This window comes from Sciurus vulgaris (assembly GCF_902686455.1).
Source record: "Sciurus vulgaris genome assembly, chromosome: X".
Taxonomy (NCBI): domain Eukaryota; kingdom Metazoa; phylum Chordata; class Mammalia; order Rodentia; family Sciuridae; genus Sciurus; species Sciurus vulgaris.
Genome location: NC_136471.1, coordinates 136,752,698 through 136,875,949, shown reverse-complemented (window position 1 = coordinate 136,875,949; position 123,252 = coordinate 136,752,698). Strand labels below are relative to the sequence as shown.

The following is a 123,252-nucleotide window of genomic DNA, read 5'->3' as shown; positions in this document are numbered from 1 at the left end:
GCACTGCTGTCCCCTTATGGCCATTGGTTGAGTTGCAGATTCTGGATTCTTCATTTTAGGGAGGCGAGGACCCCTGCTGCCCCCCACCCTGGAAAAACACGGAGGAGGTTGGGATGCGAGTCTGAAAAATCCCCCAAACCACAGAAAGCTGGGCCTGAATTCTCAGCCTCTTTATTCAAAATCGCTACCTGGACATTTTTACATAAAAGAATTAGCATGGCAGTGTTTTCCAAAAACAAAAGAAGAGAAACTTCCAGAATTTTGGCTGGGATTCTGTGAAATCTGTAAATCGGTTTTAGGTGGATTAACAGCTCCAATGTACTTAGCCTTCCAACTCTGTGAACTTGGTACATTTCTATAGTTACTTAGATCTTTAATTTCTCTCAACACTTAGTGTTTTTTTGCAGCAGACTTCTGTATTTTCTTAGGTTGTGAATTTTCGAGAGTAATATAAATAGCGTTGTTTAAAAGTTTTTGGTCACCAGGCATGCAGAAATTCATGTGGATTTGGAATCCAGCCACCTGGCTAAACTTTTCCATGTAACTGAAGCTTCTGCATAGATCCTTTTGGTTTTTCTGTATCCAAAATCACAACATATGCAAGTGAAAAACTAGTAGTTTCTTAGGACATTAAACATACACCTAATACATAATGCAATATTCCATTCCTGAGTTTGTTCGACAGAGGCGAAAGCTTATGTCCATAAAGATGATAGCAGCTTTATTTGTAAGAACCCTCCCTGGGATCAAGTGTCCATCAACAGATGAGCCTATCAACAAACTGTGATGAATTCCTAGAGTGGAATATTATGCAGCCATGAAAAGGAGCAGATGTTGATACACACAATAACCTGGATAAATCACAGTAAAAACTGGCTGGAGTTTCATCACCACACGGAAATCCTCCAGCCCCTGTTCTCTGTGTCATATTCCATTTCTCACATTACTTACAGTCTGGTGTCTGATCAATCATTTATCTGAGTTCAGGCAGGTCTGATTTTGCTGTTTGATTTTGTTTTAGTTTCCCCTCATGGGGTCTTGTCTTCTTGTACGCCGGTTACTTTTTTGAAATTGGAGGCCAGATATTGTTGATGGGGGAAAAAATGCAAAAATAATTTGAAATTCTGAACCACAGTATCATTGCTCAGAAAGGATATTTTTCTTGCTTGTTTTCTTAATCTTTCTTTGTCTCCTTTCTTTTCTTTTCCTTCCTTCCTTTCTCTCCATCCTCCCTCCCTCCTCCTCCCTCCTTCCTCCCCCCTCCTTCCTCCCCCCTCCTCCTGTCATGGAGGCGGCTTCTGTACCATCATGGGGACTGAGCTGGTCAGCCTGGTCCTCTGTCCGGGAGGCGGGTTCTCTTTGCTTCTGCTCTTTCAGTGACATCCCGGCAGCAATTCCGGGGTGCCGACCGGTTCGCGCCGCCCTCATTAGGGTGCTGGCCTCCGCGCTCCTGGTAGCGGCCGGTCTCCACCGGCTCGCCTCTCTCTTGCCTCCGGGTACCAAGCGCCCGCAGGGAGGCTCGGCTGTCCTGCTGTCTCTCTGGCTTCGATCCACAGGTTGCCCCAGCACCTCTGCGGGCTCAGCGTGGTGTTCCCTGGAGCCTCGGGTGGCGCTCGCCCTGCCCTCGGCCTCTGCAGCCTCCGCGGCCTCCACTCGGGACTCCCCGTTCTCTGCTTGGCGCCTCGCGACGTTCACTATGCGCAGTTTCCGCCTGGGCGGAGAGTAGCTGCAGAACGCGCAGTTTTACCAAGTGTGGAAAGTGCATAACCCCTCTTTAGTTCTTGGACTGACAAGGCAGGTGTTTGTTTAGCTGCTGCCTCCTCTGGGGTGAGGCCTTCACGGTCGCAGCCTAATGCCGGACAGTGAATTGACCGCCTCGCCTGGTGCATGCGCACATTCCCGTCCCAGCGGCTCTGCTGCTCTCCGTCTTTCGAGGTCATGTTTCTGCACTGCGAGTAAAATTTTGGTTTCAGATTTTGCATTCCCTGCTAGGTCCGCCTGTCCTCCCTCGGAGCTGACCACTGGTCTCTGGACTGTGTCCTCCTGTTCCACAGTCTCTCTCTTTGAAGGTGAAGCTGAACATCAGGCAGCCTTCGAGTGGACGAATCGGTCCCACAATTACTAACCAAGGATAAAAATAGAAGCAGTGCGTTAAAGTCACGTTGAAACCCACGCATTCACCGGCTTGCTAAAAACAGAGGCTGAGTTGGCACCGTGCTGTTGTTAAGCGCTCATCTCGGGTTTTGCTTGGCATCCTGAGCAAAGAGGGATGTGTTCGCTCGTTCCTGGAAGAAATGAGGGCAATATTTACTGATTAAAAAAAAAATTTGGTTTATGTTGTAGTGAATATTGTTTTAAATAAACCTGTGGACCAGGCACCGTGACACACACCTATAATTCCCAGTGACTCGGGAGGCCGAGGCAGGAGGATCCCAAGTCTGAGGCTGGTCTCAGCACTTTAGGGAGGTCCTAAGCAACATAGTGAGCCCCTGCTTGAAAATAAAAACTCAAAAGGGCTGGGGGTGCGGCTGAGTGATCGAGCGTCCCTGAGTTCAATCTCCGGTTCCAGATAAATAGATAAAGCTGGGGTTCTTGGTGAGAAATCGACTTGGCTTCTCTTCCTGGTTAAGTTAGGGAGCAGGGCCGCCGGGCAGGAGTCGAGCATTTGTTTATCACATACGAGGCCCTGGGTTCCATCCCCAGCACTACCAAAAAAAGTCTAGTTAAATGAACTACGTAATCTCATGCATCTGCAGACACTGGAAAGTTCTGCTTCACCCATTTTATTCGAATATCAAAGCCTGCAGGAAACCACTTGGAACGGAGGATTGCTATTCGTGATCGGCGTGCCCTGGATTTATCCATCAAGGCGGATGTGGGTGCGTCCATGGGTCACTTGCCCCGAGATTCTTGAGTCTTTTGCAGACCATGAAGCCCCAGGGTGCAATGATGCTTTGCAAGGCTTGGGGCTCAGGAGCAGAGCTGGGCAGAGGGACACAAGCTCAGGGCCTGCTTTCTCACTAATGAGCTCTGGTGTGTGGACAAGTGTCTCAACTGCAAATGAAACCCCTGGCCACCAAGAGCAAGAATTCAACCACTGTCCTCAGAGGGCTGTGAGGACGGACGGGAGTCTGCAGAAACACCTTGGTACTGGATAGTGAATCCCCAGAGCCGCCTCCCCAGCCCTTTCTATTTTTTTTAGAGATAACATCTCACTAAGTTGCTTAGGGCCTCTAAGTTGCTGAGGCTGGCCTCCAATTTGCAATCTTCATGCCTCAGCCTCCTGAGCGCCTGGAAATGCAGGTGTGCACCACCTCACCCAGCTCCGTTTTTATTTTTTGAGGCAGGGTCTGACTGAGTTGCTCAGGGCCTTACTAAGTGGCTGAGGCTGGTCTCAGATTTGTGCTCCTCTTGCCTTGGCCTCCTAAGTATCTGGGATTATAGGTATATTCCACTGCCCCCAGTGTAAAGTTGATTTCTTATTTGAGTCGCTTCCAAGTTGGGTGGCAAAGGTGTCCTGTGCTCCATCAAGCCACTCGGGGATCCAGGATGCTCCACTGTCTTCTGCTCCATCAAGCCACTCAGGGATCCAGGATGCTCCGCTGTCCTGCTCTGGCTGCTTCTGCATTGTGCTTCTGAAAGCATTGGGTCTTTGTGCAGAGAGCAGCCACGGTCAAGTACGTTGCCTGACTCGGTTTCCATAGATCTCCATTTCCTCATGGAACCTGAGCCGGCGTAGGTGGGGAGGGCGTCTTGTCCTCCCCCAGGAAGGGTGACGGAAGCACAGTGGTTCTTGCTGCCCAGCGTGGGGGACCCTCATACCCCTTGTGCCCAATCTCACTGGTAGGATGCAGACCCACAACCCTGCCCAGGCATCAGGAGGCTGCACCATGGAGTCAGGTGAGATCCCAAGGAGGAGGTCAGAGAAGGAACCGAGATGGATCTTGGCATCAGGAGGCACCAGCATCCTGGAAGCAGGGACCACGTTCGTCTTTTGGTTAAGCCGCATCTATCCACAAAGTTTGTTTCTAACCTGTTTGCTCTTTCTTTGTAACAGATGGTAAGTGGCCCTGACATCCAAACTCCAGCCGGGATCCCATCTGAGGCACGGCCACCGTCGTCCCTTCCATTTCCAGACCTCACTGAGACCCAAAGCGCCCGGGTACACATGCTCATTCTCCCCCACCTCCACCTTTCTGTTGCTCCTGCTTTTTCCTGGAAGGTCGGCAGCATCTGAGCAGACCCTGGGTTTTCCTGTTTCACCCCACAGCATTAGCAAGAACTAGAACGGAGCTGGGCACCGTGGTGCACACCTGTAATTCTAGCAGCTCAGGAGGCTGAGGCAGGAGGATCGCAAGTTGGAGGCCAGCCTCAACAACTTAATGAGGCCCGAAGCAACTCAGCAACACTGGTCTCAAAAAAAAAAAAAAAAAAAAAAATAGAAAGGGTTGGGGAAGTGGCTCAGTGGTTAAGCACCGCTGGGTTTGATCCCCAGTACAAAAAAAAAAAAAGAAAAAGAAAATAGATATGGCGTGGGTGTCCCACTTAACTTTTATAACTTTTGCATCAGTGCCTGAAATCATGACGGGGACCCTCCTGTAACCATAGCATTGCCTGACAAGGTTCCAGTCCCTGGGGTTCCTAAGCCTTTGCTCTTAGACGGCCCACTCGCGCATCACTTTTATTAGAGCGCAATCGCTGTGGTTGTTCCGTTGCGTCGTTACCATCGTGAATATGGTCCCGTGCCAAATGTGTAAATCAGGCTTTATCGTAGGTATGCGTGTGTAGGAAAAACCACCTACAAGGTTCACGTGGAGGCTTCAGGCATCTGCTGGGGGTCTTGGAACATATCCCCATGAAAAAGAAGAGACTACTGTAATTGAAAAGGAGACCTATATTTTAAGTCCTTTTATTGTTTTCTGTAAATTTACTCTGTGAGCCTGAGATTCAATCCTTGCTACCAGGAATTGAATCCAGGGTGATTAATCACTGAGACACATCACCAGCCCTTTTTAAATATTTCACTTAGCGACAGAGTCTTGCTAAGTTGCTTAGGGCCTCACTAAGTTGCTGAGTCTGGCCTCCTACTTCAGCCTCCTGAGCCCCCGCCCCCCATTTTTTTACTCTTTCTTAGTGAAAATGTATTAATAGGTGTCAATCATGTTGCTCTCTGAACAATGGATGAATGGCAGGAAGACTTTTTGGGTCTCATCTTCTATCAGAAATAGTCAGTGGTTCAGAAAATCGAGGTGTGATTCAGAAATCGAGAAGCTCAGCATTTATACCCTCCCCGCACGTCTATCTAGTACAGCTCCTTAATTTCATCTTATTCGCTCTGTTCCGTGGGCTAAGATGCGAATTCCCTGCATCCTCCTAATGATGCAATGGTTGTGTTTCTAGCAGCCAGCGAGTGAAGTCCGAAGCGGCCCAGCCGAGGAATCTCTGGAAGCAAGCCAGGAGCCCCCTGTAGAGCGCTGCAGACATCCTGGGCCTCAGGAAACTTGGGAAACTTTGGAGGTGGTACCCGCATCTTTTGCCTTGTCCATCGCTCCAGATGGGTGCTCTGAGCCACCCCTGGAGTCAGCCAAATGCACACGGCTGACATTGATCCGATTTTCAGCCTCAGCTGGTTGAAATGAGGATCTGTCTGCCGCCGATATGTCTGTCTTCTCTCTGGCATTGGCTTGGGGTGGTTGATCTCGTTCCTGTCTTTGGCTCTGCTCATGCCATTCTCTCCTTAAAAGCTTTTCTTCAAAAGTTGAGGTGAAGATAGTTTGGGGGTGGATTCAAGATGGCGGGCTAGACGAAGTCTGCTTTCTTGGTGGTCCCACGAAGGAAGGACGGAGGGCTGTTTGGGGTAAAGGTATATGTGCGAATCTAACACTGTTTCTTCTGTGTCTAAGAAACGGGAGACTCATTCTTCTGTTCCTTCCACTTAGGATCTCATCTCAAACTTCATTCTCTCTCCGAATGCATCGAATGAAAGCAATTACCCACTTTTTCTTTGTCTATGAATGATCAAATCCTGCCTCTGCTCTTTAGACAACAGTAAACCCCTTCGAGGACATAATCCCCTTCAAGAACATGTCCTCCACCATTGGGAACTGGGCCTGAGATGAAGGTCTTTGTCCTCGGATTTGGAATATTGCCTAACCTATCATGTGTCAGTCACCTTTCCGTTACTAGAACAAATAACCTGAGACAATCAAGTTAAAGAGAAAAAAGGTTTAGAGTGTTGATTTTGGAAATTTCAGTTCATGGTCATTTGACCCCATTGCTTTTGGGATTGTGTGAGGTGTAGAAAGCGGGTCACCCTCAGTGGTGGAAAGCAGAGAGAAAGGAAGGGTGATTTCCCATAATTCCCTTTTTCAGGCCACACTCCCAATGACCTCACTTCCTCCCGCAGAGCCCCACCTCCTTAAAGGACCCACCCCCTTCCAGTAGCACAGAACTTGGAACTTAGTCTTCCACACGTGGCCCTTTGGGGACATTCTAGGTCCCAACTATAGCCTATCATAACTTTTTTTCATTGGCTAAATGCCCTTCTTGGAAGTTGCCCTTGGAGAAAGCGTGAAAGCTTGTTCTTATTGTCACCTGGAGGGTCTGGTGAATGCCAAGCATCACACTGGGGACTGGCACGCGGACCTGGGGCTCGAGGAATCAATCTGTAGTGGGTGTGGGTGTGAGATGGAGCCGATCTGCCGTGGACAGGTTTGAGGTCTTGGTGAGCGTATCTCCCACTCTGAGCATCTGCATGAGGTGGAGTCTGGGTCACGCACCTCACAGAACTGGGTCAGGCCTGCAGAGGAAGGTGGGTGGGAAAATCCCTACTGTGTGTCTGCCTCCTGAAGACCAGCAGGCTCCCAGCCACTCATTTGCCCCAGGGCCGGTGTCCTGTGCCCACTGTGCTCTAGAGGAGCCTGTGTTGTGTAATGCCCTCTTTTACAGATGTAAGAGGGTTTTTTTTAGTGGACTCTCATCTTGTTATGAGATTCTATGTGATCATGATGCTGTCTTGTCCTAAGGGCTAACATGGCAGGTGATTTATATCCTCATGTATTCTGAAAAGATTTAGCTCTGGAGCTTAGTGATTCTAAATCCACTGGTAGAGGAGGACATGGTCAGTTACTCTGAAACAGGCTTTTGTTTACCCTGGCTTCCTCCTGGAAGGATAGGATGGATGGATAGTAACATGGGAATGAGGACTGAGTCGTGCATGCAAAAACCCTTTTCAAACACTGTGGTCAATTAGAGGGGAAAGTGTGTATAAAATTATAACTTAAGCATCTGCTATCTATCACCCAGCCCATCTGCCAACCCACAGCATCTGGGAAAAATGTGTCAAGGTACATCCATCCATCTATCCACCCATCTGTTTATCTGTCACCTATCAATTTCTGTGTATTTCATCTGTTCACTCATTTCTCTTTCTATTCAGCTACTCACCCATCCATTCACCCACCCATCCATCCATCCACTCATCCATCCATCCACTCATCCATCCATCCATCCATCCATCCATCCATCCATCCATCCTTCTGTCCATCCATCCATCCATCCATGCATCCACCCACCCATCCATCCATCCACCCATTCATCCATCCTTCCTTCCATCCCCCCATCTATCCTCCCATCCATCTTCCCATCCACCCACCCATCCACCCATCCACCCCCCCATCCATCCATCTATCCACCCATCCATCCATCCATCCACCCATCCATCCCCCATCCACCCATCCATCCATCCCCCATCCACCCCCATCCATCCATCCACCCATCCACCCCCCATCCATCCACCCATCCATCCCCCATCCACCCACCCACCCATCCATCCACCCATCCATCCACCCATCCATCCACCCATCCATCCATCCACCCATCCATCCATCCTTCCTTCCATCCCCCCGTCTATCCTCCCATCCATCTTCCCATCCACCCACCCATCCACCCATCCACCCACCATCCATCCATCTATCCACCCATCCATCCATCCATCCACCCGTGCATCCACCCATCCATCCATCCATCCATCCACCCATCCACCCACCCATCCCTCCACCCATGCACCCACCCATCCATCCACCCACCATCCATCCATCCCATCCATCCATCCACCATCCACCCATCCACCCACCCATCCATCCACCCATCCACCCACCCACCCATCCATCCCACCATCCACCCACCCATCCATCCATCCACCCATCCACCCACCCATCCATCCATCCATCCATCCATCCTCCATCCATCCATCCATCCATCTCAAGATATCCTATCTACCCTTTTATTGACCCATTGATCTTCCTTTCTATCCGTCTGTCTATGCGTGGACAGATACATGGATCAATGATCTATACGCATATCTATTATCTCCACATGTAAACTTTTAAAACAACTCTCGTCCTTTGAGACGTGGTTAAAGCTTGTGCTACTTTTGTGCCCCATCTGAATACCAAAAAAGAGTAAGGTGTGTGTGTGTTTACACGTCTGTGCATTCACAAATATTGATCCAGCCCTTATACAACAGAAACCCGGCCATCGTGAGCAGTAGACGGAGGTGAGCAGCTCAGAGCGCTGTCTACGTGGTCTGCCTAGCAGGCTGAAGCATTGCAGGCCGTACTTACCTGTGGCGAAAACTTTCTTCCTTAGCCTCGCTTGATTTTTTTTTTTTTTTTTAATATGATGCACTAACATTGAGGTTTGGGCCGCAGAAAGAGTGAAGTCTAATCTGCGGGTGGGGAGAGATCGATTCTCTGCGCAAAGCAAACCCACGTAGATTCACGGTTTGCGGAATCCCAGGCAAGTGGGGCGCAGCCTCACTTTGGAGATGAGGGTGTAGTGTGGAGACCCGAGGGCCGAGCCTGGTGGCCCGGGCCACCTCCCTGCTTGACTGACGGCTGCCGTGTTCCGCAGGTCGACCTGGCCATCTCGGTCTCCCAGCTGTCCATCAAGGAGAAGCTGAAGGAGCCGAGCCCGGAGGAGCAGCGGAAGAAGTGGGAGGAAGGCCGCATCGACTACCTGGGGACCGACGCCTTCGCGCGCATCCAGGAGAAGCTGGACCGCTTTCTGCAGTGACCTGCCTCGCGCCCTTCCCGCCACGAGGGTCTGGCTGGCACTGCGCCCCAGGCCCTGCTGCGCGGGCACCTCTGGCCCCTTCCCAGGGGAACCCTGTGCCTCTCTGCATGATGAGCCCCCTGCAGTGCCGCCCGGGAGTTAGGGAGACGCGCCCGGTCCAGCTCCAGGTCCCCCCAAGCTTCCGCCGCCTCTCGGGCTGTCCCGAGCAGCCAGTGCTTCCTTGAACCTCGTCAGCCGAAGTGAACAAGCCTATGCCCCTAGTGGACCCCTGACCTGGGTCTCGCTGGAAGGGGCTCCCCAGTGGTGCTGGCCCAGGTGCCACCCGTCCCTCTTCCTGGGGGTGAACCTCATGCGCAGCGTGATTATGCGAGTCGGTGCGTCTTGATTAGTGACTGACCTGATAACCTGAGAACGCGCGTCCAGTACCTCTGCGCCGCCGCAGCAGAAAGCCGGTCGCTGTAGGGCTTCCAGAAGGTTCCAACACCTGGAAAGACTCACTTAGACCTGGCGAAACCACCCATCGGAGAACGGCCACGGCCCTTCCCCGGTCTCTGCTTTCCGTCCTGACTGGGCTTCAAGGTCCCCTGGACAGAAAGCCTCTGGGACCCGCCCGGGTATCTGGACGGAGGATGGGGCGGCTCGGGGACCTTCTCTTCCAATTGGATGTATCTGCTGGCTCGGAAGAACCAGGGGTCTCCCTCGGTGCTAGCCGCTTGGTCTGCCCCTCAGGGATGCAGATGCTGGATGCTGTCCCCTCGGGGTGTGGTCAGTGACCCGCTGCGACCGTCCCGGTCCGTCCTGCATTCCTACCTCAGCGCTAAGTACCTTACAGGTCACTGTGCTATCCAAAGCCATCTCAACTTGGGGTTCCCTCAGGAGCCCCCTCAGTATTAGCAGGCTGGACACTTGCTTCCAACTTCGAACCTCAATTGCAGACCTGTCCTTACTCCTGACACCATATGCAATCGGCTCCCCCTGTCGCTGGGTGGCCGTGAGAGGGGATTGGGTTATGGGGGATTCCTCTCCACTGGAGAGGAATGGGCGTGGGGTCTCCTGGACATTGGGTGGGTCCTGGTCTCGTGCACGTCCTCTGGGAAATGCAGAGGGTGTGTTGGGTGCGATGGGGTTTTGATTTAGGGTCTGTCTGGTCCCTCTCGCTCAGAGCAGGTGGACGCTTTAGGAAGAGCAAGCGGGGGGAGCTCAGGGTGTTGCTCGGTGGCACCTGCTGGTGCTGGTTGTGGGAGGACTGTCCCCGGGGGCGTCCTGGTGACTCAGGAGCCGCCATCTTGGTTGATGCTGTTCCCGTGACGATTCAGGATTCACTTGAGCGGCCATTGGGATGTAGCCTCGGGACGGCTGGCCTGGGTGGTGGTCCACGGTCATGGTGGACCCATGATTCTTTCCTGGCAAAAGAGGGCCCGTGCTTCCTGCGATGGTGTCGGGCTATGACAAATGGAAGCCTCCTCAGTGTAGCCAACCAGACAGGGATGTTTCAGAAAATTCTCATTCGGGACTGAATGTGCCCCTCTCGAAATGGGGACCTGTCTGTGGGCAGCTTGGCTTTCGGGTTGAGCACCGACCTGGAATCCCACCGGGCGTGCGGGTGTGTGGACTGCCCATTTGGAAAAGGGCCGATGTCTTTGAATTAAAGTTCTGAAATGCTGCATGTCATCCTCCGGAGTGTCTGCAAGGGGTGCTGGCAAATCGGAATCCTGTTTCAGAGGGAGGGGGCGCGGCTGCCTAGTTCCTGGGACGGATTTGAAGCGTCAGGTGGATTTTTCAGAATCACTGGTGACAGTAAAATGCAAAGAAGTCTTTTCTTACAATCCTCTGAAGTATCCGAAGCTTTTGCTGGAGGGGCGTTTGGTGTGGGGGAGCTCTGTCTCCTTAGTTCTTTGCACGGTTGCCGAGTTACCTCTAGATGCCAGGCATCGTGATTGGCAGTTAATCAGTGCATGAGAACCTTGAGGAGCCGTCAAAGAATTCCACGACCTCTGCGGGAGGGATCTAAAATAGGGCCGCGGTGTAGCTCGGGGGTACGTGAGCTTTGCCTGCCATCCGTGAGTGCCTGGGTTTGATCCCCAGCACCGCAAAGGGGGGAAAAAAAAGGTATAAAAGAATGTTATTACCTGAAGACCAATATCACAGTTTGTGATGAGGGAGAGGGACGCAATTTGAAAACTCTACAGGGCTGCACACCTGTCATCCCAGAGACTCTGGAGGCTGAGGCAGGAGGCTCACAAGTGGGAGGCCAGTCTTGGCAACTTAGTGAGGCCCTAAGCCACTTAGCAAGACCCTGTCTCTCATAAAAACTAAGAAGAAGCTGGGGAGGTGTGGCTCAGTGACTAAATGCCCCTGGATCCAATGCCCAGCACCACAAAAATGGGGAAACTGAGGCATCTTGAGATCGGGAGGGAAGGAGTTGACATTGGCCCCAGGGGACTCTGGATGTCCTCAAGTTCCATCCATGTGGCTGCCAATGACGGGGTATCCTTCTTTATGGCTGCATAATATTTCATGGTGGATATGTATACCCCATCTTCATTGAGCCCTCACCCATTGATGGGCATCTAAGCTACATGTTCTTTCTTTCATTCATGAGCATTTGGGTTGTTTCTTGTTTTGGATGCTTATAAGTGATGGTACTGTGAAATCCTCGTCTGGTCCACACGTGAATGTATTCCTGCCAGGATGGCATCCCTGTACTTCAGAAAGCCCATCGCTTCCTAGGTGGTAGATCTTCAAAGCATATAGTAATCTCCTTTTGCTACTGTGCAAGTGGTCAAAGCAGCTTACACTCCACCAGCAACACTGTGACATTGACAGCGTTTCACATCCTTGTTAGCTATTTGACTTCCTCCTTTCTCTCAGGGCAAGATATTTTAGTGGATACATAGCTGTGCTGCATTCAGATTTCAATTTACTTTTCTCTTCTGATCTCTATTAAATATTCCACTTATTTTTCTGTGGCTGCTGTTTCTTATCACACTATAGCCTTTCTTTATGTATGCTGCATATTAGTCCTTTGTTGGTTATGCGTGGAGTGAATACCTCTTCCACTCTGGGGATCATCTTTTTCTCTCTCTTAATATTGTCTCTGATGAATCTGAAATACAGTTGGCCCTCCATATCGTGGGCTCTACCTCACTAGATTCAACCAACCATGGATGGAAAATTTTTAATAGAAAATTGTATCTATATTGAACATATGAAGAGTTTTTTCTTGTCATTGTTTAACAATGAACATGGTAACTATTTACAGAGCTTTTCGTCCGTTTTAGGTATCAGATGTCATCTGGAGATGATTTAAAGTATAATACATGGAGATTCTATGCAAATACTGTACCATTTTATATAAGGGATTGAGTACCTGTAGATCTCATCTTTGGGTTCTTGGAACCAATCTTCCATGGGTACTGTTATGGTTTAGATATGAGGTGTCCCCCCAAAGTTCATGTGTGAGACAATGCAAGAATTTTTGCAGGTGAACTGATTAGGTTGTGAGAGCCATAACCCAATCAGTGAATTAATCCCCTTGAATGGACTAACTGGGTGGTGACTATAGCAGGTGGGGTGTGGCTGGAGGAGCTGGGTCACTGGGCTGTGCCTTTGGGGTTTATATCTGGTCCCTGGTGAGCAGAGCTCTCTCTGCTTCCTGGTGCCACGTCCTGAGTTGCTCTCCTTCTCCAGGCCCTTCTGCCATTTTGTTCTGCCTCACCTTGGGCCAGAGCCATGGAGTCAGCCCACCATGGACTGAACCTCTGAAACCATGAGTCAACATAAACCAGATGGTAACTCAAGGCAGGTGGGGTGTGGCTGGAGGAGGTAGGTCACTGGGGATTTACCTTGGGGACTGTATCCTATCCCTGTCTCCTTGGGGACTACATCCTGTCCCTGGCTCCTTGGGGACGTATCCTGTCCTTGGCTCCTTAGGGGACTATATCCTGTCCTTGGCTCCATGGGGTTTAGATCTGGTCCCTGGTGAGCAGAGCTCTCTCTGCTTCCTGGTGCTACGTCCTGAGCTGCTCTCCTCCTCCAGGCCCTTCCGCCATTTTGTTCTGCCTCACTTGGGCCAGAGCCATGGAGTCGGCCCACCATGGACTGAGCCTCTGAAATCATGAGCCCCAAATAAGTTTTTTGTCCTCTAATTGTTCTCGTCACATCTTTTGGTCACATTAGAAAAACAAACAAACAAATAAAAGGCTGCCTAATACTGATACCAAGGGACAATTTTACAGACCCTGAAATGATAATTGATACGCTCATCCTTTTCTACTTTGATGTATTTCTATTTTTGCAGAAGAAGTTAAACGAAATACAGAAAAGTTAAAAGAGTGACATAGAGAATACCAGTATGCACTGCACTTAGATTCAATAATGGCTAGCACTTTGTCATATTAACCTGACATGTTTCCTCTTTATTTTAGTTGAGCCATTTCAAAATGACTTGTGATTCTTTGGCTCTGGAGATTTTGAACATGCCACTCCTAGGAATTAGGATTTCCTTCCACATAATGATTTTCCTGTTATCTCACCTAGAAAAGTAAATATAATTACATAATACTAGCATTCATTCTGCATTGACGCTCTCTAGACATCTGCCAAATCTTGCTCTTACAATGCGTACCATCACTGCAGACTATGACTCGGTCTGCTGCAAAATCCAGTGTGACTCACTGTCTGGTGAGGGTTGTTATCTAGTTCCAAGATGGTTCTTTGTTGCTTCATCTTCCAGAAAGAGGAACAGAAAGGCCAGAAGGAACCAAACTCCCTTCCTGAAAATCTTTCCAAATGACATTCATCCATTCAAGATGGCGGACCCTCAGGACCTCAACACCTCCCCAAAGTCCACACTCGTAACACTTGCATGGTGGGTTAGATTACCTGACTTGGGGGGAGACATTCAGACCCTCACAGTCTATAGGGACTGATTATGATTGTCACACCTGGCGTGGGGGAGCTGCTGGTCTCAGCTGGGTTGAAGCAGAGACATTGCTCAATATTCTATCATGCCCAGGACGACGCCCACCATGGAATGATCCAGTCCCACAGTGATAGTGTCAATGTGAGAAATTGCTGTAGGGTCTTGTTAACATTTTTATTTTGTTTCCTTGCTCTATGCTTCTGAGGTATGCCAATACCATGCTGTTTTGAAGGCTGCAGCTTGCTTCCTTCCTTCCTTCCTTCCTTCCTTCCTTTCTTCCTTCCTTCCTTCCTTTCTTTCTTTTATTCATTTTTTTGGTCCCCTAGGATTTTTAGGATTGTTCTCTCTAGTTCTTTGCTCTTTTGATAGGAATTGCATTGAATTTGTACCTGATTTGGGGTAGTATGGATATTTTAAGAATATCGAATCTTCCAATCCATGAACATAGGATGCTTTTTCTGTGTGTGTCTGTGTGTCCTCTCCAGTTTCTTTTACCAATGTTTTATAATTTTCATTGTAGAGATTTTTTTCACCTCTTTAAAAATCTATTTTTGGATTATTTTGCTTTTGTTCAGTTTGGTATTCTGATGGAGGATTTTGATCAATGGGTACTGAATTACCATTACGTAGGGGTAAGAAGTTCCGGTGTGCTAATGAACCTTAGCATGACTATGGATAAGAAAAATGTACTGCACATTAGAAAAGTGAGACAAAAGGATTTTGCATGTTTTCATCCTAAGTAAATGATAATGTTCACAGAGATAAAAGTGTTTATCCACACAAATATCATGCAATGTATACAAATGTTGAAACACAACGTGGTACCCCAGAAATATGTCAATTTTTATGTTCGTACATACTAGCTGAAAAATAAATTTAAATTGCGATACTTTTGTTCATGAGATTGACTTTTGAAAATTCCTGAACAATTGTTTGTGAAATGCCCCAGATTCAGGATTTGTTTCTTTGCTCATCTCAGAACCAAGAGAGAGAAGGGCTCAGGATCTACTTCAAGGGGTGGGCTCCCTTGGAAAGTGACTGGATAGGTGATTTTACAACATGTACCAGATTATAACCAAGACCAAAGTCCAAAGATATATTAATAGCAGCCCAATGGAGTCACCAGCTGCCCGGCATACTGCGGTTACCCTTCTGCCTTCCTGCTGCCTGGAATGCATCTGAGATGTATGGTGCTCTGCAGTCATCTTGAGGCCATGAAGCCAACTCTGGCTGTTAAAGATGGTTGAACAGGGAGTTGGAAATAGCCCACCCTCCCCAGGTGGCTTTTTATCAGAGCCTCATATTACCTGGCAGAAAACATACCCTTCTCTCATTTAAGGAATTCTTGTTCCCAGTCTGCTCCAGTCCTCTCTTATCATTTAAGCAGTGAGTTTGTGACTGCTATTTAGGCTCTCCAAAAGAGGAGAATTTGTTATTTACTCTTTTCTCCGTGAATAAATGGCAAAAAATCTGGTACGAGACTTCAAAGTCAAGTGGGTGTGTGCAGGAGAAGAATTCCGAATGGGGAATACAAGACCAAATGGGACCATCCTGGGAGAATCTGTCCATTTATTCAGTGCTTTTGATTGGCTTCGTGATGCCACTGATTCCTGAGAAATCCCACTGTCCTGTTTCAGGCGCTGCCCAGCGAACCACACCAAGGGACCCTGGATGGCAGCAATTTCATCACATTAACCGGCTCAGACCATGAACTTTGGTTTTGTTGAGTTGTGTTTCTTTATGTTCTCGTCGAAGATTAAGTAACAGGGCGAGGGAAACCTCAGGGGCTCTTCAAGGCACACGAAGACCTTTCTTCACGAGCCCTGAGGAGATGAACGATGTGGACGTGTGGCCGCTCTACCACGATGTTCTCCTACCCTGGGTCCAGAGCTATGGAGTCGGCCGACCATGGACTGAACCTCTGGATCCAGGAGCCCCCAAATGAATGTTCTGGGTCAAGACTTCTGGTCACGGTGGTGAAATCTGACTAACACAGGCATCAATTTGGATGTTTCTGGCAAACAATTTGATTGAGTTCATGGTTTTATCTAAAACCAACAGGAATCAGGTAAAAGAGGAGGTAGCTCATGCAGCCCAGGCTCCATGTAAGTTTCCATTTCATCACTTTTGGTTTGTGTTGGGGCTTCCCTGTTTTTCTAGATGTTTTTTTCCAGTGGGTTCCTGAAGCCTGAACTCTACACGCTGCCTCCTTTGGCTCAGATTCCCTGTGGCTTCATGTGAATTTCAGCCAGCCAGGACCTTAGGTTAGATTTGCATCACTGTGACGAGAACAACTGAGAAGAAGGAAGGTTTATTGTGGCTCATGGTTTCAGAGGTTCAGTCCATGGTTGGTCAACTCCATGGCTCTGGGCACAAGGTGAGGCACAACAATATGGCGGAAGGACCTGGAGGAGGGAAGCTGCTCCTGGCAACCAGGAAGCATGGGATTGAGGAGGGAAGGGACCAGATGCAAGAATAATATGCTAGTGAGCTCTTTGTTGCTGTGACAAAATAACCTGAGGAGAACAACTTAAAGAAGCAAAGATTTATTTTGGCTCAGTTTCAGAGATCTCAGTCCATGATTGGCCAGGTCCATGACTCTGGGCCAAGGCGAGGCAGAACATCATGGCGGAAGGGCCTGGAGGAGGAGAGCAGCTCAGGACGTGGCACCAGGAAGCAGAGAGCTCTGCTCACCAGGGACCAGATATCAACCCCATGGAGCCAGGGACAGGATATAGTCCCCAAGGAGCCAGGGACAGGATATAGTCCCCATGGAGCCAGGGACAGGATATAGTCCCAAGGCCACACCCCTAAGGATGCATTTCCTCCAAGTAGGCTCCACCTCCTCAATGGATGAACCCACCAATGAGCTCAGAGTTCTCATGAGCCAATCACCTCCCCAAAGTCCCACCTCTGGACATTGCTGCATTGGAGACCACGCCTCCAACACAGGTGTCTTTGGAGAACATTCCAGATCTAAATTCTAATAAAACTCTCTACCAATAATTAATTTCTTTCCAAGGACTTAGGGACCAGGGCAGGGAGGGGCCAGCTGCCTGGGTAGCTAACCCTTCCTCTGAGACCCTCACCCAGGTAGCTGCTCCTGCCTCCTTGATCTCTGGATTCCAGAAACTTCCATAGCTGGGCCTGATAGTGGCTCCTAGTGACAGAAAAGGCCTGCATGCCCTGTGCTTGAGATGAGTGGTAGGAGGACCCTCTTCAAGTACGTTCTTTGTTCAAGACCAGCAACAGGAGAGCTGGGAACAGGTGCAGGCAGATCCGACCACAGTTGCCTGCCCAGAAGGAGCCCGAGGTGGCAAGACCCTCATTCACATGCTAAGAGATATGCCCAAGGTGGCCCTCACGTGACTTCAGGCACAGGTTTGACCGTGTAGCAAATCAGAGCAGTCTCAAGGACTGATTGCCATGTAGCTAGTGTCAATTTCTAGTCCCCAAACTTGTCCATGGGGCAGCCACCTTGCCACGTGAATCCATGGGACAAATACTTCTTACTCTGAGTTAGCCAGGTTGGACGTCTGTGAGCTGGGGACACTGCCTCCCACCCTGGTCCCTGGAATACCACCCTCGTGTGGTCCCTGTTATTGAAATCTCTAGATTTTTAAATTTTTTTTTAACTCAGGGACACTTAACCACTGAGCCTCATCCCCAATCCCTTTTTAAAATTTTGAGACAGGGTCTCGCTAAGTTGCTGAGGCTGGCCTCCACCTTGCGATCCTCCTGCCTCAGCCTCCTGAGCTGATGGGATTACAGGTGCACACCTCTCTAACCCTAAGTACCTGAAGCATGCCAGGTGCCTTTCTTTGGTCTGTCCAACAGCTCCGATGGCTTTGTCCCAGTGAAAGCCTTCCACTCAGACACCCTCTGCTCTGAGGATCACTTGCTAATAACCAGCTCCAGTCGTGTGGGCTTCTGAGCAGAATGAAGAAAGGTTGTTTCTTCCAGCAGTTAAATGATGCATCAGAATTGTCAATCTGTTCCAGGAAGCTGTTCTTATTTTCATGCCACAGAGACTTACTCTCATTTCTTTAGAGACATTTCAAGTCTCTAATGAAATGAGAGTCATTTCAAGACATTGAATGTCATTTCAAGACATTCCTCAATTTCTAGTTTCTTCAATGAAGAGTTGAAATCCAAAGTTCTGGGTTCCCTGATAATTATCCTTCCCAGGGAGAGACTCAGAGGAGAGGCTGCCTTTTTTGTTCTTGCTCCATCCCATTGCCTGGAATGTGTATGTGATGGCTGGAGCTGCAGCAACCATCATGACACCATGAGGCCGACCCTACATTCTTAGGACGGTACAGGAAGAAGTTGGGAAAAGCCTGTTTCCCTGAGGGCCTCTCCTTTCCCAAGAAAAAATATCCCATTGGTTTGTTGAAAGCTTTCTTATTCTCCAGATTTCTGTGACTAGCCTGAGGCCATTTCTAAGTGACACAGCAGGTAGAGACAGTGACCTGAAGATGTGGCTAGGGAATCGGTCCTCAGAGATCGCTGATCCCCAACCACAAGAACAGGAAAAGGACCTGGTATTCTTTCCTCCATGACCCAAAGCCCAGTGGGTGCAGACACGTGGGCTGCAAGGCTGTGTGTGCAGAGATGGATCCCAAGGCAGCAGTGTGATGATTGGCGGGTGAGAAGTCGATGTCAGCCCTGGGGTGCCCCTGGCTTTAGGGGGTCTTGGATCCCCGGGGACCCTCTCATTGCACAAAGAGGCCAGAGACCACCCACTCCCCAGCTGGAGCATGATGCCCCAGGAAGGGAAACCGAGGCAGGACGCACTGGAGGTGCTGTCCACCAGGTCGCCCTTGGCATCTTCTCACAGCCCTGGCTCTTGGGGGGAGCTGTCCCCCTCCTCCTGGCACCAGCAGAAGGGGAAGGTCCCACAGCACGGCTGCAGCCACGGCTTCCACATGATGTTCCCCAAGGAGAGCTGCTGAGGCACAGGACTCAGGGTCTCCTGGTGCCGCGCCACGGCCTCGCCCACCCGCTCGATCACCGCGTGGTACAGGGGCTCAGAGTCAGGGGACAGGGGCTGGGCCTCGGCAGGGTCCCTGGAGAGGTCGAAGAGCAGAGGCGGGCTGTGGTGGATGACGCCCTCCCCGGAGCAAGGGCAGAGGTGCTGGTTAAGGCAGGACCCCGAACCCGCGGGGTGGAACTGCGGCGTCACGTAATGCACCTTCCAGACTCGGCCACCTGAGGGCAAAGGGAGGAATTGAGGCAGACACCCACTGGGCTGCGACTGTCTAAGTCAGGCCTGGGCCCGAGGACGCACGTGGACCTAATGCTGCGGGTGTGTGTCCACAAAGGGCAGCCCAGGAGGACAGGGTGTTGACTGACAGACGATTTATACAGAGAGAAACGGAGGACGGTGCATGGACGAGGGTGATAGGTGGAGAGAGAAATGGAGGAGGGTGTGTGGATGATTGACAGATGATAGGTGGAGAGAGAAATGGAGGAGGGTGCGTGGACGAGGGACAGATGACAGCTGGAGAGAGAAATGGAGGAGGGTGCGTGGATGATTGACAGATGATAGGTACAGAGAGAAATGGAGGAGGGTGTGTGGATGATTGACAGATGATAGGTGCAGAGAGAAATGGAGGATGGTGCGTGGACGAGGGACAGATGATAAGTGGAGAGAGAAACGGAGGAGGGTGCGTGGATGATTGACAGATGATAGGTGGAGAGAGAAATGGAGGAGGGTGCGTGGGTGATTGACAGATGATAGGTGGAGAGAGAAATGGAGGATGGTGTGTGGGTGATTGACAGATGATAGGTGGAGAGAGAAATGGAGGAGGGTGTGTGGACGAGGGACAGATGATAGGTGGAGAGAGAAATGGAGGAGGGTGCGTGGACGAGGGACAGATGACAGCTGGAGAGAGAAATGGAGGAGGGTGCGTGGATGATTGACAGATGATAGGTACAGAGAGAAATGGAGGAAGGTGTGTGGATGATTGACAGATGATAGGTGCAGAGAGAAATGGAGGATGGTGCGTGGACGAGGGACAGATGATAAGTGGAGAGAGAAACGGAGGAGGGTGCGTGGATGATTGACAGATGATAAGTGGAGAGAGAAATGGAAGAGGGTGTGTGGATGATTGACAGATGATAAGTGGAGAGAGAAATGGAGGATGGTGTGTGCATGATTGACAGATGATAGGTGGAGAGAGAAATGGAGGATGGTGTGTGCATGATTGACAGATGATAGGTGGAGAGAGAAATGGAGGAGGGTGTGTGGACGAGGGACAGATGATAGGTGGAGAGAGAAATGGAGGAGGGTGTGTGGACGAGGGACAGATGATAGGTGGAGAGAGAAATGGAGGAGGGTGTGTGGACGAGGGACAGATGATAGGTGGAGAGAGAAATGGAGGAGGGTGTGTGGGTGATTGACAGATGATAGGTGGAGAGAGAAATGGAGGAGGGTGTGTGGGTGATTGACAGATGATAGGTGGAGAGAGAAACGGAAGAGGGTGCGTGGGTGATTGACAGATGATAGGTGGAGAGAGAAATGGAGGAGGGTGTGTGGGTGATTGACAGATGATAGGAGCAGAGAGAAATGGAGGAGGGTGTGTGGGTGATTGACAGATGATAGGTGGAGAGAGAAATAGAGGAGGGTGTGTGGATGATTGACAGATGATAGGTGGAGAGAGAAATGGAGGACGGTGCGTGCACGAGGACAGATGATAGGTGGAGAGAGAAATGGAGGAGGGTGTGTGGGTGATTGACAGATGATAGGTGGAGAGAGAAATGGAGGACGGTGAGTGCACGAGGACAGATGATAGGTGGAGAGAGAAAAGGAGGAGGGTGTGTGGGTGATTGACAGATGATAGGTGCAGAGAGAAATGGAGAAGGGTGCGTGGATGATTGACAGATGATAGGTGCAGAGAGAAACGGAGGAGGGTGCGTGGGTGATTGACAGATGATAGGTGCAGAGAGAAATGGAGGATGGTGTGTGGACGAGGGACAGATGATAGGTGGAGAGAGAAACGGAGGAGGGTGTTATGATGATTGACAGATGATAGGTGGAGAGAGAAATGGAGGAGGGTGTGTGGATGATTGACAGATGATAGGTGGAGAGAGAAATGGAGGAGGGTGTGTGGATGATTGACAGATGATAGGTGGAGAGAGAAATGGAGGAGGGTGCGTGGGTGATTGACAGATGATAGGTGGAGAGAGAAATGGAGGAGGGTGTGTGGGTGATTGACAGATGATAGGTGGAGAGAGAAATGGAGGAGGGTGCGTGGGTGATTGACAGATGATAGGTGGAGAGAGAAATGGAGGAGGGTGCGTGGATGATTGACAGATGATAGGTGGAGAGAGAAATGGAGGAGGGTGTGTGGATGATTGACAGATGATAGGTGGAGAGAGAAATGGAGGAGGGTGTGTGGGTGATTGACAGATGATAGGTGGAGAGAGAAATGGAGGAGGGTGCGTGGGTGATTGACAGATGATAGGTGGAGAGAGAAATGGAGGAGGGTGCGTGGGTGATTGACAGATGATAGGTGGAGAGAGAAATGGAGGAGGGTGCGTGGGTGATTGACAGATGATAGGTGGAGAGAGAAATGGAGGAGGGTGTGTGGATGATTGACAGATGATAGGTGGAGAGAGAAATGGAGGAGGGTGTGTGGATGATTGACAGATGATAGGTGGAGAGAGAAATGGAGGAGGGTGTGTGGATGATTGACAGATGATAGGTGGAGAGAGAAATGGAGGAGGGTGCGTGGGTGATTGACAGATGATAGGTGGAGAGAGAAATGGAGGAGGGTGTGTGGGTGATTGACAGATGATAGGTGGAGAGAGAAATGGAGGAGGGTGCGTGGGTGATTGACAGATGATAGGTGGAGAGAGAAATGGAGGAGGGGGCGTGGGTGATTGACAGATGATAGGTGGAGAGAGAAATGGAGGAGGGTGCGTGGGTGATTGACAGATGATAGGTGGAGAGAGAAATGGAGGAGGGTGCGTGGATGATTGACAGATGATAGGTGGAGAGAGAAATGGAGCAGGGTGTGTGGGTGATTGACAGATGATAGGTGGAGAGAGAAATGGAGGAGGGTGTGTGGGTGATTGACAGATGATAGGTGCAGAGAGAAATGGAGGATGGTGTGTGGGTGATTGACAGATGATAGGTGGAGAGAGAAATGGAGGAGGGTGTGTGGATGATTGACAGATGATAGGTGGAGAGAGAAATGGAGGAGGGTGTGTGGACGAGGGACAGATGATAGGTGGAGAGAGAAATGGAGGAGGGTGTGTGGGTGATTGACAGATGATAGGTGGAGAGAGAAATGGAGGAGGGTGTGTGGGTGATTGACAGATGATAGGTGGAGAGAGAAATGGAGGAGGGTGTGTGGACGAGGGACAGATGATAGGTGGAGAGAGAAATGGAGGAGGGTGTGTGGGTGATTGACAGATGATAGGTGGAGAGAGAAATGGAGGAGGGTGTGTGGGTGATTGACAGATGATAGGTGCAGAGAGAAATGGAGGAGGGTGCGTGGGTGATTGACAGATGATAGGTGGAGAGAGAAATGGAGGAGGGTGTGTGGATGATTGACAGATGATAGGTGGAGAGAGAAATGGAGGAGGGTGTGTGGGTGATTGACAGATGATAGGTGGAGAGAGAAATGGAGGAGGGTGTGTGGGTGATTGACAGATGATAGGTGGAGAGAGAAATGGAGGAGGGTGTGTGGATGATTGACAGATGATAGGTGGAGAGAGAAAAGGAGGAGGGTGTGTGGATGATTGACAGATGATAGGTGGAGAGAGAAACGGAAGAGGGTGCGTGGACGAGGGACAGATGATAGGTGGAGAGAGAAATGGAGAAGGGTGCATGGATGATTGACAGATGATAGGTGCAGAGAGAAACGGAGGAGGGTGCGTGGGTGATTGACAGATGATAGGTGCAGAGAGAAATGGAGGATGGTGTGTGGACGAGGGACAGATGATAGGTGGAGAGAGAAACGGAGGAGGGTGTGTTGATGATTGACAGATGATAGGTGGAGAGAGAAATGGAGGAGGGTGTGTGGACGAGGGACAGATGATAGGTGGAGAGAGAAATGGAGGAGGGTGTGTGGATGATTGACAGATGATAGGTGGAGAGAGAAATGGAGGAGGGTGTGTGGGTGATTGACAGATGATAGGTGGAGAGAGAAATGGAGGAGGGTGTGTGGATGATTGACAGATGATAGGTGGAGAGAGAAACGGAAGAGGGTGCGTGGACGAGGGACAGATGATAGGTGGAGAGAGAAATGGAGGAGGGTGTGTGGATGATTGACAGATGATAGGTGGAGAGAGAAATGGAGGAGGGTGTGTGGATGATTGACAGATGATAGGTGGAGAGAGAAATGGAGGAGGGTGTGTGGATGATTGACAGATGATAGGTGGAGAGAGAAATGGAGGAGGGTGTGTGGATGATTGACAGATGATAGGTGGAGAGAGAAATGGAGGAGGGTGTGTGGGTGATTGACAGATGATAGGTGGAGAGAGAAATGGAGGAGGGTGTGTGGATGATTGACAGATGATAGGTGGAGAGAGAAACGGAAGAGGGTGCGTGGACGAGGGACAGATGATAGGTGGAGAGAGAAATGGAGGAGGGTGTGTGGATGATTGACAGATGATAGGTGGAGAGAGAAATGGAGGAGGGTGTGTGGATGATTGACAGATGATAGGTGGAGAGAGAAATGGAGGAGGGTGTGTGGGTGATTGACAGATGATAGGTGGAGAGAGAAATGGAGGAGGGTGTGTGGATGATTGACAGATGATAGGTGGAGAGAGAAATGGAGGAGGGTGTGTGGACGAGGGACAGATGATAGGTGGAGAGAGAAATGGAGGAGGGTGTGTGGGTGATTGACAGATGATAGGTGGAGAGAGAAATGGAGGAGGGTGTGTGGGTGATTGACAGATGATAGGTGGAGAGAGAAATGGAGGAGGGTGTGTGGACGAGGGACAGATGATAGGTGGAGAGAGAAATGGAGGAGGGTGTGTGGGTGATTGACAGATGATAGGTGGAGAGAGAAATGGAGGAGGGTGTGTGGGTGATTGACAGATGATAGGTGGAGAGAGAAATGGAGGAGGGTGTGTGGGTGATTGACAGATGATAGGTGCAGAGAGAAATGGAGGAGGGTGCGTGGGTGATTGACAGATGATAGGTGGAGAGAGAAATGGAGGAGGGTGTGTGGATGATTGACAGATGATAGGTGGAGAGAGAAATGGAGGAGGGTGTGTGGGTGATTGACAGATGATAGGTGGAGAGAGAAATGGAGGAGGGTGTGTGGGTGATTGACAGATGATAGGTGGAGAGAGAAATGGAGGAGGGTGTGTGGATGATTGACAGATGATAGGTGGAGAGAGAAATGGAGGAGGGTGTGTGGGTGATTGACAGATGATAGGTGGAGAGAGAAATGGAGGAGGGTGTGTGGACGAGGGACAGATGATAGGTGGAGAGAGAAATGGAGGAGGGTGTGTGGGTGATTGACAGATGATAGGTGGAGAGAGAAATGGAGGAGGGTGTGTGGGTGATTGACAGATGATAGGTGGAGAGAGAAATGGAGGAGGGTGTGTGGGTGATTGACAGATGATACGTGCAGAGAGAAATGGAGGAGGGTGCGTGGGTGATTGACAGATGATAGGTGGAGAGAGAAATGGAGGAGGGTGTGTGGATGATTGACAGATGATAGGTGGAGAGAGAAATGGAGGAGGGTGTGTGGGTGATTGACAGATGATAGGTGGAGAGAGAAATGGAGGAGGGTGTGTGGGTGATTGACAGATGATAGGTGGAGAGAGAAATGGAGGAGGGTGTGTGGATGATTGACAGATGATAGGTGGAGAGAGAAAAGGAGGAGGGTGTGTGGATGATTGACAGATGATAGGTGGAGAGAGAAACGGAAGAGGGTGCGTGGACGAGGGACAGATGATAGGTGGAGAGAGAAATGGAGGAGGGTGTGTGGATGATTGACAGATGATAGGTGGAGAGAGAAATGGAGGAGGGTGTGTGGGTGATTGACAGATGATAGGTGGAGAGAGAAATGGAGGAGGGTGTGTGGATGATTGACAGATGATAGGTGGAGAGAGAAACGGAAGAGGGTGCGTGGACGAGGGACAGATGATAGGTGGAGAGAGAAATGGAGGAGGGTGTGTGGATGATTGACAGATGATAGGTGGAGAGAGAAATGGAGGAGGGTGTGTGGATGATTGACAGATGATAGGTGGAGAGAGAAATGGAGGAGGGTGTGTGGATGATTGACAGATGATAGGTGGAGAGAGAAATGGAGGAGGGTGTGTGGATGATTGACAGATGATAGGTGGAGAGAGAAATGGAGGAGGGTGTGTGGGTGATTGACAGATGATAGGTGGAGAGAGAAATGGAGGAGGGTGTGTGGATGATTGACAGATGATAGGTGGAGAGAGAAACGGAAGAGGGTGCGTGGACGAGGGACAGATGATAGGTGGAGAGAGAAATGGAGGAGGGTGTGTGGATGATTGACAGATGATAGGTGGAGAGAGAAATGGAGGAGGGTGTGTGGATGATTGACAGATGATAGGTGGAGAGAGAAATGGAGGAGGGTGTGTGGGTGATTGACAGATGATAGGTGGAGAGAGAAATGGAGGAGGGTGTGTGGATGATTGACAGATGATAGGTGGAGAGAGAAATGGAGGAGGGTGTGTGGACGAGGGACAGATGATAGGTGGAGAGAGAAATGGAGGAGGGTGTGTGGGTGATTGACAGATGATAGGTGGAGAGAGAAATGGAGGAGGGTGTGTGGGTGATTGACAGATGATAGGTGGAGAGAGAAATGGAGGAGGGTGTGTGGACGAGGGACAGATGATAGGTGGAGAGAGAAATGGAGGAGGGTGTGTGGGTGATTGACAGATGATAGGTGGAGAGAGAAATGGAGGAGGGTGTGTGGGTGATTGACAGATGATAGGTGGAGAGAGAAATGGAGGAGGGTGTGTGGGTGATTGACAGATGATAGGGGGGAGAGAGAAATGGAGGAGGGTGCGTGGGTGATTGACAGATGATAGGTGGAGAGAGAAATGGAGGAGGGTGTGTGGGTGATTGACAGATGATAGGTGGAGAGAGAAATGGAGGAGGGTGTGTGGGTGATTGACAGATGATAGGTGGAGAGAGAAATGGAGGAGGGTGTGTGGGTGATTGACAGATGATAGGTGGAGAGAGAAATGGAGGAGGGTGTGTGGATGATTGACAGATGATAGGTGGAGAGAGAAATGGAGGAGGGTGTGTGGGTGATTGACAGATGATAGGTGGAGAGAGAAATGGAGGAGGGTGTGTGGACGAGGGACAGATGATAGGTGGAGAGAGAAATGGAGGAGGGTGTGTGGGTGATTGACAGATGATAGGTGGAGAGAGAAATGGAGGAGGGTGTGTGGGTGATTGACAGATGATAGGTGGAGAGAGAAATGGAGGAGGGTGTGTGGGTGATTGACAGATGATAGGTGCAGAGAGAAATGGAGGAGGGTGCGTGGGTGATTGACAGATGATAGGTGGAGAGAGAAATGGAGGAGGGTGTGTGGATGATTGACAGATGATAGGTGGAGAGAGAAATGGAGGAGGGTGTGTGGGTGATTGACAGATGATAGGTGGAGAGAGAAATGGAGGAGGGTGTGTGGGTGATTGACAGATGATAGGTGGAGAGAGAAATGGAGGAGGGTGTGTGGATGATTGACAGATGATAGGTGGAGAGAGAAATGGAGGAGGGTGTGTGGATGATTGACAGATGATAGGTGGAGAGAGAAACGGAAGAGGGTGCGTGGACGAGGGACAGATGATAGGTGGAGAGAGAAATGGAGAAGGGTGCATGGATGATTGACAGATGATAGGTGCAGAGAGAAACGGAGGAGGGTGCGTGGGTGATTGACAGATGATAGGTGCAGAGAGAAATGGAGGAGGGTGTGTGGACGAGGGACAGATGATAGGTGGAGAGAGAAATGGAGGAGGGTGTGTGGATGATTGACAGATGATAGGTGGAGAGAGAAATGGAGGAGGGTGTGTGGGTGATTGACAGATGATAGGTGGAGAGAGAAATGGAGGAGGGTGTGTGGATGATTGACAGATGATAGGTGGAGAGAGAAACGGAAGAGGGTGCGTGGACGAGGGACAGATGATAGGTGGAGAGAGAAATGGAGGAGGGTGTGTGGGTGATTGACAGATGATAGGTGGAGAGAGAAATGGAGGAGGGTGTGTGGGTGATTGACAGATGATAGGTGGAGAGAGAAATGGAGGATGGTGTGTGGACGAGGGACAGATGATAGGTGGAGAGAGAAATGGAGGACGGTGTGTGGACGAGGGACAGATGATAGGTGGAGAGAGAAATGGAGGAGGGTGTGTGCATGATTGACAGTTGATCGGTGCAGAGAGAAACGGAGGAGGGTGCGTGGGTGATTGACAGATGATAGGTGGAGAGAGATGGATGACTGTGTGTGGGTGACTGACAGGTAGTAGGTGGAGAGAAAGGCACGCGGGTGTCTGGCTGAGAGACAGATGGTGGGCATATAAAGAAATGTTGGAGGGTGTGGATGACTGACAGCTGAAAGTCATTAGATGACAGACAGGAGACGGACCGAGGGGCAGGTGCCCGTAGATGATAGGTATGGTGGCTGCATGACTCACCCCCCAAGGTGCGTGAGGCCACCCTCCGGGTTAGTCACAGAGGTTTTGCTCTATTCTCACGCTTTGCCCCTATTTTTAAACCATCCTGTGTCCTGGGAGGATCACCCCTGTGCACCCAAAGAGTAGCACATGTCACCCAGCAGATCAGGGGACGTCTTCCCGTGGGCTCAGAGCGCAGGTGGAAAGCCAGTGAGAACACGGCCAAAGGGCCCAACGCCAGCTGCTTACTCCTGTGCAGTAACAGTGACTTCCCAGATGGCAGGAGAAAATTTGGTCTGTGCCGGAGAATATTTTTTTTTTTTTTTGAGGTGGGGTGGTACTGGGCCTGAACTCAGGTGCACTTGACACCTGAGCCATCTCCCCAGCCCTCTTTTGTATTTGATTTAGAAGCAGGGTCTCCCTGAGTTGCTTAGGGCCTCCCCATTGCTGAGGTTGGCTTTGAACTCGTGATCCTCCTGTCTCAGCCTCCCGAGCTGCTGGAATAACGGGCATGCACCACTTCCCCTGGCTCTGTGGTGGTGAATCTCCTGTGCTATATTGGACAGACTGTGATACCCAGATATTTGTCCCTACAGGAGTCTAGATGTCACTGAGAAAGTACGTGTTTTCAAATGAGATTACCATGTAAATCTCTAGACTTAGACAAAACCAGGTAACCCTCCATGCTGTGGTGGGCCTCATCTAATCAGTTCATGTTCTTAAAACACACTCTCACACACGTACACACTGACCCCTCCCACACACCCACCTAAGGAGAAAGGAATTTTGGCATTGAGATTCTAGGTAAAGTTCTTATCTCCAAATTCAAGACTGTATCTTTAATCCCAGCTAGAACTTCCCATCTGTACAGTTGCCCTGAGATTTGTATCTCCAACCCGAGATCTGCAGATGACCCTATGTATGATCTGCTGTGCATCTATCAATCATCTACACCTGTCTCGCTATCTACCCACCCTCATCTATCACCTGTCTATTAGCTATGTAGCTATCATGTATTTGTCTACTATGTCTATTTACCTGCTTAACATCTGTGGATTATCTATCATCTATCTATCCAGATCCATCACATACCTATCAATCCCTTCATCTGTTTATTATCTGTGAATCTTTGTCAGTCATATTTGCAGGCATCCATCCATTCTATCTGTCTATGTGTCCAACTCTCTGCACCTACTGTTGCTCATCCATACCTGTCTATGCACCTATCTCTGCTGTCTATCATCTGTCCTTATGTATCATCTATCACCCTTTCCATGTGGCATCTATGTAGCTCTGCATCTATCAATCATCCCTATAGGAATCTAATGTCCCTATGAAAGCATATTTTCAGATGAGATGAGCATTTAAATATTGGATGAAAGCAGGTAACTCTCCGTGATTAGCTATGCATACACCTATGCATTATGTCCATATATTCACACAGCATCTATCTCCCCACCTATCCATCCATCAATCCATCCATCCACCCATCCATTTATCCATTATCTATGTACCCATCCATTATTTTATGTACTTTCATCTATCTATCCATTCATCCATCCATCCATCTATTCATTTATACACCATCTATCCATCTGTCCATCCATCCATCTATCCATCTATGCATCCATCCATCCATTTATCCACAATCATCTATCTATATATCTATCCATCCATCCATCCATCCATCCATCTATTCATTTATCCACTATCATCTATCTATGCATCATCCATCCATCTATCCATCAATTTTATCAATCCATCTGTCCATCCATCCATCCATCCATTTATCCATCATTATCTATCTACCCATCCCTCCATCCATCTACCCATCTATCCATCCACCCATGCCTCCATCCATTCATCAATCAATTCATTCAACCTGTCCATTCATTCATCTGTCCATCCATCCACCCATCTACCCATGCGCCCATCTATCTATCCATCCATCCATCCACCCACCCATCCATCATTTATCTACCCATCCAACCATTATATAATATCACCTATCCATCCACCCATCCATCCATCTGTCCAACCATTCATCCATCCATCTATGCATTATCTATCTATTCATCTATCCACCATCATCCATCACCCATCCACCCGTCCATCCATCCATCCATCCATCCACCCATCCATCCATCCACCCATCCATCCACCCATCTATCCATCCATCCATCCATCCATCCATCCACCCACCCATCCATCCATCCACCCATCCCATCCATCCACCTATCCATCCATCTGTCCAACCATTCATCCATCCATCTATCCACCATCATCCATCACCCATCCATCTGTTCATCCATCAATCCATCCATCCACCCACCCATCCATCCATCCATCCATCCATCCATCCATCCATCCGTCCAGCCATCCATCCACCCATTCATCCACCCACCCACCCATCCACCCGAGCGTCCACCCCCATCGCCCAGCACCCGTGCGGTGCTTCTCTGCGTCCCCATGGCAAGCCTGCGGCCGGGCAGGGCTCTACTCACTGTCCCTCTGGTGCCAGCGAGCCGCGTGCAGGGCCCGCCCGCAGTAATGGAAGAGGAACTCGTGCGCCGAGTGCTCCTGGGCGCCCCGTAGCAGTGGCAGCAGGCTGTGGCCGTCGATTACCCTGTGCGGAGCAGAGACCATGGACCGTGTCAATGGAGGCTCCACAGGAGGCGATGCAGCAGCTGCTGAGGTAACTGGCCAGGCTGTGGGGCCCTGGCTGAGCAGGTCACAGACCTGCTCCCTCCTCCCTCCCTCCCTCCTCCCTCCTTCCTTCCTCTTTCTCTTCTCCTTTCTTGGTTTTCCTTTTGGGGCTGGGGCTGGCGCCCAGGGCCCCTTGGCGAGTGCTGACCACTGAGCCGCACTGCCCCCTGGGCTAATGCTCCATGACAAGATGTCTCCTGGTCTTTTCACCCCGAACGTGAGAGAGTGGGAGTGCGTGGGAAGGAGGGCGCAGGTTCTGCTGAGCACGCACCTGTCCTGGGGCACCTGGCCGCCCCCCAGCTGGACCACGGTGGGAAACACGTCCATCAGGCTGGTGGGTTCTTGGATCACGCGGCCGGCGGGCAGCACCCCAGGCCACCGGAGGATGCCGGGCACACGGATGCCCCCTTCCCAGCCGCCCATGCCTTTGCCACCTGCCAGGAAGAGACATCCCTAGGCTCCTGCAGGGAGTCAGCTGCCCAGGCACACGCAGGTGTGCAGAGCCCTGCGCAGGGGCCGCTCCTCCTCGGCTAACGATTCCTCCTCTGCCTCTTCCTCCTGCTCCTCCTCCTGCTCCTCCCCCACCTCCTCCATCTCCCCCTCCTCCTCCTGCTCCTCCTCTTCCTCCTCCTCCTTCTCTCCTCCCCTCCCACTCCTCCTCTTCCAGTCCTGCTTGCTCTGGGAGCTTCCAGGTGGGGTCCTGTGCCTCACCGTCCCCTCCCCTCGCCCAGGCAGGCCCCTCACCTCTGTAGATTCCGTTCCACCCCCCTAGCTGCTGGCGTTCATCTCTGGCCCCCAAAGAGCCCCCGTGGTCCGAGGCGAAGTAGGTGAAGGTGGAGTTCCTCAGGCCGTTCTCTTCGAGAGCGTCGAGAATCTTACCTTTGCCAAAAGTGGAAGGCGTCAGGTGGGCACCCACTGGGGTCTCAGCCGGTGGGGCATGTGTCCCTTTTCTGAGCAAGCCACCTCGTTCTGCACAGTCACAGGAAGAGCACCCCACTTGGAGCTCACGGGGACACGTGTGGTCACGGCGCTGAGACCCTGGAACCCAGGTCTGCTGGGTCCGGTATCACCACAAAACTCAGGAGACTCGCCCAGAAATTCCCAGGACGTCGCCTGCAGACCTGGTTTTGAATGTGCTGTGCCTGTGGGGTTGCGAGCCCGTAATGAGGGCATGAGGGGGTGGCTCGGTGGCGGGAAAAAGCAATGAGCATCTACAGGCTCCTGCATATGGTGGCCACCCTCAGCTGAGTGGGGAACACCTGCTGACCCAGCAATGGCTCCATCCCTGGGGACCAGTGGTCCTTCTTACCAATCATCAATATTCCCAATACACCCCTTATTCTTGGTCTTTTTTTCTTTAAAAAGAAAAAATTGAGCCAGGTGCCATCATGCACGCCTGTAATCCCAGGGGCTCGGGAGGCTGAGGCAGGAGGGTCACAAGATAGAGGCCAGCCTCAGCAACTTGGCAAGATCCTGTCTCAAAATTAAAAAAAAAATAATAATAATAATAAAGAGCTGGGAATGGGGGTCAGTGGAAGAGCACCCGTGGGTTCAACCCCCAGTATAAAAAAAAAGGCACATATGTGTGGATATTTAGGGGTACACTATGATAATTTGATATCCATCTACCAGGATTAATGATCCATTCAGGTTAATCCGCATTTTAAGTGCCTCGAACATTGATCTCGTCTTTCAGCTGAGAAAACTCAAAACCATCCCTAGCTGTTTGCAGTCAACCCCCTGTGCAACAGAGCAGGTGAACACATGAACACTGTGTCCGGGAACCAACCTCTCCCCATCTCTCCCTTCCCCTTCCTCCGCAGTCTCTAGTAGACCCCCCGACTACTGTGAAGTCAACTTCTTTTTCTTTTTAACCTCCTGTAACTGAGTGAGTTCACACAGTATTTGTCTTATAGTTTGTGGCTTAATCTCACTGAACATAATGCACTTTGTTCACAAATGACAGGAAACCATCCTTTTTCATGGCCGAATAGTATTCCACTGAGCTGTGCCAACACGGCTCAGTTTCTTTACGGATTCACCCACAAAGGGTCTCCTGGGTGGATTCTATGCTGTGGTCATCGCAAACAGTGCTACAGAGAGCAGCTGTCTCTTCCTCTACGATCTCCTTCCCCTTGGGTACGAAGGCCATGGGGGGATCGCTGGATCGAACGCTCATTTGTTTTACATTTCTGGGGAACACCAGTCCCATTTTTCAAAATGCCCGTGCTCACTGTCATTCCCACCAACGAGGCACATGGGATTCTTCTTCTCCACGTCGTGACACAATCTGGGTCCAGAGAGGGATGGATGGTCCTCACCCCAGCCACAGGAAACAACGCCCTGGTGCCCTGGACTTACCCACAAGCCAGTCCATCTCCTCCACGTTGTCGCCATACAAGCCGTGGCGGCTTCTCCCCAGGAAGGCTTTGGTCGTCGGGAGAGGAGTGTGCACGTGCAGCAGGGACACGAAGAGGAGGAAGGGCCTGTCCTTGTTTCTGAAAGAGGAACGCCGCTTGCATTACGGACGAGGATGCATTCGCAGTGGACCGCAATCTGCTGCCCCAGTGACCTGGGTCGTCCTTACGGTCTCACCACGAGGTGCCCCCAAGAGCTCGTGCGGCAGACAAAGCAGGAAGGTTCAGAGGAGAAGTGATCGGGTTGCGAGGGGCGTAACCTGGTCACTGGATGGATCCACTTGAGCGGACCAACTAGGTGGTGACCGGAGGCAAGTGGCGTGTGGCTGGAGGAGGTGGTCACTGGGACATCCCTTGGGGACTATATCCTGTCCCTGGCTCCTTGGGGACTATATCCTGTCCCTGGCTCCTTGGGGACTATATCCTGTCCCTGGCTCCTTGAGGACTATATCCTCTCCCTGGCTCCTTGGGGACTATATCCTCTCCCTGGCTCCTTGGGGACTATATCCTGTCCCTGGCTCCTTGGGGACTATATCCTCTCCCTGGCTCCTTGGGGACTATATCCTGTCCCTGGCTCCTTGGGGACTATACCCTGTCCCTGGCTCCTTGGGGACTATATCCTGTCCCTGGCTCCTTGGGGACTATATCCTCTCCCTGGCTCCTTGGGGACTATATCCTGTCCCTGGCTCCTTGGGGACTATATCCTCTCCCTGGCTCCTTGGGGACTATATCCTGTCCCTGGCTCCTTGGGGACTATATCCTGTCTCTGGCTCCTTGGGGACTATATCCTGTCCCTGGCTCCTTGGGGACTATACCCTGTCCCTGGCTCCTTGGGGACTATATCCTGTCCCTGGCTCCTTGGGGACTATATCCTCTCCCTGGCTCCTTGGGGACTATATCCTGTCCCTGGCTCCTTGGGGACTATATCCTCTCCCTGGCTCCTTGAGGACTATATCCTCTCCCTGGCTCCTTGGGGACTATATCCTGTCTCTGGCTCCTTGGGGACTATATCCTGTCCCTGGCTCCATGGGGTTTATATCTGGTCCCTGGTGAGCAGAGCTCTCTCTGCTTCTTGGTGCCACGTCCTGTCTGCTCTCCTCCTCCAGGCCCTTCCGCCATTTTGTTCTGCCTCACTTGGGCCAGAGCCATGGAGTCGCCCACCATGGACTGAACCTCTGACACCATGAGCCCCAGATAAACTTTTCCTCCTCTAAAATCATTCCCATCAGGTCTTTTGGTCACAGGAAAATTTTTTCCTGAGTAAAACAACGTCCATGGTCAGTAGAGTATAGCAAGATACTGAGAGAGAGAGAAAGAGAGAGAACACCCAGCTGCACTATGCGTATTACAGAATATTGTCAGAATTACTTTATTTCATCATTAGGTGCTGCTAATTTCTGACTGGGGCTGATTTATAAATCAAACGTCATCACAGGTCTGTGTGCATAGAAAAAAATATTCATATATATGAGTGACGGAGCACTGTGTGTGGCTTCCAGCACCCACTGGCTCTCGGAAGCAGTCAGTCACGCACAACCCACACCACCGTCCTGCACGCTTTCCAGTGCACCCAGTCAACGCTGAGACCCTGGTGTGGGAAACCAGCTCATATGAAGACGTCGGACAGATGGCTCTTTCTCAGTACCAGGATGGAACCCAGGGGTGCTTAACCACTCAGCCACACACCCAGCCCTTTTTAATTTTTCATTTAGAGACAGGATCTCACTAACTTGCTGCGGGCTGGCCTCCAACTTGCGATCCTCCTGCTTCAGCCTCCCCAGCCACTGGGATGATGGGCGGGTGGCCACCACCACCCTACGGGGTTGAACCTTTCAAATCCACCTGCGGCTTCGGGATCCCTGGGTAGCTCCCGAGACTCCGAGCCTGGTCCCTGGGGCGCAGAGCGTCCTCACCTTTGGATGTAGGCCACAGCCTCCTGCAGCATCCGGCCGGTGGTTCTTTCCAGATCCATGGGCTGCTCGGTGACCTCGTGGTTTCTCATGAGGATGCAGTTCCAGTGGCGCATGAACCCGTAGCAGAAGAACCAGGAGGCGAGGCCCAGGGAGGCGAGGCCGGCCGCGCCCCAGACGGCCCTCCAGGGAACCGAGAGGAGGCCACAACGCTGGGCGGCGGCCAGGCTCAGGACCCCCAGGGCCAGCGCGGAGACGTAGTGTCTCACCGCGGAGCCCGCGAGGACGTCCATCTGGGAGTGCCTGCGCGGGTCGCAGTCAGGGATCAAGGTGAAGGGCATCCCGTAGAAGTAGTCGAACCCGTGGGCCAGCGGGTGGTGGCAATGGTCCCCGCGGGCCGCGCAGTTCAAGCCCTGGTGCCATTTCCCTGCAGAGGCCCGAGGCAGGGGTGGTCAGCCAAGCCTCGCGCGTGCATGGACCTCGGGTGCACGCACGGGCCTCGGGGTGCGTGCAAGGTCCTCGGGGTGCACGCACGGGCCTCGGGGTGCATGCATGGACCTTGGGGTGCATGCACGGGCCTCGGGGCACGTGCACGGACCTTGGGGTGCGCGTATGGGCCTTGGGGCCGAACAATCCGACGTAACGGGAAAGAAACCGAGAGAGCCGGACTGGAAATCAGCAGAGGCCAAGGGTGGACCTCACGCCATGAGTTGGTTTATATTTTTTGGTGGGGAGAGGCGGGTACCTGGGATTGAACTCAGGGGCCCTGACCCCTGAGCCCCCTCCCCAGCCCTATTTTGCATTTTATTGAGAGACAGGGTCTCACTGAGTTCCTCAGGGCCTCGCTTTGGCTGAGGCTGGCTTTGAACTCACGATCCTCCTGCCTCGGCCTCCCGGGCAGCCTTTCTTTAAGAGGAAAGCAATAACTGGGATGGGGCAAAGACCATCTGTGCGGTGGCTCCTTGGTAGCTGTGGGGCATTAGCTCCACATTATCTTCAGAGGATCCCAAATCCAAGCCCTAGCCTGTCATAGGACACGGCTCAGTGTTTGCACAGACCCTCTCCTCTCCCTCCCGGGTACTTCCGATCGTCTCTTGAAGACTCAGGATCCAAAAGGCAGCGTGCACGTGGTGCAAACAGTTGTTCTATCCAACAGTTTAGGGAGTAAGGACCACATTTTGTATGTTCGAGACGGATGCAGTTTTAAAAATGAAGATTTTCGCTCTAGGGCCGGTTGAATCTGTGGATGCAGAACCCACTGGTCTGGGATGCCGAGTGCTTTTAGGAAGTTGCTTGTCCTGAGAATGTTTTTGTTTTTGTTTTTGTTTTTTAACCCAGGGGTGCTTAACCACTGAGCCACATCCCCAGTCCTATATAATTTCTTTTTTGATTTTGAGACAGGATCGCTAAGTTGCTTAGAGCCTCACTAAGTATCTGAAGCTGGCCTCCACTTTATGATCCTCCTGCCTCAGCCTCCCAAGTCTCTGGGATTACAGGCACTGGATTCCAGCTCTGAGGAGCTTGCTGACAACTTGGGGCAGAAGATTGACTTGTCTGAGAAGAAGAGAGGACAATGTATGTTTTGAGTTTAAAAAAAAAAAAAAAAAAAGAAACCCCAGACATCTTCAGTGAAAGTAATTTCAGAACTGGAAAACATCCCAGAGGGTCAGACGGGCCAGGCATCTCCTGGGATGCGGGACTTTTCTCTCTCGGAGGAAAACGACCCGACAACCGGGTGGGGAGGGAATGAGGCCTTGGCATACCTATGAGGCCAGTTGCGTAGCCTTGCTGCTTCAGGATCCTCGCGAACGTGGTTTCGTTGGCAGGGAGCCCGCCCGAGCCCGCGGTCCAGTACAGCACGCGGAATCCGGCGCTCTCCTCCATTCCTGTGGGCGGAGACCACAGTGCGTCACGTTCCCCAGGCTGGACGTGGGTCCTCAGCCCGGGGAGTCCGTGCACCCGGGCACACCGGGTGGGGTTCTGAGTCACCACTCGGGAAGGGTGGGATGGGGCGGGATGGGGTGCCCTGGGTATGGAGCGGGTGCCGAGCAGAGAGGTGGGTGAATGTGCATAGTGCACAGCATGACGTACGTCACCACGGAGCACCATGCACCGGACGCCAGCTGCGGAAGTTGGACATACCTATCATGAGACCCTGCCTAGCATCCATCCATCTATCCGTCCATCCATCCACCCATCAATCCATCCATATATCCATTCCATCCATCCATCCATCCGTGCTATCCATCCATCCATTCTTCTATCCATTCTATCCTTCCTTCCATTCATCCATCCTTCCATCCTATCTATATCTAGACATCCATCCATCCATCCATTCTATCATCCATCCATCCATCCACCCTATCTATTCATCCATTCTTCTATCTATTCTATCCTTCCTTCCATCCATCCATTCTATCCATCCATCCAATCTATCCATCCATCCACCCATCCTTCCTTCCTTCCATCCATCCATCCACCCATCCATCTACCCATCCACCCATCCATCCATCCATCCATCCATCCATCCATCCATCCTTCCACCCACCCACCCACCCATCCATCCATCCATCCATCCATCCTTCCACCCATCCATCCACCCATCCACCCATCCATCCATCCATCCATCCATCCTTCCACCCATCCATTCACCCATCCACCCATCCATCCATCCATCTATCCATCCATCCATCCTTCCACCCATCCATCCATCCATCCATCCATCCTTCCACCCACCCACCCACCCATCCATCCATCCATCCATTCATCTATCCATCCATCCTTCCACCCATCCATCCACCCACCCACCCATCCATCCATCCATTCTATCCATCCATCCATCCATCCATCAATCCATCCATCCATTCTATCATCCATCCATCCATTCTATCATCCATCCTATCCATCCATCCATTCTATCTTTCCTTCCATCAATCCATTCTATCCTTCCTTCCATCCATCCATTCTATCCATCCATCCATCCAATCTATCCATCCATCCTTCCATCCACCCATCCTTCCTTCCGTCCATTCTGTCTGCCTATCTACCTATCATCCATCCCTTCTATGTGTCTAGCAACCCATTCTCCTTCTCTATTCATCCCCCCTACCACCCATCTGTCATCACCTACCACCTGTCATTTCATAGCATCTCTCCCCTGTGTGCACATCATTTATCTGTCATCTCTCACCTGTATATACCTCTACCACCTGTCAGTAGCCACCATCTCTCCCTCTGTATCTACTGACAGGATTGATATCTATCGATCATCATCAACACCTGCTCATCCATCTACGGCATCATTATCTGTCCTCTAGGGCATCATCTACGACCTCTCAGTCCGTCTGTCCACCATTAACCTGCTTCTCATCCACCAACGCCGGTGGTGGCCCAGGAGGGCTCTCTGTACACCCTGCCCAGGGCCCCTGCCTGGCAACTAGATGAGACCAGAGTCCAAGCATGGGAATATCTGAAGGCGAGACCCTTTCTCCTGCACAAACCTGCCCGGACTGTGGTCTCTGGTCACTGTGCCCCGAGCCACGGGCTATCAGGACGATTCCCACAGTGCCTGCACCGTGCTAGGTGTTCCGGGCCAGCTAGGGGTGATCTAGGTCACCCTGGAGGATGCGCCCAGTTACCTGCAAACACGGCCACAGAAGCCACCTGCACGGTGACCAGCCGGGGAGGTTCAAGCACTGAGCCGCATTCTTTTTATTTTTTATTTAGTCACTGGGTCTCCCTGAGTTGCTTAGCGCCTCGCTCAGTTGCCGAGGGTGGCTTTGAACTCGCCATCCTCCTGCCTCAGCCTCCAGAGCTGCTGAGATGAGAGGCAGGTGTCATGGCGCCCTGCAAGTCGTGTTGGGTTTCAACACCCCCGGGGTCTGTGGGTCCTGAAGCGTGAGGGCGTACGGTGCCCTGTTCTGAGCAGGGACAGCAGGAAGGTGACGGAAGGGCACGCTACCTTCGCTTTTCCCGTCCCTCCAGGGTCGCTGCCCAGCTAGGAGAGGCCAAGGGGTCCCCAGATGCAGCCGGGCGTGGCTATCCGTCACCCACCTGACCGCAGAGCGTATCTCCCGGTGAGAAAGGCGGCTCTGCTCGGGGTGCAGAGCGGGGCGGCCGCCAGGTGCTGGGTGAGCCGCACGCCCTCCTCCGCCAGCCGGTCGATGTTGGGGGTCCTGAGCAAACCAGACGGAGGTCACTCGGGAAGGGGACGTGCCCTGGGCTCAAGCGGGGGCCAGCGAGGAACTTCCCTGGGACGCACGCTTCTGCCCTGCGGCAGGGACTTCCCCCGGGGTTGTGAAGCACAGTGACGCTCCGTCGCCCTGGCTGCCCCTCAGCCCTCCACCCTCCTGCGGCCACGGCAGGACTCCGGATCTTGACCCCAGCCACAAACACCTTTCTATGTTCACTTTCGGGAGGTGATAAATCAAAGGGGCAAAGCGCCATTACACACAGGCCGGGTGAGGCGCTTTTGCGGGATGGTGGGCCGACTGGGCTCCGGGCCTCCTGGAGGCAGCGGGGGGCTGCGCAGGTGCAGAGGATGCCATGCGCATCTGCGTGGTGACCTTCTCCGCCGAGGATGGGCTATGGGGACATCTCGTCATCATACCTCCGTGGTTAAACCCGGAGGAAGAGGAACCCAACACAGGAAGATGGACTCCCGCAGAGTCGGGTTTGAAGGAAGAGATGACTGAGGTGACACACAAAGCAAAGTACAGAGGCTCGTTGAGAATTGTTTTTTGGGGGGTGGCTTCTATGCAGGGGACTTTTGTGGTTGGAATATTCCATCAGCGTCCAGAAAGGGAGCACATTGCCTTTCTCGGCAGTCTTCCCAGGTGCGCCGTGCAAAGGGAAGGTGACAGGGTCAGCCTTGAGTTTTTGGAGTCAGACCTCCAAAAATGGAATCAGAATCTCGGTTCAGAGGTGAATCCCAAAGCCGGCGAGCTCGGTCCCTGCAGCCCAAGGAAACTCCCCCGTGGGCTTTCAGATGACAGGCAGCCATCTACTCCCTTCCACCCAGGACAAGGCTGCACAGGGTGGATGGTAAGGCATTAAAACTCAGTTGCTTCTTCACGTGCCCAGAGCTGATGTCCTAGCTGGCTCCCTGTAAAAAGGTTTGCTTCCCTGGGGATGATAAGCAGTGTGGAGACACTTTGGGTGTCCCACCTTGGGGTTGTGGTGCTATTGGTGAACAGCATGTGGAGACCAGAGATGATGTTCAACATCCTGCACCGCACAGGACCAAGGCTGAGAAACCCAGACTCACCACAAGTCTGTCAGTCCATCCATTTCATCATCCACCCATCCACCCACCCATCCATCCATCCATCCACCCATCCACCCAACCACCCATCCATCCATCCATCCACCCATCCATCCACTCACCCATCTATCCATCCATCCATCCACCCATCCACCCAACCACCCATCCATCCATCCATCCACCCATCCATCCACTCACCCATCTATCCACCCATCCACCCACCCATCCATCCATCCATCCATTCATCATCCACCCATCTACCCATCCATCCATCCATCCATCCATCCATCCATCCATCCATCCATCATGTCTTCTATGTACCTATGTATCTATCTCTATCATCTATTTTGTGTCCCATCTACCCACTTACCCATCCATCCTTATCTATCTATCCATCCATCATCTGTCATCTATCTGTGTATCTATCATTTATCCATGCATGCACCCACCTATCTGTCCATCTTTGTATGTTTCTATCCATCCATCAAGCTATCCTCTATCTATCTTCCAACTATCTGTCATCTACCAATTCTGTCTGTTTAGGTGGCTGTCACAACCTGGGTGGGGCTGCTCCTGGCACCTGGGTGTGCAGCCCAGAGACGCTGCTCCACAGCCTGCAGTGCACAGCACAGCTCAGCACAGAGAACCCCCAGCCCCAGAGGCCACAGTACAGAGAAAACCTGCAGGACAGAGTCTCTGTCATCTGTCCATCCAGCTGTCATCTGTCTATCTATCTATGATCTATCCATGCAGCCGTTATCTATTATCTATCTATTGATCTATCTATTCTTCCTTCCTTCCACCCATCATATCACCTATCCACCCATCTATCAATCATCTGTCGTCTGTCCATCCCTCCACCTGTGTCTCCGTCTGTTCTGTCATCCAGCATCTACCTGTCACACATCTCCACCTGCCCTCTCTCCGCATCATCTGCATCTGAGTTACCATCCATCCGTCCATCACCCTGTGTGTCTACCTGTCCCGCTCTCTCGTCTGCCTGCTATCTTTGCTCTCCCCCGTCTGCACACCTCTGTTCTCCAGGTGTCACGGATCTAGGGGACCCGTCTAGCCCTCAGTGACCGCTGCCTCCTGCCCCAGCGCCTCCCACCTGGGTGCCTTCTCCCCCTGCAGGACAGCTCAGTGACATCCGCGGAGCCTGTGGCCCACCGCGTGGTCTGGGGTGGCTACTGGTGCCTGGTGGGAAGTGGCCCCAGGTGAGGCTCCAGCCGGAGCACCAGGGGGCCGAGTTTGGACGATCCCTGCCCCCCAGCGCGGTGAAAGAAACTGTCCCCGGGAGGGTCACGTGCGGCATGGCGGAGGGCAGAAAATCCAACCCTCCTTGGCCCTGACCCTCCAGAGCCTGGTCTGGGACTGCTCCCTGGTCAAGGTGCCAAGTCCCAGACAAGTCGGCGGTCCTCCCGGATGGCCGGCTTCCTACCCTGGGGAGTGATCTCCTAATGGACCCAGAGCTGACCCTCGCAACAGCAGAGAGAACGCGGGGAGGCGGAGGCGGAGGCCGCGCCTTGACGGTGTCTGGACGGAGGCCCAGTCAGGCTGCTGACTGGGAGCCTCCTAGAGGACAACGTTCCCACCCCGGAAGGTACCTGGGAGGTCAGCGGGAAGCGCCATTCCTCGCTGAGACCTGGGGCACAGGGCAGGCACCCAGAGCAGAGGGTGGTCCAAGACCTTGAGGCCATCAGCAGAACCCTGGGGACAAGAGGTGACCTGCAATCTGGGCATAGGGATCCTCCCCCAAGACGCAGGACCGGATGCCCAAGTGCCCAGGGAGTGGAGGAAAGGGTCCAGCAGCCCTCGTCTCCTACACGACCACTTTAAAGTCCTACGATCCAGCCTGCCCGTACTGGGGGATGTGGTGATCCCCAAGAGGTGGCCGTCCACAGGTTCTGTAGAACGATAACTCACACACATGGTGGAGAAGGTGGCCAGGTGTGGTGGTGCACGCCTGTCCTCCCAGCGGCTCGGGAGGCTGAGGCAGGAGGATCACAAGTTGGAGGCCAGCCTCAGCGACTTCGTGAGGCCCTAACCAAGTTAGTGAGATTGTCTCAAAAAAAATCAATCCCTGGTATCAAAAAACAAATAGGAGGGAGTTCAATCCCTGGTATCAAAAAACAAATAGGAGGGAGGGACAGAGGGATGACCACGATGATCCCGCAAAGGATCCCAAATCCCTGGGTGGGTTCCCAGCCTCAAAATCTCCAGAGATGCCCACGCTTCGACCCCTTGGTTGTTCCTGGACCCTCGCAGCAGGAGTCCTTTGTAAACTGAAGCCCTCCCGCGAAGCCCGAAGACGACGCGTTTAATTCTGACCCTGGTGCATCCGGTCCTCGGGCGACCCAGCAAAACCCAGCGGAACGCGATGACGTCATCGGATCCTGGGGGGGGGGACCCAGCAAAACCCAGCGGAACGCGATGACGTCATCGGATCCTGGGGGGGGGGACCCAGCAAAACCCGGCGGAACGTGATGACGTCATCGGGTCCTGGGGAACCCCGCAAAACCCTCCGGAACGCGATGACGTCATCAGGCCCTGGGCGGGGCCTAGCACACCCCCCCCCCCCCGAACGCGATGACGTCATCGCAAGCCCGGTGGTCTGGGACCTCATCGCGAGTACCGGGAAAGGTGGGAGGACCTCAGCGCGAGTATTGGGGAACGTGGGAGGACTCAACCTCCGGGAGCTGTTGCCACGGAAACCTGCCGGCGGCTGGACGCCCGCCCCCACCCAGGAACCTCAGCCAGCTGGGCGGCGACTGCATTTATAAGGAGAGGCCTCTGAAGGCCCCGGGTGGCACAGACCGAAAGGCACGCGCGTGACACCCACAGCTGTCCACCGAGGCGCCCCGAGGGTGCTGGCCCTGAGTCTCCCGGGCGGGGCCATGTCTGCCTGGACCACGGACACCCACGAGCCCCTGCCCACCCGTCCGGTCCCTGCCCATGTGCGGTCTTCCCCAGGACGGCTCTGCGCCCTCCCAGCCAGGGGCTCCGCACACTGAACGCGGCCCTGTCCACGTGCCCAGCCGGTACCTACAGACCGTGCGCTCTGCGGGTCCCACTTTGTCCCGGAACCGCGGCGAAGGCCAGGGTTTTAGTGGGTATGTGTGTGCAGACAGAGACGGGTGGGTGGACGGAGGGTGGACGGAGGGTGGACTGATGGATGGGTGGAAGGAGGCGTGGACGGGTGAGTGGGTGGGTGGGTGGATGGATGGGTGGATGGATGGATGGATGGGTGGGTGGGTGGATGGATGGATGGATGGGTGGGTGGGTGGGTGGATGGATGGATGGATGGGTGGATGGATGGGTGGATGGATGGGTGGATGGATGGGTGGATGGATGGGTGGGTGGGTGGATGGGTGGATGGATGGGTGGGTGGATGGATGGGTGGGTGGGTGGATGGATGGATGGATGGGTGGATGGGTGGATGGGTGGGTGGATGGATGGGTGGGTGGATGGATGGGTGGATGGGTGGATGGATGGATCGGTGGATGGATGGATGGATGGATGGATGGGTGGGTGGATGGATGGGTGGATGGATGGGTGGATGGATGGATGGATGGGTGGATGGGTGGATGGATGGATGGATGGATGGGTGGATGGATGGATGGATGGATGGGTGGGTGGATGGATGGGTGGATGGATGGATGGGTGGATGGATGGATGGATGATGGGTGGGTGGATGGGTGGGTGGATGGATGGGTGGATGGATGGGTGGATGGGTGGATGGATGGATGGATGGATGGGTGGATGGATGGATGGATGGATGGGTGGGTGGATGGATGGGTGGATGGATGGATGGGTGGATGGATGGATGGATGGGTGGGTGGATGGATGGGTGGGTGGATGGATGGGTGGATGGGTGGGTGGATGGATGGATGGATGGATGGGTGGATGGATGGGTGGGTGGATGGATGGGTGGATGGGTGGGTGGATGGATGGATGGATGGGTGGGTGGGTGGATGGATGGATGGATGGGACAGGGATGCATAGAAGATGCATGGTGATGTATCTGGGGTATAAGTGTATTGATTTGCTAATCCTGGCAGTAAGGAGCTCAGAATAGAGTAGGACTTTACAAGCCCATATTAAATCATGTACACAATTTAGCCAAAATAAGAAAATTCCCCACACTCTCTCAGATCCTCTGTCCTCCGAAGTTCTCCACTAAGACCTTCTCTTTGTCCCCCACTTTGGCCCTGTCTCCCCCACACTCTACTGAGACATGCTTTTGCCCTATTTCCCAGTCATATTGGGGATCAGGGTCTCTATGAACACAAGGTATGCAAATACCTTTTGCATACCCTCCTTTCAAATTCCGGGGGTCCAAAGCTAGCAGTGGCCTTGCTGGGTCATATTATGATTCAATGTTAACTTTTTGAGGAAATGCCAAGGGCTACCTGGAGCCCAGGAGCTGGAGAGGCGGGAAGGCCGTGTCCTCACAAGAGACAGAAGAGGAGACACAGACACAGAGGAGGAGCCACGTGGAGACGGAGGCAGAGGCTGGAGGGCTGGGGCCACCAGCCCAGGGCTGCGTGGAGCCCAGGAGCTGGAGAGGCAGGAAGGAGCCTCCCTGAGCCCGTGGAGGGAGCAGCCCTGTGACCCCCTGATCTCAGCCTTCTGCCCTCCAGGGCTGGGGCTGGGGAGAGTGGATTCCTGTTGATTTAAGTCCCTCTCTTTCCAGTCACTTATTCCCGCAGCCCCAGGGATTAATACCTCTCCCAGCCCCACCTCTCATGTTGTGTGAAAGTGCTAAGACCCTATTTTTACGGTTGGAAAATAATCTTTTCTGGTGCTGAGTTCTGCAGCTAAGGCATTTCATTTCCACAGGCAGATTTGCAACGAATTATTCCGGTAAATACGCACACATGCACCACCCAAACCGCAGGGTACCTCAGTGTATCGTTCCCATAGCAACCAATGTCCCCGATGCCCAGGTCATCCGCCAAGATCAGCAGGATGTTTGGCCTGGAGGCGTTTGACGCTTTGGGTTCACTGGTCCTCAGGAGCACACACACCCAGAGCAGAAGCAGCGTGCAGTCTCTGCAGAGGAAAACCAAAGGCAGAAAATAAACGTCAAGGGTTTGGCAGGCAAAGTGGACAGTGCAAACCAGCTCTCTTGAGGAAGGGGCCGGCTCATCCAGCTGGCAAGGCTGGGGTTGTTGAGGGTGATCCTGGCACCCGGGTGTTGGAAGGCAGGGTCCTGTGACACACAGGGAGCCCGAGAGAATCCGCAAGCCTGTCGGCAGCCACTGGTTTTTGCACTGGGCTCCGGAACCAGGTCCAAGCCCAAACCAAAGCAGAAGGGAGTCACCCGGGCACACTGCCATATGCCCATTTCCCCCCTGTCCCCAACCCGGAGATTCCCCGCAATCAGTTGGATCTTGAGCCAAAATAAGAAAATAATAATAATAATGAGTCAAAATAAGAAAGTTCCCTCCACGTTGAACCCGTACAGACGGTAGCAGAGTAGCACCCTCTTTATCCTCAGGGGACAGACTCCAAGACTCTCAGAGGATGCCTGAAACTTCAGAGGGCCTACCCCATGTAGACTGTGCTTTTCCAACAGACAGACAGAGAGACAGACAGAGACACACAGGGATGCCTACGATGACGGCTTAGGGAGAATCCTATTCCTACAAGACAGCTCCCCAGGAAGAAACGCAGGGACACTGTGGCCCAGGAGGAGGGAGGGGAACCAGCCTAGCACTAACCTCCGGTAAATCCTTTCCCAGTAACAATGGGCTCCAAGGAGGGGGCGGATACTGACCGCTGGGCCCTGGACTTTGACCTCCCCCATTGCAAATTAGCCCTCAACAGAGGCAGAGCGAGTACGGAATCCCTGGGAAACAGGATCCCAAGGAAGAAAAGCAACGGGCCAGACTCCTAGGTCCCGGGGAACATAGCTTCGATCTTTTACAAGGAACTTCCGGAGTTCAAGTTCTCGCCTGCACCACCAGTCCCTGACAGTCCATCTGCAGGTCTGAGTCTCCAATGAAACCCTAAAACCAGGCTCCTTCTGACGTCTCCATACCCAGCAAAGGGGCCCTCCCGCCTCGATCCGTGGACCTCGCTGCAGGATCAAGGAAAGCCTGCTGCCCCTGCTCCGTCTCCGGCCTCCGTCATTTGTGGGCCTTGAGTTACATGATCATCTATAACTCATAAACTAGGCACTCTAAAGAACCAACAGCAAACCATGACAGTATCAGTCATAACAACATGCTGCGACAAGTGCCCGATGGCTTTCTCAGTTCGGGCCCTTTCCATTTATCTTTGGACGCTGGGACCTGAATCCTGGGAGAGTTCTTACCCCTAAAGTACCGTGTGAGCACGGAGGACATCTACCGAGACCTGGTGTGGCTACTGCGCGCGTCACAATACCCAGCCCAGTGGACTTGGAAATGCCCTTTCCTGTTTTGCAAGTCACGGTCTTTCCGAGTTTGTCTTGTCACCCGATCTGCCCCCTGCTGTGCTCTCCTCCTGTGTTAACCTCATTTGAGCTCAATTCTCGGTTCAGGGCAGAAGAACCTGGCAGGAATCGGGGCTCTGAGTCTGGCGCCTGCCCTTTCGGTCCTCAGTGGGCCAGGAGCGGCCTATGGCGAAGAGGGGCCTTTGCCAAAAGCGCGCGGAGTTCCGCGGCTGCGCCAGGCGCCAGGCGCCAGGCGAGGCCCTGGGAGGCTGGGGGCCGACAGGGACAACCGGGGTTTTACAACCACAGGTGTGGGATTCAGAGCCACGCAGAGCTCCAGATTAGCCGGCAGAGAAGCGAGCTGCCGCGAGTCTCCGCAGGCGGGCTCAGAGGGCGGCGCTGCGCAGCACCCGGAGCGCGCCGGCGGCTGCGCGCAAAAGGGACTCGCAGCGTCCGGGGGCGGGTCCTGGGCTCCCCGCGCCCCAGCACCCCGAGATATTCCGGAGGGACGCGGGGGAGGCCGTCTGACTCCCGGGAGCCGGATTCCTGGAGCCTGCCCTGGGTGGGGCAGCCCGGGAGGGCGGACTGCAGGGACGGTGACCTCACCGTGTGTGGGGGGAGGGGAGGCGACAGGGCCCTGCTGGGGGCGGGCGGAGCCAGGAACTGGGCGGCGGCGCGCCTTGGTGCGTGCGGGGGAGGGGGACGCGGCCGTGCAGTGGGGGCGGGGGGACCGGAGGCCTGTCTCGGGGCTGGAGGGACAGGGACGCGCGGCGGCGCGGTGGGAGACCTGGAGGACGCGGAGCGGGAGGGACGCGTCCTAGCGTTGGGTGGGCGACGGGGATCGGGGAAAAGCCCGGGGTCCGCACCCCGCCTTGCTTAATGGGTCGGGGGATAAGGCCGTGCTGGGCGGGGTGCCTAGGGGCGTGCCTTAGTGTCGGTGCGCGCAGCGGCTCTGGGGCGGGAAGGGGGACTCCGGGACCCAGGCGCAGAACCCCGCGAGTCTTGGGGGAGAGTGGAGCGCCGGTGGGGGGCGGGGCTTAGCGTTGAGCGGAACCGTTCTGGTGGGGTGAGGGGCGTGGCCTAGCGTTGGCCGGCTGGAAGTGCTGCGGGTGGGTGAGGGGCGTGGCCTAGCGTTGGAGGGCTGGACTTGGGGTGGGGCGAGGGGCGTGGCCTAGCGTTGGCGCGCACCGCAGCGCTGGCACGGGGTGGGCCTATGGGCGGAGGAGCGGCCGGGGCGTGGCTTAGCAGGGGAAGGGCGGTAACCGCGGTCCAGGGTGGCGCACTGCAGTTGGAGGGACGGGTCAGTGCTGGGGGGAGGGGGAGAGAGAGGGGCGAGGAGGGGAGGGGAAGAGAGGGATCCGGGAAGCGGGACCCGAGAGGCCTAGGTTGTTCCTGGGGACTGACCAGCACTATCAAGGAGGGGCGAGGGCGGGGGATAAGGGACGCGCCTTAGCGGGGTTCACGGCCGTGGCGGGGGGGACGCACCCGGACGGGACAGAAGTGCTTCAGTTTTACAGGGGAAACACGGCAAAGCGCTGCGGGTCCTAAGAAGTGTGCGTGCGTGGGTCGCAGCCGTGGTGGGTGGCGAGGAGCGTGTCTTACGGGGACCGTGGGGCTTGGCCATGGCTGGGGGCGGGGGGCCGGGCGCACGTCGCTGGGAGGGGCCAGGGCCGTGATGGGGGGCAAGCCGAGGGTCCCGGTGGGGGTTCGGAGGCCCGAGGGTCTCAGCGTGGGGAAGGCGAGGCCCCGGGGTGGGGCGGGTCGCCCTGCGCAGCCCGGCCGCCCTTCCTGCTCCGCCCGCGCCCCTTCTCAGCCGCGCAGAGGAGGCGCCTCGGGCCGGGTCTCCGAGACTCGCCCGCCCCTCCCCCGAGGCCACGCTCGTCCCCTCCCCGGGCCTGAGTGGGGCCGCGTCCCGGGGTCCCGCGCACCTGGCGGAGGGCGAGGCGCGTCCCGCAGGCCTGCGCGCGCCCCTCGGCTCGGCGGATCGCATGGCTGCGCGCTGGCCGGCGGAGGACCTTGGCCTCGGGCCCCTGCGCGCGACCCCGCCCGCCCGCGTCCCCGCCCACCGCGCTGCGGCCCGACCCCTCCTGCTTAATCCGCTTAACCTCCGGGGGCTGGCGGCGCCTGGAAACAGGTTCTCCCGGGTCCTCGCGGCCGCGCGGGGCTGGGCTTCCCGAGCAGCTGTTAATCCCGACGCACGGTGAGCCCCCGGGCAGCCGGGGCGGCGCGGGGAACCCCCTGTCTTCACCCCAGCCGAGGTCTGGGGACCGGCCCCATAAGGTCGGGCGAGCCCCGCGCTTGGAACCTGCAGGGGGCGCTGGAGTCTCGCGCTCCGCACGCTGGCTCCCCGGTTGCGCGCAGGGCCTGGGGGTCTCCCTGCTAAGTGGACCCGGAACCCAGGCGGGCTGGTGGGAGAAGCCTGTCCCTTGGTTCTCCCGCTGCCACAGATAATCTTTCACTTTGCCAAATCAGTTCTGTGTCTTCACCAAACGAAACCAGAGCTTCCCCCAGACCCGGGCTGCCCGCAGTCCTTGGGAGTCAGGAGTTGAAAATACACGCGGGAAGCTCGCCCCCTCCATTCTGCGTTGGGATCCCCAAGAGTGGTGCTGGTTACTGTGCAAATCTAAACTATGTGCGTTTCCGTATGCACATAACAGTTGGAATTGCATCCAGAAACTCCAAATACCTGAGTTGGGAATGCATTTGCTAAATCTCACCTGCCCATCGTATGGCTTGTTTCTTTCTTCTTTTTTAAATTTTTTAAAATTTTGGTATGGTGCTTAACCACTGAGCCTCATCAGCGTCCTTTTTTAATATCTTTTTTCTTTTTTTTTTTTTTTTTTGCGGTGCTGGGGATCGACCCCAGGGCCTTGTGCTTTCGAGGGAGCACTCTACCAGCTGAGCTATCTCCCCAGCCGACTTTTTTATATCTTATACAGACACAGGGTTTGGCTGAGTTGCTGAGGATCTTACTGAGGTTGGCCTCCATCTTGGGATCCTCCTGCCTCAGCCTCCCAAGCTGCTGGGATGACAGGCGCGCACCACCCGGACCGGCATGACTATGTTCTTTGAGGTCAGACCTGAGGTTGCTGAGAGCGAGATCTCTAAGAACTGCCGAAATCAAGCGCGTTGCGTGCTGTTAGGCAGATTATCTACACACGCTGAGCATGGCCACTAGAGCCAGTGGGAGCCGGGGCCCTGGAAAGGGTTGCGTTTTGGATACGAAGGTGGGGGGTGTCCTGATTCTGCTGTCTCGCTGTCGAAAGTTAAATACAGTATATAACATGGAATCTCTATATGAGAATATAATCACAATGTAGTAAAACATAAGCTCTAGATGATGATAGCCAACCTTTTTTAATGCACCCATGTCCGCCTGCAATCCTGGCATCTTGGGAGGCTGAGGAAGGAGGATTGCAAATTGGGAGTCCAGCCTCAGCAACGTAGGGTCTGTCTCAAAATAAAAATATAAGAAAGGGCAGGGGATGTGGCTCAGTGATTACCTGCACCTGGGTTCAATCCTGGCCTCTAATAATAATAATATTAATAATTTTATTGATATTCACGGAATTGAAAACTTGAGAGGTAAAGGGTTAAGAAGATGGAGGCTCTGTGGGAACTTTGGCTCCAGCATCACCAGAGTCAAAGTTGTGAATGGGTCTAGAGGCGGAGGTGACCCTGCCCGTTCCTCAGTGGGTGCTGAAGAACTCAGGAGGGACGAGGTCAGCTGGTGACCTGGGACACAGCTGGCCCACGGAGCTGGCTTTCTGTTGGGAAGGAAATCAGCCCCTCGGGTGGACCAGCTGCCATTGCTTTCCTTACCAGGATGGAAGGGGCTGCAGAGAGATTGGCCATGAGGAGGAGGGCATGGTGGCTTCCGGTGGTGTCAGTAAGGGGCCTGATATGTCTGGGAGGCTGCCGGGGACTGGACATCTGAGGACTTCAGGCTGAACTCGGTGGGGGATGGGATGCAAGCAGGCCCCGGCTTGGCAGGGAAGGATGATGACCAGCGATTCAGACACCACGCACTCAGTGACGGGCGTGAAGGGGGTCATCAGTGAGCAGGTCTGGGGTCCCTCAGCCCTGGGCTGGGGGTCTGGTCACAGCAGCCCAGGAGACTCACACAGGGATGCACCAGCCCTCTGAGCAGGGCAGGGACCTGAGTGTGTGTCCCCAAGTTCCTGTGCTGAGTCCTCACCAGGAGCTGGTGTGGGAGGTGGGGCTCTGGGAGGGGCTGAGCTCACGGGTGCAGCCCAGGAAGGGGACCAGGGTCCTTCTACAGAGACCAGAGAGCCCCCTGCCCGTCCACCTGTGAGGACCAGGAGCAGCGCCATCTGTGAGCAGGAAGCAGCCTCAGCAGCCCCGAGTCTGCCCCGCCTGGACCTGGGCTGCAGCCTGCGGAGCTGAGAGTGGTCAGGTCTGGGGTCCATCAGTAAGGGATCGGGACAGGATGGGGTCCTGAGGGTGGAGCCCGGCGCCTGTGGCACATGAGGCCGGGCCCTGCGGGGCTCCTCCTGCGGGGCTTCCATCTGCACCGGGCCACACCTTCCGATGGCCCTGGGGCCGCAGTGGCCTCCCAGGGCGGCCCTCCTCCTCTGCCCCAGCCTCCAGTTGCAGGCGGCACCGAGGGTGCTTTCCGTCCAGCGTTGCTCGAGCCTTGTGACCTTATCTTGGACGCGGGGAGTGGCTGGTGGTCGCATCCGCGCAGAGGTCACTGCGCGCTGCCCTCGGGGCACCAGCAGAGGGGGAAGGGCCCGCAGCAGGGCTGCAGCCACGGCCGCCACAGGTTCTGCAGCGTGTCCAGCTGCTGGGGCGCCGGGCTCAGCGTCCGCTGGTGCTCCTGCACGGCCTGCTGGACCCTGCCCACCACCTCGTGGAACCGGGGCTCCGTCTCGGGCGTGAGCACGCGGGTCTCCGAGGGGTCTCTCGAGAGGTCAAAGAGCAAGGGCGGGTCATGCTGCCGGACTTGTTCCCCGAAGCACGGGCAGACCCCTCTGCCGTAGCAGGCTCCCGCGCCCTCGGGCTGGAAGATCGGGGTCGCGAAGTGCACCTTCCACACTGTGGCTCCTGGTGGAGGGACAAGGATCACAGAGGTGCGTCAGGGCACAGAGCGCACTGCTGCAGAACCGCAGCATTCACCAAGAGGCCAGTTCCGCCCGGCGCCATGGCGCTGGGTTGAAATCCCAGCAACGTGGGAGGCTGAGGCAGGAGGATGGAGAGTTCAAAGCCAACCTCAGCAACAGGGAGGCCCTAAGCAACTCAGTGAGACTCTGTCTCTAAATAAAATCCAAAATAGGGCTGGGGAGGTGGTTCAGGGGTCAGTGTCCCTCCGTTCAATCCCCAGTCTCCTCTCCCAGAAAAAAGAGGTGAATAGATACCATGTAAGCCAGCCACACTGTGGAATACTACACAGCCCTGAAAAGGAAGGAAGCTCTGGCCCTGGCTATATGCTGCATGAACCTTGAGAACATGATGCTCAGAGACAGCAGCCAGGAGCACAGCCCCTGCAGGACTCTGTAGGAAACGTCCAGAATAAGCAAAGTCATAGACATGGAGAATGGATCAGTGGGTGGCAGACCCTGGGGAGTGACTGCTTACTGAGGGCGAGGTCTGCCTTTGGGGTGAGGGAATGTATTTCAGGATTCTTGTGTTTTTGTTCTTTTTTTTTTTTTTTTTTTTTTTTAATTGCTTGTTGCAAAAGAGTCAGGCCTGACTGCCCTGCGGTCAGGGTTGGTGAATCCAGCTAGCAGGTGGGTGCACAGGAACAGCGTCTCACAACCTTGTCAGCGGCATTAATGGGGTTGTCCCTGTTCAGCAAAGGTGCTGAGAACCTAGACAAAGTCAAAGACAAACCCTGACAGCTGGGAGAGCGGGAAGCACTTGGAGAAATAAGGAAGCCACACAGAAAGCTAAGTGCCTAGAAGAAGATACAGTGGGTCCAGGTGTTGGGAAGCTGAACATAGAGGATCGTGTGGGTGGAGGTGGGAGGTGGAGACTGACTCTTGAGAGGCTACTGGTCAACTCGCGATGTGGACATGGGTGGTGAACCGGCCCTCTGGGTAGCCGGGGTTTTTCTTTTCTTTTCTTTTTTGCGTACCAGGGATCAAACCCAGGATGTGCACTGAACCACCTCCCCAGCCCTTTTTCTTTTTTTATTTTGAGACAGGGTCTTGCTAAGTTGCTCGAGGCCTCCCTAAGTTGCTGAGGCTGGCCTCTGACTTGTGATCCTCCTGCCTCAGCCTCCCGAGCCGCTGGGATTGCAGGTGTGTGCACCCCCACACCTGGTTGGATAAGTGCTCCTTTAAGAGTGTTCTGGGGGGTCTGGGATTTATTTTGAGGTTTTTGTTTGTTCATTTTTGTTTTTGTGTTTTTGGTGCATGGTCTCAGGAAGGCGGTAGAAGGTGGATAAAGGGACAAAGGATGTGGGGTAACGGAGGGACCCGGAAGGTCTGGTCAGGGCACCGTGAGGGCCAGAGGAACACGCTTCCCATCCACAGAAACAAAATAGATGCCCAGAAACAATAATCCAGTGACCAGGGGAGAGAGGCCCACCCTGGGCGGTCACCGTATAAAACCAGCGTGTCGCAGATTTTCTGGAGGCGAGTCAGAAAGGGTGCTTCATTGAGCTGCGCCCTCGATCCAAAATCGTTTTTTTTTAAAGAAATTCAAGAAGCAAAACTGTATAAGGTGCCATTCAAGGAAACAGACCTACATCAACTATTGCAGGCGGCACCGAAAGAGAGGCTTAAAAAATCCTCTCTAATGCTTCCAAGAACAGAGGCCAGGAGAAGGCATTTCCCTCTCGATTCTACGACACGCAGCTAGAGAGTGCTTTCCAGGGGGGCTGGCGGACACGGAGTCTCGGGAGAGTAGAGGGTTTCCCCGAACCCGGGTCCAGAAAGCAGATCCAGAGCAGAGAAAAGACGTGAAGGCAAAGTAAGAGAGCGGAAGATAAATGGGGACGGAAAAGAAAAGGAAGAAAGCAACTTACTAAATCGAAGAATGACCTTATGGAATGCTGAGAGCTGAATGGATTATCATCATCATTATTATTATTGGTCCTGAGCAATGAACCCAGGGGTGCCTTACCACTGACCCACATCACTGGCCCTTTTCAGTTTTTCTTTCATTTTTAATTTTGAGACAGTCTAAGTAAAAGTGGCTGAGGCTGGCCTCCACTTTGTGATCCTCCTGCCTCAGCCTCCCCACGGGCTGGGATCACAGCCATGCGGTCTGTGCCCCATCAAACCCTGGATTTTATCTTATTTTTTTAAAGGAACCAATACTACTGGTAAGGGCAGCGAGCCAGGGAGCGTGAACAGGGCCCCGCAGCGGCGGCAGGGACAACGTGGCCGCGTGTCACTCAGGAAGGAGGGGGGCCAGCCATTACAAAGAGGCCAGAAACAGGAAAGGCGTGAAGATGCGGAGAAGAGGAAACGGAAGCCCTTGCCACCGCATCCCCTGCGCGTCTGCGGCTACTCGAGGGCTGGTCACAGGCCTGGGGACCTCCGCCTACTCACTGTCCCGTTGGTGCCACCGGGCCGCATGCAGGAAGCGCTCACAGTAGTGCAGCAGGAATTCGTGCTCCGAGTGCGGGGCAGCGCCCAGGAGCAAAGGCCACAGGTCCCGGCCGTCGATCACTCTGCGGAAGCACAGCGACCTCAGACACAGGGAGCGAAATGGGACCCCGGAGAGCGGAGCCCGGAGAGGCGGAGCCCTCAGGAAGCCCCGCCCCGCTGGGCGCTGTGGCCTTGGCCTCTGGCCTCCGCCTCTGAGTACAAGGCAGCCAGCGGGCTCCAGGGCGAACCCTGCGCCACCGCGACACCCACCCTGTTCTGCGCCTGCCGAGGGCTGCTGCGGGTTCCAGGGTCACTGTCTGCACGCGTGTTAGAACCAGGGCTGCATCTACCTCTTTGACGGGCAGTCACAACATCGGGTACTGTACCTGCCAGTCACCGCCTTCGCTCGGTGTCCAGGGGCGACGCAGCCCAGGACCCCAGTTTAAATGGTGTAGTACTTGCTAGTCGCCTAGGCCCGCCCTCCCGTGTGCTTTAAATCAAATGCAAACGGCCTTTAATGCTTCGTACACCGGAAAAGCTGCCTAAATAGTCAGGACAGATGCTTTTCAATTTTCAATTCTTTTTTTTTTTTTAAGCAGGGATGGAACCCACGGGTGCTTAACCACTGAGCCACCTCCCCAGCTTTTTGTTTTTTAAATCTAGATACAGGGGTCTCCCTGAGTTGCTTAGTGCCTCACTAAGTTGCTGAGGCTGGCCTCCAACTGGCTATCCTCCTGCCTCAGCCTCCTAAGCCAACTGGGATGACTAGCATGTGCCACATGACAGTATTTTTTCTTTTTTTTAAAATAAGGCTAATGGGTTAGAGGTTTTAAGAAAACATAAAACCTTTAAAGTTGTTTTCTAATAAAGACACACTTTTCTAATATCAAGTATATTTCTAGTATATATGTATTCGAATGTATGAATACGTATTTAAATTTATGGCCCTTATCCATATATTCATATATATATCAGGACTGGAGCTGGAATCTGAGCTTTCTGAATGCATATGCTGCCTGTTTCTAGTCTGCAAACTGGACTGCACCGCGCTGTGCTCTAACGCATGGGCGTGTGGTTAAAGCGATGACGTATAAGCATAAATCCATGTGGATACACGTAGGGCTCCTACGACTGGATGCGTAATTACGTATGCAAATACATGTGACGTGTTACCTCTCTTGGTATGTAAATTAGACATCGCACAGAACAAGCAGGGTCACGTCTCATGAGATACGTGCACATATTCAGCTGTGGGGACAATGACGTGCACGCCTCCACACGTGCGTTTATGCCTCCTGCAATCGCCTAGACCGCTGGCTGCGCACAGACACACCTCAGCGCGTGGGTATGGTCTGCGGGCCCAGCGAACTGCCCTCTTTGGCCCTTCCGTACCTGTCCTGGGGCACCTGGCCGCCCCCCAGCCGGACCAGGGTGGGGAACACGTCCATCAGGCTGGTGGGTTCTTGGATCACGCGGCCGGCGGGCAGCACCCCAGGCCACCGGAGGATGCCGGGCACACGGATGCCCCCTTCCCAGCCGCCCATGCCTTTGCCGCCTGCCAGGAAGAGAAAACGACGTGGCTGGAAATCGGCGGACGTTGCGCAGGGTGAGCAGGATGACGGGGCCCAGGCGCGGGGCGGAGCTGCCTCCGCTCAAACGTGCAGAGTGGGAGGTCGCAGAGCCAAGCGGGGCGTGTGCGGGTGGCCCAGGACATCCAGGAAGGCCGCGTCCCCGGGCCTCCGTGGAACAGCGCAAACCCGGCAGAGGGGAACCGACTCTGCGCACAGACCCAGGGGTGCAGGGCAGGCGGGGCGCGCGCGGGCTGGTCCCGGTCCCACCCTGGAGTGCAGGGCAGGCAGGGCGCACAGGCTGGTCCCGGTCCCACCCTGGAGTGCAGGGCAGGCAGGGCGCACAGGCTGGTCCCAGTCCCACCCCGGGGTGCAGGGCAGGTGGGGCGTGCGCACGGGCTCATCCCGGTCCCTCCCAGGCACCTTACTGACACCCGGATGCGCCAGCTCCACGTGGCAACAGCGCTTACGACCTAAGAATTTAAGGCTCCCTCGTGGAAAAAGCAATGCAGGGCAGGGGCGGCCTGAGGCCCCGCGCACAGCCGGAGCCCTGGGGGGCGGAAGGGGTGGCGCCCTAAAGCCCACGCCCCGCCCCACAGCGGCTGCATGCGTGCGCAGAGGGTGGACGTCCACAGGGACAGATCACTTCTGTAAAGCAGGAACCCAGCCCCGGCGGATCCTGCCACGTATCAAGTTTGAAACTAAGCCGAGGTGATGTGCAGAGAGCCCTGTGAATATTCAAAAAGCCACTTGTGCAAAACAATTAAAAACTAAAGCATCTGAGCACGGCCAATTGTGCTTTCTACCCTGGCTGGAAAGAAATCGCAGCAGGTGGGCGTCAGCGTCTGCAGACGGCGGGTGGGAAGGGCCCTTCCAGCGCCAGAGCTGGGAAGGGCAGGGAAGAGGGTCCGCAGGAGGAGACGGGGGCACCCCGGCCTCACCCCGGTAGATCCCATTCCAGCCTCCGTACTGGTGGCTTCCCAGTTGAGACTCCAAGGATCCCCCGTGGTCCGAGGTGAAGTAGACCAGGGTCCGCTCGGCCAGGCCTTCCTTGTCCACCATGTCCAGGATCTGCCCTGCGGAGAGCAGAGGCGGGTGGGCTGGCGCAACCCAGCAGCCCCTGAGGCCCAGCTGCCCAGCGTGCGCTCCAGACTTTTTTGGAAAGAGTGCGCAACAGCGAGCGCTTAGTGTCGGTGCCCAAGGGAAGCAGCCGGGTCTTCTCCACGGGACATGGATGTGTCCCAGGCGCGTTCTCCCCTGTCCCCTGTGGGATCGGGAGCATCTCTAGCCAGGTCTTCTGGGGGGACCAGGTGAAGACACTCACCCACCATCCAGTCCATCTCCTCCACATTGTCCCCGTATAACCCGTGACGACTCCGCCCCAGGAAGTCTTTGGTGGTGACAAGGGGAACGTGGACATGTAGGAAGGAGACGAAGAGGAGGAACGGCCCCTGCTTATTCCTAAAAATGAAGATTGTGGTTATAAGTCTGGTGACATCCACGTGGAAGGTCTGGGGACCCTCAACACGGTGCATTCAAGCATCTTTGATTTTGCCCGCCCCCCCCCCCAAGAGCAAACACACACACAACCCCTGCTCAACAGCGGAAGGAGCTCATGTTTAAGGATCGGGTGCATGGCACGTGCCCATCCTCCCAGCGGCCCGGGAGGCTGGGGCAGGAGGATGGCAAGTTGGAGGCCAGCCTCAGCAACTTAATGAGGCCCTGAGCAACTCAGTGGTTGAGCATCCCTGGGTTTAATCCCCAGTACTAAAAAATAAAATAAAAATAAAATTCAGCTTATGCCTTCATGTTGTCATGACTTTCCCTTCTAAAATACTCTTTAAAAAAATCCACATCACACATTTCCGTCTGAATATTGTGATTCTCAAACTCTTCGCACTTCACAACCCAGGGAGAAAGGACGCCACCCTGTCGTCTGTCCAGACCTTCATTTTGTTAAGTTATTCAGAAGTTGCGTCTACTCCTGAGCGTGGCTGAGAGATTAAGTGGTATTGCACATGAAATTTTCCTCATAAGTGCTATCAGCTAATGAGTTCTTTCCGTTTTGTTGCTGCATTACAATTATAAATAATGGTGGGATTTGTTGTTCCATGCTGGTATCCGCACATAACTCACAGTATAATGTGCTCCATATGAAATCAATCGCATATTGAGTTTTTAGGACATGAAATAATCATGAGATTACTAATCACGAGACGTTAAAAATGAGGCATGCCACATTCACGTGCACAGCAGGCCAACTCACAAAAGCCAAGCTACTGAATCAACTGAGGGGTCCATCCATCCATGGATGAATGGATGAAGGAAATGTGGTGTCTGTATGCTGTGGAGTATTACTCAGCCATGAAGAAGAATGAGTTTACGGGGTGTGTTGGTCAAGGGGTGAACCTGGAGAGCGTCACGCTCAGTGAAATAAGCCCGACCCGGAAAATCAAGGCTGAACTGTTTCCTCTGCTCTGCAGAATCTAGAAAGAATAAGCAGGGATAAAGGAAGGGGGAGATGGAATTCCATCCAAGGAGAAGAGAGATCGGTGCAGCAGAGGAAGGGGGTAGAGGGGTGAAGAGGGCGGCAGGGGACCACCCCACCCAGGACCCTCCGGGTGCCGGCTGCGTGGATCTGAGCCAGGTGCCCGCCCGTCCCAACCCGAAGGCCGCCATGTTTTCAGGGACCAGGTGCAAGCCAGAAGGCGAGGCTGGGCACAGCCTGTGTCCCATTTCCCAGGAAAGGCCTTTCTGAGTCTGGGCTGGCTCAGGCTTCAGACCCCCGTGACATCAGAAGGTGCCCGAAGCCGCCCGTGGGGACCAGGCCAGGCGTGGGGAGGAGGTTGGCCCTCCCGAGCTCACCTGTGCAGAAAGGAGGCGGCCTCCTGGAGGAAGAGAGGGGAGGCCGCCTCCAAGTCCATGGGCTGCTGCGCGATGCTGTGGTTCCTCATCAGGAAGCAGTCAGCAAGCACGATCAGGCGGCCCACGGAGCGCGCGGCGGCCAGGAGCGCGGCGGCGGCCAGCGCTGCCCCCAGGACGGGCACCCAGGAGCCGGCGGGCCGGGCCAGCTTGCGAGCGGCGAGCGTCAGCACGGCCACCGCTGAGACCTGGACCCAGAGGCCAAGCGCGCGCTCCAGGGCCACGCGCTTCTCGGAGAGCTCGGCCTGCGCGCAGTCGCCCATCATGGTGAAGGGCATCCCCAGGAAGCTGTCGAAGCCGTGTGCCTGCGGGTGGTGGCAGTGGTCGCTGGGGGAGGCGCAGTTCAGGCCCAGGTGCCATTTTCCTGGGGCGGGGCAGACAGGCAGCGGCTGTGGCATACGCCACGACTTGGTCTGCAATGTCACCCCCCCCAGGTCCTGCCTTGAGCCTGGGTCCCCAGGGCACCATGCCCAGAGGACAGAGGCCAGGAGGAGGCTGGCTCCTGAACTCAGGAGTGGCTTCATCCACCAACGACGGTGCGGGCACGGCCAGAGGGAGCAGGTCACAGGGGCACAGCCTGCAAGGACACTCGTGTCCCTGGCCCTTCCTCTCTTTCCCTCGGCTCCCCATCTGCCATGAGAGAGCTGCTTCCCTCCACCAGGCTCTAAGACAGCCTCATGATGTTCTGCCTGCCCTCCAGCCCAGAGCCACGGAGAGGGGAGACTCAGCCGGAGGAGGAGGGCAGGGGGACACGTCCTTGAGGACTATATCCTGTCCCTGGCTTCTCGCTAGCTTGCTCACTCTCTATGCCTCCCTGTTTCCTGGCTGCTATGAGCTGAGCTGCTCTCCTCCTCCAGGCCCTTCCGCCATTTTGTTCTGCCTCACCTTGAGCCAGAGCCATGGAGTCGGCCCACCATGGACTGAACCTCTGAGACCATGAGCCACAATAAACCAGGTTGGGGACTATATCCTGTCCCTGGCTCCATGGGGACTATATCCTGTCCTTGGCTCCTTGGGGACTATATCCCGTCCCTGGCTCCTTGGGGACTATATCCTGTCCCTGGCTCCTTGGGGACTATATCCCGTCCCTGGCTCCTTGGGGACTATATCCCGTCCCTGGCTCCTTGGGGACTATATCCTGTCCCTGGCTCCATGGGGACTATATCCTGTCCCTGGCTCCTTGGGGACTATGTCCTGTCCCTGGCTCCTTGGGGACTATATCTTGTCCCTGGCTCCTTGGGGACTATATCTTGTCCCTGGCTCCTCGGGGATTATATCCTGTCCCCGGCTCCATGGGGACTATATCCTGTCCCTGGCTCCTTGGGGACTATATCCTGTCCCTGGCTCCTTGGGGACTATATCCTGTCCCTGGCTCCTTGGGGACTATATCCTGTCCCTGGCTCCTTGGGGACTATATCCTGTCCCTGGCTCCATGGGGTTCATATCTGGTCCCTGGTGAGCAGAGCTCTCCCTGCTTCCTGGTGCCACGTCCTGAGCTGTTCTCCTCCTCCAGGCCCTTCCGCCATTTTGTTCTGCCTCACCTCGGGCCAGAGCCATGGAGTTGGCCCACCATGGACTGAGCCTCTGACACCATGAGCCCCAATAAATCTTTCCCTTTTCAAGTCGCTCTTTCCTGGGTGCTCTGGATGGAAATCTGGCTGCATTCGCGAGCAGGCGCTCTCCTGGGGTCTGGGGTGGGGTAGGGAGGCAGGGGTGGTGACGTCACTGGCCACAGGACCTGACCTCCTTGAAGCGCTTCCTGGGTTGATTCCTCAGGAGAGGGGTAACCCATGTCCACAGATCTGCTTGCAGAAAACCACCAGGAGGTGCTTCTCGCTCAGATCTGGAGATCGGAGCGTTAAAGCGAAGGTGTCCGCAGGCTGCCGACCCCCTGCAGGATCTAGGGAGAGGGCTCCTGGCCCTCCCTGTGGCTGGGCGTCTGTCTCCTGGCCTTGCCGCCTTCTCTGAACGTCCCTTTCCACCTCTTCCCTGAACAGGACCCTTGCTCTGGCCCCCAGGGCCCCCTGGACAATCCCTCGAGACCCTTCCTGCAGCTACCCAGACCGTCTCCACAGGGGGTCACGGGCTGCCCTAGTATCCGCTGTCCCCCATGCTGTCATGCTGTCCGTCAGTCACAGTGGGAAAGACGTGGGCCAGACGGCACCTCTCCTGAACCCAGGGGACTGTTTTTCTCGTTATTCAAGAATCTACAGAGCGTGGCGGCTACTTGGGAAGCGTTGATGTGGTTTTAGGCCTTGTGAGTCATCCTGGGTGACTCCCAAGTCGACATGGGGACGTCCCCAGGGTCTTTGCAAAGACTTCTGGGCTCTGGGAGAGGGAGGCCCATCATGGAGGCCAGCTTCAGAGTGCGAGACCATTCCAGAGCTCAGCTGTCAACCCCAGTCAAGGAAGAGTCCTGTCTCCCACGCAGCCACCGAGGGTATCGATGAGGCCACACTGCGTGTCCTCCGGGCTGCCCGGGTGTGCCATCCGGAAACCTCATGTGATTCCCGGGGCCTCCACAGACTCATCCACCTTGGGACGTGAAGGTCTATGGATCTGACCAGCTAGCCTTGTCCTCGGTGATCGACAGATGTGATCGTGCTTAAAAGTCATTACCATGTGCTGGGGATCATGGCCGCGGGGTCCCCTTTCCCATCTCCCTGTCCACGGCCCTGAAGTTCTATCTTACCTAGTTTCTGTTTGGTCTCTAATGGAGTCTGTTGACCTACCGAAAAACAGGCATGTGCTTTACAGAGGCTCAGCGGGAGGGAGGCTGTATGCAAAGTTTTGGTCCGTGAGCATCGAGCTTCTGTTGTTCTGATACTTGATTTTCGTGCAATGGGGGGGTCATCCGTGTTATTCAGAATGGCCTCCAACTTCAGGCCTCAAGTGATCCTCCTGCCTCTGCCTCTGGAGCAGCTGAGACTAAATCCAAGCCACCATGTCCCGTTGTCTGATTATTATTTTTAAATGAATTTTTTTTTAAGGTACCAGGGATGCTCTACCACCAAGCCACCTCCCCAGCCCTTTTTATGTTTTTCTTTTGAGTCTTGCTAAGCTGCTGAGGCCGGCCTCCAACAGGCAATCCTCCTGCCTCGGCCTCCCAAGTGGCCGATGACACCGTGCCCAGCCAGCTGGCTTGGGTTGAATAACTCTCGGTGCCGAGCGGCCTGGGAGATGACGTCATTTCTGTCATCCGGGAAATCACTGGGGACCTGACTGGTAAGGGATTCCAAACATTCTTAGTTCAATGTTCACTTCAGAGAAAAGCGGTGAGCCGGAGAGTTGGAAAAAATAAATGCACCTACCTATGAGGCCGGTGGCGTAGCCCTGGTCTCGCAGAATTTTTGCAAAAGTGATCTCGTCGGCGGGGAGTCCCCCGGAGGCCGCCGTCCACTGGAGCACACGGAGAGCGTTGCTAGAGACCATGCCTTGGACCAATCGTGGGGAAAAATAAAGTCGGCGTTAGCTGTTGGCTTTTAGATGACGATGATCATCATTGTACTGTTATTATTTCAAACCTGGAATATTCAGAACTCTCCGTGATGCAGAATCCCCCCGAGAAGCCCCCCCGCAAGGTCTTGCCTGGCGGAACCACGCTCTCCGCAGGGCCGGCCCTCTTGAGAGGACTTCTGACGATAAATTCAGATATACAGACAGATAACGGATGGACGCACAGATGGGTGGATAGAGACGCAGAGCGATAGATGGACAGATGGACGGTCAGATCAGTAGATAATGGAGAGACGGCGATCAGTTGACAGGTGGATGTACAAGGGTATGGACGCATGCACAGAGGATTGATGGATGACGGACTGATAGAATTGATAGACGACTGGACAGACAGAAACGTGGATGGAGCTATGGATGGACAGATGGACAGTCAGATCAGTAGATAAGGGAGAGACGGTGACCAGTTGACAGGTGGATGTACAGGGGTATGGATGCATGCACACATGATTGATGGATGGGTGGAGGATGGACAGACAGGTAATAGATATTTAGACAGATATTGATAATGGTTGGACAGATGAATGGATGGATAAAAAAAGATGTGGATGGATGGGTGAACATATAGGTGGATGATAGACAGAATTGATGTATAGAGGGATAGAGACATGGATGGGTGGATGGATAGATCAAGAGATAATGGAGAGACAATAATTAGTGGACAGGTCAATGTACAGAGGTATGGATGGAAACATGGATAACTGATGGATGGATGGATGGACAGATAGATAATAGACACATATAGATGACTGTTGGATAAAAGATATGGATATATGGATAGATGATAGAACTGATGGACAGAAAAACAGAGATACGGATGGAAGATGGACAGATAGACAGTAGATATTTAGACAGAAATGATTATTGAATAAATGAATGGACAGATGAGAACTATGGATGGATGGACGGATGGACTGATAGAATGGATAGGTGAATGGATAAACAGAAATGCGTGTAGAGATATGAACGGATGGATGGATGGAAACATATTTATAGATAGATGAATATATATGTAGATGGATAGATAAGAGATGATAGAGATAACTCATGGATAAATGAATCGATGGATGGAAAGAGATATGGATGGATGCATATGTAGACATAGAAAGGTGGATGACAAAGGATGACTAAATACATGGATGGATAACAGATAGATTTACAGATACACAGAAATAACTGGTTGATGGATGGATGGATGGACAGAAGCTAGAGGTAAGGATGGGTGAATGCCTGCAAAGACAGGCGATGAGTAGACAGGGGAGAGATGATGGATGCAATTGATTGTTTCCTTGGAGATCCCTGGTGGGTCCAAGATCCGAATCTTCCCCTGGAGTCAGGGGCAGAGGCCTCAGTCTCAGGGTCAAAGAGCAGAGGGATGCTCAGGAAGAGACAGAGTCCTGAAGTGTTGGTCTTCTCCCTACCCAACTCCCTGGGAGACGGAGGATGTTAAGCTAAACAATATATCCACGTCAAGAAGTCTTTAAGGCTTAAAGGCACCTGAGATTTTTGTACCTCCCAGTCAGACAGAAATGAACTAGTGCTACTATAGTTTGGGTTTGATACGCCCCCCCAAAAAACTGTGTTGAAGGCCTGGTCCCCAGAGGATGGTGCTCACAGGTGGTGGAGCCTTTAAGAGGCGGAGTCTAGTGGGAGGAAGTGAGGTCTTTGGGGGCGTGGCCTGGAAGCCATACTGCAGCCCACCCCTCCTCCTGCTTCAAGGTCCCTCCATGCTCTCCTGTGACCACGTGCTGGCTCACCACAGGACCACGGCCATGGAACCACGGACCAAGGACAGAACCCTCCCAAACCATGAGCCAAAAATAGACCTTTGGTCCTTCTGAGCCTATTTCTCTCACAAAGCTGACTTGTCCAGGGGCTTTTTCAAATAATTGGGAAAAAGAGAGAAGATTTCATAACCTGTTGTGTTGGTCAGCCTTTTCAGCCCTGTGACCAAAAGACCTGATGAGGGCAACTTTAGAGGAGGAAAAGTTTATCTGCGGCTCACAGTTTCAGAGGCTCAGTCCATGATTAGCTGACTCCATGGCTCTGGCCCAAGGTGAGGCAGAACAAAATGGCGGAAGGGCCTGGAGGAGGAGAGCAGCTCAGGACATGGCATCAGGAAGCAGAGAGAGCTCTGCTCACCAGGGACCAGATATAAACCCCATGGAGCCAGGGACAGGATATAGTCCCCAAGGAGCCAGGAACAGGATATAGTCCCCAAGGAGCCAGGGACAGGATATAGTCCCCAGGGAGCCAGGGACAGGATATAGTCCCCAAGGAGCCAGGGACAGGGTATAGTCCCCATGGAGCCAGGGACAGGATATAGTCCCCAAGGAGGCAGGGACGGGATATAGCCCCCATGGAGCCAGGGACAGGATATAGTCCCCAAGGAGCCAGGGACAGGATATAGTCCCCAAGGAGCCAGGGACAGAATATAGTCCCCAATGGAGCCAGGGACAGGATATAGTCCCTAGTGGAGCCAGGGACAGGATATAGTCCCCAATGGATGTCCCCAGTGACCCGCCTCCTCCAGCCACACCCACCTGCCTACAGTCACCGCCCAGCTAGTCCATTCACGTGGATTAATCCACTGACGAGGTTACGGCTCTCATAACCCATCATAACATCTCTGAACTGTCTTGCATTTTCTCACACGTCAACTTTTGGGGGACACCTCACATCTAAACCAGAACACCTATAAAATGGTCTGAAATTCAAAATGCAATAAGCATGAGTGACGTTTTATTGGGATATGGCCACACCCCTGTTCGAGTGCACTGCGCACTGGTGACTTCAACAATGGGCTTGAGAAGTCCCAAAGACTAGGGGGCCTGCTACCCTGAATTATTTGGTACCATGCCTGACAGAGAAAATGCTTTGTGCCCACAATGCAGTCCTGGGCCAGTCACCTGGCTGCCCGTGTGGCTGGAACAGAGGGCTGGCTGCAGTGTAATGGAGGGACTCTGTGCGAGGGGCCAGTCTGTCCCGTGTTTTTGGAGGACAGGAGAAGGCTGCAGGTGAGCGTACCCCCGTTTGTCCCCAGGGCTGGACTAACCTGAGCGGATCGGGTACCTGCCGGTCAGGAAAGCCGCCCTGCTGGGGGTGCACACGGAGGCAGCCGCGATGTGCTGCATCAGCCTCACGCCGTGGTCCGCCAGCCGGTCGATATTGGGCGTCCTAGGAGATAAAAGCAGGTGGCACCCTTGACGAAGCAGCCTGGCTTTTTTCAGAGCGAAGCTAGACGCGAGTTTTGGCAAAGTCAGCAGGTCTTCACTGAACGCGTGTCAGGAATGGTCCAGAGCTCCAAGTGTCCCCAAGACGTTCAAAAAAATATGTCAAGAACTTCAAATGTCCCCAAGACCTTCAAAAAAATATGTCAAGAACTTCAAATGTCCCCAAGACCTTCAAAAAAATATGTCAAGAACTTCAAATGTCCCCAAGACCTTCAAAAAAATATGTCAAGAACTTCAAATGTCCCCAAGACCTTCAAAAAAATATGTCAAGAACTTCAAATGTCCTCAGGACGTTCAAAAAATATGTCAAGAGCTCCAAATGTCCCCAAGACCTTCAAAAAAATATGTCAAGAACTCCAAATGTCCTCAAGACCTTCAAAAAAATATGTCAAGAGCTCCAAATGTCCCCAAGACCTTCAAAAAAATATGTCAAGAACTTCAAATGTCCTCAGGACGTTCAAAAAATATGTCAAGAGCTCCAAATGTCCCCAAGACCTTCAAAAAAATATGTGAAGAACTTCAATGTCCTCAGGACCTTCGAAGAACATGGTAAGAACCCCAAATGTCCTTTCAAAAAAACTGATGTCGAGAACCTCAGGTGTCCTCGGGACCTTGACAGAAACATCGTCTTGATGCAGCATGGATGGCCGCGAGTCCAGCAGGCCCTCTAGGCCTGAGAGGCAGATACGGTGGCCGTCTCCTTCTCACGTGGACCTCACGGTGGCAGGTTCAAGCTCATGAGCACCCAGGAGGGTAAGGGACAAGGAAGACCCGGCACGTGGACTCAGAGCTCCACGCCGGGTCTCCGAGGGCCTTTAGCAGATGCCAGAATCCTGGGGAGGACCATTCTGGTGGCGGATGTGCACGTTACATTCCAGGATCGGGGGGACACGGGCTGCTCTGTCTGGGGCAGAGCTATGTAGCAGGGGGCACCGAAATCGCCCTCAGCGGCTGGGCTGGGCGTGAGGGGCGGATGGACGCGGGGTCTGGGCTCGTGGCCACGAAACTGATTTTCTGAACAGCGCCCATCATGCAGGGGTGGACGAGGATGGTCGTTTAGACTGAAGTCAGCGTCCTTTGCAGGATGGACTGGAGCTGATCCAGGTTTTGGGAAAGGAAGCAACGTGTGCAGCACTGGGGGACCGTCCCAACTGCCCATTCCTGGGGTCTCAGGGCACCCCCGAATTTCCCGTGTTGGAAACGTCACCCCCCAAAGTCACCTCAGGGGTATCTGGAGCGGGTGGTGACAGGGTCCCATGGGCTCTGCCCTCAGGATGGGTGTGCATGCTTGGAGGGGTGGGTCGGGGTCCTACCGGCCAGCTCTGGCTCCACGGGTGCCCCTGCCAGTCAGGAAGCCGCACGCAGGAGGACTGACCGCCAGGCCCTTGGGAGGTCCAGCCTCCAGGGCTGGGAGCTCTGCCGGCCTCTACTCCTACACAGATCACCAGATCCAGGACCTGGTTCGCCAAGGTCACCCCAGGACCCCCTCCGTTCCTTGCCTCAGGGTCCTGTTGCCATAGCAGCCGAGGTCCCCAATGCCAAGGTCGTCTGCCATCAGGAGCAGGATGTTGGGCCGCCAGCCGGACGCGTCTCTGCAGGTGGAAGGCCCCACTCCCAGCAGCAGACCCAGGGCCAGGGCCAGGCAGCGCCTGAAAGGGAAGCCGCCCAAGGGAGGATCACCTTGGGCCCCACGCGGGGCGGGACGCGCGGTTAGTGTCCCAGGGTTGGATGGGACGGGGCGCGTTCCGGAACCGCTCGGGGCACTTGAGATATAGGTATCTGTTTCTCAGTTAAAATCTCTCAGGGCCGTTAATGGGGTTACTTGGACTTTGAAGATGCTTTCGGGGGCTCCAGAGCCTGCTGTCCTGGTTCAGCCACGGAAACGCGTTATTGCGGTTTTTTAAAGTGCACGGACCGTCTCACAGAACAACTAATCCCCCTGCTCTCTCCAGCTGGGTTCTCGTGCTTTCCTTCTCTCATTTCTTTTATTTGTTTTTCGGGGGGTCATACCAGGGATTGAGCTCAGGGGCGCTCGACCCGTGAGCCCCCTCCCCAGCCCTATTTGGCATTTTATTTAGAGACAGGGTCTCGCCAAGTTGCTTAGGGCCTCGCTTTGGCTGAGGCCGGCTTTGAACTCGCGATCCTCCTGCCTCAGCCTCCCAGCCGCCCGGATGATAGGCGTTTGTCACCACACCTGGATCCATTTTCTTTCTTAAAATGGTGAAACCGGGGGTCTCGCCCTTGGACTGGGGCATTGGGGGTCCCTTGCTACCAGTTGGGACACGGAGTAGACAGGAACTCCGGGCTGTGGCGAGTCCCCGGAAGCTGGTCCTCCTGAGCCCATTGAAAGACACCAGGCTTTGCAGCAAAACAGGAAAAAGCCCGAGTCTGTGAGCGGAGGCTGAGATGGGAGTCCCAGCACAGAGCATGGCCTCTGGGGAGGACAGCGGAGGGAGAATAATGCCCCCAGCCTTTCTGAGTCCCTTCCACGCAGATGGACAGTAGGACCATAAGGTCTGGCCCTGGCTAGTCGGGCAGAGGAGTGACCTGAGTCTCCGGGAAGGCTGGCAGTCTGGACACCCTGGAGAGCCAGGGCGGCCACGGAATGCCCGGGTGCCCGCCCACAACCAGGTTCAGGAAGAGTCAACCACCTCCCGTAGAGGCTGCTCGGGACCCTCCCGAGGTCCAGGAGGGTTTTGGGGCCCTCAGAGCGATCATGATTCCCATGCCCGAGGCTCCAAATGACCCCCGAGTCCCTCACGGAGCAGAGGCGCCGGGCTCATGGGAGGGGGACGGGGGACACGCAGGATCGGGACCGGTGGGCGCGGATCACCCTGTCTTACCAGCGATTGCGCCGGCCGCGGCATGTTCTCCCAGGCGCCTTCCGAGTCCTGCAAAGAAACACGGCGTTCGGAAGACGAGGAGCAGCAGAGCTCCGCGGCCGCCCGGAGGGGAAGAGGGGAGGCAGCCGCCTGGCGCACCTTGGCTCCCGATGCGGCCCCAGAGGAAACTCAGCACCACCGCCACCCCCTCGAGGAGGACGCGCAAACCCGGGCTCAGACACGTTCCAATGCTGTGTCAGAAAGGCAGACAAGCCAGCGGGGCGGTGCTCACCTGCCCTCTTGGTGACTCTGGAGGCTGCCGCAGGAGGATGGCAAGTTGGAGGCCAGCCTCAGCGACTTTGCAAAATCCTAAGCCAAAGCGCGAGATCCTGTCTCGAAATAAAATAATGACAATAATAATGATAATAATAATAAGGCTGGCTAACTGGTTCGCCCTCAATCCTCACTTGCTTTTTTGAAAAAACTAAAATAACAGTGTGATAGAAATAGTCTTTAAGAGCTTTGCCGAGCACATGGTCCCTGTGGCAAGCAGCCCACCTCGGCTGTCGTTGGGAGGATGCGGGGCAGGCGACTCGGAAAGGACCAGGCACTGCGGTCGCCACCCGGCCTCGCTGCGCCGAGGGCCGCGCTCCGGGCCGGCGGGGGGCGTTTGGCGCCCTGCGCGCAGGTTCCGCTCAGTGCGGAGCCCTGAGGACCGTCTGCTCCCGGGCCATCGAGTCGCTGGCTGCGTCTTGCTTTGCGGAACCTACTGTCCGTGCAACGCAGAGGGACCCTGTCCCGGGCCCGGGAACTGGGGCTGGGACTCAGAAATGGGCCGGTGGAGACTCCACCAAGGTCACACCGGGCTGCAGGGCAAGAGCAGTAAGGGAGGAGAGTGCCAAGGTCCTGTGGCCAGCGGGGTCCAGAGACCAGGGAAGGCAGAGGGCAGCGCCACGGCTCTTTCCGATTCTCTCTCCCGGAGGCCCCGCGGGGCAGCTGAGCCCGCACAGGTTGAACGTCCCTTATCCAAAACGCTGGGGACCCGATCTGCTTCGGATCTCATTTTTTTTTATTTTTATTTCGGGATTATTTGCATCATGAGTCTCGTTGGAGATGCAAGTCTGAACCTGAGGCCGCTTCTGGCTCCTGTGCACCCTGAACCCAGCCCGGGGCAAAGGCTGGGCGGTGCTGGAGTCTGCAAGGCGGTGAGGCCCGCTGGGGACACGCCCACAGCTGGGGACGCGCCCACAGATGGACACCTGTCTGTCACGCCCTTGGAGTTGGGGATGCGGGAAGTTCGAGCAGGGTGGGCGGATTCAGGGGAGGGAACCGGGGCGGCGGAAGACAACCGACCTTCCGAGCAAAGAGAAACGCTCATCATACAAGAAGACAGAGCAGGTGCCCGGTCTGTGGCTTCAGGCCGAGGCCAAGAGCCCAAGAAAACCAAGTGGACCGGAAAGAGATGCATCTGTGGGGGAGCGAGAGCCAGATTGGGGGTCTTTTTTTCAGAAGGCAAGATTTTCAACAGGAGTGCGTTCTTGAGGCAATGCGAAATAAATATCGCCACAGGATTTATTGCTAAAAGAAAAAGAAAAAGCTGTTGGAAGTTTCCATTGGAATGTATTGGGTTAGCCATGCACGAATTTTGTTTACTTTTTATTTTTTTGGTACTGGGTTTTGTGAACCCAGGGCCGCTTCACCACTGAGCCACATCCCCAGGCCTTTTTATGTTTTATTTTGATGCAGGGTCTCGCTAAGTGGCTTAGGGCCTCTCTGAGTTGCTGAGGCCGGCCTCCAACTTGCCATCCTCCAGCTTCAGCCTCCAGAGTTGCTGGGATGATAGGCGTGTGCCAGGGTGTCCGAACCATGTACAAATGCAATGAGAGGAGGAGAAGAGAGAGAGAGAGAGGAGAGAGAGAGAGGAGAGAAGAGAGAGAAGGAACATATCTATACACCTATGATAACTTATCCTTGCAGCTTAATTAAAGAAATAGAAATAGTTCTTATAAGAGAAAAGGACAAACCCCAAAATACTGTGCCCCTGGGAAGAGGGAGGGAGGGAGGGGAGCAGGAAGCACTGAGAGCAGGCCTGTCAGCCCAGCCGCTGGGGAGGCTGAGGCAGGAGGATTGCGAGTTGGAGGCCAGCCTCAGCCAAAGTGAGGCCCAAAGCCACTTAGGGAGACCCTGTCTCTAAATAAAATGCAAAATGGGGCTGGGGAGGTGGCTCAGAGATCGAGGGTCCCTGAGTTCAATCCTCGGTACCAAAAAAAAAAAGAAAAAAGAAAAAAGGAAACATAGGGAGGTTGCAAGATTTGGGGTCTTTTCTCTGGACAGCAAGATTCCCAGGAGAAATGCCACATCTTTCCTTGGTGCTGTACTGATTTCTAACTGAACTACTAAGGAAAGGAATCAAAAACAAATTTTTTTTGCCACTGCCTGGGGACGGAACCCAGGGTCCCGAGCCTGCCAGGCGAGCTCTCGGCCACTGAGGTCCAGCCTCAGCCCCAGGACTTAATTTAAAAACCAGGCCCGGAGAGAGAACCAGGCACACCGAGGGCCGGGAAGCAACTGTTTTGTTTTCCTGAGACCCGCGTGGCCGCCGGCCAAGGCCGGGGGACGCTGATTTAAAGCAAGCCCTCGTGTGCCAGCGTCCAGCGAGAGAGAGGGCCAGGCCAAGCCCTGGGAGGCTGCTGGCCACTGTGCTGTCCGGGGCTGCTCTGTGCCTCGTTCTGTCCCCTGCACCGGGGGCTCGCCTGTGTCCTGGACACAGAGAGAAGAGGCGGAGGCTGGCAGCGAGTCGGAGTCCGAGGAGGCCCAGGGACCTGCTCATCCCGTCTGAGAAAACCTGAACGTCCAGGGAGCCATACTGAGTTCTATTATTCAGACCCGGACAGGGCGTTTGGTTGGGGACAGAGAAGGGGCCTGGGCCCGGAGCTGGAGCGGCAGCGGAATCTTCCAGAACATGCACAGAACGACTGCAGCCCCGCATTTGCCCCTGAGTTCCTTGATCAAGGGCCAGAAGCTTCGAGGGCGAAGACAGAATGCTACATAAGACGCTCTGGGCTGGGAGGTCTCCGCCTGCCGGCCTGACTTACCCTCCAGAATTACCGTCCAGTCGCCGCCCACGTCCCAGCTTGGGGACCTCCCGGCCACCCAGACGCCCAGCCAGCCCGCCGGGCTGAGGTTCTTAGACCTTTGCTCTCAGCTCCGGTCTTTCTGCCAAGAAAATGAAACTTCGCTCTTCCAGCCTGGCCCAGGAGGCTGAGGCAGGAGGATGGCAGGTTGGAGGCCAAGCCTCTGCCACTTAGCCAGGCCCTAAGCGACTCAGTAAGACCCTGACTCTAAAGAAAAAACATAACAGGGCTGTGGAGGTTGGCTCAGTGGTGAAGCACCCCTGGGTTCAATCCCTGAAACCGGAAAAGAATCATCTAATTATTTTTTGTTCTTTGTTCTTTATTGTGCTGAAGATGAACTCTCACGGAATCACACGCGGCTAGGCGAGCGCTTTAACCACTGAGCTACACCCCCAGCCCTTTCTATTTTATTTTGAAACAGGGTCTGAGTTGCCGAGGCTGGCCTCCAACTAGCGATCCTCCAGCCTCAGCCTCCAGAGCTGCTGGGATGACGGGTGTGAGCCAGCTTGCCTGACTCTCCTAGCTATGTCGGAATATAGACCTGGTTGTCCTCACGCGTGTCTCCCCACCATCTTGATCTAAGAGGACGGGGGCTTCCGAGGGGTTCCACTTGATATCTCTTCCCAAAGTGCTCAACGGCCGGGCACTGTCTCCAGAGAAGATCCATCAGCAACCATTTAGTCCCCGACACCCCTAGATTATTTATGTAGCACCCTGAGTTTGTTGCACTTGGGGACTTGGGGTTGCACTGGAATCGTGAGCATAGCACAGCAACATTGTTATTTACAGGTGTCTGAATGCAGGCACGCATCACCTAACCAGGGGACGCCCTCAAACAAAAGGGCCCTAAGGCCACCTCGTGGCTGTGCAGACACACAAGGGCCTCTGCACAGATACCTAGGGAACCTCCTGGTCTCCACCTGGCCTGGGTGGCAGACGCCATAGCGTCTCAGCTACAGATTTGCCTACATGCTCCTATTGAACAGTAGGCAACTGCAACACCGTGACATGTACTGGTAACAGCTCAACAAAGTCTAAGCAATGAGAAGATCCAGTGAAACATGATCTAAAGGATTGACAGAAGGTGACCTGTGGGGTCCTCTTCCGGGGCACAGAGCTTGCGGGATGAGCAGGCCTCTGGTTGAGTCCCTGAGCGCTCAGTGAGGGTCAAAGTGGAGGATCTTAATGCAAGCCTGTCCCAGCTGCTCAGGAGGCTGAGGCAGGAGGATGGCAAGTTGAAGGCCAGCCTCAGCAACTCAGTGAGATCCTGTCTCAAAAAAATATAAAAAGGGCTGGGGAGGTGGCTCTGGGGTCAAGGGTCCCTGGGTTAAGTCCCTGGTACCAAAAAAAAAAAAAAAAAAAAAAAAAAAAAGAAAAAGAAAAAAGAAAAGATCCTGTGCACTTAGGTTACATGACACTGTTTTCTTTTCAATAATAAATTAACCTTAGCTCACTGGAAGTTTTTCACTTCATAAACTTGTGCTTTTTTTGTAAAAAACTCTGGACTCTTTTGTAAGGATGCTTGGTTCAGGGACAAACAGCCTGGTTAGAAATGGAAATGGAAGCAGTTCGCCCCTTTGGCGGGCCACTCACATGCGCTCTCAGCCGTACGCTTCTTTCCTTATAAAATCTGCGCTTCTATTTTTGATGTTTCTTGCAGCCAAAGTCTAGGAAGGGGCTGCTCCTCGCCCATCGGGGAAGCCTCTGGCTGCGATCGGGTTCAGGGACAGAACCCGCGGCGGAGAGCCGGGCCTCCGCTGGCTGCGTCCGCCGAGTGCGCATCTCAGCCTCAACAGGCGGCCTCAACAGGCGGCCTCCACGCTGCCTCCCGCCGGCGGCGCTCACCTCGGCTTAGGGCCGACGCAGCACAGGACTCGGAGGAGCAGCTCGCCCTAGCGGAGCCTCTGCCCCAGGGCTTGGTGCGTCCGGGCGCACAGACCCGAGCCTCGGGTGAGACCCGAGCCTCGGAGGGCGGCTCCTCCGGCCCCCCGCGTCCTCCTCCCCCGCAGACACTTTAAAGCCCCTCCAGACAAACCTGCACGCGTCGCCCCTGCTGCGCTAGGAGCTTCTGGGCCACTGCAGAGTCGCGGAGGCCGCCCGGGTGCCCGCGTCGCGGAGGCCGCCGAGCCTCGCCGGGCAGCCTCGGGGCGCGCGACGGTTACCTGCACCGCGGTCCGCGGGGAGGGGGCAGCTCCCGGGACGCGCGGGCGGAGGCGCCACGTCTGCGCGCAGCGGCGGGTGCTGCGGCCTCCCTGTCCGGTGCCAGCTCGGCGGTCCCGGGCAGCTCGGCCCCGGCGGCCCGCCCTCCGCCGCGCGCGTCCGCGGAGGCTTCCGGTTCCTTCCGCGCCGCGGAGCCGGCAGGGGGCAGGCGCCGGCCCAGCAGCCGACCTGGCACGGCCCGCGTCTCCCAGCGCGGCCTCGGCTGGCTGCGCTCCAGGAGGCCGGGGGCGGAGGCTCGGAATCCCACGCGCGCGCTCGGGACACTGAGCCTCGCGCGCGGTGGCCACGACGCCGAGCGCGGCCCATCGGGCATCTGGAAATCAAGGAATGCTGCCGCGGCCGCTTCGCGGACCAACGCCTCGGTCATTTTATCTTTTCTTCTGGAAGCTGCTTCAAAAATAATAAAAAGCCAGGGGGCGCCGGAGGGGGCTCTGAAAGCGCAGGCCTGGGCTTGGTCCCTGGCCTCGTCCCGCGCCGCCCCGTCCCCTCCCCCTCCTCCCCTCCCCCTGTGCCTTCCCCTCCCCCCCTTCTCCACCCCATTCCCCTCCCCTCCTCCTCCACCCCTCCCCCTCTTCTCCTCCTCTTCTCCCTCCTCCCTCCCCCATCCCTTCTCTACCCCTTCTCCCCTCCTCTCCCCTCCTCCCCCTCCTCAACTTTCCCCCTCCCCCTTCCTCCTCCCTCCTCCTGTTCCCCTCCCCCTCCTCCCCTCCCCCTCCTCCTCCTCTTCTCCCTCCTCTCCCCCTCCCTCCTCCCCTCCCCCTCCACTTCCCCTCCCCGCCCCCCTCTCATCTCACCATCTGGGGTGCAGTCCAGGCGCCCCTCCCGCCGTCCCCCCAGGACCCTGCGACGCCCCAGGGGCAGCCGGACCGGCCGCTCCGCACACCCAGCGCGCAGTTGCTCCGGGGTCGCTTCACCCCGCGGGCTGGAAGATAAAACCAGAAGGTGCCCCCGACCCCGGGCCCCGCGTGCGCTGGAGAAAGTCCCTCCCGGCGCCGCGTCCACCCGGCGCTGCTGCGAGTCCCGCCTGGCCCGCCTCAGCTGCTGTGCGTGGCAGGACCTGCGCTGAGCTCAGCGGCGCTTTGCAAACCGCAGGCCTCTGGGTCCCACAGCCGCGAAACTCTAGCTCTGCACCGAGGGTCACCGACCTAAGAGGAGCAGGGCCTCAGCTGTGTCAGAGGAACTTCAGCAAAGTCCTGGAGCCCGTGGAAGAAACTGGACTTCGCTGCAGCCCACCTGACCCGGTTCAGTGCGCGGGGTCGGCCGCACAGGGGTCCAGGAAGCCCAGGCCGGGAACAGCAGGAGGCCGGGTCTCCTCCCCTGTGTGTGTGTGTCTCTACCTGCCTGATGCCTTCTTCACAGAAGCCAGCAACTGGGGAGGCAGAGGCAGGAGGATTGCAAATTGGAGGCCAGCCTCAGCGACTTAGTGAGGCCCTGAGCCACTCAGGGAGACCCTGTCTCTAAATAAAAAGGAAAAGCCACTAGGGAGGAGGCTCCGTGGTTGAGCACCCCGGGGGTCAATCCCTGGTACCAATAAAATAAAAAAAACGTCCCCCCACAGAATCTTTGTAGGAAAGCAGGAGGTCGGCCTGCCCTTTGAGGCTGGGCCTCTTTCCTTGCAGGCTTTGTTCTGTGCCCTGGGGACATGGCGACAGAGGGCCAGCAGAGCAAGCCTCATCTTCAGGAGCCTCATGGGGGGACAAGACCCGGGAAGAGGGGCGTTAAGACCTCGCCCAGCCTTAATGAGGTGGCCATGGCCGTGGGGACTGGACAGTCTGAGGTCACCCTGCTGTCCGTCAGAAGTCAGGAGGTGGACCTGGGCGGGACTCTCTGGAACCTTCCCTGGGACCCCATAAAACTGGGTGCAGGACAGGCCTGCTGTCCCCTCCTCTCTGAGAGGACCCCTCTGTCCCTTGAGAGTGGCCCCTTCCCTTTCCATCCCTTCTGTCAGCTCCTGCCTGTCACTCTGAGTGACAGGTCTGGATTACTGCTGGGTTGACATCAAGAATGGGGTGAGGAAGTGGGGGGCTCCCTGTGCTGCCTCAGTTTCCCCGCAGAGCCCAGGCCTGTGACGCGGGTGTCCCCAGGGCTTGGAGGGACCAGGTTTCCTAGTCGGCAGGGAGGTGGTCTCTGCAGCCTGACCCGGTTCCTGCTGCCCCCTGGCCTTGAGGCCGCGTGTCTGCCGCTGGCTGGGCCCGAGCGCCTGTCCACCCAGCCTGCCGGCCGGGCTCCCTCACAGCAGCCTCTGTTTCCGGCTCCGTCTTGCCCAGGAGCCCGGCCGGCTGTGCTGACGGGGGAGCCCGACCCGGCTCCGGCTGCGGAGGCCACAGGCACCAGAGGCCACAGACACCAGGAGGCCGAGAGCACACGCCAGCCCTGGAGCTCGGGCAGGTGACCACGCCCGTGCACACACGCACCACACACCTGGACGCGCCTGCACACGCACACGCATGTATACCTAGACCCCTGCACACAGGACGCGGAGGGCAGACGAGCACAGACAGGCCTCAGGAGCAAGGCCACAGAGTGACCAGGCCCAGGAAGGAAGGATCCCCTGTCCACCCAGGGGGACTTGGGACCCTCCACGCACCAGGCCACACACTGACCAGGCCCGGTGTCTCTGGGATCCCCTCCGTCCACTCAGAGGGGACTTGGGACCCTGCAAGCACCAGGCCACACACTGACCAGGTCCGGTGTCTCTGGGTTTCCCTCCGTCCACTCAGGGGGACGTGGGACCCTCCAAGCACAGACGTGTCCACACCTGGATGCCCACTGGCTCTCTGTGGCTCCCCAGGAAGCCTTCGGGGCTGTTTGGGAGTCTCGTTTTAACTTCACATTTTCAACATCTGCTCGATGGAACTGCACCGCACACGTGGCAGACCGGAATGTCGTGAAGCACAAAGGTCCCGTGAGGCCCAGCAGCGTCTGCACCCAAGCCACCCTGCCTGAAGCCAGACGAGGACGTTTCCGTGTCCCCACAGGCGCCCTCAGCTCCCTCTGCAGACGGGCCGTGTCCAGCCTCGCCCTCCCTGCCCCACCCTGGCAGCTGCTGACCTGCCGTCCGTCACCCTGGAGGTTCCTGCTGATGAATCCAAACCGCCTTTGCCTCTGGTCTCTCCCGGGATCGTGCAATGATCCATCCACTCTGGTGTGAACCTTGATTTTTTTTCCCATTTCATTGCCAACAAATATTATCAGTACATAAATATGAATCAGTATCTGCTGAAAATGTGGACCTTTCCATTGGGGGGCCTCCTCTCCATAGTAGTGACATCCTCCATCCATTTTTTGGCAAATGCCAGAATATTATTCTTCTTTAGGGCTGAGTAATATCCCTTGTGTAGATATACCACAGTTTCTTTATCCATCATCTGTTGAAGGGCCTAGGTCGGTCCCACAATCTAGCTACTTCTTTGTGGGAACTTTTTTTTTTTTTTTCCAAGTCTCTGAGGTAAACACCTAGGAGTGTAGTTGCTCGATTGTGCAGAAAAGCGTGTGTTGGATATTTCAGAAAAACTGCCTGAGTGCTTGGCCCTGGGGCTGGGACGTTTGGACTTCCTACCAGCGACGTGTGGGAGATCCTGGTGCTCTGCCGATTTATCCGGCTTCACCGTTGCCAAGGCTGAACGATTTTAGCCTGTGTCAAGCGCTGTCTCATGGCTGCTTAAATTTACACGGCCGTCGTGGCGGATGGTGTCTTGCCTGCTTTCTGACTGCATGTGGGTATTTGCATGTTTTCTTCTGCAAACTGTCTGTGAGTATTTTTCCTATTTTAACAATGGGCCTATTCTCTTATTATTGAGTGGTTCGTGCTCTTTATATATTCAGGAGACCAGTGTATGCAAGTTGCACGTAGGTATTGATAAGGATTTCTTATTCTCCTATTGTTGACTGACAAGGGTTCTCCGTATATTCAGGAGGGCAGATGTGCACAAGTCACACAGAGATGCACGTGGCCCTTTCTTATTTTTCTATACTGAGTGCTAAGTTTTCTTTATGTATTCAGGAGGCCGTGTGTAAGCCAGTTACACATAGGTATTGACAACCATTTCATATTCTCTTATTATTGAGTGATAAGAGCTCTTTATATACTCAGGAGACCAGATGCATGTGAGTCGTGCATAGATATGGATAACTATTTCTATTTCTCCTATTATTGAATGATGTGAGCTCTTTATATACTCAGGAGAGCAGATGCATGTGAGTCGTGCATAGATATGGATAACTATTTCTATTTCTCTTATTATTGAGTGATAAGAGCTCTTTATATACTCAGGAGACCAGATGCATGTGAGTCATGCATAGATATATATAACTATTTCTATTTCTCCTATTATTGAATGATGTGAGCTCTTTATATACTCCGGAGAGCAGATGCATGTGAGTTGTGCATAAATTTGAAAAGCATTTCTTTTTGTCTTATTATTGATGACCATTTCTTTCTTTTCTTATTGAGTGATGAGAGCTCTTTATTTATTCAGGAGACCCGATATCTGCAAGTCTGTGCCTAGCTACTGACAGCCATCTCTCGTTTTCGTCTTACCAAGTGGTAAGAGCTCTTTACCTGTTGAGGAGACCGGACAGACGTGTGTGGTACATAGGTACTCGTGACCGTTCTTATTGAGTGATCAGGGTTGTTTATGTGTGCAGGACACCGGATCTCTGCAAGTGGCACATCGGCATGACAACCACGTCTTGCTCCCCTAATATTGAGTGAGGAGTGCTCTTTACGTGTTCAGGAGACCACGTACGTGCAGGTCGCACGTCGGTATCGACGACCATTTCTTGCGCGCTCTCTTTTCTTTTCGCTTCCTTGCCAGCAGAATTTTTCAATCCTTGATCAAGTCCAACGGGGCTCTTTTCTTCTCATGGCTTGTGATTTGTGTGTCCTTTAGAAATAAACTGGCCTCCCCTGCCTCCCAGTCTCAAAGTCCTATTTTTTCCCCCAAAAAATTGTACCCACTCACTTTTGTGGTTCGGTCTGGAATACATTTTGGGGGGATGGCATGAGACCAGGGTTAAGGTTTGCATCCGGTCGTTCTGCTGTTTGGTTTTTAAAAATATCCAGCGTCTGCTATTTTAATCTCCTGGGCAGCTCAGGTGGGAAGATCACGTGACCCAGGTCTCTGCATTCCGGGCCATTATTCCATCTCTCTGAGCAACTGCTGACCCCACACCTGAGCAGGACCTTTAATAGGAACACGGGCATCGATTGTAGGGGAAGCTGGTCCGAAGGGGTACTATCCGGACACCGTGCCAGGGAGGATGTGGAGTGAAGGGGACCCTGACCCCTCTTGGTGGGAACATAAGCTACCACAGGCCTTTTGACAAAGAGAGCGTACGTTTCTCCAAAAAACTACAAATAGAACTATGATATGATCCAGCAATACCGCTCCTGAGCACCTGCCTGAAAGAATCACTCAGCGCACCAAAGAAATGCACGTGTGCCCGTGTGGGCTGTGGCCCGACACGCAGGAGCCAAGCCGTGGAACCAGCCTAGGTGTCGGTCAATAGATGACTGGATAAAGAAAATGTGATAAATATGCACAATGGAATATTACCCAGCCATGAAGAAGAATGGAATCACGCCATTTGCAGGAAGAGGGATGGAACTGGAAAGCATGATGTTAAATAAAATCAGCCAGAGTAGAATACAAATATTGGATGTTTTTTTTTTTCTCAAACTTCAAAGCTATTTTTTTTTTTTTTCTCCAGTCAGTTGATATTTATAGTGAAAAAACAGAGTGGCGGAGGGGAGTGAACACTGATAGAGAATTGTCTAAACTGTTGGTCGAGCAATCGTCTCTGGTGGAGAGGGAAGGACGAGGTACTGTTTCATGGGTGCAGAATTTCTCCTGGACACTTGCAAAAAGTCCTTTTGGATCCGAATCCTTGGTGGTTACGCGACCTGGGCGACTGTACCGAAGGCCTCTGGACGGCACGCAGGGGATCGACATGGTATGTACGTCTCGGGCATCGTCCACCACAATGAAGAGAAATTGGAAAAAGCCAAGAAGAGACGGAAGATGCTACAAAGGCATCATCAGCCAATGTCGCTTGGGACCTGTGGCCACCCTGGACCTACCACCCGACGTGTTCGGAGGACGTTGATGGAGCGCAGACGAGGATGAAGTGGAAACATCGGCGTCGGGGCCGCCTTGACGGATGTGTCCTTCTGCACGTGGTCCCGGCATGTCCTGTCTTTTGCACAGAACGCAGGAAGATAGAGCCACGTGTCCAGACCTCACCGGGCGGGCAACTGCGGTCCCCAAGGATGACCTGCGCGTGTCAGGATGGCGGGACTCTCCAGTGTCCCCAGCGCAGAGAAGCAATGGCTGGGCGTTGAGACCTCCCAGCGCCCGCAGAGACAGGAAATCGCGATGGCCACGAGGGACCAGAACCGCATAAGGAGAAGCGAACTGGGCGTGTGGGCATGAGCCTGGGGCTTGGTGACCATCAGCCATGGAAGGGCCCCTTCCTCCTCGGCTCCACAGTCCCGCCCCAACCCTGGAGGGGATTCTCCTCGCCACGTCCGCCCTCTCCTGAGGCGACTGCGTCTTGCCGAGCGACAAATGGAGAGTCACCTCAGACCCGGCAAGACCCAGGCAGAAGCCCGGGCGCCATGATGTCTGCACCAGTGGCCGTCCTGCCTCTGGACCCAGAGTAGAGCCTATCGCTCTTGATACGCGGGTGGCTTTCATGGCGGAGCCCCCATTGCCACCCCAGCGGCTGAGCCACCGGTGAGAAGAGGCTGCCGGTCGCTCGTCTGTCCCTGGACACGGAGAGCGGCTTGGAGCTCGGTGGCTGGGACCGGGTCTTGGTGGGAAGGCACCCATTTAATTCTCTGTGCAACCCGTGCGTGGAATCGAGGGGTCACCAAGAAAGCATTGCACGCGATTGGGCTGGGGTTCCGCTGAAAGACCACCGGGGTGTCCAGATGGGTGAGTCCGTTTGGACCCGGGTTGGAGCCCTTGAAAGGCAAGCTTGGGCCACCCCAGCTTTAGAGCCGTGCCAAGCAGGAGGCGTGCGGCTGACCTGGACGTCATGCCCCAGCTGGTCACCCCCACACCGTGAAGGAGCGCTGCCCCTGTCTCACAGGGGGCGGGAGGCGCACTCCAGAGCGTGCACTTGTGGGGCGCGGGGCCACTTCCTCCCGTGCCCTGGTGTCCTTGGATGCAGGACAGCGCTTCATGTGGAGGACGACCAGTCTGCCTTCTTGGATCCTTCATGGCTTGTGTCTCCTTGTTGCAGCCAAGACACCGCCGTCGAATCCAGAGCCAGGGTGCCCCAGAGAAGCAACTGATCCCAGAGACACAGAAAGGACAGAGAGTAAAGATAGAAGCAGAGACGGGCGGGAGACAGAGAGGGGAACAGGCAACGGACAGATAGAGGCAGAGACAAGTGGTGAATAAGAGCTGACAACTGATGGAAAATGATTGGCAATATGGAGGAGACACGGTCGGGATGGAGAGGAGACAGAGGTGGGTGCATGGATGGCAGATGGCGGAGATGATAAGTGAATCAGAGAGAAGCTGGACGACAGGTGGGTGATAGATGACAGGAGACAGAAGAGGAGATCAAGACGTAGACCACAGATGCGTGGGCAGATGGTGGACGGTAAGATAGACAACTGGATGGTCAATAGATCACGTAGGTGATGGATTCACAGAAGACAGACAGATAACTAGATGCATAGAGTGGAAATGATGGGTGATAGAGATGAGATCGCGGATGACAGATACGATAGAGTGATGAAAAGAGGGAGGGAGACACTGCGATGATGGACAAATGGATGGAGGGTGAATGATGGATGGATGGATAGACAGATGGGTGAATGATGGATGGATGTAATACACAGGAAATATATCAGATGGGTGGCTAGATATGATGGATAATTAGATAGGAATGAAGAGTAGATAGATGGATGGGTGCAGGATGGATGGATGGGTGGATGGATGGATGGGTGGGTGGGTGGATGGGTGGGTGGATGGATGGATGGATGGATGGGTGGGTGGGTGGATGGATGGATGGGTGGATGGATGGGTAGATGGATGGGTGGGTGGGTGGATGGATGGGTGGGTGGGTGGGATGGGTGGGTGGGTGGATGGATGGATGGTGGATGGGTGGGTGGGTGGATGGATGGGTGGGTGGGTGGGTGGATGGATGGATGGGGTGGGATGGATGGGTGGGTGGGTGGATAGATGGATGGATGGGTGGATGGATGGGTGGGGGGTGGATGGGTGGGTGGATGGATGGATGGATGGATGGATGGATGGGTGGATGGATGGGTGGATGGGTGGATGGATGGGGGGTGGATGGATGGATGGGTGGGTGGGTGAGTGGATGGGTGGTGGATGGATGGATGGATGGTGGATGGATGGGTGGGTGGGTGGATGGGTGGGTGGATGGATGGATGGATGGATGGGTGGATGGATGGGTGGTGGGGTGGGTGGATGGATGGGTGGATGGGTGGATGGATGGGTGGATGGGTGGGGGGTGGGTGGGTGGATGGATGGGTGGATGGATGGGTGGGTGAATGGATGGATGGGTGGGTGGATGGGTGGGTGGGTGGGTGGGTGAGTGGATGGATGGATGAATGGGTGGATGGGTGGGTGGGTGGATGGATGGATGGGTGGATGGGTGGGTGGATGGATGGGTGGGTGGGTGGCTGGATGGGTGGATGGATGGATGGATGGTGGGTCGATTGGTGGGTGGATGGATGGGTGGGTCGATTGGTGGATGATGGATGGATGGATGAGGTGGATGGACTGATGGTGGATGGATGGATGGGTGGATGGATGGATGGATGGTGGGTGGATGGGTGGGTCGATTGGTGGGTGGATGGATGGGTGGGTGGATGGGTGGATGGATGGATGGATGGGTGGATGGATGGATGGGTGGATGGGTGGACTGGGGGTGGGTGAAGGATGGGTGGATGTAATAGACGGTGAATATATCAGATGGATGGCTAGATATGACTGATGGCTAGATAGCAGTGAAGAGTAGATAGGTGGCATGGATGGATGGAAAGATGGATGGATGATTGACGGACAGGTGGTGGAGTCAGATGACAGGCTTTCGAGACACATGGTAGGTGGGTGGGCGGGTGCTGAGAGAAGGTGGGTGTCCCCCAGGAGTCATGGGATCTGCCTCCCTCTGGCTCCTTCTTCTCTCCGCACTCTCGGTAGATGGGGTGACGCCCCCACGTGGCGGCGGGCAGGTCTCCAGGTGTCTGTGGGACGTGCCAGCGTTTCCCAGGACCCGCGTTCCATGCATGCTCTTCCCGCGGGCGCGTCCCCCCTGGGCCCGTGCGTGAGGCTGCCGAGACCTCTCCTCACCTCTGCGAACATCTCCCCCCTCAAGAGAGCAGGCTCCTGGGGGACCTTCGCTGGACCTGCCCGGTCACTTCCGACCTGGGTGGCGGAGTCCCGGGCTGGCTTGCTATTCCATGAGGGCCTCCGGGGACTGGCGAGATGGACTGGCTACGGGTCAACGAGGTTCCACCAGGACGGTGCCAGTCAAGGAAGGAAGACTGAGCCTTAAAGACCAAGTCCCGCCTCCAGCTCTGGAGCAACTGGTGGGCTTATGAAATGGCCACGGTTTGTTAAGGGACGAGGGGGTCAGGCGAGTTTCTGGGGCTCCTGGACAGGAATAAGCACAGCAAACTGGGACCTGGACCTCATGAGCTGAGAGCTGGCCACAAGACCTCAAAAGAGTCCATTAGCATATGTGCCCAGTGAGGGCTCATGACGGGGTCTCCACCCATCCCGATTCTTTGGTCTTGGAGAGAAGCATGGTTGTTCCTGCTGACGTGGGGCTTGGGACCTGGGGGCCCGCTGACACACCAGCCCTCAGACGGTCATTTCCCTTGTGCAGCCTGCTGTGGACTTTGCAGAGACCCCAGTGCGTCCTCAAGATGTGACATTTTTAGGGAGACCTCGATCCCAGGTTGGTGAATCTGCAGGTGCAGAACGGTGGACGGCAGACCTGAAGGGATTCCGGTGGTGGTCAGAGGACAAACCAGGTGGGGTTTCTTTCCTTTTCTGTGGTAGTGAGGATCGGAAGCAGGGTGCCCTTGGAAGTTGCTCAGGCTGGGCTTGAACCTGGCGCCCCCCGGCCTCAGCCTCCCCAGCACCTGGGAAGACAGGCGCGTACCTTGCACCCGGCTGTAAATCGCCCTGGGACTCCACGCGCACAGAATTCTTTACCATAAGGAACGAGAAAACTGGTTGAATTGCTCCAAGCTCCTGAGTGTGGTCTGAAATTTCTTTATAGAGTCACTGGGATCCCAGCATCTCAGGAGGCTGAGGCAGGAGGATCAGCAGTTGGAGGCCAGCCTCAGCTTCTTAGCAAGTCTCTCAGCAAATTAGTGAGACCCTGTCTCTAAATAAAAAGGGCTGAGGATGCAGCTCAGGGGTTAAGCACCCCTGGGTTCAATCCCTGGAATCAAAAAAAACCCCAATTTTTTTTTTTTTTTAAATCCTGGAGACATTCAATTTCCCCGTTAATGGGGCGTGTATGTCGCACGCTGGTTGGAAGGCTGAGCTGAAGGCCTCCTTTCCTTAATGACAGGTGTCGGGGAAGCGATGTTTCAACATTAAATTATAATTGAGGGCACAGAGCGGTGCCCAGCCTGGGAACGTCACGACTATTTAATTATAGTAATGACCCTAGCAATACAGCCCTCTGGCAGAAACTCGGCACTTGGAGACCAGCGTCCACAAATGTAGGAGCCGGGAACCGACCTGCCGCAAGTAAGTACCAAGGTGAGGTCTCCTGCAGCCGTGTTGGGTCCGTCCACTCCAGTTCTTTGGGCATTTTCTAGAAGGTTCCGTGTGTGGGCCTTGCACGGGAAGCTCACCTCTGACTTATTTCCCTCCAGAGATCCAGGACTTTTATCGCCTGGGTCCATAATCCATTCCTTGGGCTGGCTGGATGCATGGGACACTGGCTACAGGGGACTTGGTTTTCCAAATCCCCTGCGGTTGGGCACCTGGGGATGGTGGATTTTGAGTAGCTGGTGAATCTTCACATTTGACCTACAATCCATTTGCAATCTCTGGACCACCAGCCATATGGTGGCAGTATCTTTGCTGGAACCGTCTTTCCGGGACCACGCTCCCGCAAACGTGGGGATCCAAGATGGCGCCCCATGTAAGCTATGGAGGGCCATCACGGCTAGCTGGCACTGGTGGATTCTGTAGCCATCTGTGGCATCTGGTTTAAAGGTATTTATGTTGAGCTCAGCCAGAGAACCGGCCTCTATCAGAGGCCACAGAGACGGGGTGCATCCGTGGGCGGCAGAACCACCAAGGCTTTGTGAACCCCAAGTCCTGTTCTCAATCTCAGGACGATCTCTTTATTAATCTCTGAAGGGAGTCACGCAGGTCATTCTGGTGTGATGAACGTCTTCTGGCAGCACGTCTTCGCTATGGGTGTTTTTCATTAAGTTTTTATTTGTTCTCATGAGCTGCACCTGACAGCAGAAGGCATGGCTGCATTTTGACAGATCAGACATAAATGGAGGGTCACCTCTCTTTTTTCTGACTGTCCATGTGGCAGGATCACATGGTCATGCAGTCACACATGCACATGAGTCATCACGTCTATTCACTCTACTCTCCTTCCTGCCCCACACCCTTCCCTCCCTTCACTCCCTCTACCTAATCTAAGTACCTCTATTCTTCCCTAGTTTCCCCCCTTATTGTGAATCATCATCCGCACATCAGAGAGAACATTCAGCCTTTGGTGTTTTGGGATTGGCTTATTTCACTTAGCATGCTATTCTCCAGCTCCATCCATTTATCAGCAAAGGCCATCATTTCATTCTTCTTCATGACTGAGTAATATTCCATTGTGTACAGATAGCACATCTTCTTTATCCATTCCTCAGTTGAAGGGCACCTAGGTTGGTCCCATAGTTTAGCTATTGTGAATTGAGCTGCTATAAACATGGATGTGGCTGTGTCACTGTAGTGTGCTGATTTTAAGTCCTTTGGGTATAAACCGAGGAGTGAGATAGCTGGGTCACATGGTGGGTCCATTCCAAGTTTCCTGAGGAATCTCCACACTGCTTTCCAGAGTGGCTGCACCATTTTGCATTCCCACCAGCCACGTGTGAGTGGACCTGTTCCCCACGTCCTCGCCCACACTATGGTTGCTGGTCTTCTTGATCATGGCCGTTCTGACTGGGGTGAGACGGAGTCTTAGGGTCGTTTTGAGCGGCCACTCCGATTGCTGGAGAGGCTGGAGATTTTTCATCTGATCACTGATGGATCGTACATCTTCTCCGGTGAAGCGACTGCTCAGTTCCTCGCCCCTTTATCGACTGGGGTCTTAGAATTCTGCACGCCACTTTCCTTTCTCTTTCGTAATCAGCAGCGACTGAGACAGTCACGCCCCCTTGGCCAAGGGAGGTACTTTCCAAGACCCTCCCGAGAATGCCAGGGGTAGATCCGAAGCCTAGATAAGCCCCCCTTACCTCTGACGCAGGCTAATTTATAAATCGGACTCAGTAGGACCCGCACACCGGTCAGAAGTAACGCACTGCAAAACGCTAACAGCCCACTCTCACGCGAGGCGTGCAAATGTGCTCTTAGTCCCTCCGGAGTGGAGACGTGCGAGCATCTTGCGGGCAGCTCCAACTTTGGAAAGGAAATAATAGGAAACGGGGGGAGGGTAACTGTGATCTTTTCACTTTTCAGTGAAATGAAACAATTAAGAAAATGCTGACTTTTAAACATGAAGACACAATTTTAGTTTTTGCACTAGGGATGGAATCCAGGGACGCTTCACCACGGACCCACCTCCCCAGCCGTTTTTATTCTTTATTTGGAGACAGGGTCTCGCTGAGTTGCTTAGGGCCTCGCTAAGTTACTGAGGCTGGCCTCTAACTTGTCATCCTCCTGCCTCAGCCTCCCGAGTGGCTGGGATGACAGGCGTACACCACTGTCTCCACCTTAAAATGCTCCCACTGATTTTATAAGGGTTGGAGTCCCCCCCTTGATCCGTATTTCCACTTTCTGGGGTTTAAATCATGCTCTTCGACATGGAGAATGGGAGTGTTGTACAATAAAGAGAAATAGAGAGAGCGAGCGAGCGAGGAGCAGGGACATGGCACAGTCCCAAGAACATTCTATCACCTGTCTACAGTACTCTGCTGGGTGCGTCCTATGTTATTATTAGCTTTTTTTTTAACCTCTTGATGTGTCTACTTTAGAAATTAAACTTGGTCCTATCTCGTGTTTATAGCAGACCGCATGGTGTGGGGGGTTTGGAAGTATGGATGGTTTCAGGCGTCCACTGGGGGCCTGGGAACGGGTCCCTCTCTGATAAGGGGAGGGGGTCGCTGTGCTGTTACGGAAGGTGTTGACCAATTCCCCAGCTGTTTGTAGGAGAGAGTCGGGAGCTGGAATTATTTTTTTCTTTTTTTAATTTATTTTTATTATAAGCCAATGGGATACTTCTCGTTTCCCTGTCTGTAATTATGGATGAGGTCCAGCATTTGGTTCCACCTGAGAAGGGGATTTCCCATCCTTCCCTGTTGCTCTATTTCAGAGGGTTCTCACGAGCGAGAGAAGGAGAGGACATGGCTCTGTTTCCAAGGGGATGTTTGCCAATGACTGGGGACTTTTTTTTTTTTTTAAATGGGTGGAATAGGGAATCCAGTGGGTGTGAGTGGAGCCCAGAGACACTGCTCCACAGCCTGCAGTGCACAGCACAGGCCAGCACAGAGAATCTCCAGCCCCAGATGCCACAGTGCAGAGAAAACCTGCAGGACAGAGTCTCTATCTGTCACCTGTCCATCCAGCTGTCATCTGTCTATCTATCTGTCCATCTATCTATCTATCTATCTGTCGTCTACCAATTCTGTCTGTCTAGGTGACTGTCACAACCTGGGTGAGGTTGTTCCTGGCACCTGGTGTGTGGAGCCCAGAGATGCTGCTCCACAGCCTGCAGTGCACAGCCCAGCCCAGCACAGAGAACCTCCAGTCCCAGATGCCACAGTGCAGAGAAAACCTGCAGGACAGAGTCTCTATCTGTCACCTGTCCATCCAGCTGTCATCTGTCTATCTATCTATCTATCTGTCATCTACCAGTTCTGTCTGTCTAGGTGGCTGTCACAACCTGGCTGGGGCTGCTCCTGGCTCCTGGTGTGTGGAGCCCAGAGAGGCTGCTCCACAGCCTGCAGTGCACAGCACAGCCCAGCACGGAGAAACCCCAGCCCCAGATGCCACAGTGCAGAGAAAACCTGCAGGACAGAGTCTCTACCTACCATGCACCATCCAGCCGTCATCTGTCTGTCTGTCTATTTATCTATCTGTCATCTACCACTTCTGTCTGTCTAGGAGGCTCTCACACCCTGGGTGGGGCTGCTCCTGGCCCCTGGTGTGTGGAGCCCAGAGACGCTGCCCCACAGCCTGCAGTGCACAGCACAGAGGCTGATAGTGCTGGTCTCTGCAGGCCGAGGCTGCCTGCAGCTTTCCCCTCCCCTCTCCCACCCACAGATCCTCAGGGCCTCTGTCTGCCCTGGCGAGTCCACAGACCCCTCTCCAGGTTGGTCTGCCCGGTTTTTCTCTCTCTCTCCGTAAACGCTTAGCAGGAAGCACCAGAGACGGCAGCCGCCGGCCTGATGAGTAGTTTCTGCCCTTTCGGGTCAGAAGCTGCATAAGTCTGCAGAAGGCAGCTGGGGGGGTCCAAAGCGGCCACCTGGACAAGGTGCTGGGGGCCGTCAGAGTCTCGCTGGAGATCAGCTTGGTTGTTCAGGGTCGCTTTTGGAAACAGGTGTAAACTTGGCAGAAGGAAGGAGCTCAGCTTCCGCCCTCCAGGCCGGAGCAGCTCTGGAGGGAGAGTCTGAGCGGCCGGGCAGAGCGTGGGGATCCGAGCCGGGCGGCCTCGCGTGCACGGTGACCTGGGGCGGCACCAGGCTTCCCGGCCCCTGGGGAGCTGTGGAGCTGGGGCGGCGGCGGGGCGGCAGCGCCCGGCAGGTTGTCATTTTCGAGATGAAAGGCCTCGTAAAGGTAATTGGCGTTTGGGGTTGACCCGCGGGTGGGGACGGGGCGTCGGAGACTCAGACAGCTCTGCCCGCCGAGCAGCCGGCCGGGGACCGGGGTGCGCCCCCCGATTCCCCGGGGACTCTCCTCCCTTCTCTCTGGAGAGGCCGGGGCGCAGCGTCTGCAGAAGAGACGCGCACAAGCCGCCTTCCTGCGCCGACGCGTGCGCACCCAGCGACCCGCGGCGCCCCTGCCCGTGCGCCTTGGGGAGGCCGCGCCCGGTGCGCAGGCTGGGGACAGGACGCACCGCCCTGCGCGCGTTTGTGGCACGAGCTACTCTCAGATGCAAACGCCTGGACAGAACTTGCGAGGGTCTCCCTCCTTCAACGCCCAGGGCGCTCTCTTTCCTCCCCGGGGGGAACAGCAGGCCACCTGGCCTTCAGGCCTGGCCTCCGGAGAGCAGAGGCTTCCGCTGGGCTCTGTTCAGAAACAGAGTCGCCTGCAAGGCCAGAGATCCCGCCTGGCGCGCTCCCGAGCACCTGCTGTCCTCATGCAGAGCGAACAGGGACCCTGACTTTGGCATTGGGACATTGAGGGGCGACTGGCCCCCACACATACTTCCAGCAGAGTGTGGAGGTTACTTTGCATCCTTTCCTTCCACATTTGAAAAACATCGCTGCCTCTCATGGCCCTGAGATCTCACTTTAGGCGCCCATGAGTTTAGCCCGAGTTTCAGGTACTCATTGCTCCTCGGTGCCTTTTGGTCTCCTTTCCGATTTAAGGAGGAAACGTTCCAACTTTTTTTTTTCTTTTTCTTTCCATCTGTGTCACATTGGCTGACGGTCGCTCTTTGCATAGGGAAGGGTTTCCAACCACTTACCCTCAGTTCCTAAGGGAGCTGCAATAAACTGCCCTACACTAGCCTCCGGAAGCAACAGGGATTTGTTCCCAGTCCTGGAGGCTGGAGGCCCGAGGTCCAGGCGTGGGCAGGGCCGGCTCCTCCCCAGGCCTCACTCCTGGGCTTGCAGACGCTGTCTTCTCCCTGGGTCCTCACGGGGTCGTTCCTCTGTGGGCGTCTGTGTCCTCACCTCTTCTTCTTATAGGTGACCCAGTCCTGTGGGGTCAGGGCCACCTGGGGACCTCACTGCACCTCAGTCACCTCTGTAATGACCCATCTCCACACATAGGCATGTCCCAAGGTCCTGGGGTCAGGGCCACTCTGGGGACCTCACTGCACCTCAATTATCTTTTTACAGATCCGACTCCAAACGCAGTTGCGTTCTGAAGTCCTGGGGCCATGGCAATTTTGGAAGATGCAATTGAGACCCTAATTACTGCCATTAAGTCCCTTTATGTGTCAGAGGGCTGTGTTCCACAGGTCTGTAGACGTCCCGTTCTGAGTCATCACTGGCTGACCTACTACCTCGGACACCAAGAGCGTCCCCGGTCTGTGGGTCTTGGCTGTTCCCAACCATTCCGTGACTCCGTCCTGGGACGCTCTTCTCCGTCTCCAGAATTGGCTAGTGACCTCCCGTCGGGTCTCTGGGAAGCGTCCAGAATTGACATGCTTGCTAATGGGGATGCCACCTGAGTCCTTCTCTTAGAGATTATGACCCTGTCTTTGCACCCTGGTCCTCCTTCCTGCTCTTCGGAATCCGTCCTCTGTCCCATGAATTCTAAGTCTCAGACACCTGCTCACCAGGCCCGCCATTTTGAAACGGAGCCCGGGCTTTAGTCCCATGGACTTCTGCTCTTCGCTCTCTTTCCCCATCACAGCCGAATCTCCTGGTTTTCTTCTACTTCATGGCCTCCTCTAAATGCCCTTGTCCGATCGCTCTTCCCCCCGCGACAGTCCCTTCTGGTCCTCCTGTGGTGGAAAGCGTTCATTCTCTTCGGCTCCACTGAGCTCTACCCATTTCCTCACCATTGGGTTCAAATCCAAACAGGAAAACGTTGGAATCTGGAATTGACAGGGACAGTATTTGGAGGTGAGTGGGGCTCCCTGATCCATTGGCGGTGACTTGCTTTGTTCTTATCCGTTTTACGTGACAGCAGGGTGTATTTTATACATCACGCACACATGGAGTGTAACTCCCGTTCTTGTGGCTGAACGTGCTGTGGCGTTTCACGGGTTGAGAATTCGTACATGAGTGTAGGAAAGTGACATCCGGTTCACTCCACTGTCTTTCCCATCCCCACCTCCTCCCTTCCCTTCCTTCCCCTTCGTCTCATCCAATGGACTTCTGTTCCCCCCACCATTATGAATTAGCATCCACATATCAGAGAAAACATTCAGTCTTTGGATTTTTGCAATTGGCTTATTTCACTTAGCATGATGTTCTCCAGCCCCATCCATTTACCTGCAAATGCCATCATTTCATTCTTTAAGGCTGAGTAATATTCCATTGTGTAGATATACCACAGTTTCTTTAACCATTCACCTGTTGAAGGGCACCTAAGTTGGTTCCATAGTATAGCTGTTGTCAGTTGAGCTGCTATAAACACCCAGGTGGCCACGTCGAAATGCATTCTACTGTTATGTATAACTAAACAGAACAATAAAAATAAATAAAATTCAAAAACAAAATAGCTTCAGGCTCTTGGTGGTCACAGAGAGCTTTGCACTGGTGGCCAGGAGTCTCCATAGTGCTTCTCGCCCATTGGGTGTTGAAGAAATACTTCTGAAATGAGGGAGAAAGTGTCTACAACAATTTGAGCATTCCTGATCCAAAAGTCTGAAACCCCACATGTTCCCAAATCTTTTTTGAGACCCCCATAACACCTGAAGTAGAAAACTCCATATCCAACCTCCTGCAATCCATCACTGTCAAAGTGCAGGCGCATCCATAATTTCATAAAAAATGCCTCCCGGCTTCGTGTGTGGGCGAAGCCAAGGAATCCTGGCTTAGCCTCGGGTCCCCTTGCCCAGACATCTCACTTGACATGTGAAAATATTCCAGTATTTTTTCAAAAGGGAAACCTTCTTTCCTGGTTCCAGGTATTTTGGATAAAGGATGCTCAGGTTGCATTTGCAAATGTAAAAGAACATCCCGCGTATTCACGAGCGCTTGTCTCTGTTATTGAAAATCTTGGATTGACGTGCTGGGGACCCAGTGCCATGCTCTCTCATCTACTGCACGGTGAAAGACGGACGTGAAAAAAGAAGTGTTTTTTCCTTTCGGTTTTAGAGTGTTTTGGTACCAGGGATTGAACCCAGCTGGGAGCCAGCTCCTCAGCCTTTTTTTATCTTTTATTTGGAGGCAGGGTCTCACTGAGTTGCTTAGGTCCTTGCTAAGTTGCTGAGGCTGGCCTCCAACTTGCGATCCTCCTGCCTCAGCCTCTGGAGTGGCTGGGATGACAGGTTTGTCCCAAGCCCCACTCCCCACACACTTCTCTTATGGGGTCTTCTTTAGCTTCACCAGCTCTCCAGCTTGGAGTCCTTGGAGAGCCCCTGACAGGGAGGATACCAGTCTTTGGATTCTGATAATGGGGTCTTGAGTACTTTGGGGAAGCCTCTCCTTCCACGCACAACCAATTCAGCCTCCGAGACGGTTGCAACCCAAGCTGCACGGGCTGTAGAACGTGCCTGTTGAGGCAGATCCCCTGTGGAGGAAGAAAAGGTCACGTGGCCGATGCCCACGCGAGAGTGCAGCAGACGCAGCTGTCGCGCGGTGCTGAGCCCCTGGTGAATTACCCGAGGGGAAGTTTTGGGAGGGCAGTCGGCAAACTTTTCTGGAAGTCTGCCTTTGGACTTATCTCCATCTGCACGGACCCTGCCTGCTTCATCTTCTCTGGGTCCATGCCAGGTGTTTGCCATTGGGATGAGGAATTCCGTGTTGCCCCGCAACCGTCTGATTGACACTTTGGAGGAGGGCTCCCAGGTGTCTGATTGACACTTTGGAGGAGGGCTCCCTGTTGTCTGATTGACACTTTGGAAGAGGGCTTCCAGGTCTCTGATTGACACTTTGGAGGAGGGCTCCCAGGTGTCTGATTGACACTTTGGCCGGCGGCTCCCCCGAGCTGTGAGCAAGGATTTGCTCTTCTGGACGCTGAGCCTCTTCTTCTCTGCCTTAGGCCACAGCATCAGGACCATGGGACGGGCACACTGCAGCTGGTGAGTGGCCACCTGGCGCGGGCCTGCTCGCCTCGTCCGCCGGAAGCTTCCTCCTCGGGGGACAGACCCGTCCTGCCCGTCTTCCCGCTCATGGTCCCAGAGATGTCTGCTCAGAAGCCCCCGAGGCCGCCCTCTGCCGCCAGGGCGGGCGTCCCTCACGTCGGAATCCTGTGTCCAGTCACGTGGGCTCGTGATTGGCACCTCCTGGGGACTAGCCGCTGATTCTTCTGGAGTCGTCTGGCCTGTGTCTGTCGGTCTATCATCTATTGATCTGTCATCTCTCTCTATCATCTGTCCATCTATCATCTATCATCTCTCTGTCATCTATCAATCATCTATCCATCTCCCTAATCTATCGATCTATCATCTATCCATCTACCTAATCTACCATCTATCCATGTACCTATTATATCTCTCCATCTACCTATTCTACCTACTATCTATATTGTCTGTCATCTACTTATCTTCTCTCTCTGTCATCCATCATCTCTGTGAGTCTGTCTTTGCTATCCTCTCTGTATCTCTGTTATCCACCTATGTATCTATCGATTGCTATCTATCTCTTATTTATCATCTCTCAGTCAATCTCTGTCATCTAAGTATGTATCCATTATCTATTTCTCTATTGCCATTATCTATCTATGCATTCATCTATGTATCTATCTCTGTCGTTTATCTGTGTATTTATGGATCAATCTATTACTGTCATCTATCCCTATCTACCGTCTGTCAATCAGTCTATGTATCTGTCTATCATCTATGTATCTATCCATGTATCTATGTATCTGTCTATTGCCATTTGCTGTCTATCTCTCTCTCTATCCATCTATGTACCTATTTCTATCGTCTATGTGTCTACCACCCATCCATTTACCTATGCATGTATCTATATATCTATCTATTGCTATCATCTATCTCTATCATCAATCTACCTATGTATCTATATTGTCTATGTATTTATCCATGCATCTGTGTATTTATGTATCTCTCTATTGCTATCTATCCATTCATCTATTTATCTATCTGTGCATCTATCTCTATCATCTATCATGAATCTATCAGTTATCGATCCCCCATCACCTCTAGCTATGTATCTTTGTATATATAGATACAGCTACCTCTGTATCAGCTACCTCCCTCTCCATCCAACTATGTATCTACCATCCATCATGTATCCATCTGTCATCTCTTTTATCCATGTGTGTATCTCTCCATCCATCCATTTGATCTATCTATCCATGTATCTGTCCATCATGTATCATCATTCATCTTCCATCTGTTTATCCACCTATCATCTCTACCACCCATCCATCCATCCATCCATCCATCATCTGTACCATCCATCTGTTCACCCATCCATCATCTCTCTTATCCATACGTATATCCATCCATCCATCCATTTGATCTAACCGTGTATCTATCCATCATGTATCCATCCATCCATCTTTGTTCTATCCATCCACCTATCATTTCTACCATCCATCCATCATCTCTACCACCCATCCATCCACCCATCCATCATCTCTACCATTCATCCACCCAGCCATTTGATCTATATAGATCTATCCATTATGTATCCATCCATCCATCTTTCTTCTGTCCATCCATCCATCCATCACCTCTACCATCCATCCATCCCTCCATCATCTCTACCACCCATCCATCCACCCATCCATCATCTCTACCACCCATCCATCATCCATCATCTGTCTTATCCATGTGTCTATCCATCCACCCATCTATATAGATCTATCTATTATGTATCCATCTATCCATTTTTGTTCATCCATCCACCTATCATTTCTACCATCGATCCATCCATCATCTCTACCACCCATCCATCCACCCATCCATCATCTCTACCACCCATCCACCCACCCATCCATCATCTCTACCACCCATCCACCCACCCATCCATCATCTCTACCACCCATCCATCCACCCATCCATCATCTCAACCATTCATCCACCTCCCATTTGATCTATATAGATCTATCCATTATGTATCCATCCATCCATCTTTCTTCTGTCCATCCATCCCTCCATCACCTCTACCATCCATCCATCCCTCCATCACCTCTACCACCCATCCACCCACCCACCCATCCATCATCTCTACCACCCATCCATCCATCCACCCATCCATCATCTCTACCACCCATCCATCCACCCATCCATCATCTCTACCACCCATCCATCCACCCATCCGTCATTCATCATCTGTCTCATCCGTGTGTCCATCCATCCACCATCCATTAGAGCTATGTAGATCTATCCATCACGTATCCATCCGTCTTTCTTCTATCTGTCCACCACCTATCATCTCTACCATCCGTCCATCGATCATCTACGTATGGATCCATCATCCGTCCATCTGTCTGTCACATATCTGTCTATCCATGGCTTCTGCACCTTCCCTGGGAACCCCCTTCCCTTCCTGCCTTTCTCTTTACCTGTGAGCTTCTCCTCTGCCGGTGTGATTTGGGTGAGGTTGTTCTAGGCCGTCCAGCCAAACGCCTCCTCCAGCCTGGGGACCCTCTGGGGACCCTCAGGACTCAGGCCAGAGGTGCATCCTCAGTGACAATCCATTACCCATCGAAGGACAAAAAACCCAAAGACAGCAAAGAGAGAGGGTCTCAGCTCAGGACGCCCAGTGTGGAAAGCCAGGTGCAGGCTGCAGGGTCTCCGGAGGAGCCAGGACCCGATTCCTGCGGCAGGGACAGCGTCGTCCACCAGGAAAGCTCCGGGAGGCCTCGGGGCTCTGGGTGGTGACAGGACAGGTCACAGCCACACCCGTTACCAGAGCCACCAGCCACAGGCTCCCGGAAGCCAGCAGGTTTAACCCGCCAGGACCGCAGGCTGGCTCTCCACACGCCTTCCCTGGAGAGCTGGATGCCAACGTGCCCGCAGGCCTCGCCCTGCACCCAGGAGACTCCTAGAGAGCCAGGAGGCTCCAGGGTTTAAACGGTTTTTACGTGTTTTTTTGTGAATTCCCAGCTGCTTGGGATTTCTGCGCTTTTGCAGTGCACAACACAGACTCCGCACCTGCCTGCTCAGGTCGTCTGTCTCCACCAGGTGTTGGGCAGCTGCCTGGCTCTGGGCCGGGGACGCTGGCTGGCCAGGCCTTCACTCGCTGGCCAGGTTTTGGTGCCCATGGGCGCCTTGTGGGGGTCTGGGCCCCAGCTTCCTGGGGTGCAGAGGCTGCAGGGATCTGCCTCCTGAGCTTGGCGGCCCCGCTGCTGTCGCAGCAGCGTCCCCGCAGCGGCTCAGCAGCTGCTGTCTGGAGCGTCTGGCTGACGCTTGCTGCCCAGGTTCAGCCGAGAGTTCGGGCATTTGCAACCCAAGGTCGGAGTTGGGGAGCCAAGGACGGGGCTGGACGTGAGGGGGAGAGACAGAGACAGAGGCAGAGAGAGAGAGAGACAGAGACAGAAACAGAGACAGAGAGATAGAGACAGAGAGACAGGGAGAGAGACAGAGACAGAGACAGAGAGACAGAGACAGAGACAGAGACAGAGGCAGAGACAGACAGAGACAGAGACAGAGAGACAGAGACAGAGAGATAGAGGGAGAGAGACTGAGACAGAGAGAGACAGAGAGAGACAGAGACAGAGAGATAGAGGGAGAGAGACAGAGACAGAGAGACACAGTGACAGAGAGAGACAGAGACAGAGAGAGACAGAGACAGAGGCAGAGCGACCTGAACCCTATGTACAGAAACTCCTACTGGGCACCAGTCGGGGACGCACCCTGTAAGCAGGATCCCCGCACCGTGGAACCGTCCGTTTGCTTGTCCCCGTTTCAGGGTGCGCTGGCTGTGGACGGCCCTGAGCTGCCTGCTCGGCGGCCTGGAGGGGCCCCTGGCGACGCGGAACTCCAGGCCCAACATCCTGCTGCTGATGGCCGACGACCTGGGCCTGGGCGACCTGGGCTGCTACGGCAACGGCAGCGTGAGGTGAGCTGCCCACAGACCCGCCAGGGTCAGGGCCACCTGGGGACCTCACTGCACCTCAGTCACCTCTGTAAAGACCCCTCTCCACACACAGGCATGTCCCAAGGTCCTGGGGTCAGGGCCACCCTGGGGACCTCAGTGCACCTCAGTCACCTCTGTAAAGACCCCTCTCCACACACAGGCATGTCCCAAGGTCCTGGGGTCAGGGCTACCTTGGGGACCTCACTGCACCTCAGTCACCTCTGTAAAGACCCCTCTCCACACACAGTCATGTCCCAAGGTCCTGGGGTCAGGGCTACCCTGGGGACCTCACTGCACCTCAGTCACCTCGGTAAAGACCCCTCTCCACACACAGGCATGTCCTAAGGCCCTGGGGTCAGGGCTGCAAAATAGGAATTCATGTGGCACACAGTGGCGCCTATCACATGCACCCTGTGTCCTTGCTTTGCTTCTCTGAGCTTCACAGCCTCGGGCTTCACCCCCATGAGAACAGACGCTGGGGCTTCTTCCGTTTCTGTCTCTGATCACATGAAATGCCCAGAAATACCTCAGTTCTGTCTGGGACTTTGCGAAACCCACCTGCTCGCGTTCACGGGCGCTTGGGACCAGACAGGAGCAGTGCTTTAAAACCTAAAAAAAAAAAAAAAAAAAAATTGCCTGCAATCGTAGAGATGTACGTAAGGCTCTGCATCAGTCTCGGGGACCTCCGAGCGCGTCTCAGGACGGGAAATATGCGCCACCCTGTCACAATCTGGCGGAAACCTTGCTCCTTCTGTTACGCACTGATCTCAGGACAGGAATAAGTATCCGTGGACGCACTTCTCCATGGAAATGTGCATAAACCCCGACTCACCTTGCTTTACGCCCCGGGGCCTGTGCTACCGAGTTCTGCGCGCAGAGTCCACGGACCCTGTCCTTAATTTTAGAGTCCATATTCCCCCGAACCGGGGGAAGCCCGAGAGACCCCCGGCGGAGGCTGGGACCTGCACACGCCGACCCCTACCTGTGCTCCCCCCGTGCTACCAGGAGGGCGGCCTATACCTGGCGGACACCCTGAACCGAGGGGTGCTTCCCGTCCCGGCAGGATGGCCAGGGGAACGCCGTGCGATTTGAAAAGTCACAGACTCTCTGTTTCTAGAATATCCCACCCGATATTTGCAGGCCGAGGCTGACCGGGGTTAGAGCCACCTGCTCACTAAAGCCGCAGATTGAGGGCCAAGCACGCTCTGCCCTTTGTCCCTGTGACCACCAAAGCATTCGAGGAGGGAGAGGGTTGGAGGCAGAGGTGGACGGAAGGACGGTGTGCCCTTCGGCAGAGACAGAGGCCTCGGACTCCGCACCCCGGAGGGCGTAGCTTTGAGTCCCGGCCTCCCTGCGGAGGGCTGGAGACCCAGCCCTGAATTCTCCCTCTTCCCGCAGCACCCCCAACATCGACCGCCTGGCGAACGAGGGCGTGAAGCTGACCCAGCACCTGGCGGCGGCCTCCGTGTGCACCCCGAGCCGGGCGGCCTTCCTCACCGGACGGTACCCAGTCAGAACAGGTGGGCCGAGGAAAGTGCAGGGTATGCCGCGGGCGGACACGTCTGTCCTATCCTCCCTCCCTCCTGAAAATCCTGTCCTGACCTGGGTCCCAAGCCCTTTGGGTTTCAAAATATTTCAAAAGAAAAATTTGGGGCTCACGGTGTCAGAGGCTCAGTCCATGGTGGGCGACTCCATGGCTCTGGCCTAGGTGAGGCAGAACAAAATGGCGGAAGGGCCTGGAGGAGGAGAGCAGCTCAGGACGTGGCACCAGGAAGCAGAGAGAGCTCTGCTCACCAGGGACCAGATCTAAACCCCATGGAGCCAGGGACAGGATATAGTCCCCAAGGAGCCAGGGACAGGATATAGTCCCCAAGGAGCCAGGGACAGGATATAGTCCCCAAGGAGCCAGGCACAGGACATAGTCCCCAAGGAGGCACAGACAGGATATAGTCCCCAAGGAGCCAGGGACAGGATATAGTCCCCAAGGAAGCCAGGGACAGGATATAGTCCCCAGGGAGCCAGGGACAGGATATAGTCCCCAAGGAGCCAGGGACAGGATATAGTCCCCAAGGAGCCAGGCACAGGACATAGTCCCCAAGGAGCCAGGGACAGGATATAGTCCCCAAGGAGCCAGGAACAGGATATAGTCCCCACGGAGCCAGGGACAGGATATAGTCCCCAAGGGAGCCAGGGACGGGATATAGTCCCCAAGGAGCCAGGGACAGGATATAGTCCCCAAGGAGCCAGGCACAGGACATAGTCCCCAAGGAGCCACGGACAGGATATAGTCCCCAAGGAGCCAGGGACAGGATATAGTCCCCAAGGAAGCCAGGGACAGGATATAGTCCCCAGGGAGCCAGGGACAGGATATAGTCCCCAAGGAGCCAGGGACAGGATATAGTCCCCAAGGAGCCAGGCACAGGACATAGTCCCCAAGGAGCCAGGGACAGGATATAGTCCCCAAGGCATGTCCCCAGTGACCCAGCTCCTCCAACTACACCCCACCTGCCTTGAGTTACCACCTGGTTTATTTGGGCTCATGGTGTCAGAGGTTCAGTCCATGGTGGGCGACTCCATGGCTCTGGCCCAAGGGGAGGCAGAACAAAATGGCGGAAGGGCCTGGAGGAGGAGAGCAGCTCAGGACGTGGCACCAGGAAGCAGAGATGGAGGGAAGGTAGAGCCAGGGACGGGATGTAGTCCCAAGGGCATGTCCTTTGTGATCCGCCTCCTCCAGCCACGCCCCACATTTTTGCAGTCACCACCCAGTTGGTCCGTGAAGGGGACGGACCCACGGGTCAGGCCACACTTCTCATCACCCAATTCCTCCGCCTCTGAGCTTTCTTACATTGTCTCCCGCTGAGCTTTCTGGAGTCACCTCAGAGCTGGACCCTAAGTCAGAGCCCGTGGTCAGAAGATCATCTGGCACCTTCTGGCCTTGTCCGCTTGAAGCCGCGTCCCAAGTCGTGGCTTTGGCGTGATCAGAGCTATCAGGATATTATTGGCTGGATTGTGCTGTGCTTGGCTGAGGTGGGTTGAAGTGGTTCGATGTTGGAGTGTGAGTTCCTCACGCTGGGATAATCCAGGTCCCCGGGGTCTGTTGCTGTCGAGTTCTGAGGTTGAAGACATGAATTTACTTCCGGAGAAGAGACGTAGAGATGAGGGTCTCTGTCTCTAGGCAAGTCGAAGTTCAGAACTGAAGTTCCAGGTCACCATCTGGATGGCGATGTCCAGTTACGTTTGAACTTCAGGTCACCGGTGAATAGCATCTTTAGTATAAGTACATGCTGTGCAACATTTGGTATGTCTCTGTGCTAAAGATATGTGTGTATTTTTAATATAAAATTCGAACAAAACTGGGTGTCCTATATCGAGGCAATCCCGAAACCCCGGTTTTTAAGAAATTCCAATTAAGCAGAAGGTGGGATTCTAACAATTCATGGTGTGTCTACACCTTCTGATTATAGAGTCGATCAACCATGGATGGAAGATGTTTTCTAAAAAATCGTGTCTCCACTGAACCATCCTTGGACTTTTTTCTTGTTGTTACTCTTGAAAAAAATACTGCATGACCACCATTTGCAGAGAATTTGTATTAGGAATTACAGGGAATGTTGCAGTGATTCAGAGCATAGGAGAAGATGTGCACGGGGTTTAGGGAGAACCTGTCCCTTCTTCAACAAGCGACTCCGGCGGTGTCGGAGTCCATGGGGGTTGCTGGACTGAGACCCCAGAGACACGTGGGGTTGCTCCTGCTGCTGAAAAGGGAAGCAAAAAAGCCGGGGACCCGATGGCATTGGGGGAGTGTCGGATGGGAGAGTTTCAGAGGTGTCGGGGTGAACTCTGGGATCGAGCAAGGGCGCCGACAGACAGACAGACACACAGACGATGATGCTAATCTGTCGACTCTGCAAATTTAGGAATGGCATCGTCCAATAGCATGAACCGCGGCCTCACCTGGCTTGGTGGCTCAGGCGGGCTTCCCACCAACGAGACGACTTTGGCCAAGTTGCTGCAGCATCGAGGGTACCGCACGGGACTCATAGGTAGGTCCCCGGGAGCTGCGCCTGTGGAAGCCCGAGGTTGCACATCCCTGCTCGTCGGGACTGCTTTCCAGGGACGTTGGCTGGATGCACAAAACTCGGCATCTCTGTGCAACAAGGGATTTATCACACCATAATGGGCAGCCTTAGCAGGAAGGGTCTGGTGTGGGAGAACCCAAGGGGTTGAAGAGCAAACGGGCTAATGGGTCTTTGCCACCAAAACGGAATATCCTATAGGAGACACGTGACATTGTAGCAGAAAGACTCATGGATGTCAAAACGGACTTCAGCAACTGGGAACTTAGCATATTATTCGTGGCCAAGTGGATGCAATTCCTCCTAGGTGACAATAGAAGTCACATAATAGTCCATACCCTTGGGCAAGGGACATCAAACTTAAGACAACTTGTCACCAAGTAGGTCAGTGCTATAGCATTCTGGGCCACTGTGATTGTCCTCTAAGATGAGACCTTTCTGTCGTGAGGTCCTGTTGGGACCTCCTGCCGCCTTGCTCCATTCACTATTGGGGCAGATTCTCAGGGTGAAAAGTACGAGACAATTGTGACAGGCACTCAGTTGGAAAGTGATCATAAGAATAATATAAAAAACACGTTTTGACCTGTAGGGAGCGTATTCCGTGTGATTCCTGGTGGCCTCCTGTGCATGGAAATTAGCAGCTCTAAGGAATTTTCCCGCGCCCTTAGCTCGCAGGCAAACCTGAGCTCACAATCGGCTCGTGCTTTCTTAATTCCCAGGACCTGAAGCGTGTGCATAAATCTAGGTGCTGCATTTTCCCTTGGTCTGAAAGGGTCTGGGAAGGGTTCCCTACAATAAGACCTATAAAAAAAAAATAAGACCCTCATGAGACCCTAAAGTAGTGCTTAACGGAAGGATCGCATCGCCAGAATCCTGTGCTCATGATGGACTCCCCAGACTAGTGGCCCTTGGAGAGAAATTCCACCTGTAGAATGGGGGGCATTTTCCCACCAGACAGACTAAGGGGTGTGGGCAGCCCGGGAAGGTCAACGGGAGACCAAGAGGAGTCTGCCATGATGACAGTCCAAGGGAAGTCTGCACGCGGAAGCCGGAGGCTGTGACGCCTGGAATCTTCTTTTCCTTCCAGGAAAATGGCATCAGGGCTTGAGCTGTGCCTCTCGGAACGACCACTGCTACCACCCGCTCAACCATGGGTTCGACTACTTCTACGGGATGCCCTTTGGGCTCCTGAATGACTGCCAGGCATCCAAGACCCCGGAGCTGCACCGCTGGCTGCGGATCAAGCTGTGGGTCTCCACGGCCGCCCTCAGCCTGGTCCCCGTGCTGCTCCTGGTTCCCAACCTGGCCCGCTGGTTCTCCGTCCCCTGGAGCATCATCGTCATCTCTGCCCTTGTCGTTCTCCTCTTCTTCATTTCCTGGTACTCCAGTTACGGGTTCGTCCGGCGTTGGAACTGCATCCTGATGAGAAACCACGAGATCATCCAGCAGCCCATGAGGGAGGAGAGGGTGTCTCTCCTCATGGTGAAGGAAGCAGTCGCCTTCATTGAAAGGTCCGTAGCCACTTCTCACCCGGCTGCCCACAGGGGGATTCCGTCTTCCTTGCGTTTCCATTTGGGTACGTCTGGGTCATCCGGACCATGACGACATTTTCAGGGAGATACTTTAGATATTCTTGCATCTCTCCTTGGATAGAATAGAGCAGAGTTGTTTGCTGCCATTTTTGTAATGCTCGCAGGACCAAGAAATGCATTTTGCATACCAATCCTTGTCTGTAAAACTGAAATTAGAATATTGATTCGGATTGTTTTACTGTGGATCGGTATGCCGAGGGGTTGAAAGTTCACAGCGGGTCTGAGGTTGCTTTTCCTTAGGAACAGATAGAGGAAGGCTTCCCTGTGCATCAGCTATTGGGCAATGACCCTGTGCACCAGAGACCGAGCTTTAAGATGTTTAGGGTCCATGCAAGCTATGTGTATGTTCTGGGCATCATGAAGCAGGAAGAGGAAGAAATGAAAAAAGAGTCGTGTCTATAAAGGTCGTGCCGTGTATTTTTTTATGTGCCCCTATTCGCCCTTGGTTGGTCGTTGTTCACCCAGATGCTTGTAGATGTTTTGGAGTCTAAAAACTATATTCTGTGTTCTGGACAAGCACAACTGTTCAAATATGGAGCACTCAGTTCAATATTGAAAACTGTGTTATCAGGGATACAAAAGGATGGGGGTTTAGTTGGCCATAGATGGCGACTCCATGGCTCTGGCCCAAGGTGAGGCAGAACAAAATGGCGGAAGGGCCTGGAGGAGGAGAGCAGCTCAGGACGTGGCACCAGGAAGCAGAGAGAGCTCTGCTCACCAGGGACCAGATAGAGTCCCCAAGGAGCCAGGGACAGGATATAGTCCCCAAGGAGCCAGGGACAGGATATAGTCCCCAAGGAGCCAGGGACAGGATATAGTCCCCAAGGAGCCAGGGACAAGATATAGTCCCCAAGAGATGTCCCCAGTGACCCAGCTCCTCCAGACACACCCTATCTGCCTGGTTTATATCGACTCGTGATTTTAAAGTTTCATTCCATGGTTGGTCAACTCCATGACTCAGGCCCAAGGTGAGGCAGAACAAAATGGCGGAAGGACATGGAGGAGGAAAGCAGCTCAGGACGTGGCACCAGGAAGAATCCAGGGACAGGATATAGTCCTCAAAGACATACCCCACTGACCTATCACCTCCAGTCACACCCCGCCTGCCTACAGTCACCACCCAGTTAGTCCATGCAAGTGGATTAATCCACTGAATAGATCACACTTCTCAGAACCCAATCGTGTCACCTCTGAACCTTCCTGCACTCTCTCACCCATGAGGTTTTTGGGACACCTCACCTCTGAACCCTCACACAAGCTCTTTCCAAAAATACGCAATCATGACTAAGCGGGAACTGAATTTTTGTCTATGCAGCTAATTGCCCCGATTTTCTACCCCTTAGGTACAAACGGGGACCTTTCCTCCTGTTCGTGTCTTTTCTCCACGTTCACACGCCCCTCGTGACCAAGGAGAAGTTTGTCGGGCACAGTAAATACGGACTCTATGGGGATAATGTGGAGGAGATGGACTGGATGGTGGGTAGGTATTCCATCCACCACTTCAAATCTCAGATCCGTGGGCTGGAGAGACACTGTTCAGTGCTAATTTTCTCAAATAACGCCCGGCATCTTGCACGTATCCCACATGGATGTTCAGTATCTACACGTTTCCATGGATGGAATCATAACTCGGATCTAAGTTCCACCATGCCGGTGAAATCTATCTGAAAAGAACACTTCCAGGTTATCCATACAGACACCACGTACTTTTAGAGCACATGGATATATTTAATAGTTCCTATTAAAATAACCAATGTCGCCATTGAACGATTCATAGCATGGTACCATATGGCAGATTGATATCATGGTAACACACACACATTCATCTAATAGAATCGCAGACACATTTTTGACTGTCATATAATATTCCGTAGCAGAATCTGTCGCTGCATGCACGATCATGCTCCCTTATGAAATGCTGTTTAGTGACGTGGCTACATGTCACATTCTGATCTCTCTTATGTTCATATATGTGTTAAATTGGTCCATTCGGGTCCCCCCAGTGTGAGTACAGCCCTCAGCTGACCGGGGAGGCAGCCCGGGCGCCGGTCCATGGAGGCTGGACAACCCCTCACATTCCTCCTTGGAGTGAGGGGCATCCACGTGGGTGCCAGGTGGGGACTGGCCGGGGCCGGTCAAAGGCTCCTCCCTCGCTGCCCCCCGCAGGTAAACTCCTGGACGCGCTGGAGCAGGAGCGGCTGACCGGCAACACCCTGGTCTACTTCACCTCGGACAACGGAGGCCGCCTGGAGGCCCGTGATGGCGACACCCGGCTGGGCGGCTGGAACGGCGGCTACAGAGGTGACGGACACCACCCGGGTCCGCTGGGCTTTGTGCTGTGTCTCTGGACACAGCTGCGGGGACCTTCCCGCCCAGCCACGCTGTCTCTAGAAAGCAGGCGGCGGCTTCCGGGAGCCTCCAAGGACGGAGAAAAGTGTCAGAGGCAGCGAGGACTCAGGAGAGCAGGTCTGCCTGACCACCCTGGCCACCAAGCCGGGTCAGTCACCCCTGCCCCGGGGCCTCTGGGCTGCGGTTCTCCGTGCTGGGCTGTGCTGTGCACTGCAGGCTGTGGAGCAGCGTCTCTGGGCTCCACACACCAGGTGCCAGGAGCAACCCCACCCAGGGAGTGACAGCCACCTAGACAGACAGAAGTGGTAGATGACAGATAGATAGATAGATAGATAGACAGATTAATAGATGATTGATAGGTAGATAGATAGATAGATAGATAGATAGATGATAGATGATTGATAGATGATAGATGATAGATAGATGATTGATAGATGATAGATAGATATACAGATGACAGCTGGATGGACAGGTGACAGATAGAGACTCTGTCCTGCAGGTTTTCTCTGCACTGTGGCTGGGGGGTCTCTGTGCTGGGCTGTGCTGTGCACTGCAGGCTGTGGAGCAGCGTCTCTGGGCTCCAGCTTCACCCCAAGCTGTGGCCCCCAGACACAGCCCAGCATGCCGCGTGGGAAGCAGACCCTCCACCTCCCTTTTAGGGTCTTTATTCAGCGGCTTGGCTGGGCCGGCTCCTGGGGCGTCGGGAAGCCCTGCCACCCAACAAGACAATGCACGAAGGAACTTGCCGTTCGCTCTTTCCTTCTGACCCTGAAACACTCCAAGTCAGAAGAGCTAGAAGGTGTCCACGTTCCTGTCATCGGAACCAGGAGACGATGATACCATAAGTGTCATCACCTAGCCGGTGGCACCTGCCTGTCATCCCAGCGACGTAGGAGGCTGAGGCAGGAGGATGGAAAGTTAGACGCCAGCCTCAGCCACTTAGTGAGGCTGTAAGCAACTCAGCAAGACCCGGTCTCTAAATAAAATATAAAAACGGGCTGGGGAGGTGGCTCAGTGGTGAAGCACCCCGAGTTCCATCCCCTGTGCCCCTCAAGAAAAAAAATATATATATCCTTTATTTGCACCGTAGGGTCCCAGTCTGGTGAGCGCAGTCTGCCACGCTCACAGGGACAGAAAACTGCCTTACGGTGCGTTTCTCGGCACGAATCCCCATTTTTAAGCGGTGCCTGAGCACGTGCGTCCACACGCAGACACACACACACACACACACACGCACAAATGATAGGAGTTGATACCAAGGTAAAATCTCAGGAGCATTTCATGGACTGAACGTGTCATTGTGTGGCGCTGTATGTGTGTGTGTGTATACAGTCAGGAAAATGATGTGCACGTACTCCTTTCCTCTGGCTGGCCACGTCAACTTGGGGCAGCGACACAGCTCAGTAAAGTAGCGAAGACTCCGTTGTTTATCTGTTTCCTGGGAAGGCTGGCCTTCACCTTGCCATCCTCCTGCCTCAGCCTCCCCAGCCGCGGGGAGGACAGGCGTGCACCACCGCGCCCGGTGGGTTTGGATTTTCCTTTCCGTCGAGAATCACCCTCCTCCCTCCTCCTCGTTTCCAGGTGGCAGAGGTATGGGCGGATGGGAAGGGGGCATCCGTGTCCCTGGCATATTCCGGTGGCCCACAGTGCTGGAGGCCGGGAAGGTGGTCGACGAGCCGACCAGTCTGATGGACATTTTCCCGACCCTGTCTTACATAGGGGGAGGGATTTTGCCCCAGGACAGGTAGGAGAACCGCCCTCGCTCACGGGAAGGGGCGGATTTGGATGTGGGGGGGCTGGACCCTCTTACACGCGTGTGGGGTGTGACTCAAGGGTCCACCTGTTCCGCTGGGCTCACGGTGCAGGATCTTGGAACACGTCTTGGTGTTGGTTCTCGGATAAATTGTGCTTCCCTTCCATTCTGTTGTCCGGGATGGCGCTCCAGTAATATGGGAGCGACTTCAGCAGGGCGTAAGCTCTTCTGTGAGAACCTCTGAGCACTCGTATAAGCTCCGCCTACCTAGAGCGACTTACGGGGCTCTAACTGGTGCATCTCAGAGACAACGTCCAACCCTTGACTTCCCGAGACGGGCTTATGTCACTTGGCACCATGGTCTCCAGTTCCACCCGTTGACCGGCAAAGGCCATATCCCCATCCTTCTTCATGGCTGTGTAATACTCCACTATAGAGGCCACATTTCCTTGATCCATTCATCTGACTGATACTGTTATGGGCACATGCTGGGTTGTCCTCAGGCCTGGGATCCAACCCTGATTCATCTTCACAACCCCCACTGTTCCCAGACCACTCAGGTAAATGAGGCGGCCCACGTGAAGTCACGCGTTATTAAGTGGCGCTTTCTCTTATTGTATTCCGTCTCCCTCTCGGTTACCTAAGTGGCCCTGAAGCTCCTTTGCACGCTCTCTGCTGGCTGGTGTGGGTTGGGTTCCGTGTGGAGGGTCCGGACTCATGTCCAGGCGTGTCAATCACCCTTTCTTCTGATGCACCACCTGCATCCGCAGCGCCGGGCCTGGGCTCTGGAGAGGGTGGCCGGCTGCACAGCTCTCCGGAGGTGCTGGAAGATGTGCAGATGCAGTTTTGTTCTAGAAGGAGTCAGAACGGACGGCGGGTGTTTAGAAAGCGCTTTCCGTCCCCGACGTCCCTTGTCCTCTTCCTCCTCCTCTTCCCCTCCTGCCCTTGTGCAGTGCCCTGCTGACCCACCTCCCTCGACTTCCTTCTCTCCCTAGGGTGATTGACGGCCGGAACCTGATGCCCCTCCTGGAGGGCAGGGTGGTCCACTCTGACCACGAGTTTCTCTTCCACTACTGTGGCAGGTACCTGCACGCCGTCAGGTGGCACCAGAAAGATTGTGAGTACCCAGACCCTGGCCAGGTGCGGACGGGGTGAGGAAATGCTCTCTGGCTCTCTCTAACCCGGAAGGAGGGAGGGAAGGCAGGCCCAGGAGGCGGGGGAGAATGGAGGCAGGAAGAAGGTCGGAGGCAGGAAGAAGGTCGGAGGCAGGAAGAAGGTCGGAGGCAGGAAGAAGGTCAGGGGCAGGAAGAAGGTCGGAGGCAGGAAGAAGGTCTGGCTTCTCCATTTGACTTGTGCCAATTTCACGTTGAGTTCGCACGTGGCTTAAGACCTGATGGCATCCAGCTGGGGTTCTGAGTTGGCAACCCCATGGTGAGACCCAAAGGAAGTGCTCCAAGTCCACAGTTGAGGCCACACGGGTTAGCACAGAGTCCTGTGCAGAAGGTCGGGCCTCCATAGCGAAGGCTTGTTTTCCATCTGGGAGGAGGTTCCTCACAGGACCGGGCATGCAGCTCCCCAGGGACCTGGCCATTCCAGTTCACCCAGAATGAACGAAGATCGTGCATCTGAGTCGATACTGGGTGTATGTCCACCCCCCTTACAGCAGCCCAACCGCAGATCCAGCCCAGGTGTCCATTAGCAAATGGATGGACAAAGAAAGTGTGGTGTGTGTGCACAGTGGAATATTACTCAGCCATAAAAAAGGAAGACGTTATGTCATTTTCAAGAAGACAGATGGATCTGGAGACCATCATGCTAAGTGAAATAAGCAGACTCAGAAAGTCAGGGGTTGAATGATTTCTTTTCTATTTGGAAGCTAGAGAGGAAAAAAGAGGGAATCTCATGAAAATAGAAGGAAGAGGCAGGGGCATAGGGAGAGGGGAGAGCGGAGGTAGCGGGAGATGAAGCTGACCAGGTGAGTTGGGGTTCATGCACGAATGCGTCACGGAACACCCCGGGTTCCGTACGAGTCTAACACACCAAGAAAAGAATTGAAAGAGGAGATAGACGTTTCCCCAGGAGCCTCCCCAAACACGGCGTCACACTGGCCGTCTCTTTTCCAGGTGCCACCGTGTGGAAGGCCCATTATGTGACGCCCAACTTCCACCCTGCGGGAGCCGACGCCTGCTACGGAAGCGCCATGTGCTCGTGTTCCGAGGATGTGACCCACCATGACCCTCCCCTCCTCTTCGACCTCTCGAGAGACCCTTCTGAGTCCCAGCCACTTAATCCCGACAACGAGGTCTTGTTCGACTCCGTGATCAAGAAAATCGAGGCCGCCATCAAAGAGCACCGCGCGTCCCTCACGCCCGTCCCCGAGCAGCTAACGGTGTTCAACACCATTTGGAAACCGTGGCTTCAGCCCTGCTGTGGGACCTTCCCCTTCTGTGGCTGTGACAAGGAAAGTGACATCCTGCCCACCACTCCGTGAGCAGCGGGGCCACTTGTCACCCAGCACAAACCTGCCGGGTCAGTCGGATTGTCGTGACTGTGAGAAAACACCTGAGAAAAGACAACTTAGCTGAGAAAGGTTTATTTGGGGCTCATGGTTTCAGAGGTTCAGTCCATGGTGGGCGACTCCATGGCTCTGGCCCAAGGTGAGGCAGAACAAAATGGTGGAAGGGCCTGGAGGAGGAGAGCAGCTCAGGACGTGGCACCAGGAAGTAGAGGGAGAGAGGAGCCAGGGACAGCCACACCTCCATCGTCTCATTTCCTTGAGCTACATCCCGCCTCCTGCAGTCTCTACCATCCACTCGGGAATGAATCCATCAATGGATTAATCCACTGATGAGCCCAGAGGAGCCCAGGGGAACATTCCAGAACCAAGCGACAGCAAATACTCCAGCAGTGGTATCAGAAGCAACACGCGCCTGAGTTGGTCGCTTCCATTCTGGATCAAAATGGTGGCCACAACCCTTGGTCCAGTCTTCGGCCTCCAGCTCCTCCTCAGGCTGTGCTGGGAAACCCTTGGACCTGAAAGTGGATCCCTTGTCCTGGTGGGGACACGGCTACGTTGGTGACTTCCCGCAGCCCCTGAACCCATGACGATATTCTTGTAACGAATCACCTTCCTTTTCATTTTGGGAGTGAGTGTCGTCCATGGAATGTGGGGTCCTGGGGCAGGAGATCAAGCCGTCCTTGGTTTCCTGTTCTTTTTTCCTTACTTTCTGTTCCTGCTCCATGAATACCTGGTTCTGAAACAAGATGCCTGGCTTCCTGTTGGCCCTGGGAGGGGGGAGGCCTCTCTCCATCTCCTTTATTGTGCGTGTGCATGTGTGTGCGCATGCGTGCGCCTGTGTGTGTGCGTGTGCATGCGTGTGCATGTGTGTGCGTGTGCACAGTGGGGAAAGTTCAATCCCAACCTCACAGATGTGCTTCCAGGATTCTGCCGGTGAGTCCGTGTGATTCGCCTAATGGAAAGTCAGCGTTCAATAAATCTCATTGCTGAGGCCGTTGCCATGGTTTTGAGCATTGTCACCGGCTGGTCACTGTGGGTCTTGGAGGACGGGAAGAGGAGATGTCGACTTTTAAGAGAAAAGCAGAGAGAGGGTCAGACCCTGTTTATCATGGAGGGCAGGCGGAGGCAGGAGGAGGAGGGAATTGAGAGACGAGCAAGAACACAGCCCGGGCTGAGGGCATGGTGGGCGCAGACGCCAAAGGCAGAACATCTTCAAGTCGGAGGAAAAGCAGCATTCAATGAACATCGATGTTAATATGGATTATTGATTCATGTTGCTATTGATAAACGATAACTTACCAGTATGATACATGATACAATCATATGATAATATAGCTCGTAATGTACAGTAATTTAATAATATATAATAATACCCGATATACAATTATACGCGAGCGCATCATATACTCATGATTATTAATAGTCAACGTTGATTCTTAAATGAAATAATAAATACTAATTCAAACTTTAAATCAATACGGTTAGTATTGAAATATTCAATGACATAATACATAATAAACTTAAAGTACAATTATAGCCACAGCGGATGCTCCTGGAGCATCGAATAATCTCTTCCAAGTGTGCAGAAAAAGCCAGGTACAGTGGGTAAGCCCGTCATCCAGCGGCTCGGGAGGCTGAGGCAGGAGGATCGTGAGTTCAAAGCCGGCCTCAGCCACAGCGAGGCTCTGAGCAGCTCGGCGAGACCCTCTCTCTCAATAAAATACAAGTGACATTCACCCGGCCCGAGCCGCCTGGAGCCCTCAGATTCATACAGGAACGGAGGGAGGAGACTGGGTGCCGGGAATCAGAAGGGAGACCGGGAATTTTGGTCTTTAACAGAGACCCAGTTTTAATTCGGTAAGATGAGAAAATTCTAGAAACGGGTGGTGCTCCTGGTTGTCCACCTGTGGCCGTTCCTAAGACCACAGGACTGTACGTTTAAAAATGGTCCAAGGCAGCCGGGTGGGGTGGTGCACCCCTGTCCTCAGCTGGGGAGGCTGAGGCAGGAGGATGGCAAGTTGGAGGCCAGCCTCAGCCACGTAGCCAGGCCCTGAGCAACTCAGCGAGACCTGCCTCTAAATAAGAAGATAAAAGGGCTGGGGAGGTGGCTCAGGGGTCCAGGGCGCCTGGTGGGAAGAATAAATAAATAAAAATAATCTGGGCTTGACAAGCGTCTCTTTTCTTTCTCTTCCGTTTTTCTCCCCATATTTTTCACTGGTGTATTATACTTCTACTTGGCAATGGGACGGCCGTTCTCGGTTCTGCGTGCACACCGTGGAACCACGTGACTTGGCCGACATCCCTCCCGCTCCCTCCTCTCCTCCCGCGCCCTGGTCCCTTTCCTCTGCGACCTCCCTTTGATTTTTAGGCTCTCCCCCCTGCACACACCTCTCTCTTCCTTGTTCCTCTCAAAGCTTCCACGCAGGAGAGGACACACCCGACCCCCGGCCTTCTGAACTCAGCTTTTTTCCTGCTTAAAATAAGGTGGTCAGCTTCCATTCATTTTCCTGCAAAGGATACGATTTCATTTTTCTTCATGGCTGCGTAAGTCTCCGTCATGTAGCGTCTGTATACACACGTCACAGAGGAGGAAAGAGAGCCAGGGCGGGGGGAGAGGAGGGAGAGGGAAGTTCCTGGGGCGGGGACAGTGCCCAAGTGTGTCACACTGTCCTGCGGCGCATGCACGAGTAGGCAGCCAGCCATCCCAGCACTACGCACAACTGCAATGCCCCGATTTAAAATGTGCGTGTGGGAAGGCCAACAATGATTGATGCAGTGCGAAAGGCAAAAGCATATTTAACTTCTGTGCAAGCCTGCCTGTCATCCCAGCAGCTGGGGAGGCTGAGGCAGGAGGCTCAGAAGTGGGAGGCCGGCCTCAGCCAAAGCAAGGCGCCAAGCAACTCAGTGAGACCGACTCTGTCTCTAAATAAAATGCAAAATAGGGCTGGGGAGGGGGCTCAGGGGTCCCTGAGTTCCATCCCCGGTACCCCCCTCCCCATTTAGTTGTTGCCCCTGCTGTCAGAGAACCAGGGAGAGAACATCTACCGTGTTTTTCCTCCTGTCTTTCTCATCCCGAATTTTAGAGCTGGTGGCCAAGGAGGAATCCCGACTTGTTCTGGTAATTCCAACGTCCACCGTGGATGTTGGATGCCGGCTTGGCGTTCGGTGAGCATTCACGGACCGAGGGAAGTCCGGCTGGCGGGTGAAGGAGTGGGTCCCACCCCACCCAGCGCAGCCTGGGCTGTGTGTCCAGCAGGTGGACCATTGCAGAGTGAGCCGGGCGAGCGTCCCTCACACGCGTGTTGGGTTGGACCAGATCGGGTGGATCTGGCCAGCAGGTCAGAGATGCATGGGCCGCGTCGATGAGGACGGAGAAGAAGTGGGCACCTGGGATTGTCCGGGCTGCTTTGCAGGGAGGTGGTCGACTTCCAAGGAGATGCAGAAATGTGCCCATTTGCGGAGGAGGAACTTGCTGTCATTGGATGCACCAGCTGCCAATCTGCATCTCTGCATCGTTCGTCTGAAAAGGAAAACAGAACATCAAAAGCCAGAGGACGATATGAGAATGTCTCTCAGCAGCAAAGCCACGTTCCACGCTGAGCCGTGGAGCTGAGATCCGACGCGCGCGCCCAACCTGAGAACACGGCGTGCGGAATGGTGACTGTTCACGGGGCCGTGTGTAAAACCCGCCGGCATCGAGACGTAGCATCCTGCTTAGCTCGAAGTTTCGCTCCTTCGCACTGACCATCCTCCGAAACGGGGTGCAGCGTGGTCACACAGAGCCGGATCGAGGTGGCGTCGGAAGGGTGTGGAGAACGGCAAATCTGTAGAAACCAACGCTTCACAGGAGGGAACGGGAAGAGCCAGCCTTTAGCAAGCAGGCCCAGGCGGACAACGCTTCTGTCGTGATCCGTGAGGTTCCTGAACGAACTCCCTGACGGGGAGACTCACCCCAGAAACACACACGGCAAAAATAAGGAGACCTCCAGAAATGGGAAGTGTAGGAATCTGGTCCAAATCCGAGTCATTCCGTGGATTTTGGTGAGCTCTCAAGCCAGATTGGCATGAAGCCGCCACGCCCCAAGCTGCATTTAACATGCTGTGATCCTCTGCATTTCATCGTTTCCAATGGCAACCCCAGGACCTTTGCACTTGCCATTCTCTGGAAGTTTCTTGGCATATACTCTTTTGGTGATTTTTAGATGATTCCCACTGAAAGCCGCTCTCCACGGATGGTTGCCTGTCCGTTTTGTCTCATTGTTATTTAAGAACAATCTGTTTGGAGCATGATGTCGACCGATACCATACTCCCCTCCTCTAAATGATTCTTCATTCATTCTCTTGCTGAACGTCATTCAGAAATGATGTTGGGGTGGATTTTGAAGTGTCCCTGCTCTGGTCCTCAGGTGCATAGATATGTCTGAGGCAGTGCCAGGTGGTCACCAGAATACCATGGACATCAGAGGGGACTGCTCTTCCTCAGATGAACCACCGTTAATCAGAGATGAAACACACTGTCAACTGCTCCATAGGAAAGATGCAAACGAGAAAGCTACCTTCTTTATGTGCATGATGCTCCTTTAGAAATAACAATTCATAGGAGAAAAAGAAAGCCACCTGCATCTCAGGGCTGATGCAAATGCAAATAATGCTTATAGACGATTTAGCACCCAGTCCATACCCAACACCGGTTAGATGCTTGCTCTTCTTGTTGCTGTTTTGAGGATAAAATAAAACTTGAAGCACGTTGAAGCTCGTTGCTTTAGTCAGCTTGTGTATCACTGGGACCGAAACACCCAAAAAGGACAAGTTAGATGAGGGAAAATTGATTTGGGGCTCACGGTTTCAGAGGTTCAGTCCATGGTGGGCGACTCCATGGCTCTGGCCCAAGGTGAGGCAGAACAAAATGGCGGAAGGGCCTGGAGGAGGAGAGCAGCTCAGGATGTGGCACCAGGAAGCAGAGAGAGCTCTGCTCACCAGGGACCAGATATAAACCCCATGGAGCCAGGGACAGCATATAGTCCCCAAGGAGCCAGGGACAGCATATAGTCCCCAAGGAGCCAGGGACAGGATATAGTCCCCAAGGAGCCAGGGACAGGATGTAGTCCCCAAGGAGCCAGGGACAGGATACAGTCCCCAAGGAGCCAGGGACAGGATATAGTCCCCAAGGAGCCAGGGACGGGATACAGTCCCCAAGGAGCCAGGGACAGCATATAGTCCCCAAGGAGCCAGGGACGGGATATAGTCCCCAAGGAGCCAGGGACGGGATATAGTCCCCAAGGAGCCAGGGACGGGATACAGTCCCCAAGGAGCCAGGGACGGGATACAGTCCCCAAGGAGCCAGGGACGGGATACAGTCCCCAAGGAGCCAGGGACGGGATATAGTCCCCAAGGAGCCAGGGACAGGATATAGTCCCCAAGGCATGTCCCCAGTGACCTACCTCCTCCAGCCACACCCACCTGCCTACAGTCACCACCCAGCTAGTCCATTTAAACCGAATGGGCTGATTAGGTCACGATTCGTCACTTCATCTCTACACGTTCCTGTTTGAACCCAGAAGCTTTTGGGCGATGCCTGATCCTAATACTGTCTCTGTAATAAGTCAAAATGGCAGAAACTTTTGCCATATATCCAAACACTCCCAACCAGGTGACTGATGGAACATTTCCCCAAGGTAAAGTCACACTCAGTAAAACCACACTCGTGAGTTGCAAAAAATGTAGATTTTCAGTATTGTCACCACGGGGGGGATGGAAAGGAGGGCAGGCGGTCAGCTGGATCTGAGCCCCCCACAAGGTACCACGTGCATCTCAACAGCACAGGGGAACCCGTCTGACGGACACGATCCCCATCTGCTGAGTAGAAAGAGATCGCAGGCCAACGGTGTCTTCCTTTCCCTCCGAGTCTAGGAATGGCGGGTGGGTTTAATCGCAAGGTTGGATTCACCACCAGGGGGCGCGGGTGGCTTGAAATCCGTGAGGCAAAGCCATCTGGAAACAGCGCCTCTGGGTCAGATGTACCAGGAGAGCGTCAGTCAGGCCAAAGGCCAGTCTTGGAAGAGGAATTTGCTAAGGAACTTCTCCCAGCAATGGCCGAGCCTCAGGAAGCGGGGACCCCAGTGATCGTCTCTGCCTTAAGGGGAGCTGGCTCTGAGCTGCCTACGGGGAACCTTTGCAGCGCATCGGCGAGGACGGGGTAAAGGGGTCCGTGCCCCCCTGTCTTTTGCATCTGAGTGGTCCTGGCGTGTCGCAGACCCCCAGTCCGCAGCTGACCGCCGTGCATCGCGTAAAACTTCTGACGGCGACAGCAGAACGCCAAAATTAGGAGAGAGAAAGGCAGCTGGGCAGAAACGGAGGTGTCGAAGCAGGTCATTCACGAACTGCAGTCTTCTAAGCCATGATATACTTTTTCTTTTTGGGGAGTAGTGAGGATTGAACTCGGGGGCACTCGACCCCTGAGCCACCTCCCCAGCTCTATTTTGGATTTTATTGAGAGACAGGGTCGCACTGAGTTGCTGAGGCTGGCTTTGAACTCCTGATCCTCCTGCCTCAGCCTCCCGACTCACAGGGATGACAGGTGTGCACCCTGTGCATGATTCTTCAACACGACTCCACAGAGTTGATCTAATCCACTCATTCCCCCCTCAGGGGGCAGGTGGGGCACCTAGAATAATAATTCGGACGCTGAGCCAAAGGCGGAGAGCAGACACCTGGTTTCTCCTGTCCTTGTCCTTCTGCTGGTCGGGCGGGGTGAAGGGTAGGGAGGTGGAGACCTGGCTTTCTTTCCAGAAGGACTTGGGCATGTGGGGACTCAGCAGTGGGCACATCTGTGTGGAAGAACACAGAGGAGCCAGGTGTGCGCGGGAGAATCAGAAGAAGCTCAGAACGGCCGAGCTTCAGCAGCAGGAGGTGCCAGTATTGATGATTCAGGCCGTGTAGACCTGGAGGCAAACTGGGTTTTCTTCCAGGAAGTAGAAGTATTGGGTTGCATGGAGCTGAGTGGATCTTTGACCACCTGAAACTCGTTCTGAGAGACTAAGAGGAGGAATCGGGTGCGTTCCTTAAGAGGTGACTGGGGCTGTGTCCTCAAGAAGTGGATTAATCCATCCATGGTTCCTGGATCCACGGGTTCAGGAGTTCCCGTGACCATGAGTCTGCCAGGTCTCCCACACGCTCCTCCTCTCTCTCTTTCCATCTGTCACCCTTCTCAGCCTTGGGGCTCTGCCAGCAGGACAACCATGGCCAGATGTGACCCCTGGACCTCGGGCCGGAATGGCCACTCCAATTAACCTGGCTATCACTCAACCGGCCTGTGGTGTTGTGTCGTTAGGAACGGAAAAATGAGCTGGGGGACTCATGTGGCTTCTATAAGCACCGTCTGCTGCGTCGGGGGCCAAAGAAGGACGAGGACAGGAAGATCTGGGTGGGACCAGTCTGGGGCGTTGTGCACAGAGACAGCTGCACTGCACGGCGGGGCTGGGGCGGCGGGCAGACGCGGGGGTTCGAGTCCAGCGAATGAGGCCGAGAGGCGCCATGCCGCTCTGACCTCGGGCCAACCTCCTGACACACTCTCCTCTCGCTCCTGGTCCAGACGAGGCTTTGGAAAGAAGCAGGAACCGGCGTCTTTGCTCCTGCCTTAACGGGAGGCGACGAAGCCCCTTTACGGTGGGTGGGTAGGAGCCAGCGTCTGTGCTGGGAGCTTTACAGGGAACGGTAATGAAAGGAAGGCCGTGGTCACCCCGTAAAACACGGAGCCAGGGCTTTTCCACATCTGGAGTTGTCCCTTCTCAACAAATTACCCCGAGTGTGACACGGACGGGACTTCTGGCTCGGACAGGTAGTTAGCGTGATTCGGACCAGATTTCTTTTTGCAATATAAAGTCAGGGCGGCGGTCACTGTTTTTTTTATAAGACAGGCTAACCAGGCTCTGGAGAGTGGTGAACTCCAGTCTTGGCCCCGACTGTGACTGATTTCATGGCTGGGGGCAATTCTGTGCAGATGAGTGGTTGGGGGCCCAGGCAGGTCTCCGCGGAGCTTACTGCTTATTATTTTTGATGGAATGCATTGCTCATGTGCCTGCTGCAGCCTTAAAATGCAGGGAACCTACCTCTCCCTTCTGCTTTGGACCTCAGTGGAGGTGGAGAATAAAGAGCTCAATATCTCCTATTAATGACCCGCTCGTAAAACACGCGACTGGGGCAGGCCCTGGTTCTCTCCTTCTGAGTGACTCTGAACACTCACATTCTCCTTCCCAGAACTGACCCCAAACCTTCAAACCTGTTCTACGTCTTCTAAAGTGTCTCCCCAAAGATGCTCCTTGAAAATTGGCATCAGTGTTTGACCCGGAATCTAATGCACGTGTACAGTACCTGAGGATGACCTGACTTTTGACTGGATTTCTGTACCTGCAGCTACATGTGACCAAAATATCCAAGTAGAGGAAATATGATGAGGAAAAGTGTATTTTGGCTCATGGTTTCTGTGGTCCTGTCCATGGTTGGCCGACTCCAGGGCTCTGGCCCAAGGTGAGGCAGAACAAGATGGCGGAAGGGCCTGGAGGAGGAGAGCAGCTCAGGACGTGGCACCAGGAAGCAGAGAGAGCTCTGCTCACCAGGGACCAGATATAGTCCCCAAGGAGCCAGGGACAGGATATAGTTCCCAAGGAGCCAGGGACAGGATATAGTCCCCAAGGAGCCAGGACAGGATATAGTCCCCAAGGAGCCAGGGACAGGATATAGTCCCCATGGAGCCAGGGACAGGATATAGTCCCCATGGAGCCAGGGACGGAATATAGTCCCCAAGGAATGTCCCCAGTGACCCAGCTCCTCCAGCCACACCCCACCTGCCTTGAGTTACCACCTGGTTTATTTTGGCTCAAAGTTTCAGAGGCTCAGTCCATGGTGGACCGACTCCATGGCTCTGGCCCAAGGTGAGGCAGAACAAAATGGCGGAAGGGCCTGGAGGAGGAGAGCAGCTCAGGACATGGCACCAGGAAGCCGAGAGAGCTCTGCTCACCAGGGACCAGATATAAACCCCATGGAGCCAGGGAGAGGATGTAGTCCCCAAGGAGCCAGGGACAGGATGTAGTCACCAAGGGATCTGAGCCAGCTCCTCCAGCCACACCCACCTGTCCACAGTCACCACTCAATTAGTCCATTCAAATTATTCATCCAGCAAATGGATGAGTCCACCAGTTAGCTTGCATCTCTCACAATCTAATCACTTAACCCCTGGACATTCCTCCATTAGCAAAGGAACTTCTTGAGGGACACCTCACATCCATAACTTATTTTATGAATAATTTTAACATCTGAAAAGCCACATGTCAAAGGTATTCCATGAACGCAGTCTTTCTGATATTAAAAAGTTTGCACCTACATAAAAAGACCAAAGTTAAAATTAAACAACTAAAATAACTACGCAGCTGGAAGACAGCACTGCAGTCAATCTGAATGTCATTTGAACAGCCCAGGAAAGGAATTCTGGTTTAAGAGCATTTATCCATTTGACCTTGGACAACCTTTACTACCTATGAATTCACCGAAAGAGAGCCCAACTTCCTATTGTCCTTCCTTTTGGATTGTTGTCCTAGAATTTAGGAGGAGTTTCCTAAATTTGTACTAGAATTTAGGGGGAATTTTCCCATTAGTCCTCTGAGGTGGGATTGGGGAAGTAACAAGAAGCTTTCTGGAGTCCTGCTTGGGTGGAGAAGCGAACCCATGTGCCTGAGAATTGATGGGGATTTGTTTCCTTTCTCTCTCGTCCTGTGACGGTGCCTGTTTATGCAGAGCTACCCAGCGATACGGTTCAGATATCAAGTGTCCCCCAAAGGCTGCTGTGTTGACGGCTGGGTCCCCAGGCAGCAATGTCCAGAGGTGAATCTCTGGGCAGTGACTGGATCATGAGGTTCTGACCTCATTAGTGGATTAATCCATTGAGGGATTCAAAACTGAATAGATTATAGGGAGGGGTGCGGACTGCAGGAAGTGGAAACTAGTTGCAGGGAGTGGATGTTTGGAGACCTGTCCTTGGGGACTATATCCTGTCCCTGGCTCCTTCCTCTCAACCTCTCTCTCCCTCGAGCTGCCATGAGCTGAGCAGCTGTCCTCCACCACTCCATTCCGCCATGATGTTCTCCTTCACCTCAGGCTCAAAGCAATGGAAACAACTGGCCGTGGACTGAGACCTCCAAAGTCAGGAGCCAAAGTCAGTGTTCTTTCTCCTTTGTTTAGGTCAATTTGATGTCACGGCCATGAAAAGGTTACGGATACATCCAGGAATTTGTTTTCTGTCCGCATCTCCGTTCGTCTCTCTGTTCTCCCTCCCACTCCTTTGTCCTTCTTTTCCACTTTTCTCTGCTATTCCCAAATATTCCCTGAATGGGATCCTACCAACGCTAAACAGTCTACGTATCTAAAGTCTTTTAGGGAATGTTGACACAGATAATGGTGAAGAGGGGACTGTGTGTCCACACGCTCCATGAGGATTGCTCTTGTCACAGGGTAAAACCAAAGGGAGAAAGTCAAGTTCCCATTTGATCTTACCAAGGGCGGCGAAGGTGAGGCAGCTGGTTCTTCCCAGTGGTCCTGACAATATCCGGGGGAAGATGGTGGTAGTAACTGAAGGAGGAGGATTTTTTTTTCCCCAGTGGAATATATCATTGCTTGGTTTCAGAAGTCCTACTGTTAGCTGCCAGGCAGCGAGATTTAGGAATGGATGCCTTGTGCCTACGAAAAAAACATGGTACACATATAAACGAGGACCAATTTTCCTCTGAAATTGCTTTTCCTTTCAGACGAATCCCTCCAGGGGAACTTGCAAGGAGTCCTCAAAATCACCGAGTCATTCATTCTGACTCATCACTTTTCGGTGACCTGGTATAAACTCTGCCCAACCGAGCTCTGAATTCTCCAGCCAGAGGCAGTCCTGCCGCCATATTGGAACATGGTGGACTGCAGGACTTCATGAAGCCTGCAGGACCATGATGTCATGGTGGCATTCCTGCCGCCATATTGGAACATGGTGGACTGCAGGACTTCGTGAAGCCTGCAGGACCATGACATCATGGTGGCAATCTGGCCGCCATATGGGAACATGGTGGACTGCAGGACTTTGTGAAGCCTGCAGGACCATGACATCATGGTGGCATTCCTGCCGCCATATTGGAACATGGTGGACTGCAGGACTTCATGAAGCCTGCAGGACCATGACATCATGGTGGCATTCCTGCCGCCATATTGGAACATGGTGGACTGCAGGACTTCGTGAAGCCTGCAGGACCATGACGTCATGGTGGCATTCCTGCCGCCATATTGGAACATGGTGGACTGCAGGACTTCGTGAAGCCTGCAGGACCATGACGTCACGCTGGCAGTCCTTCCGCCATATTGGAACATGGTGGACTGCAGGACTTCGTGTAGCCTCAGGATCATGACGTCATGGTGGCAGTCTGGCCGCCATATTGGAACATGGTGGACTGCCTGACGTCCTGGTGAGCATGCTCAGGAAGTTCCCAGCTGTACAAACGATGGTGAGACTTACGGACTGTGTCTGAGTTTCTCCGACATGAGTTCCTTGCTTGGGTTGCTGGCAGAGACTCTGCTTTGGGAATGATTCCCAGTGCCCACCTTTGTTGCTGTGGTCATCGCTCTTCCTTTGCTCTCTCGTGTCCTGGTGCTTCTTATCTGCTTGGAGTCTCCCAGAGGTGACCCCATGGCATTGGGTCACACTGCGCTTGGGAGGAGAAGAGAATATGGAGAAAAGGAACACAGAGTACTCGCCAAGCTCAGCGTGTCGACTATGTGCTGAGCCCCATGGAGAGCGCCCGAGGGTCCCTCTCAAGTAATTTGAGGAAGTTTTGCACAAGAACCAAGATGCTCTGAGACGAACAGGATCCAAGATCAAGAGAGCACGCGAGCATGCATGCGTTGGAAATTCATTTCTTTCCTGGATTGAAAGCCGGTCCTTTCATTAGGACCCAGGTCTGCCTTGCAAAAGCCAGGCCCCCTCTGCAGATCCGCGTAGGCAGAGGGTCATGCACAGTCCCCCTCGGCTGCACTTCCTTTCCCGTTTGCATCCGCCTTTCCCACCTTCTGATACAGAAAAGGTGGTCCGAGCTGCTGCTGAATTTCTGACGTGCGGCATGGCCGACGGTCTGCATTTACCTTGGGGCAGGAGAACGCCCTGATTTCCTTTGGTGGGTGACTCTGCAGCTCTCCCTGGGGCGGGAGAGGGCGAGGCAGGCAGGCTGACAGACGGAGCAAAAGCGATTTTGTGGGACAATTTTATTATGCCATGAAATCCAGCCTCAGCCGGAGGCCCAGAGGCAGCCCTGGAGAGGGCGTCCGGGCACAGACGCAGCCCCGGGTGTGGCCAGCGCCCCTCAGAGACAGATCTACGGTCGCCCGGGTTTTGGCTGTTCCTTGAATTATTTGAGCCCTAAGGAAATGGTTGCTCCTAAAACAGAAGCCAGAGTATCAGGAGGCGCCAAATGTGAGTCTTGCCGCTGCCGTAGAAAGTGAATCCAAACACCAGACACGTGCTCTTGTCGCGCTCAGGAGAGCAGAAGGGTAAAACCAAGGGGGACGTTTCAAAGACTCCACCGGAGGCTCCTTCCTGCCTCTCCAGCTCCTGGGCTCCAGGCGGCCCTGGGCTGGTGGCCCCAACCCTCCAGTTCTGCCTCCGTCTCCACGTGGCTCCTCCTCTGTGTCTGTGTCTCCTCTTCTGTCTCTTGTGAGGACACGGCCGTGGCCTCAGGGCCACCTGACCAGGAGGAGCTCCTCTCAGGGTCCTGCACTCACTGCCTCTGCAGAGACCCCGTGTCCACACCAGGTCCCCTGCACAGGTTCTGGGTCTAGATGTGGACAGGACCAGCCTCTTCCCATGGAGTCCAGCTGCCTCCAGAGAACGGGCACTCTTGTGCAGTGGGGTCATCTCTGCGATTTCTCGGCTGAGGACGTGGACAGGTATATTGAGATGTCACCTTCAACTCCCTTGCAGCCTCTCTCTCTGGTATTTGCTCCGCAGCCTCGGTGGTGAGCTGAGCCTCTCTGGGTTTCAGGAGTGGACACGTGGGTGGCGACTTCTCTTCCTGAAACTTCCTTGGTGTTTTAGCAAAATGAAAAACTGATAATCAAAGGATTTGCTGCCGAGTGAGTACGTCGCAGGGAGTCCCCCGTCGCTGCCGTGATTGGAGACTTGGACGGATTAGCAGCTCGTGTCAAGCTGCGCCTCTTCTGCCCACAGGACAGCACGTGCCCGTCTATGTCAGTCATGCAAAAGACCAGGAGGGGGACAGAGGGGCCTTTTCATTAAAAGCAACGTTCGCCGGTTCTGAGATAAAGGAGAAGGGACTCTGTTTTGTCCTCTCTGTTAGGAGAGGGATTCCGACGTGGAGCCAGGGACTCCTTCACGGGAAGCTCAGTCCTCAAAGTCACAGGTTGGCGGCAAACGCGGGGCGTCTTTGGGAGTTGATTAGCGTTGTGTGGAGTCATGAGCACGAGGTCCCCAGGAGGCCACCTGGGCTTTCTAAGAAGAGGAAGAGAGACCCAGGTGGGAAGCCCTCCACCATGTCACCGGCAGCTACAGAGTCAGCCATTCTCCTGGCTTCCCGAGCTGAGGCTCCGGAATCGTGAGCCTCTGTTCCTTATCCATCCACCCGGCCGCATCTGTCATCCATGGCAGCCACGGAAAATGGACTCAGGGAACGTGGAGGGTAAGAAAGAGAGGACTCGGCCGGGTGTAACCCCTGCACCTCGGGACGCACCCGCGCTCCTGCTGAGACGTCCAAGGACAGCGTCGGAGAGCTGAAGACGCTCCAGACAGACGGCAGAGCATCCGCATGAGGAGTCCATGTTCCTCCCCAAGGGCGCAACAGGCCCACCCAGGAACTGCTCACGGGGGTCGAGGGCGGACACGTTCCCTCACGCACACGGGCGCGCACACGCACGCACACGGACACACACGGACCCATCGCAAGCTTTACTTGTGCTGGGAAAAGGCTAAGCCAGTCGTCGTGGCTGGCGCGCATTCCAGATCCGGTGGCCTGGCAGATGCCGTGCAGACCCGCTGGCCTTGACAGAGTGGACGGCATGACTTCCTGGTGGAAAGGTAGAGTCCCCTGGGGTCGCAGCTCAGCTGGCTTCAAGGTCAAGGGCTCTGGCGACTTCCTGGAGGGAGAGGGAGGAGAAGATTTTGCAAATACACCCCGGAGAGCTCATGCCATAGAAAAGGTGATGCATGACCTTGTCCAGGTAGGAACGTGGAACAGCGATGGAAAGTTACAGGCAGGTGTATACAGGACAGACGGACGCTTACGTATGCACGTGCACGTAATTGGCGGGATGATAGAGGTGCTTACGGATAAAAGTGACTCACCGGGGTGGGTTAGATAGACAGATTATAAAAAGGACCATAGAACAGGACAGATGCCAGAGCTGGACAGACATTATACAGCAGAATGGAGAGAGGAGATTAGTTGATAGAAATAATAGAAATAACTGACAAAGAATAAAAACACTGATAGATGCACGGATTGGAAGGAAGGAAGGAAGGAAGGAAGGAAGGAAGGAAGGAAGGAAGGAAGGAA

At 54.1% G+C, this 123,252-nt stretch overlaps 4 protein-coding genes across 5 annotated transcripts; 2 read left to right on the top strand and 2 right to left on the bottom strand.

Moving 5' to 3' along the window:
• Window positions 1-2,906: 2,906 nt before the first annotated feature.
• On the top strand, window positions 2,907-9,703 carry GYG2 (glycogenin 2). 2 transcript variants are annotated; one of them, XM_079124007.1, is made up of 3 exons: window positions 2,907-4,162; window positions 5,404-5,517; window positions 8,914-9,703. In XM_079124007.1, exons 1-3 carry the CDS (start codon window positions 4,058-4,060, stop codon window positions 9,073-9,075), a joined length of 381 nt encoding a protein of 126 aa, XP_078980133.1. In that variant the 5' UTR covers window positions 2,907-4,057; the 3' UTR covers window positions 9,076-9,703. The 2 variants fall into 2 exon arrangements, with proteins under 2 accessions (XP_078980133.1, XP_078980132.1); XM_079124006.1 differs by having other exon boundaries at window positions 5,401-5,517.
• An 8,407-nt stretch (window positions 9,704-18,110) lies between these two features.
• ARSD (arylsulfatase D) lies at window positions 18,111-48,402 on the bottom strand. Its single transcript, XM_079124990.1, has 10 exons — window positions 48,260-48,402; window positions 44,816-44,965; window positions 38,701-38,822; window positions 36,411-36,533; window positions 34,651-35,074; window positions 32,682-32,818; window positions 31,065-31,199; window positions 30,592-30,754; window positions 30,119-30,240; window positions 18,111-19,210 (listed from the first exon to the last, which is right to left on the bottom strand). Exons 1-10 carry the CDS (start codon window positions 48,319-48,321, stop codon window positions 18,834-18,836), a joined length of 1,815 nt encoding a protein of 604 aa, XP_078981116.1. The 5' UTR covers window positions 48,322-48,402; the 3' UTR covers window positions 18,111-18,833.
• A 2,631-nt stretch (window positions 48,403-51,033) lies between these two features.
• Window positions 51,034-67,993, bottom strand: LOC306651630 (arylsulfatase L-like; the record flags this gene model as incomplete). The annotated part of the gene is made up of 11 exons (XM_079124271.1): window positions 51,034-51,398; window positions 53,852-53,973; window positions 55,283-55,445; window positions 56,400-56,534; window positions 56,783-56,919; window positions 58,324-58,744; window positions 61,692-61,814; window positions 64,949-65,130; window positions 66,626-66,775; window positions 67,399-67,460; window positions 67,970-67,993. 11 exons carry the CDS (start codon window positions 67,991-67,993, stop codon window positions 51,043-51,045), a joined length of 1,875 nt encoding a protein of 624 aa, XP_078980397.1. The 3' UTR covers window positions 51,034-51,042.
• Window positions 67,994-92,383: 24,390 nt separating this feature from the next.
• Window positions 92,384-109,122, top strand: ARSH (arylsulfatase family member H; the record flags this gene model as incomplete). Its single annotated transcript, XM_079124270.1, has 10 exons — window positions 92,384-92,406; window positions 96,209-96,358; window positions 97,775-97,896; window positions 100,294-100,419; window positions 101,540-101,963; window positions 103,388-103,524; window positions 104,211-104,345; window positions 105,975-106,137; window positions 107,142-107,263; window positions 108,270-109,122. 10 exons carry the CDS (start codon window positions 92,384-92,386, stop codon window positions 108,635-108,637), a joined length of 1,770 nt encoding a protein of 589 aa, XP_078980396.1. The 3' UTR covers window positions 108,638-109,122.
• Window positions 109,123-123,252: the final 14,130 nt, after the last annotated feature.

Bases quoted from the DNA above. Each gene is read 5' to 3' on its own strand.
- ARSD (XM_079124990.1), bottom strand. From the start codon at position 48,321: ATGCGATCCGCCGAGCCGAGGGGCGCGCGCAGGCCTGCGGGACGCGCC. The intron at 36,534-38,700 runs GTGGGTGACGGA...CTCCGCCCACAG, and splicing joins GAGATACGCTCTGCGGTCAG to GAATGGAGGAGAGCGCCGGA. The intron at 31,200-32,681 runs GTAAGTCCAGGG...CTTTTGGCAAAG, and splicing joins GGAGATGGACTGGCTTGTGG to GTAAGATTCTCGACGCTCTC.
- GYG2 (XM_079124006.1), top strand. From the start codon at position 4,058: ATGGTAAGTGGCCCTGACATCCAAACTCCAGCCGGGATCCCATCTGAG. The intron at 4,163-5,400 runs GTACACATGCTC...TTGTGTTTCTAG, and splicing joins CTGAGACCCAAAGCGCCCGG to CAGCCAGCGAGTGAAGTCCG. The intron at 5,518-8,913 runs GTGGTACCCGCA...CGTGTTCCGCAG, and splicing joins AAACTTGGGAAACTTTGGAG to GTCGACCTGGCCATCTCGGT.